The sequence below is a fragment of the Stegostoma tigrinum genome, chromosome 11, assembly GCF_030684315.1.
Source record: "Stegostoma tigrinum isolate sSteTig4 chromosome 11, sSteTig4.hap1, whole genome shotgun sequence".
NCBI classification, from domain to species: domain Eukaryota; kingdom Metazoa; phylum Chordata; class Chondrichthyes; order Orectolobiformes; family Stegostomatidae; genus Stegostoma; species Stegostoma tigrinum.
The window spans coordinates 2,270,250-2,414,428 of record NC_081364.1 but is presented as its reverse complement, the minus strand read 5'-3'; the positions used below and the strand labels follow the sequence as shown (position 1 = coordinate 2,414,428).

Below are 144,179 nucleotides of genomic sequence, written 5' to 3'. Positions count from 1 at the left end.
GAAACAAGGCAGCAGGTAATCTGTAATGGTGGATTCAACTACGATAGGGAAAAATATGAAGGAAGTGACAGGGAAGGAAAATTCAGGAGAGGTTATTAAAGTCTCCAGCACAAACACAAGTAGGACAGAGTGTTTGCAAAAGATTAGATTAGATTAGATTCCCTACAGTGTGGAAACAGGCCCTTTGGCCCAACAAGTCCACACCGCCTCTCAAAGCATCCCACCCAGACCCATTCCCCTATAACCCACACACCCCTGAACACTACGGGCAATTTAGCATGGCCAATCCACCTAGCCTGCACATCTTTGGACTGCGGGAGGAAACCGGAGCACCCGGAGGAAACCCACACAGACATGGGGAGAATGTGCAAACTCCGCACAGACAGTGGCTACAATCGAAGCCAGTTCCTGGGCACTGTGAGACTGCAAGGCTAGCAATCATACATTGGAAAAACAAATGAAAATGAGAAGAGAAAGAATTATTACAGGACTGAAGGTATTATATCTGAATGCATACAGGAGAAGGAATAAGGTAAATGAGCTTGTGGCACAGATTGAAACTGGCAGGTATGACGTGGTAGGTATCACAGAGATGTGGCTGCAAGGTGATCAGGATTGGGAACTGAATATCCAAGGATATACATCCTATCGAAAAGATAGGCAGGTGGGCCGAGGGTATTAGCTTGCCTAATTAGAGAGAAATGAAATTAAATCTGTAGAAAGAAATGAAGTAGAGTCAGATGGTGTAGAATCTGTGGGTAGAATTGATGAACTGCAAGGGTGAAAAAACCATAGGTGGGGCTGTGTACAGGCTCCAAACAGTAATCAGGGTGCAAGATGCACCAGGAGATAGAAAAGCTGTGTAAGAAAGACAAAGTCACAGTGATCATGGAAGATTTCAATAAGCAGGGGGACTGGGAAAAGCAGGTTAGAAAAGGAGATTGTGGAATGTCTGCGAGATGGCTTTTTGGAGCAGCTTGTGGTGGAGCCCACTAGGGAACAGGCAATACTGGATTTGGTGTGGTGCAATGAGGCAGCCTTGATAAGGGAGCTTAAGGTGAAGGAACCCTTAGGAGGCAATGATCATAAGATGACAGCATTTACTCTGCAATTTGAGAGGGAGAAGATAGAATCAGAGGTAATGTTGTTACAGCTGAGTAAAGGCGACTACAGAGGTATGAGGGTGGAGCTGGGCAGAATTGACTGGAAGAGGAGCCGAGCAGGAAAGGCAGTAGAACAGCAATGGCAGGAGTTTCTGGGAGTAATTCTGGAGTCGCAGCAAAGATTCATCCCGAGGAAAAAGAAGCATGGTACAGGGAGGATGAGGCAACCATGGCTGACTAAGGAAGCCAGGGATACATAAAAGCAAAAGAGAAAGCATATAATGTGGTGAAGGGCAGTAGGAAACCAGAGGAGTGGGAAGCTTACAAAGACCAACAGAGGGCAACAAAAAAAGAAATAAGGAGGGAGAAGATTAAACATGAGGGTAGGCTAGCCAGTAATATAAATAAGACTGTAAGAGTTTCTTTAGGTATATAAAGGGCAAATGAGAGGCAAAAGTGGACATTGGGCCACTGGAAAATGATGCTGGAGAGATAGTAGTGGGGAACAAGGAACTTGCTGAGGAACTGAATAATTACTTTGCGACAGTCTTCATGGTGGGAGATGCGAGTAATATCCCAAACATTCGAGAGAGTCGGGGGCAGAGCTGAGTATGGTGGCCATCACCAAGGAAAAAATACGAGTAAAGCTGATTGGCCTGAAGGTGGACAAATGACCTGGACCAGATGGACTACACCCCAGAGTTCCAAAGGACATAGCTGAAGAGATAAGTGGAAGCGTTAGTGGTGATCCTTCAGGAATCACTAGAGCCAGGGAGAGTCCCCGAGGACTGGAAAATCACCAACATGACACCCCTGTTTAAAAAGGGACTAAGGCAAAAGATGGAAAATTACAGGCCGATTAGCCTAACCTCGGTCGTGGGTAAGATTTTAGAGTCCATTGTGGAGGATGAGATTTCTGAATATTTGGGAGTTCATGTTAAAATAGGGCAAAGTCAGCCTGGTTTCATCAATGGGAGGTCATGCCCGACAAATCTGCTAGAATTCTTTGAGGAAGTAATGAGCACGTTAGACCAAGGAGAGCCAATGGATGTTATCTACCTGGACTTCAAGCAGGCCTTTGACAAGGTGCCACACAGGAGGCTGCTGAGTAAGATAAGGGCCCACGGTGTTAGAGGCAAGGTTCTAGCATGGATAGAAGATTGGCTGTCTGGCAGAAAGCAGAGAGTGGGGTTAAAAGGGTCTTTCTCAGGATGGCAGCCAGTCACAAGTGGTGTCCCACAAGGGTCAGTATTGGGAAAACAACTTTTCACTTTATTTGTTAATGATCTAGATGGAAGAACTGAAGGCATCCTGGCTAAGTTTGCAGACAATACAAAGATAGGTGGAGGGACAGGTAGTATTGAGGGGGTGGGGAGCCTGCGGAAGGGTTTGGACGGGTTAGGAGAGTGGGCAAAGAAGCAGCAGATGGAATACAATGTGGGAAAGTGTGAGGCCATGCACTTTGGAAAGAAGAATAAAAGCATGGACTACTTTCTAAATGGGGGGAAAATTCAGAAGTCTGAATCGCAAAGAAACTTGGGAGCTCTAGTCCAGGATATTCTCAAGGTAAACTTGCAGGTTGAGTCAGTAGTCAGGAAGGCAAATGCGGTGTTGGCATTTATTTAGACAGGACTTGAATATAAAAGCAGGGATGTACTACTGAGGCTTTATAAGGCTCTGATCAGGCCACATTTGGAGTATTGTGTGCAGTTTTGGGCCCCATCTCTCAGGAAGGATGTACTGGCCCTGGAGCAGGTTCAGAGAATGGTCCCAGGAATGGAAAGCTTAACATAAGAGGAAAGTTTGAGGTCTCTGGGACTATACACATTGGAGTTTAGAAAGATGAGGGGGACCCTAATTGAAACTTTCAAAATATTGAATGGCCTGGGCAGAGTGGATGTTGGGAAGAGGTTTCCATTGGTAGGAGACACTAGGACCTGAGGGCACAGCCTTAGAGTAAAGGGTAGACCTTTTAGAATGGACATAAGGAGAAACATCTTCAGCTAGAGAGTGGTGAATCTATGGAATTCGCTGCCACAGAAGGCTGTGGAGGCCGGGTCATTGAGTATATTCAAGACTGAGATAGGTAGGCTCTTGATTATCAAGGGGATCAAGGATTATGTGGAGAAAACAGGAGAATGGTGTTGAGGAACTTGTCAGCCATGATTGAATGGCGAAGCAAACTCGATGGGCCGAATGGCCTAATTTCTGCTCCTATGTCTTATGGTCTTATGGACCTGAAACATTGACTCTGATTTCTCTCCACAGATGCTGCCAGACCCACTTAGCATTTCCAGCAACCTCTGTTTTTGGTTCTGCCATTTGATACTATGGCTGATCATCTAACTTCAACACCATTTTCCCACTCGATTCCCACATCCCTACATGACATTAGTATGTAGAAATCCCTCACTCTCTCACTTGAACCTGCTTAATGACTGAGTTTATGCCGCCCTTGGGGATAGTCAATTCCAAAGAGTTAAGTCGTTCCTCCTCATCGCACCCCAGAACAGCCCATGTTCAGCCTGAGACTGTCCCTTCTGCTGGTTCTAGATTGGGCTCTCCTCCACCACGCCCAACAAAGATAAACACACTTCCTATATGCACTCTGTCAACATCCATAAGAACGTTCTTACTTTCTATGAAATTAAGTCTCATTCTCCTAATCTCCAGAAAATACAGTCACACGTTTTGATTAGAACAAGGTCAGCCAAGTGCAACTCATAGAATATGAGTTCCCTGATTGGGGCTATTAACCTGGTCCAATCAGGGAGCCCTGGCTGACAGATATAAACAGGAGTGTCAGGGGTTCTTCTCACTCTGAGAGCAGGCTCTGAGGGAGGTTGATCAGTATCAATGACTCTCCACGTTTAAATAAAGCAGTGACATCGTGACAGGATGCCAGCCTCTGTGGAGTTCTTGCAGCACTCTCCTCAGTCTTTCCTAAAGAACAGTCCCAGGAATCAGTCCGGTGAACCTCTGCTGTATTCCCAAATGTTGTGACCTTCCCAGGGCAACGCTATTTTAGGTGCAGTCTCACCAGTATCATACAACTGAAACAAGACTTCTTCACTCAAGTCCCCCTGTATTAAAGACTAGCAAACCATTTACCTTCTGAATTTCTTTCTGAATCACAAGAAGGTTTGAGAAGAGCTCACTGAAGAGTGCCAAGCCAGTCACACCCAGGTGAATAAACTTAAAAGAAAACTGATGACCTACACTCAGAGAACTGAAGGAAGGGGACAGGGATGTGCCACCTGTGGTTTTCCAAAATTCCTTAAATTCGTGAACTGTTGTGGTGTAACTCCACTTTCAAGGAAGGAAAGGGAGAGATCACAGGGAAGTAGGTGCCTAATCAGTCATTGGGAAAGACATTAATATTGTCTGGGACACCAGGGAAAACTCAGGGGCTCTTTCCTGAAAGAGTGTGATGGACCTTCAGGCAGGGCCTTGGTTTAATGCCTCAGCCATTCACCAAACTCACACAAGCGAGCTCACCAGATCCCGCCTGAGTTAGTGATCAGGCGGAGAAATGTCACGATTTCTGTCCAACCTCATTATAAATCCAAAACTTACTACTGCAGTTGGCCATCCTGGCTGAGCAGGGAGGTTACAAGGTGCAGAGATTGAACCTGAAAGCTCCACAACCTCAGTATCTCCCACAACAACATTACTAAACCTTTCTGGAAAAGGCAGGTCTATAGTGAGTGGAGACAATCCCTGGCGATTGTCGATCTGTATCTGCTCCTGGTCAGTAGTGGAGCCGGGGCCAATGTGTGATCTGGGTGCACATAGGTCACTGTGGGACCTGGTCAGTCTGAATCGGTATGGGGCCACTGGTCAGTCCAAGTCAGTACAGTGCCACTGGTCAGTCTGAATCGGTACGGGGCCGCTGGTCAGACTGAGTCGGTATGGGGTCACTGTTCAGTCCAAGTCGGTAAAGGGCACTGGTCAGTCTGGGTCAGTAAGGGGTCACTGGTCAGCCTGACTCAGTACGGGGCCGCTGGTCAGTCCGAGTCAGTATGGGGTCACTGGTCAGTCTGAGTTGGTACGGGGTCACTGGTCAGTCCGAGTCGATACAGGGCCACTGGTCAGTCTGGGTCAGTAAGGGGTCACTGGTCAGTCTGAGTCAGTACCAGGCCACTGGTCTGTCTGCGTCGGTACAGAGCCACTGGTCAGTCTGAGTCGGTCCGAGGCCACTGGTCAGTCCAAGTCGTTGCGAGGTCGCAAGTCAGTCTGAGTCGGTAGTGGTCACTGGTCGGTGTGAGTCAGTACAGGGTCACTGGTCAGCCTGAGTCGGTACGGGGTCACTGGTCAGTCTGAGTCGGTACGGGGTCACTGGTCAGACTGAGTCGGTACAGGGTCACTGGTCAGACTGAGTCGGTGTGGGGCCACTGGTCAGTCTGGGTCAGTCTGGGCCAGTACAACGCTACTGGTCAGTCTGAGTCGGTACGGGGCCACTGGTCAGTCCGAGTCGGTACTGAGCCACTGGTCAGCCCGAGTCAGTACGGGGTCACTGGTCAGACCGAGTCGGTACTGAGCCACTGGTCAGTCCGAGTCGATACAGGGCCACTGGTCAGTCTGAGTCGGTATGGGGCCACTGGTCAGTATGGGGCCACTGGTCAGCCTGAGTCGGTACGGGGACACTGGTCAGTCTGGGCCAGTACGGGGTCACTGGTCTGTCTGAGTCGGTACGGGGTCACTGGTCAGTCCAAGTGGGTCACTGGTCAGTCCGAGTCGATACAGGGCCACTGGTCAGCCCGAGTCGGTACGGGGTCACTGGTCAGCCTGAGTCATTGCGAGGTCACTGGTCAGTCTGAGTTGGTACGGGGCCACTGGTCAAACTGAGTCAGTATTGGGCCACTGGCAGTCCGAGTCTGTACGGGGTCACTGGCCCGTCCGAGTCGGTACGGGGTCAGTGTTCAGACCGATTCGGTACGGGGTCACTGGTCAGCCTGGGTAAGTAATGAGTCACTATGGAACCACTGGTCAGTTTTATTCATTCACACGAAGAGGGTGTCGTTGACTAGACGAGCATTTATTGCCCATCCCTAACTCTTCAGGAGCAAACACATTGTGGGTCTCGAGTCACACATTGGCCAGATTAGATAAGGATGGCAGGTTTCCTTCCCTAAAGGACGTTAATGAACAGATAGGCTTTCCCTGACAACTGACATTGTTTTCATGGTCATAATTAGATTTTTGTTGAGTTCAAATTCCACCATCTGCCATGGCTGGCTTTGAGCCCAGGACCCTACAGCTTTATGTGGGTCCCAGGATTAGCAGTCCAGTAACAACACCACTGGGCCGGTCATTTCCCCCTGGAGCAGCGTGGAACCACTGGTCAGTGTGGGTAACGAACGAGTCACTAATGAGAAAATGGTGAACTTACTAAATTAACCATCCTGATGAGCTAGTTAGACTTTAGAAGAGCAGATATGTTAAGAGGTGATGAAATAACGATTTGTTTGTTCAATTATTATCAAATTAAAACACAAGAAAATTGCTGAGTTGAGAAATTCTTTACAATTTGCTGCCCTGCAGAAAGTAACTTTGCACAGTGATTTCCCATCGAGTTAAAAAATCCATCTTGAGCTTTCTGCGCAGGAATTTTGTGACGTAATGTGGCACCTGGAATATATTCATCTACCAATCCCTCAAATCCCTATGGCAGGCTTTCCCTGTGTACAGCTCAATACACAACAAAATTTACTTTTGCAGTGAGATCAGAACTTCATCTACAACCACATACTATAATACAAAGCATGGCCTGCAAATTACACAATACTCCATTCGTGAGAGGTTAGGCTCAGCAGAACACCTTCATTTCAGAGAATCTCCAGATATCAAAACAGAATAGAAGGAGTGCTGCACTGTCAGAGGGTCAACTTCCAGAGAGTTGTATTCTGTGTTGGTGGCATTTTCTTCTCAATCCCCGTGTAGATTTGCTGCTGAAGCAGAAATACATTTTCTGTCAGTACGGACCCTCCGACAGTGCGGCGCTCCCTCAGTACAGACCCTCCGACAGTGCGGCACTCCCTCAGCACTGACCCTCCGACATTGTGGCACTCCCTCAGCACTGACCCTCCGACAGTGCAGCACTCCCTCAGCACTGACCCTCCGACAGTGCGGCACTCCCTCAGCACTGACCCTCCGACAGTGCGGCACTCCCTCAGCACTGACCCTCCGACATTGTGGCACTCCCTCAGTACTGACCCTCCGACAGTGCGGCACTCCCTCAGCACTGACCCTCCGACAGTGCAGCACTCCCTCAGTACAAAACCTGATTGGTTTTGTGTGGCATTGGAAAACCAGTTCCTGACCTAAGTAGATTAATCTCGTGACTGTGGCAGGATATGGTTTATTACACGCTGGCAACTCCTTACAGATTACTTCAATTGGATGGACATTGTTAGAGAGAGTGTGATGTGGACCCAATGTGAACGCTCCCTGATTCATGATCCAAAATGTCCCCACGCATGTAACTGTTTGACCTCATTATTGTGGGTTATGTTAACTGCATTCCTCAGTATTAATGCTTTAAGACCTACATTCAACACATTGCCCAAGCTGTTCTTTTCATGTTACTTGTATTAGACAACAGTGTATTTGTGACATTAACTACTCCCCATGTCCTGCAATTCTCTGACTTTACAAAGTCTGAGGATGTAGGTGGTTCAGTATTCTCCCAGAATATATTGTCATCAGGTCTGAGCCTGGCCAGGTTGGTGATCGTCGTGGGTAAAATTACTGTGGATATTGGAATCTGCCCTGAAAATAAAATTGCTGGAAACCGTAGCTTGTCCGGAAGCATCCAGGGAGAGAGAGCAAGCTAACATTTTGACTCTAGATGACTCTTTGTCAGAGCTGATGAAGATTATTGTCTTTGATTCTCCTGGTGACAGTCTGAGGTCTGAGGGTCCTTTTAAGCTGCAGCATCTTAAATTTATTTGAGTTCCTTCATGAAGCACATCCTCCCTGAGGAACTAAGCAATGTCTTCTTTGAATAATAGAACCCCTACAGTGTGGGAGGAGGCCCTTTGGCCCAACAAGCCCACAATGACCCTCAGAGCATTTCACCCAGACCCATCTCACTTTCTCCATGTAAGCTACCCATCCCTGAACACTACGGGTAATTTAGCATGGTCAATCCACTGAACCTGCACACCTTAGGACTGTGGGAGGAAACCGGAGCACCCAGAGGAAACCCACACAGACATGGGGTCAATGTGCAAACTCCACACAGACAGTCGCCCGAGGCTGGAATCGAACCTGAGTCCCTGGTGCTGTGAGGCTGCAGTGCTAACCGCTGAGCCACCGTGCCCCTCTGCTGTCACTGTTGGCTGTTCCTTGGCAGTGAAGACTTCCAGAGAGTTGTATTCTGTGTTGGTGGCATTTTCTTCTCAATCCCCATGTAGATTTGCTGCTGAAGCAGAAATACATTTTCTGTCAGATTAATTCTGACACTCCTGTCGCCCTAAGTTATTCTGTTATTCATGCAGTTGAAGATCGCTTCTGGCTTGGCCTGACCTCTGTCCCAGTGACGGGGGAATTCTTCCTGCGAAGATAAGCAAGTCAAATATTTTTCTTGGAACTGCCTGGTCTGAGCCCCTCCAGCAACTGACATCTAACTGGAATCTGCCATGTCCAGCTGTTCACTGAAGTGGGTTGTACTCAGTGTTCGAGATATGTCGGTTATCTAAAGTGGATTTGCTGTCCATCAGCTATCACAAGCCTTCTGCCTCTTGCGGTCTGAGTGTGCTTCAGTGTTAAGAGCAGTGGGAATCAGTTGTCCCAATTCCTAGCTCACTGGCAGTGTGAAACAAGGCCCCTTCACTGATGGAACTAATCAGGGTGGATTCTGTTGTTTGGTTACAGTCCCAACTGAGTGAAATTCTCAACCAGCTGTTCCTTGGCTAATGATGTCAGCTGCTTCCTAACTTTATTCGAAGCAGATCGATGTTAAGACATGCTTTGCTACCTCACTGTGAAAAATGAACAGGCTTTCCATTATTTGACAGCCCCTATATACTGTCACCTGTAGGTTCCCCTCCAAACCACAAAGATGTTTTGCTGTTCCTTCACTTGGCAGTCAATGTTAATGCTTCCCTAACAGCGTGGAACTAACCCTCATGGACTGTAGCAATTCAACTAGGCTGCACCTCATCACCCACTCCAGAGATATTAGGGATGCTCAATCACTGGTGGAGACAGAGCCACCCTCGTCCTGTGAGCGTATTTGTAAAAAAATGTACAGTTGCTTGGAGCATGCCTTTAATCTTAAGTGCTATACCTCCTGGACCATGAGGGTGCTGTGTTGTTTGCTGTAAATAGTGTTTTCCTAATCAATATCACTATCACTATATAATTACACTTACTACACTGTCTAACTAGAAACTAACCAGAAACATTGACAGAAATATTAACTTATAAAATGTAAGGTACGGATGACTTATTTCGCCTGGGAACACTATTAGGTTTTTCTTGTATTGTAGGCCACTTTAACTCAATAACGTCTCTGTGCAGATAATGATTTGATTTCTTACTCTTCTAGAACTGCATCCCACCTCTGCACATTCTCTGGAAGGGACCTATTAAAAGTGGGGAACTGACAATGCCAATGAGGCCTCTTTGCCCCTCTGCACTGACCAGACGTTTTCGTATCTGCTGTCTGTCCTACTCACTTTCTCACATGGGCTGTTTGTGAGTTTATACATCAATCCTTGACTATCAAAATTCTGGGGATTACCATTAACCAGAAATTGAGCTGCGATGAGCATATAAATGTGATGGCTATGACAACAGGTCAGAAGCGAGGAATACTGTAGCAAGTAACTCACCTCCTGACTCCCCAATGCCTGTCCCAATCTACAGATATTGTAGGAAGATAGAGAAGAAATTGCAGGACCCCTGGCGGAAATATAAATATATCATCTATAACCACAGGTAAGGTGTAGGAGGCCTGGAGGGTGGCTAATGTTGTGCCTTTATTCAAGAAAGTCTGAAAGAAGAAGCCTGGGAACAATAGGGCTGAGAGCCTAACACTAGTGGTGAGAAAGCTGTTGGAGGTGATTCTGAAAGATAGGATTTACATTCGGTTCAGAGTCAAGGATTGATTAGGAGCAGTCAACATGGTTTTGTATGAGGGAAATTGTGTCTCACAAACTTGATTGAGTTTTTTTGAAGAATTAACCAAGAAGATTGATGAGGGTAGAGCAGTAGGCATTGTTTACTTGGACATTAATGAAGCCTTTGACAAGGTTCCACACAGTAGACTATTTAGTAAAGTTAGGTTACATGGGATTCAGGGAGAGCTTGCCAATTGGATATAAAGTTGGTAGGAGACAGAGAGTGATGGTAGAGTGTTGTTTTTCGGACTGAAGCAATCCCATGATCCTGCGAGGCCTGCCCAGTGCCCAGTGCTTTATGAGCAAAAGCAGAGGCAGGAATTAGGAGACTGGAAAGTGAAGGAACCATCGAACCAGGTACAGAATGGGCAGCACTGGTCATATCGTTTGTGAAGCCTGATGGGTCGATTTGCCTTTGCGATGTCCTTAAACAAACGGTAAACCATTTTTCACCATTTCGCTGGATGAATTCCCAATTCCTCACATAGAGAGGTTATATACAAAGCTGGCAGAGGTAAGCTTCACTAAGCTGGATATGAGCCATGCATACCTGTGATTGTGGTTAGATCAGGATTCCCAGCAGTATGCTACAATTAATACCCATAAGGGCTTGTGCCAATGTATGAGACTGCCATCTGGGGTATCATCAGCCTGTGCCATTTTACAGCAAACGATGGAGAACATTTTGCAAGATCCACCCAGCTCACCATTCATCTGGATGACACGCTAATAACCAGGAAGCACCGAGAGAGCTTGGACATGGCCCTTAGATGTATCTCCCAGGTGGGCACATGCTTTAGAAGGGAAAGTGTATGTACCAGGCAGTGACCTCCTTGGTCTACAGAGTCAACAAGGCCGGGTTACACCTGTTGGAGGATAAAGTGAGGGTGACCAAAGGTGCCCCAGTTCCCGGTCTGTTCCAGAGCTCAGGTCCTTCCTGGGGCTGGTGAATTATTACAGAAAGTTCATACATAACCAGCCTCCATCCTGGCACCTTTGCATCAACGCCTAAAACAGGGTCAGCCTTGGAAATGGTGGGATAGCCTAGCCTTAGCTTCTAGGTAAGTGAGGAAACAGTTATTATCCTCTCAGGTGTAGGAACACTATGATCCCATGTGAGATCTGATACTAACATGCCACGCATCCCCATATGGCATTGGAGTGGCATTAGCTCAAAGTGAGCCCAATGGAGAGGAACACCCAAAAGCATGTGCATCCAGGACTTGAGCTAATGCAGAGTGTAAATACACCCAGATAGAGAAGAAAGGTTTGGTGGTAATGTTTGGAGTCAGGAAGTTCCGCCAATACCTTTATGAATATAAATTTGTAATAATAACGGGCTGTAAGCCCCTGCTAGCTGTAGTTAAAGAGAGCAAAGCAGTGCTATCCATAGCTTCAGGCTGAATTCAGTGGTGGGCTCTAACACTACGTTGTAGAATGACAAGTTGGAGCACTGTGCGGGAGGCCAAGTAGCGAATGTGGATGCATTGAGCTGCCTCCCGCTGGCAGATGCACCCCCGATGGTACCGCCACTGGAATAGCCCATAAAGGTTTTAAATTTTCTGGACACACTTCCAGTCACAGCTGACAGTATCAGCCTCTGGACACAGAAGGATCCGGACCTGGGAAAACGGGAACAGCTGGTGGTGATGGGGAAAACCAAAGGGCCATCACAGCCAGAACTGACACCATTCTGAGCCCAGAGAGACCCAATCACGGTAGAGGACGGCATATTATTACGGGGAGCAAAAGGGATTGTCCTGAGCAAAGGTCACTACTAGATTCTGGCTGAACTCCACCTGGGTCACTCAGGGGTTTCCAAAGTGACGATCTTGGTGAGACGTTGTGCCTGGTGACTAGGATTGGACGTAGACATAGCAGCGTTGGTGGAGTGCCCACAGTGCCGTCAAGGACAAAAATAACAGCCAGGAGCGTCCCCACACCCACGGGTATCGCTGGGTAAACCCTGGACTCAGTGACACGCCGACTTATGCAGGTCCTTACGTGGGCTCAATGTTCTTAATCATTGTCGATGCCCTCTCAAAGTGACGGGACGTGCGTAGAGTTTGTTTGTCAAACACTGGGGACAATGACAGGAAGGCTGCACACAATTTCTGTAATACACGGACTCCCGGAAGTGTTGGTCACTGAATGGGCCATTGTTTACCAGCAGGGAGTTTGAGTATTTCCCAAAGTCGAGCGGGATTCAACACATAAGGACAGCTCCGTCCCACCCACCACCCAATGGTCTGGCAGAAAGAGCAGGCCACACTTTGACGGCAGCATTAAGGAAATGGCCTGCAGCATCACTTGGTACCAAACTGCCCCAGTCCCTGTTTGATTGTGGGACCGCGCCTCATGTAACCACAGGGATGGGTCCAGCAGCGTGACTAATGGGGAGAAGACTCTGCGCCAGGTTAAACCTGATCTTCCCAGACCTTGTGGGGTGGGGGGTGGGGGTAGCGGGGAGGGTGAAACAGCCTCAGGAGCCCCAGTGCCAGGCACAAGACGGTGCTAAGGGAGAGAGATGGTTTGCTTTAGGGGATGGGGTTTGGTGTAGGAGCCGCGGGAATGGCCCTGCATGGGTAAGAAGCGTGGTCAATGTGAGGTCAGGCCCAGTGACATATAAAGTGTGGGTAGGTCCTGAACAAGCACATGGACATGTGAAAGCAGGGAACTTGCAAACAGCGTGGGTGTAAAACATTCCCGTTTCCTCAACAGCCTTTCCGACTGTTCCAGAACCTGTAGGTTCTCCCTCTGTGTCAAGCATTGAAGATACCTCGGCATCTGAGATGGACACAGCAGATGTCACTGCCTTGGAGCCTCTGCCACCTGAAGAGAGGGAATTTTTTCTGAGACGCTCCGGGTACAAGAGGCACGTTACTGTGCGTTACATGCTGCCCATATTAGGGGCAGAGTTGGAGGAACCTGACCCAGTGCTAAAACACCCGGAAGAAGCTACAGAACAAACCAGCCTCGGGCACAGAGGGGGAGGGATGTAGTAATTGTAACAAAGTCAGCCTGGTGAACCTCATAGAGTAGGAGTTCCCTGATTGGGACTGTTAATCTGGTCCAAAGAGGGAGCCCTGGCTGACAGATAGAAACAGGAGTGTCAGTGGTTCTGTTCACTCTTCAGGCTGGCTCTGAGGGAGCTGCGTCAGTGTCAAGCACTCTCCAAATGTAAGTAAAGGGAGATTTGATGATAGAATACCAGCATCTGTGGGATTATTTCACACCAAACCACTAATTTTAGTGTCATCTACAAATTTACTAACCACATTTGCTATATTCAGGTCCAAATCATTTATACAAATGACAAAATGCAGTGGACCCAGCACTGATCCCTGTAGCACACCTCTGGTCACAGGCCTCCAGTCCAAAAAACTCCTTCTATCACTATCCTTCAAGCTAATTTTGTAACTAAATCAAAACATTGACTCAGATTTTTTTCCACAGGTGTTGCCTGATCTGCTAAGTTTCTCCAACAATTTTGTTTCAGATTTTCAGCATCCGCAGTTCTTTATTTTATTTTAACTGATACTGACCATGAATCATTGTGCAAGCTGCCCTCAGTACAATTCAGGCAAAATGGGTGTGTCTGTATGTGTGTGTGTGTGTGTGTGTGTGTGTGTGTGTGTGTGTGTGTATATGCGTGTCTGTGTGCATGTGTATGCGTGTGTTTCTGTGTGTCTGTGCATGTGCGTGTGTGTGTGTGCATGTGTTTGTGCATCTGTCCGTGAGTGAGTGTGTGAGTCTCCGTGAGTGAGTCCATGAGTGAATGAGAGCGTCTGTGTATCTGTGAGTGCGTATATCAATCCAGCTGACTCACAGTCTCAGTTTTCAATCTTTCACTTTCATGCATATACACACTCACTCTTTCTCATGTACATTCTGTCACAGTTACTCACAAATGCACACACACTCTCTCACACTCACACATTGCTTACATACTCTGACTTTCTCACATACAGTCTCTTGTACTCAAATTCAAATATACATTCTCTCGCACTCATATTCTCACACTCTCACACACACTCATTCGCACATATTCTTTCACACAGTCATTAACACACAATTATATACACACTCATTCACACACATACACACATTCACTTACACACAAACTCAACTACTCACATTACACTCATTCACACCGTCACTCACACGTTCACTTACACAGACACACACATACACACCCACAGAACAGACACACACACTCACACTCTCACACACACAGACACACACACACGGACACACAATGTTCCGGGGACCGTGTTTGAATCCCGCCACGGCAGTTGGTGGAATTTGAATGCAATAAACATCTGGAATTATAAATCCATCATCGATCGTCAGGAAAAACCCATGTGGTTCACTGATGTCCTTTAGGGAAGGAAACTGCCATTCTCACCTGGTCTGGTCTACATGTGACTCCAGACCCACAGCAATGTGGTTGACTCTTAACTGCCCTCTGGGTAATTAGGGATGGGCAATAAATGCTGGCCGGTCAGTGACTCCCTCATCCCATGCATGCATTAAAAAAATACACACAGTCACACAAACACTCACACACACAGGCACACACATACATACACACATACTCACACACACAGACACTCAGCATACACACTCACCATCTCTCACTCTCTCACTCTTGCTTTCATGCCTCAGCGTGGAATAGAAGGGGATTAGTTTGGGAAAGGCTCAAGCCTGGGTCACACACTATTGAGAAGCATTTTAGTTATGAATTTAATTTGATTTTGTTTGGAATCAATGTGCACACTCAAACAACTGAATAACTTAGTAATACATTAAATAATAGAACACGAAATGGAAGATCATTCCAGGTATGTCTCATGTATGGTACAACAGGATAAAATAACATGAGGGAACAGGGAGAAAAACCATGTGGAAATTTCTGGGGAGCACCTTCCAACAAATCCAGCCCATGCTAGCTTAAGCCTGCCTCCTGTCCTCCTTCACCAGATCCCCAGCACAGGTAAGGACTGAGTACATTGTCTGAAAGGGAGAGAATGTGCTCTGATGTCCCAGGAGATGGGTCTGGGCAGTTGGGGAACTGGTGAGTTGCTGTATTCTCGCCCCAGTTTCTTGAGGAGTCCCCAGGGGGAATGCAACCGAGGAGCGGTTTTGGTGTCTTTGTGCTTAGCCTCTTATGGGGAATTGGAGGTTTAATACAGAAAAACAGGAGTGAAATCTAGGGTGTGGAGTTTCCTGGCCAGACCACAGTTCACTGCTCTCCACTTCTCTTGACCTATCTCTTTGAAAAAGTGCCTTTTTCATCTGCCTCCATATCTCTTCATGGAGATCATTGTCGACATTTGTCAGATAAGGTTACTAAGAAGCACTTTGGGACATTTTACACTGTGTTGTCATCTAAATGCACATTTTTGTTGCTGATATCAAAGAGCAGGAGAAAGGAATACATTATATTTCTGTGAACACAGCTCACCATGGCGTTATATGGACTGCGGATATTGGCTGCTGAAGGCCACTGGAGGTTTGTAAACAGAGCTCTTCTTTCTTTAGAAACACAAGTCCCATGACCATGTTTGCCGGCTTTCCAGGAATATTACGTCAGTGAATAAAAGGGAATGAAAATTGGGAAACTGGATCCATTTGTGCTCCAGTTTGAGCTGCACATATGGCGAGTACAATGGGTCCACTATAGCCCAGTGTGGGCAAGATATTCTCATTTTAGGGCAACACGCTAGGGGGTCTTAATCCATGAGGTTTATCTAAAGACTGTCAATGGTGGGGGAATGCTACACTGTGGGAGACGATGCCTCTTAGCCACCCACATTCTCAGGTAGATAGGAAAGAACACAGCAGCATTTGAGAAAGAGCAGGGTTACGTTCTGTAGGATTCCAGATGAAACAGAATTTAGATGTTTAATTGCCTCTGTCCATACCCTTGTGCAGTTACTCCCTGGGGCATGTCTACACTCTCTGGGTCTCTGACACGCAGAGACAAGCCCCCTGTGTCTGTTACTGTCCAGAGGAGTGAGCCCCCTTGTTGTACTGAACCTCCTGTAGTATGGTTACATACCCCTGGGTCAGTGAGGTGCAGCAGGCCTGGTAGGTTTGGTGGTCTGAGCTTTATGATGTTTTTGACTTGGAGCCAGATTTAGAATTGGGGTTTTAATTTCTAAAAATCTTTCGCAGAATCAAACAGTACAGATGAGGCCGTTTGGCCCATCAAGTCTGAACTAACAAAAATACTACTGCTGCCTGCAGCAGTCCCACTTTCCCGAACCAAGTCCATAGCCTTGATTACTCTGACACCCCAAGTGCTGACCCTGGTATGGTTTAAAGATTGTGAGGTTTTCTGCCTCCCCTCCCCTCCTGGGCAGTACTTTCTAGACCCCACCTCCTTCTGGGTGAAAATGGCTTTTCTCAAATCCCCTCCAAGCTTCCTGCCTTTCATTTCAATCTTCTTGTGAACTTTACTGAAGCAGCAAAGAGGCTGAGAATCTTTAATGTCAGAGGCCAGCCAACAAACCAGACCTGGGAGAGGGACACTGACATGCTCTGACTTTCTGGCACTCAGCAACGTAACTGCCAGTGGAAAGAAACATCGCCTCAAAGCTGTCACATTCAAGACAAGCCATAACACACTGTAGGCAGCTAGACTAATGCAGACCTGGCCCCTAAGTCGCACCTTCTCTCAGTAAATGCAGGGTGGCCCGCAGAGGAAACCAATGGGAGCCCAGGCAGGGAGGGATTGGCCACTTTAGGGAGGGTCTGGGGAGTTGCGAGAGGGGATCATGAATTATAGAACATAGAACATGGAAAGGTACAGCACAGTACAGGTCCTTCAGCCCACGATGTTGTGCCGTGGAGTAATCCTAATCCAAAAATAAAATAACCTAACCTACATTCCCCTCAATTCACTGCTGTCCATGTGCATGTCCAGCAGTCGCTTAAATGTCACTAATGACTCCGCTTCCACATTCCAAATTATCTTAGGATGGGCGGCATGGTGGATCAGTGGTTAGGAATGTTGCCTCAGTATGTGAGGGACCCAGGTTCAATCCCACCTTTGGGTGGCTGTGTGGTGTTTGTACATTCTCCCCGTGTCTGTGTGCATTTCCTCCTACAGTCCAGCCGCAGATTGGCTGCGGGGATGTGGTGGGCATGAGTCGGATGCTTTTTGGAGGGTCTCTGGTAACTCGATAGGCTGAATGGCCTGTTTCCATATTGTAGGGATTCTATAATGGGCTAAGGGTAGTCACTGAAGATGTCTTCCATCTTCCTTCTACCTATTTGAAAAATACCAATAGTTTGCCCCATCCCATGGTATTGTAGGACCCTGTGGGTAGATGCTTTAAGTTAAACTGTTTAGATGTCCTCTGGAGCAGTTGAAGGTTCATAGAATCATTGAATCCCTATCGCACAGTTAGAGACTGTTCAGCCCATCGAGTCCACACCAATCCTCCGAACAGCATTTCACCCAGACCCACCCCCACGTTATCCCTGCATTTTACAATGGCTAACCCACACATCCCAGGGCACCATGGATACTTTAGCATGGCCAATCCCCCTTACCCAATGGAGCCCAATCCTCCTGAACCAGAGGTAAGGACAAGGTCACTACACTTCACAAGCCTTTGGCTATGCTGGGTAACATCAGGTTTAATTGGGCCTGAATTATTCTTGTAGACATGTGGGGAGATCTGTAGCCTCTGTGTTGTCTGGTTGAGCATGACTTTCAGAATAAACCATGTCCAGAGGTATCTCGCTGAGGGAGCAGCCTATGTTTTGCTCCAATGGGCAGGGGCTGGTGGGCTGGGCATGTCCCCAGTGTTACATACAACCCCTGCTGTAAACACCCCCGCAATGGTATCTGGTATTATACATTAGTTCAATGGCCTTTCAATATTAGCATCATAAACCTTTCCAGGACACTGGAGGAATTGATTTTTAAGCTACTTTATGTTGATACTTAAAGTTAATAAGATCCCAGGACCAGACGGATGTGAGGGTAGATATTGCAGGGTCACTGGTCACAAGATCCCCGTCTTTCCTGGATTTGGGTGAGGTGCTGGAAGGCTGTAGAATTGCAAATGTTCAAAACGGTTGTAAAGATGAGCCCTGCAATTGTAAATCAGTCAGATTAATGTCAGCAGTGAGGAAACTTCTAGGAACAATTCCTCAGGGTGGAATTAATAGCCACATTGTAAAACCATGCGGGTTAATTTGGAACAGTAAGAGTGTCATGTCAAATTAACTCTGCTAGCAATTTTTGAGTACGTAACAGAGAGGGATGATGAGGGCAATGCTGTTGATGTGGTCTATGTGGACTTTCAGGGGGTGGTTGATTCAGTGCCACACAACAGACTTGTAAGGAAAGTTATAGCTTATGGAATAAAAGGGACAGTAGCAATGTGAACACAAACTTGACTGGATGTTAGGAAACAGAGAGTAATGGTCAATGGAGGAAGGTCTATAGTGCAGTTCCCCAGAGGTCCCTAGTGGGAGTCTTGCTTTTCCTGATATATAGTAATGTTCTGGTGTGTAGGGGACACTTTCAAAGTTTGTAGATAACATGAAACTTGGAAGAGATGTAAACTGTGAGCAGGGAAGTATAGAACTCCAAAAGGACATTGCAGTTGATGGAGTAGGCAGCCGAGGGGCAGTGTGAAGGGATATATTTACCAGGAAAAATATGCAAAGAGAATATGAAACGAGAGATACTACTTTACATGGTGGGCTGGGCAAGAGAGACTTGGGTGTATGTAAGTCATTAAAGGTCATTAAGTTACTAATGGGGGCACAGAGTACAAAATAGTGATGCTGAACTTGTACAAGACTCTTATGAGACTTCAGCTGGAGTATTTGGGACAGTTCTGGTAGCCACATTATAGGGAAGATATGAATGTGTCGGTGAGAGTGCAGAAGAGGTTTACAGGAATAGTTCCAGGAATGAGAAACCTCCAGTGATGTGAATGTACTGGAGAAGTTGGAATTATTTTTCTTGGACAGAAGGAGGCTCAGAATATGTTTGATGAAAGTTTTCATTTGGGATCTGGGTAGAGCCATTGGGAAAAACTGTTCCCACTTGTCAAATGGACTAGAACCAGGGCAAATAGATATAAAGCATTTTGCAAAAGAAGCAAATGTGAGTACAACACGAAACATTTCACTCAGTGAGAAGTTTGGGTCTGGAATGCACTACCTGGAAATGGAGTGGAGTTAAACTCAATTGTGGCATTCAAGAGGGACACTGGATGGTTATTTAAATAGAAACAATGTGCAGAGTTTCAGGGAAAAGGAAAGAGAAAGTGAGGGACATGATGGGCTGAATGGCCTCCTGTATTATAATAATTCTGTGGTTCAGTGAAATATCAAACATCTGAGTATGGGAAGGTGCCACGCTTGCATAGCCTTGGCGTTGGGGATGCCTGTTCTGGGCAATATTGTGGCTGTGGAACAGTGGGTGAATAAAGATTTCTTTGAGGTAGGTCAGAAAGAATCTCTTCACAGAAAGGAGAGTTAAAATGGGAACCCTGTCACCAAAAAGGTCAGATGCTGCAGGTCAATTGACAATTTCTAAAGTGATGGTGAATGATGTTAATTGGGTACGGGGTTTAAGTGTTACTGAAGCAAGGTGAGCCGACGGAGTTGAGACATTGATCAGCCATGATTGACTGGAATGGAATAGAACAGACTCAAGAATCTGAATGGTCTCCATTCCTCATGTGCTGACCCTGAGGAATGGATGTGGGGAACTCTCTGTCCTGGCTTGGGGAGTAGCCAATGTACACCACTTGTAGTTGTTTTATTTTGGAGCTCATCAGTCAGGGATGTTCCTCTTCACTCAGGTTTCCTGATTTATTATAGCCATTCAGCCCTTCGAGTCTGTTCCACCTTTCAATCAGATCATGGCCTAACTCCACATACCTACCTTTGCCCATATCAGAGTCATAGAGCTGTACAGCTCAGAAACAGACTCTTCAATCCAACTTGCCCATGCTGACCAGATATCATAAATAAATTTCCCATTTTCCAGAATTTGGCCCATGTCCCTCTAAACCCTTCCTATTCATGTCTCCATCCAGGTACCTTTTAAATGCTGTAACTGTACCAGCCTTCAGCACTTCCTCTGCCAGCTCGTTCCATACACACACCACCCTCTGTGTGAAAATGTTGCCCCTCAAATCCTCCAATCTTGTCAATGCCCATGTAAATCTTTTCTGAACCCTTTCAAGTTTCACAAAGTCCTTCCTATAGCAGGGAAATTAGAATTGCATGCAGTATTCCAACGTCCTGTAGAGTATTTCATGGCCGAACCAATGCCCTGTACAGCCACAACATGAGCTGCCAACTCCTATACTCAATGCACTGACCAGTAAGAGCAAGTGTACCAAACACCTTCTTCTCTATCCTATGTATCTGCGAATTTCAAGGAACTATGAACCCGTACTCCAGGGTCTCTTTGTTCGGCAACACTCCCCAGGACCTTCCCATTAAGTGTATAAGTCCTGCCCTGATTTGCTTTTCGAAAGTGCAGCAGCTCATATTTATCTAAATTAAACTCCATCTGCCACTGCTCAGCCCATTGGCCCGTCTGATCAAGTTCCTGTCGTACTCTGAGGTAACCTTCTTCACTACCCACTACACCTCCAATGCTGGCATCACCTGCAAACTTACTAACCATACTTCTGATGTTCGTATCCAAATCATTTATATACATGACAAAAAGCAGTGGACCCAGCACCAAATCCTTCTGGCACACCGCTGGTCATAGGCCTCCAGTGTGAAAAGCAATTCTCCCCCACCACACTCTGTCTTCTACCTTCCAGCCAGTTCTGTATCCAGATGGCTAGTTCTCCCTCTACTCTGTGCGATCTAACCTCGGTAACCCGTTTACCACAAGGAACTTTGTCAAACACCTTACTGAAGTCCATATGGATCACGTCCACCACTCTGCCCTCATCAATCCTCTGAGTTTGACACGATGTCCCACGCACACAGCCATGTTGACTATCCCCAATCAGTCCCTGCCTTTCCAAATACATGTAAACCCTGACCCTCAGGATTCCCTCCAACAACTTGCCGACCACCGATGTCAGCATCACCGGACTGTAGTTCCCTGGTTAATAAAATGTGAGGCTGGATGAACACAGCAGGCCAAGCAGCATCTCAGGAGCACAAAAGCTGACGTTTCGGGCCTAGACCCTTCATCAGAGAGGGGGATGGGGAGAGGGAACTGGAATAAATAGGGAGAGAGGGGGAGGCGGACCGAAGATGCTTTCCGGAGAGACCACTCTCTCCGTGACTCCCTTGTTCGCTCCACACTACCCTCCAACCCCACCACACCCGGCACCTTCCCCTGCAACCGCAGGAAATGCTACACTTGCCCCCACACCTCCCCCCTCACCCCCATCCCAGGCACCAAGATGACATTCCACATTAAGCAGAGGTTCACCTGCACATCTGCCAATGTGGTATACTGCATCCACTGTACCCGGTGTGGCTTCCTCTATATTGGGGAAACCAAGCGGAGGCTTGGGGACCGCTTTGCAGAACACCTCCGCTCAGTTCGCAACAAACAACTGCACCTCCCAGTCGCAAACCATTTCCACTCCCCCTCCCATTCTTTAGATGACATGTCCATCATGGGCCTCCTGCAGTGCCACAATGATGTCACCCGAAGGTTGCAGGAACAGCAACTCATATTCCGCTTGGGAACCCTGCAGCCCAATGGTATCAATGTGGACTTCACCAGTTTCAAAATCTCCCCTTCCCCCACCGCATCCCTAAACCAGCCCAGTTCGTCCCCTCCCCCCACTGCACCACACAACCAGCCCAGCTCTTCCCCTCCACCCACTGCATCCCAAAACCAGTCCAACCTGTCTCTGCCTCCCTAACCTAGTTCTTCCTCTCACCCATCCCTTCCTCCCACCCCGAGCCGCACCCCCATCTACCTACTAACCTCATCCCACCTCCTTGACCTGTCCATCTTCCCTGGACTGACCTATCCCCTCCCTACCTCCCCACCTATACTCTCTCCACCTATCTTCTTTACTCTCCATCTTCGGTCCGCCTCCCCCTCTCTCCCTATTTATTCCAGTTCCCTCACCCCATCCCCCTCTCTGATGAAGGGTCTAGGCCCGAAACGTCAGCTTTTGTGCTCCTGAGATGCTGCTTGGCCTGCTGTGTTCATCCAGCCTCACATTTTATTATCTTGGAATTCTCCAGCATCTGCAGTTCCCATTATCTCTGTAGTTCCCTGGCTTTTCCTTATCCCTTTACTTAAATAGTGAAGCCACATTAGCCAACCTCCAGTCTTCCTGCACCTCACCTGTGGCTGCCAATGATAGAAACATCTCAGCAAAGGGCCCAGTGATCACTTCCCTAGCTTTCCATGGAGTTCTAGGATACACCTGATCAGGTCCTGGGGATTTATCCACCTTTGTGCATTGTAAGACGTCTACCATCTCCTCCTCTGTAATGTGGACATTTTCCAAGACATTGCTAATTACTTCCCCATGTTCTCTTTCTTCCATATCCTTCTCCACAGTAAACACTGATGCAAAATACCCAAATAGTATCTCCCCCATCTCCTGTGATTCCCCATGTTGGCAGACTTGCTGATCTTTAAGGGGCCCTGTTCTCTCCCTAGTTCTCCTTTTGTCCTTAATGTATTTATAGAATCCTTTTGGAATCTCCTTAACCCTATTCACCAAAGCTATATCATGTCCCCTATTTCTCCTCCTGATTTCCCTCCGAAGTACACTCCTACAGCCTTTGAACTCTTCTAAGGATTCATCATTCGCATTCATCATTCTCTGCCATTTCTGCCACCTGCAATCTGACCCCACCACGAAAGATATATTTCCCACCCTATCCCTATCTGCCTTCCGTATGGACTGCTCTCTCCACAACTCCCTCATCTACTCCACACTTCCTGCTAGCCCCACCATCCCTTCAGTCTGATGAAGAGTCACCGGACTCAAAATATTAACTCTGCTTTCTACCTACAGATGTCGCCAGACCTGCTGTGTTTCTCCAAGAATCTCTGTTGTTATTTCAAATCTCCAGCATCCTCAGTCCTTTGTTTTGTTTTACACAATGCCCTGGCTAGATTATATAAAACCCTTGTGAGATCCCATTTGGAGTATAGTGAGTAAATCTGGGAACCAGACCTTGGGAAGGATAGAACATTGGAGCTAACGACATAGGAAGAGAAAAGGACTAAATTCAAAGGAGAGAATTATAGGAAGTTTGACAAGAAATTAAAAAGTATGCCCGAGAGAGTCGTAATATCTGGGTTAGTCCCGGTGCCATTAGCTAGTGAGGATAGCAATAGGAGGACAGAGCAGATGCATGTGTGGCTGAGGAGCTGATGTAGGGGAGAAGGATTTACATTTTTTTTTACTTCTGGGGTAGGAGTGACCTGTATAAGCAGGTTGCACGTGAATTGGAAGGGAATGAATGTGCTGGTGGGGAGATTTTCTAGATCTTCTCTGGAAGATGGAAACTGGTCAAACGGTTCGGGGATGGGGAGTGGGTGGTGGTTGGGACCAAAGCAGATAATGAGGGAAGGGGTCAGCCTGACACTGATACAATTGGGAAAAGGAGTAAGTCAAACAAGTCAGGGCAGGCAGGAACAAAGCAGAGAGTAAGGTAGGAGTGATAAATTAAACTGCATTTACTTCAATGCAAGAGGCCTAACAGGTAATGCAGGTAAACTTCAGGCATGTGAGGACTCTCTGATGAAGGGTCTAGGCCCGAAACGTCAGCTTTTGTGCTCCTGAGATGCTGCTTGGCCTGCTGTGTTCATCCAGCCTCACATTTTATTATCTTGGAATTCTCCAGCATCTGCAGTTCCCATTATCTCTGAAACTTCAGGCATGGTTTGGAACATAGAACATAGAACATTACAGCGCAGTACAGGCCCTTCGGCCCTCAATGTTGCGCTGATCTGTGAAACCAAACTGAAGCCCAAACTGGGACTGAGATGTATAAAGCAGTTACAGAAACGTGGCTCAGGGATGGATAGGACTGGCAGTTTAATGTTCCAGGGTATAGATGTGACAGGAAAGATAAAAAAAAGGGGGCATGAGAGGAGAGAGTTTGGCATTTTTGATTAGGAATAACATTGTGGCTGTACTTAAGGAGAATATTCCTGGGAATTTGTCCAGGTAAGTTATTTGGGTGGAATGGAGAAATAAGAAAGAGATGATCACCTTATTGAGATCGCAGTAGAGATCCCATCCCCAATAGTCAGCAGGAAAGTGAGGAACAAATTTGTAAGGAGATCTCAGTTAGCTGTAAGAATGCGGTTGCAATGGTAGGGGATTTTAACTTTCCAAACATAGACTGGGACTGTCATCGTGCCAAAGGCTTGGATGGAGAGGCATTTGTTAAGTGTGTACAAGAAAATTTTCTGATTCAGTGTGTGGACGTACCAACTAGAGAAGGAGCAAAACGTGGCCCACTGTTGGGAAATGAGGCAGGCCAGGTGACTGAGGTGTCTTTGTGGGCCACTTTGGGACCAGTCATCATTATTCTATTAGTTTTAAAATAGTGATGGAAAAGGATAGACTGAATCTAAAAGTTAAACTTCTAAATTGTTGGAAGGCCAATTTTGACAATATTAGGCAAGAATTTCGAAAACCTGATTGGGGCTGATGTTCACAGGTAAAGGGAAAGCTAGAAAATGGGAAGCCTTCAAAAATGAGCTAACAAGAATCCAGAGACAATATGTTCCTGTTAGAATGAAGGGGAGGGCTGGTAGGTGTAGGGAATGCTGGTTGACCGGAGAAATTGAAGTTTTGATCAAGACAAAGAAGGCAGAGTATGAGAGGTATAGGCAGCTCCACTCTGTGTTATCTCAGACTCCGGCATCGGCAGTTCTTACGTTCTCTGAGTGAGTTGTAGCGTCATTTCTAGGTTCTCCCACAAGTGGAAACATTCTGTCCACATCCATCGCTCAAGTCCCCTCAGGATCTTCGGTTTCAATCCAGTCACAATTTACCCTTCAAAACTCCAGCAGAAACAAGCTGAGCCTGGCCAACTGTACCACATTAGACAAGCCACCCATTCCCAGTATTAATCTGGCGAAGCTTCTCTGAGCTGCCTCTGACACATTTACATAAGAACCAGGGGCATGAGAAGACCATTCAGCCCATTGAGCTGGTCTTGCCAATCAATAAGAACTCGGCCAATCTGTCCAAGACCTCAACTCCCTTTCTGTGCCAGCTCATCATGACCCATTAGTCCCTGATATTCCCAAAATACATCAGCCTCCTCTTCGAATACTCTCAGTGACCCAGCCCTCAAGACTCCTCTCGGGTCAATGTTCACAAAAGAGTTCATTAGGGCTCCAGGCTTAAGGTACAGAACACTTTTTTTATGTGTATTGTTGACTGTGAGATCTTAATAATTCCAAAAAGGCAAAATATCAGACAGAACCTGTTTAATTTCTGACTAGAACTTGGTAAAAAATATGCCAAGATGTTGTCCTTTCGGACCCGGGTTAGTGGTTATCTGCCTGGGCAGGTTGAGTTCCAAAGTTCTCTGGCTCCAGCTGGCCTCATGCTGGAAGGTGGTGAGACTGAACAGGACACCATTAAAGACAAATGGCAAATGTCACACTCACCTCCCACCACCAACTCCCCATACTCACACTATCGGGCCCTGTACAAATCTCGTATATTTCGGTGAGATCAGCTATCATTCTTCGAAACTCTGGAGGATGCAGGTCCAGTCTCCTTTAATCTTTCCTCACTGGACAACAGAGGCAAAACATCAGAACAGGCTAGGCCATTCAGCCCATTGGGTCTGTCCTGTTATTCAGTCAGATGCAAGGGACCTTGGAGTTTAAGGAATGAGGCAAGTTTGGGAAAGTGATGTGAGAAATTTTATCACTTTGTCTGCCTAACTGTCTCTCTCTCTCTGGGCTCCATCTCCACCTATCTGCTCCCTCATCACACCTCCACCTGCTCTCAAAAAGCATCTTTTCCTGGCTACAGAGATAATGGGAACTGCAGATGCTGGTGAATCCAAGATAATAAAATGTGAGGCTGGATGAACACAGCAGGCCAAGCAGCATCTCAGGAGCAGAAATGCTGACGTTTCGGGCCTAGACCCTTCGTCAGAGAGGGGGATGGGGTGAGGGTTCTGGAATAAATAGGGAGAGAGGGGGAGGCGGACCGAAGATGGAGAGAAAAGAAGATAGGTGGAGAGAGTATAGGTGGGGAGGTAGGGAGGGGATAGGTCAGTCCAGGGAAGACCTATCCCCTCCCTACCTCCCCACCTATACTCTCCTCTCCACCTATCTTCTTTTCTCTCCTTCTTCAGTCCGCCTCCCTCTCTCTCCCTATTTATTCCAGAACCCTCACCCCATCCCCCTCTCTGACGAAGGGTCTAGGCCCGAAACATCAGCTTTTCTGCTCCTGAGATGCTGCTGGGCCTGCTGTGTTCATCTAGCCTCACATTTTATTTTCCTGGCTATTGTCAGTTCTGTAGAAGGGTCACTAGACATTAATTATGTTTCTCTCTCCCAGACTTTGCCAGACCTGCTGTGTTTCTCCAGCAATTTCTGTTTACATTTAAGTTCTGTAATGGGCAGAGGGAGAGACAATGAGGGTATTACTTTAATTAGTTCATTAGCTAATGGGATTTTAATTCTGTTTCTCTGGGGCTTAGTATAAATTCACCACCAGGTGAGCAACACAACGTCACAGGACAAACAAATTGTGATCTTTCCTGTGTCCTGGTAAAACGGTCATTACGGACAGTAACCTTGTCACTGATTGACTTGTAAATATCAATCCCCACACATGTTTAACCAGAATCATACATTCAAATCACAGCCGTAAAAATCAACAGCAATGACTTGCAAATTTTTTTTATTCTCGTTGAAATTGTTACTTATCTCAATGACACAGGAGAGTTCACTACTGCTTCTTAAAGCCTGTTTCAATCACTCCCAGGACAGGGATAGTGTGGGGTTAAATACTGAGTAAAGTTTCCTCTGCATTGCCCGTACTCCCTCTACACTGTCCCTGTCAATCACTCCCAGGACAGGGATAGCGTGGGGTTAAATACAGAGTAAAGTTTCCTCTGCATTGCCCGTACTCCCTCTACACTGTCCCTGTCAACCACTCCCAGGACAGGGATAGTGCAGGGTTAGGCACAGAGTAAATCTCCTTTTACACAGTCTCCTTCAAACACTCCCAGGACAGGGGCAGCACGGGGTTAGGCACAGAGTAAAGCTCCCTCTACACTGTCCCCATCAAACAATCTATGACAGGGTCAGCACAGGGTTGGATATAAAGTAAATCTTCCTCTACACTGTCTCACTGATAAGTTAATGCACTTCCTGAGTTTAGCTTATAATGTCATGGCTCATCTGAAGCAGTCTACATTCAAATGAAACAAGATCTGGGCAATGTCCAGGTTTGGGCTGACAAGTGGTAAGTAACATTTGTGCCATCGGGGAGGCAATGGCCAAGCGGTACTATTGCTTTAATCCAGAGACCCAGGTAATCCCACCATGGCAGATAGTGGAATTTGAATTCAATAAATATCTGGAATTAACAGTTTGATGATGATCGTGAATCCATTGTCAATTGACAGAAAAACCCACCTGGTTCACTAATGCCCTTTAGGGAAGGAAACTACCATCCTGACCTGGTCAGGCCTACACGTGACTCCAGACCCACAGCAATGTGGTTGACTCATAACTGCCCACTAGGCAATTAGGGATTGGCAATAAATGCTGCCCTAGCCAATGATGCCCTCATCCCATGAATATAAGGAAAAAAAATGCCAATTATGACCATTTCCAGTAAGAGGCAATCTAACCACCGCCTCTAGATATTCAACAATGTTGCCATCACTGAATCCCCCACTATCAATATTCTTGGGGTTTTTATTGACCAGAAACTCAACTGGACTCACCACATAAATATAGTGGTTATAAGAGCAGTTTAGAGAATACTCCAGCAAGTAACTCCCCTCCTGACTCCTCAAAGCCTGTCCACCATCTACAAGGCACAAGTCAGGAGTGTGATGGAATACTCCCCATTTGCCTGGATGGGGGCAACTCCAACAACATTCAGGAAGCTTGACACCATCCAGGACAAAGCAGCCACTTGATCGGGACCACATTCACTTCTCCCACCACCGATGCTCAGTCGCAGCAGTGTGTACCATCTACAAGATACACTCCAGAAATTTACCAAAGATCCTCAGGCAGCAATTTCCAAACCCACGGCCACTTCCATCTTGAAGGGCGAGGGCAGCAGATACATGGGAACACTCCCTCCTGCAAGTTCCCCTCCAAGCCCCTCACCATCCTGATTTGGAAACATATCCCCGTTCCTTCACTGTCGCTGAATCAAAATCCTGGAATTCCCTCTATAAGGGACATTGTGGGTCAAGCCACAGCACATGGACTGCAGCGGTTCAAGAAGGCCACTCACCCCCACCTTCTCGATGGGGCAACTAGGGACAGGGCAATAAATGCTTGACCAGCCAGTGACACCCACGTCCCACAAAAGTAGGAAGCAACAGCCACTTTACAGGGAGTTATGAAAATTTTCAACTTTCACAAATAAATTTCTTGAAAGACCAAGATTTAGTAGAGGGGGAATCCATCGATGATATCATTAGTGATCTCTAAAGATTAATGGAGTAAAGTTAGAATTCATCAGAAGCAAAATTATTGCTGGAATTTGCCACCCAGGTTGATCGGCTTGTTAAGAAGGCGTATGGTGTGTTAGGTTTTATTGGTAGAGGAATTGAGTTTTGGAGCCATGAGGTCATGTTGCAGCTGTACAAAACTGTGGTGCGGCCGCACTTGGAGTATTGTGTACAGTTCTGATCGCCGCATTATAAGAAGGATGTGGAAGCTTTGGAAAGGGTGCAGAAGAGATTTACTAGGATGTTGCCTGGTCTTACGAGGAAAGGCTGAGGGACTTGAGGCTGTTTTCATTAGAGAGAAGAAGGTTAAGAGGTGACCTAATAGAGACATACAAGATGATCAGAGGATTAGATAGGGTGGACAGTGAGAGCTTTTTTCCTCAGATGGTGATGGCTAACACGAGGGGGCATAGCTTTAAATTGAGGGGTGAAAGATATAGGACAGATGTCAGAGGTAGTTTCTTTACTCAGAGAGTAGTAAGGGAATGGAACGCTTTGCCTGCAACGGCAGTAGATTTGCCAACTTTAGGTACATTTAAGGCGTCATTGGATAAGCATATGGACGTACATGGAATAGTATAGGTTAGATGGGCTTGAGATTGATATGACAGGTCGGCACAACATCAAGGGCTGAAGGACCTGTACTGTGCTGTAATGTTCTATGTTCTAATGTTCTATGGAATTGCTGGTAAAACAGATTTACTGCAGGAAAATTAACATTTGACTCCATTGAGAGCCATCCATTTGGTGAATGAAGAAAAAGTCTGAAAAGAATTCAGATCAATCTGAGCAGAAGATCAACAGAATCCATCAGAGATAGCAGTTATTTTCTGAAGAAGGGTCCAGAACCCAAATGTCAGCTTTCCTGCTTCTCTGATGCTACTTGGCCTGCTGTGTTCATCCAGTTTCACACCATGTTATCAACAAAATCCATTCAGTTCTTAAGTTACAAAATCTCAAGAGTCATATCAAAGGAGCAGTCAATATTTCAGGTCTGAAACTGACCCTTTCCTCCTAGATACTGCCTGGCCTGCAGTGTTCTTCCAGCCTCCTGTCTGTCCACCCTAATCAAAATTTGGTTGAATGATCCAATAGTAGACTTTTCACAAAACTTGATGCAACAGCTGGTTTCTGGCAGCCATTTGAAAAACCATCAAGATTGCCCACCATCTTTCCTATTTTGTTTGGGAGGTTTTGCTTCAATCGTCTGCCATTTGGAATCAACTTGGCCCTAGAGATGCTACCATGGAAAATGTCGAACCTTTCCCAGGATCTCCATGGAGTCATGTGGGAAATGAATCACATCTTGCTCCACAGTACTATCTGGTATGTCTGAAGTTTAGCAGCAACATGAGAATCCACGCAGCCTCGAAGTGCTTATAGCCAGAAATGTAACAACAAGTGGAAGTTCTCTGAGGAATCTGCATCAATTCAGTGACATCGATAACTTAATGGGGTAACAGCAGATTCACAGAATATCAAAGCCACTGAGGATCTTCCTCTCTGAAGTCTGTTCATGACTCACAAATATTTTTCAGGGTTGTAAACTAGTTGGTGAAATGTTTGCCTCACTTTGGAACCACTACAGAATGTTTAAGGCACCACCCGAAGAAAATACAAGGATGGTTTCAGTTTTCATTCAGTTAAAATGCTAGGCCAACATTCGCTTCCCATTGCTAGCTGCTGAAAGAGCAATTAACAGTCAGCCAGATTGCTTTGGGTCTGGAGTCACATGTCGGCCAGACCAGTAAGGACGGCAGATATCTGTCCTTGAAGGGCATTGATGAACCAGATGGGATTTTATGACGATTGATGGTAGTTATACAGTTCCCATTCGGTCAACTTTTTTGTTCATTCCAGAGTTTTACTGCATTCAGCTTTCACCATCTGCCATTGTACGATTTGAACCCTTGCTCCCATGAGCTTCCAGAGGAAGTGGTAGAGACGGGTACAATTACAACATTTAAAGACATTTGGACAGATACATTGACAGGAAGGATTTAGAAGGAAACGGGCCAACTGCAGGCAATTGGGGCTGGCTCCAATCAGGACCCCTGGCAGACATGGACAAGTTGGGCCAAAGGGTTTGTTTTTGTGCTATATTACTGTATGACTCTGTGAGCCCAAAGATGTGCAGGTTAGGTGGATTGGCCATGTAAATGTCCCCGAATGTGTAGGGATGTATGGGTTAGCTGTGGGAAATGCAAGGTTACAAGGATAGGGGTGGGGAGGGGTTTGGTGGGATGATCTTTGGAGGGTTGGTGTGGGCTCGATGGGATTCTATGATGATGATCTGTGACGGTAGTCTGGGGCTCTAGACCCACAGAGCTTTTTGACCCTGGATGCTTTTCAGGTGATTTGACACATGTTGACACCCACAGATGTCCCAGTCCATGAATAGTCATCCTTTTCAAACACCATAGCTGCTGGTTCATGGCTGTAGAACGAGGAGTAGTGTTCTAGCTGGAGCCACCAGACAGCTGTGGTTGACCACTTCAGTTCCACATTAGGGTTAGGTTTAAAGTTACAATTCTGAGTGTGGAGGGAGTGTCTTATGAGGAAGATGTTGTGGAGGTTGGGCCTGTACTCACTGGAGTTTAGAAGAATAAGAGGTGACCTTGTTAAAATGTACAAAATTCTTAGGGGGCTTGACACGGGGAGATGTTAATGGATCGTTCTCCCTTATCGGAGAGTCTCGAACCAGAGGGCAACATCTCAGATTGAGGGGTCACCCATTTAAGACAGAGATGGGGAGGAATTTCTTCTCTCCAAGGGGAGTGCATCTGTGGAAACCTTCACCTCAGAGGGATGTTGTGGTTAGGCCATTAAGTATATTCAAGGCTGAGATAGACAGACTTTTATTCACTAATGGAATTGAGGGTTTATGAGGAAAAGGTGGAAAAGTGGTGTTGAGGTTATCAGATCAGCCATGATCTGATAACTGAATGATGGAGCAGACTCAATGGGCTGAATGGCCGACTTTTGCTCCCACATCTTATGGTCTTCGTCTGCATCACAGGCATTGACCTGGGAACTTCAAAGAGATTGGAGGGCTCATCACTGACTGTGAAGCCTTTGGTGCTCCCAGGTCAGAGTGGCCTGAGCTAATGAGACCTCCAGGCTATGGGAATGTGTGGATGTAGAGCCAACTTTGGTTTGGCCACACTTCCAAAGGCTATTTGGCACAAGACCTACAAGTAAGTATGACCAGTGGAGCATGTGGTAACTGGGGCCTGGGAGGTGATATTTTTAAAGCCACATCAGGGACCCTATATTCTTCATGAAGGAGTGAGTCAGCTAATTTATAGCCAGCTTCTGGGTTGAAAACTCATGCAAATCACGGCAGCCGATGGACTACAAGCTGCAAACTGAGCTCCCCACTGAAGCAAAGGGCCCACATTCCCACTGATAGGGCAATCCATGAGCAGAGACGAAGGAGCAGTCCCACTAAGAGGAGCGGGGGCTGCACAGACTCCAATACACATGACTGGGGGGGGAACACTGCACACTGGGGCTATGGGTAATAGGTCAGGCTACAGTTCCCTCACCGGGAAAGGACAGTCATTCAAGGAGCAGGAGGACCGCAGCAGGAAGCTGGAAAAGTTCATAAAGCGGAGAGTGAGGAAAATCCCAACAGAGGGATGACAGACCTCACACTGTCAGAAACAACGTCACAGTCAATCCAAAGATGTCCCTGGGAGTGTTTGATGGGGACAGTGTAGAGGGAGCTTTACTCTGTATCTAACCCCGTGCTGCCCCTGTCCTGGGAGTGTTTGATGGGGACAGTGTAGAGGGAGCTTTACTCTGTATCTAACCCCGTGCTGCCCCTGTCCTGGGAGTGTTTGATGGGGACAGTGTAGAGGGAGCTTTACTCTGTATCTAACCCCGTGCTGCCCCTGTCCTGGGAGTGTTTGATGGGTCAGTGTAGACAGAGCTTTACTCTGTATCTAACCCCGTGCTGTCCCTGTCGTGGGAGTGTTTGATGGGGACAGTGTAGAGGGAGCTTTACTCTGCATCTAACCCCATGCTGTCCCTGTCCTGGGAGTGGTTGATGGGGACAGTGTAGAGGGAGCTTTACTCTGTATCTAACCCCATGCTGTCCCTGCCCTGGAGGTGTTTGATGGGGGACAGTGTGCAAGGAGTTTTACTCTGTATCTAAACCCCGTGCTGTGCCTGGGAGTGTTTGATGTGGTGGGGGAGCGGAGACAGTGTAGAGGGAGCCTTACTCTGTCTCGAATTGAATGGAGATTCTGATTGCCTGCAGATGAAATGCAATGAAAGTTTGTGTTAAATTATGTCAAGCCCATGTTCCAGTCCTCTCCTGTTTTGTTGTAGTTGTTGAGATTTCGGTTTATTCTGAATCAGCGCTCGGCTGACCGTCAAACATGTTTAACCTCCACTCTCGTCACGATTATGCAATTGACATAAGTCGGGTAACGATTAACCAGAAATATTTGAAATGGGTCCAGTTTTTGTTGAGTTGTTCCTGGGTCATTAGCAGTTGAGGGGGATGGCTGATCATTGACAGGTGTTAGACTGTGCTGTGAAAAAGTTCTCACAATGTTGATCCACACAGCTCAAGTGAACAAGGCAATCCCAAAAGCTACAAGGTCAGTCAGGTTTTAGAGTGAACTGTATATATTATTGGATGTCAAGCAAGGATTCAGTGTAACCTGTTGCAACGTCTCTGAACGAACCCATCAGCCCACCTGAACAAACATGTAACGAGTTCTAGACTGTGGGTCAATGTAATCTGGGCCACTCTGGTGCCCTGATAAGTTACATCATTTGCTGCAGTTTAAGCAATTCCTTGCCTGACGTTGTACCCTCTGTCGCTGGGATGGAGAAGGCACTTCACTCAGGAACTGCCATCCAATCAGTTGGCCTACCACTGTACAGTTCCAGTAGTGTCCCCCGCGACCAGTGGTCGCTCCTGGAACTGCAGTCAGGCTGTCAGTGGTAGTGGGACAGAGACCTTAGCCAGCCATTAACTAAGTGGCTAAGGAAGCAGCCAGCTTTAGTTGATTCATAGGCTACAGTGCTGCTATCAACCCTCCCTTCTCCACTGTGTCTGAGCATCTTTTTGACAGACGATGAGCCATTTGCGTGCTTTCACAGGAAGGCAGTTCCTCCATACCCACAGATCAGCAGAATGAACTGTCTCTGGCTTTCCTCCAATACCAGTCTATCTCACCTTAGAGAAGGTCAGAAATCACACGACGCCAGGTTCTAGTCCAACAGCTTTATTCAAAAACACAAGCTTACAAAGCCTCGCTGCTCCTTCAAATGTTAGTGAGAGAGGTGGTACCACACACAGAACTGAGAGATACAGTTTAACCTCACTGTTTGTCATCCACTCTTCCGATCCTGAGACTGTTGCTCCCTGTCTATATTTTATTCACCTGTAATATCTGTATCAAAATGACTACCTTACGTTTTAGTTGTGAATTTATGTCCTGGGACAGAGACCGCACTTTAGAGGACGGAGAGGTGGTCTCACTGAGATGTGCATGACTCAGAAGGGACTTGACAGGTTCAATGCTGAGGGGTAGTTTATGCTGGCTGAAGGGAGGGAGCACAGTCTCAAGAGAGGGGAATAGTCATTCAGGATTGAGGTGATGAGAAATCCACTCCCAAAGAGGTTGTGTATCTTCGAAGTCCTCTTTCCCAGAGGCTGGTGGATTTTGCAATGTTGAATATATTTAATACTGGGATAGAGGGATCTTTTGTCCCCTGGGAAATCGAGGGAAAGAGGGTCTAGGTGGGACAGTGCAGTTGAAGCCCAAGCAATGAGGACATTGCTGGCATTTATTGCCCATCCCTAATTCCTCTCATCTATCCCCTCCTTCCACCTCAAGCCCCGCCCCATCTCCTACCCACTAACCTCATCCCACCCCCTTGACCTGTCCATCCTCCCTGGATTGACCTATCCCCTCCCTAACTCCCCACCTACACTCACCTTTACTGGCTCCATCCCCGCCTCCTTGACTGGTCCGTCTCCTCTCCACCTATCTTCTCCTCTATCCACATGCCCCTCTCTCCCTATTTATTTCAGAACCCCCTTCCCCTCCCCCATTTCTGAAAAAGGGTCTAGGCACAAAACGTCAGCTTTCCTGCTTCTCTGATGCTGCTTGGCCTGCTGTGTTCGTCCAGCTCCACACCTTGTTGTCTTGGATTCTGGGAAGTACAGGTGAAGTGTTGCTTCACCTGAAAGATACATTTAGGCCCTTGGATTCTGGGGAGGGAGGAGGTAAATGGGCAAGTGTTACACCTTTGCTGGTTACAGGGGAAGGTGCCGAATGGCTGTGGGGAGGTGTTGGGGGTGATGGAAGTGTGGACCAGGGTGTCCCAGAGGGAACAGTCCCTGCGGAAGGTAGACTAGGGAGGGAGGGGAATATGTGTCTGGTGGTGGCCTCTTGCTGGCAGTGGTGGAAATGGTGTCTGATGATCTTCTGGATGTGGATGCTGTGGGATGGTAGGTAAGGACAGGGGGATCTCTTTCGCTGTTGTGGGAGGGAAGGGACGGGGTGAGGGTAGAAGTGCTGGAGATGGGTCAGATCCGGGTGCGGGCCCTGTTGACGGCAGAGCTGAGGAATCTTCGGTTGAGAAAGAAGGAAATTTTGGAGGCTCTCTTGTTGAAGTTGGCCTCATTGGATCATATGCAATGGAGATGTAGGAATTGAGAGAATGAAATCAAGTATTTACAGGAAGCAGGATGCGAGGTCTATGGTTTTGAGTGGCTCAATCATGACTTCACCCCGCCAACGGCCGATGCCGATGGAACCCCGCCCACAGCCGACGACCTCATCGCTCCGCCCACAACTTCCACAGCCAGCAACCCCAGAGGAGACAGCCACACTGAGCCCTGCTGCATCTTCACCTTCCCCCCCAGACCTCCCACTGACTGAGGACGAACGGTCAGTCCTCAGTAAAGGGCTCACCTTTGTCCTCCTCCACCCACACATCAACGAATACCAGTCACATTTGGGCAGAGAGCAGTTTTACCGCCGCCTTCGCCTCCACGCTTACTTCTTCAACCGGGAGCCTAACCCTCCCTCCACTGACCCTTTTGTCCGCTTCCAAAACAAGTCCACCTCCTGGACACCACCCCCAGGCCTCCTACCTTCCCTCAACCTCCTCATCTCCAACTGCCATTGAGACATTAACCACCTCAACCTCTCCACCCCTCTCACCCACTCCAACCTCTCCCCCGCAGAACGGGCAGCCCTCCGCTCCCTCCGCTCCAACCCCAACCTCACCATCAAACCCGCAGACAAGGGTGGCGCAGCGGTAGTATGGCGCACTGACCTCTACTTCGCCGAGGCCAAACGCCAACTCTCCAACACCACCTCCTACAGCCCTTTCGGTCATGACACCACCCCCAAGCACCAAACCATCATCTCCAACGCCATTCATGACCTCATCACCTCAGGGGACCTCCCACCCAGAGCCTCCAACCTCATTGTTCCCCAACCCCGCACGGCCCGTTTCTATCTCCTTCCCAAAATCCACAAACCTGCCTGCCCTGGTCGACACATTGTCTCAGCCTGTTCCTGCCCCACCAAACTCGTCTCCACCTATCTGGACTCCATTTTCTCCGCTTTGGTCCAGGAACTCCCTACCTACGTCCATGACACCAGCCACGCCCTCCACCTCCTCGAGGACTTCCAATTCTCTGGCTCCCAACACCTCATTTTCACCATGGACGTCCAGTCCCTATACACCTGTATTCCGCATGCAGATGGCCTCAAGGCCCTCTGCTTCTTCCTGTCCCACAGGCCTGACCAGTCCCCTCTACTGACGCCCTCATCCTCCTCGCCAAACTCGTCCTCACCCTCAACAATAATAAAATGTGAGGCTGGATGAACACAGCAGGCCAAGCAGCATCTCAGGAGCACAAAAGCTGACGTTTCGGGCCTAGATCCTTCATCAGAGAGGGGGATGGGGAGAGGGAGCTGGAATAAATAGGGAGAGAGGGGGAGGCGGACCGAAGATGGAGAGTAAAGAAGATAGGTGGAGAGAGTATAGGTGGGGAGGTAGGTAGGGGATAGGTCAGTCCAGGGAAGACGGACAGGTCAAGGGGGTGGGATGAGGTTAGTAGGTAGCTGGGGGTGCGGCTTGGTGTGAGAGGAAGGGATGGGTGAGAGGAAGAACCGGTTAGGGAGGCAGAGACAGGTTGGACTGGTTTTGGGATGCAGTGGGTGGGGGGGAAGAGCTGGGCTGGTTGTGTGGTGCAGTGGGGGGAGGGGACGAACTAGGCTGGTTTAGGGATGCAGTAGGGGAAGGGGAGATTTTGAAACTGGTGAAGTCCACATTGATACCATTGGGCTGCAGGGTTCCCAGGCGGAATATGAGTTGCTGTTCCTGCAACCTTCGGGTGGCATCATTGTGGCACTGCAGGAGGCCCATGATGGACATGTCATCTAGAGAATGGGAGGGGGAGTGGAAATGGTTTGCGACTGGGAGGTGCAGTTGTTTGTTGCGAACTGAGCGGAGGTGTTCTGCAAAGCGGTCTCCAAGCCTCCGCTTGGTTTCCCCAATGTAGAGGAAGCCGCACCGGGTACAATGGATGCAGTATACCACATTGGCAGATGTGCAGGTGAACCTCTGCTTAATGTGGAATGTCACCTTGGGGCCTGCGATAGGGGTGAGGGAGGAGGTGTGGGGACAAGTGTAGCATTTCCTGCGGTTGCAGGGGAAGGTGCCGGGTGTGGTGGGGTTGGAGGGCAGTGTGGAGCGAACAAGGGAGTCACGGAGAGAGTAGTCTCTCCGGAAAGCAGACAGGGGAGGGGATGGAAAAATGTCTTGGGTGGTGGGGTCGGATTGTAAATGGCGGAAGTGTCGGAGGATGATGCGTTGTATCCGGAGGTTGGTAGGGTGGTGTGTGAGAACGAGGGGGATCCTCTTAGGGCGGTTGTGGTGGGGGCGGGGTGTGAGGGATGTGTTGTGGGAAATACGGGAGACACGGTCAAGGGCGTTCTCGATCACTGTGGGGGGAAAGTTGAGGTCCTTAAAGAACTTGGACATCTGGGATGTGCGGGAGTGGAATGTCTTATCGTGGGAGCAGATGCGGCGGAGGCGGAGGAATTGGGAATAGGGAATGGAATTTTTGCAGGAGGGTGGGTGGGAGGAGGTGTATTCTAGGTAGCTGTGGGAGTCGGTGGGCTTGAAATGGACATCAGTTACAAGCTGGTTGCCTGAGATGGAGACTGAGAGGTCCAGGAAGGTGAGGGATGTGCTGGAGATGGCCCAGGTGAACTGAAGGTTGGGGTGGAAGGTGTTGGTGAAGTGGATGAACTGTTCGAGCTCCTCTGGGGAGCAAGAGGCGGCGCCGATACAGTCATCAATGTACCGGAGGAAGAGGTGGGGTTTGGGGCCTGTGTAGGTGCGGAAGAGGGACTGTTCCACGTAACCTACAAAGAGGCAGGCATAGCTGGGGCCCATGCGGGTGCCCATGGCCACCCCCTTAGTCTGTAGGAAGTGGGAGGAGTCAAAAGAGAAGTTGTTGAGTGTGAGGACGAGTTCAGCTAGGCGGATGAGAGTGTCGGTGGAGGGGGACTGGTCGGGCCTGCGGGACAGGAAGAAGCGGAGGGCCTTGAGGCCATCTCCATGCGGAATGCAGGTGTATAGGGACTGGACGTCCATGGTGAAGATGAGGTGTTGGGGGCCAGGGAATTGGAAGTCCTGGAGGAGGTGGAGGGCGTGGGTGGTGTCACGGACGTAGGTGGGGAGTTCCTGGACCAAAGGGGAGAAAATGGAGTCCAGATAGGTGGAGACGAGTTCGGTGGGGCAGGAGCAGGCTGAGACGATGGGTCGACCAGGGCAGGCAGGTTTGTGGATTTTGGGAAGGAGATAGAAACGGGCCGTGCGGGGTTGGGGAACAATGAGGTTGGAGGCTGTGGGTGGGAGGTCCCCTGAGGTGATGAGGTCGTGAATGGTGTTGGAGATGATGGTTTGGTGCTCGGGTGTGGGGTCATGATCGAGGGGGCTGTAGGAGGTGGTGTCGGAGAGTTGGCGTCTGGCCTCTGCGATGTAGAGGTCAGTGCGCCATGCTACCACTGCGCCACCCTTGTCTGCGGGTTTGATGGTGAGGTTGGTGTTGGAGCGGACGGAGCGGAGGGCTGCCCGTTCTGCGGGGGAGAGGTTGGAGTGGGTGAGAGGGGTGGAGAGGTTGAGGCGGTTAATGTCTCGACGGCAATTAGAGATGAAGAGGTCGAGGGAGGGTAGGAGGCCTGGGGGTGGTGTCCAGGAGGAGGACTTGTGTTGGAAGCGGGTGAAGGGGTCAGTGGAGGGAGGGTTACGCTCCCGGTTGACGAAGTAGGCGTGGAGGTGAAGGCGGCAGAAAAACTTCTCTATGTCCAATCGTGACTGGTATTCGTTGATGTGTGGTTGTAGGGGGACAAAGGTGAGCCCCTTGCTAAGGACTGACCGTTTGTCCTCAGTCAGTGGGAGCTCTGGGGGGGATGGTGAACACGCGGCAGGGCTCAGTGTGGCTGTCTCCTCTGGGGTTGCTGGCTGTGGAGGTTGTGGGCGGAGCGATGAGGTCGTCGGCCGTGGGCGGGGTTCCGTCGGCCGTGGGCGGGGTTCCGTCGGCCGTGGGCACACCCCCAGCTACCTACTAACCTCATCCCACCTCCTTGACCTGTCCGTCTTCCCTGGACTGACCTATCCCCTCCCTACCTCCCCACCTACACTCTCTCCACCTATCTTCTTTACTCTCCATCTTCGGTCCGCCTCCCCCTCTCTCCCTATTTATTCCAGCTCCCTCTCCCCAACCCCCTCTCTGATGAAGGGTCTAGGCCCGAAATGTCAGCTTTTGTGCTCCTGAGATGCTGCTTGGCCTGCTGTGTTCATCCAGCCTCACATTTTATTATCTTGGAATTCTCCAGCATCTGCAGTTCCCATTGTCTCTCACCCTCAACAACTTCTCTTTCGATTCCTCCCACTTCCTACAGACAAAGGGGGTGGCCATGGGCACCCGTATGGGCCCCAGCTATGCCTGCCTCTTTGTAGGTTACGTGGAACAGTCCGTCTTCCGCACCTACACAGGCCCCAAACCCCACCTCTTCCTCCGTTACATTGATGACTGTATCGGCGTCGCCTCTTGCTTCCCACAGGAGCTCGAACAGTTCATCCACTTCACCAACACCTTCCACCCCAACCTTCAGTTCACCTGGGCCATCTCCAGCACATCCCTCACCTTCCTGGACCTCTCAGTCTCCATCTAAGGCAACCAGCTTGTAACTGATGTCCATTTCAAGCCCACCGACTCCCACAGCTACCTAGAATACACCTCCTCCCACCCACCCTCCTGCAAAAATTCCATCCCCTATTCCCAATTCCTCCGCCTCCGCCGCATCTGCTCCCACGATAAGACATTGCACTCCCGCACATCCCAGATGTCCAAGTTCTTCAAGGACCGCAACTTTCCCCCCACAGTGATCGAGAACGCCCTTGACCGCGTCTCCCGCATTTCCCGCAACACATCCCTCACACCCCGCCCCCGCCACAACCGCCCAAAGAGGATCCCCCTCGTTCTCACACACCACCGCACCAACCTCCGGATACAACGCATCATCCTCCGACACTTTCGCCATTTACAATCCGACCCCACCACCCAAGACATTTTTCCATCCCCACCCTTGTCTGCTTTCCGGAGAGACCACTCTTTCCGTGACTCCCTTGTTTGCTCCACACTGCCCTCCAACCCCACCACACCCGGCACCTTCCCCTGCAACTGCAGGAAATGCTACACTTGCCCCACACCTCCTCCCTCACCCCTATCCCAGGCCCCAAGATGACTTTCCCTATTAAGCAGAGGTTCACCTGCACATCTGCCAATGTGGTATACTGCATCCACTGTACCCGGTGTGGCTTCCTCTGCATTGGGGAAACCAAGCGGAGGCTTCGGGACCGCTTTGCAGAACACCTCCACTCGGTTCGCAATAAACAACTATACCTCCCAGTCGCAAACCATTTCCACTCCCCCTCCCGTTCTTTGATGACATGTCCATCATGGGCCTTCTGCAGTGCCACAATGATGCCACCCGAAGGTTGCAGGAACAGCAACTCATATTCCGCTTGGGAACCCTGCAGCCCAATGGTATCAATGTGGACTTCGCCAGCTTCAAAATCTCCCCTTCCCCCACCGCATCCCTAAACCAGATCAGTTTGTCCCCTCCCCCCACTGCACCACACAACCAGCCCAGCTCTTCCCCTCCACCCACTGCATCCCAAAACCAGTCCAACCTGTCTCTGCCTCCCTAACCTGTTCTTCCTCTCACCCATCCCTACCTTTCACCCCAAGCCGCACCTCCATCTCCTACCTACTAACCTCATCCCCCCTCCTTGACCTGTCCGTCTTCCCTGGGCTGACCTATCCCCTCACTACCTCCCCACCAATACTCTTCTCTCCACCTATCTTCTTCTCTCTCCATCTTCAGTCCGCCTCCCCCTCTCCCTATTTATTCCAGAACCCTCACCCCATCCCCCTCTCTGATGAAGGGTCTAGGCCCAAAAGTCAGCTTTTTTGCTCCTGAGATGCTGCTTGGCCTGCTGTGTTCATCCAGCCTCACATTTTATTACCATGACTTCAAACCACGTGTGTTCATGTCCTCTCTGTGTGGATCAACATTCTCTTGGTGTTTTTCATTTTCTTTTACATCTTTTACATTTCTTATTATTAAATACTTCACTGTATCGATCAAACTTCCCAATTTGGCCTCGCCAGAATATTTAGAAATTGGAATTTCAATTTCCAAGTCCAAAATCATTGGTGTAAAAGGTAACCGACAATGGCCTTGGTCCTTGTACAGAACTTCATTGGTGTAAAAGGTAACCGACAATGGCCTTGGTCCTTGTACAGAACTTCATTGGTGTAAAAGGTAACCGACAATGGCCTTGGTCCTCATACAGAACTTCATTGGTGTAAAAGGTAACCGACAATGGCCTTGGTCCTTATACAGAACTTCATTTGACCATTAACGACACCAAACAACTCCTTTCACCAGTCCTCTATCAATGCTGTTCGATAACCAGCTTACTAGCTGTTACCTTTGCTCTGACTCCAGTATCACAAGTACAGATTTTATTGTGCGGTATCTTATGAAAGGATTTTGAAAATCCATCTATATTATACCTACTGTATTTCCACTGTCTTTCAATTTTCCGTCCTTCCTAACTCACTGGAGTTCAGAAGAATGGAAGTGACCTCATCGAAACGTAAAAGATTTTTAAAGGGCTTGACAGGGTAAATGCTAAAAGGAGGTTTCTCCTCATGGGATAGTCTAGGACCAGACGCGGAGGTATTTCCTCCAGGATCATAGAATTATAGAATTCTACAGTGCAGAAAGAGGCCAGGGGATGTATCATGTCTGGGCCAACTCCCAAAAGAGCTATCCAGCCAGCCCCATCCTCCAGCCCTCACTCTGTAAACCTCTAACTTCATCCCTTTCAAATACCATATGTAGTCCTCTAAAAGGTGATTTTTTTTTTAGACTGCATTTTAAAGTTAAATTTATGGGATCGACTAATACAGGGATACTACTCGTGAGGGGCCGAAATTCATGCTACAGTTCAATATAGTGTATCGTTAGCAGCAGCTTAATTGCACACAACAGGAAATTGTCACCTGACTCAGACTTGATGCGTCTTACACTTTCACACCAAATTCTTCCATTTCCCTCGATTTTCTCTCATCTACTGTTGTTTTAGTTTTTCAAACTAATATTTTATGCTTTTAGTTCTAATAAAAAAAATTATTAGACATTTGACTCTCACAATCTCACTGTAGCAGTGAGAAATCGTGAACAGCTGCATGTCTAATCAATTAGGGATAGATCAGGGATATGGTAATTATAGTGAAGTAAAGGCATTTTGGTCTATCTGATACAGGAAATGATGGTGTGATAAACTTTGTATCACACTGAGTACACTAATTATAGTGCTCATTCCATAATGAACTCAAAAAATCCACAGTGTAACGTTGGTAGGAATTGCACAACAAAACACATAATAGCATGAAAAAATTCATTCCCTCATTGTAACATTTATGTACAGGATAATACCTTTTTCATAAACGTTGCTCTTATTTGTGAAGAACTAGGGTCAGCTCTTTTGTGAAGTATATGGAAAATTGCAGACTTTTTGGCCAGAAGTAAGGGGGCGACTTTTACATGAGATGGACTTTTACTCGCATATATACGGTGTATAACCAGCGCTCTTTCAAAACCTCCTGTGGAATCTGCTTTCACCATCCTCTCAGGCAGCACATTCCGAATCCTAACAGCTCTCTGAGTAAAGACGTTTCTCCTCATTTCTCCTCAGCTCTCTCACTGACAATCTTGAAATTGTGACTCCTTAGTTACTGACATTCCAACTAGTGAGAATAGAATATCCTTCTTTACCCAGTCAAAATGGTTCATAATTTTGAATGAATCAGTAAGGTCACTCATTAATCTCCTCTGCTCCAAGGAAAATAAGCACAATTTCTCTAATCTTTCCTTGTATCTAATATCGCTCATTCCTGGGATCATTCTTATGAATCTTTTTTGCACTCTCTCTAGGATTTTGCCAACTTGTCAACATCCCTCTGAAGTCACCAACAATTCACTATTCTCCCTAACTTAGTATCTTCTGCAAATTTATGGATTTTGCTCTCAACACTCATCTCCAAATTGTTTATCTAAACCAGAAGAAGCAAGGGTCCCAACACTCATCCCTGGGGAACACCACTTTCAGCTTGTCTCCAATCTGAGAAATGCCCATCTATCCCTGCCCTATCTCTTAGCCAACTTCAAATCCAAGTTGCCAAGGAACCATCAGTCCCAGGCATTTCTAATTTGCTAAACAACCTGCCATGGGGAACTGTATCAAATACTTTCTGAAAGTCCAAACATGCCACATCTACAGCGCTGCCCTCACCCACTGCCTGTGTCACCTCTTCCAAGAACTCTTTTACATTTGTCAGACAGGACCCGCCCTTAACAGAGCCCTGTTGACTGTCTAGCATTGACTTATTTTTCGCTAAGTGTATATTTACCTTATCCTGTAATTCGGCCTCCATCAGTTTCTCACTATTAATGCCAGGTTGACAGCTCTGTCGTTTCTTGGGTTATCCTTTGTCCCTTTCTTAAACAACAGTGTCACATTTACAATCCTCCAGTTCCACCAGGACTAATCCTGTGTTCAGAGAGGCCAGGGGCAATTTCTGACAATGTGTCTGCAATTTGGTCCCTCACCTCTCTCAGCAATCCAGTGTGAATCTTATGCGGGCCTGGTGACCTCTCGACCTGGAGTGCTGCCAGCCTTTTAAACACCCCTTCTTCATCTATCACCGTACTGGTCCAGTTACCACTTTGGTAAAGATAGAAACATTGCACTGATACAATAAGACTGCAGCACCCTTATTTCAGTGATCAGCTTTCCCTACTTGTTCCTTATGGGCCCCACTCTATCCTTCACTAATCTTTAACCATGAATATGTTTGAAGAACATTTTACTATTGTTTCAGCACGGTCTGCCATCCTGTCCTCATGCTCCTTCTCAGCTTTCCATATTCCAGCCTTAGCCTCTCTCTTGCGTTTCAGATTTTAGTTTGATTTCCGTCATTATTATTATTCCGGTATGCATCATATGCTTCCCTTTTCTTCCTTACTTTCTCATCAATATCCTTAGTCATCTAGGATACTCTAGCATTGGATACCCTGTATAAAAACGGAAGAACTGTGGATATGGACGAGGATGGGATAGTGTAGGGGGCGGGGCTTAGATTAGTTCACAGGTCGGCGCAGCATCGAGGGCCGAAGGCCTGTTCTGCGCTCTGTTGTTCTATGATCTATGTTCCATGTTCCATGTGGTGTGAATCAGGAACAAAAACAGAGTCGCTGGAGAAGCTCAGCAGGTCTGACAGCATCTGTGGAGGAGAAAACAGAGTTAATCTTTCGGGACCGGTGACCCTTCCTCAGAACCCAGATCTGTTGTGCGTCTGGGAAACACTGTATTTATTACTCATGGGTATGTATCTATCTTGCACCCCATATATCTCCTTTGAAATTCTCCCTGTTTCATCCACTATTTCATCCACCAAAATGTGTTTCCAATTAACCTGCTCCAGTTCAATTTTCAGAGTAAATGGGAACTGCAGATGCTGGAGAATCCAAGACAACAAAATGTGAGGCTGGATGAACACAGCAGGCCAAGCAGCATCTCAGGAGCACAAAAGCTGACGTTTCGGGCCTAGACCCTTCATCAGAGAGGGGGATGGGGTGAGGGTTCTGGAATAAATAGGGAGAGAGGGGGAGGCGGACCGAAGATGGAGAGTAAAGAAGATAGGTGGAGAGAGTATAGGTGGGAAGGTAGGGAGGGGATAGGTCAGTCCAGGGAAGACGGACAGGTCAAGGAGGTGGGATGAGGTTAGTAGGTAGTGGGGGGTGCGGCTTGGGGTGGGAGGAAGGGATGGGTGAGAGGAAGAACAGGTTAGGGAGGCGGACACAGGTTGGACTAGTTTTGGGATGCAGTGGGTGGAGGGGAAGGGCTGGGCTGGTTGTGTGGTGCAGTGGGGGGAGGGGACGAACTGGGCTAGTTTAGGGATGCAGTTGGGGAAGGGGAGATTTTGAAACTGGTGAAGTCCACATTGATACCATTAGGCTGCAGGGTTCCCAGGTGGAATATGAGTTGCTGTTCCTGCAACCTTCGGGTGGCATCATTGTGGCACTGCAGGAGGCCCACGATGGACATGTCATCTAAAGAATGGGAGGGGGAGTGGAAATGGTTTGCGACTGGGAGGTGCAGTAGTTTGTTGCGAACTGAGCGGAGGTGTTCTGCAAAGCGGTCTCCAAGCCTCCGCTTGGTTTCCCCAATATAGAGGAGGCCACACCGGGTACAGTGGATGCAGTATACCACATTGGCAGATGTGCAGGTGAACCTCTGCTTAATGTGGAATGTCATCTTGGGGCCTGGGATAGGGGTGAGGGGGGAGGTGTGGGGGCAAGTGTAGCATTTCCTGCGGTTGCAGGGGAAGGTGCCGGGTGTGGTGGGGTTGGAGGGCAGTGTGGAGCGAACAAGGGAGTCATGGAGAGAGTGGTCTCTCCGGAAAGCAGACAGGGATGGGGATGGAAAAATGTCTTGGGTGGTGGGGTCGGATTGTAAATGGCGGAAGTGTCGGAGGATGATGCGTTGTATCCGGAGGTTGGTAGGGTGGTGTGTGAGAACGAGGGGGATCCTCTTTGGGCGGTTTTGGCGGGGGCGGGGTGTGAGGGACGTGTAGCGGGAAATACGGGAGACGCGGTCGAGGGCGTTCTCGATCACTGTGGGGGGAAAGTTGCGGTCCTTGAAGAACTTGGACATCTGGGATGTGCGGGAGTGCAATGTCAAATCGTGGGAGCAGATGCGGCGGAGGCGGAGGAATTGGGAATAGGGGATGGAACTTTTGCAGGAGGGTCGGTGGGAGGAGGTGTATTCTAGGTAGCTGTGGGAGTCGGTGGGCTTGAAATGGACATCAGTTACAAGCTGGTTGCCTGAGATGGAGACTGAGAGGTCCAGGAAGGTGAGGGATGTGTTGGAGATGGCCCAGGTGAACTGAAGGTTGGGGTGGAAGGTGTTGGTGAAGTGGATGAACTGTTCGAGCTCCTCTGGGGAGCAAGAGGTGGCGCCGATACAGTCATCAATGTACCGGAGGAAGAGGTGGGGTTTGGTGCCTGTGTAGATGCGGAAGAGGGACTGTTCCACGTAACCTACAAAGAGGAAGGCATAGCTGGGGCCCATACGGGTGCCCATGGCCACCCCCTTAGTCTGTAGGAAGTGGGAGGAGTCAAAAGAGAAGTTGTTGAGGGTGAGGACGAGTTCGGCGAGGCGGATGAGGGTGTCGGTGGAGGGGGACTGGTCGGGCCTGCGGGACAGGAAGAAGCGGAGGGCCTTGAGGCCATCTGCATGCGGAATGCAGGTGGAAAGGGACTGGACGTCCATGGTGAAGATGAGGTGTTGGGGGCCAGGGAATTGGAAGTCCTGGAGGAGGTGGAGGGCGTGGGTGGTGTCACGGACGTAGGTGGGGAGTTCCTGGACCAAAGGGGAGAAAATGGAGTCCAGATAGGTGGAGATGAGTTCGGTGGGGCAGGAACAGGCTGAGACAATTGGTCGACCAGGGCAGGCAGGTTTGTGGATTTTGGGAAGGAGATAGAAACGGGCCGTGCGGGGTTGGGGAACAATGAGGTTGGAGGCTGTGGGTGGGAGGTCCCCTGAGGTGATGAGGTCATGAATGGTGTTGGAGATGATGGTTTGGTGCTCGGGTGTGGGGTCATGATCGAGGGGGCGGTAGGAGGTGGTGTCGGAGAGTTGGCGTCTGGCCTCGGCGATGTAGAGGTCAGTGTGCCATACTACCACTGCGCCACCCTTGTCTGCGGGTTTGATGGTGAGGTTGGGGTTGGAGCGGAGGGAGCGGAGGGCTGCCCGTTCTGCGGGGGAGAGGTTGGAGTGGGTGAGAGGCGTGGAGAGGTTGAGGCGGTTGATGTCTCGACGGCAGTTAGAGATGAAGAGGTCGAGGGAGGGTAGGAGGCCTGAGGGTGGTGTCCAGGAGGAGGACTTGTGTTGGAAGCGGGTGAAGGGGTCAGTGGAGGGAGGGTTAGGCTCCCGGTTGAAGAAGGAGGCGTGGAGGCGAAGGCGGTGACTCTGAGATACAGGCAAAGCTGAGTGGGATACCTAGAACACACCTCCTCCCACCCACCCTCCTGCAAAAATTCCATCCCCTATTCCCAATTCCTCCGCCTCCGCCGCATCTGCTCCCACGATAAGACATTGCACTCCCGCACATCCCAGATGTCCAAGTTCTTCAAGGACCGCAACTTTCCCCCCACAGTGATCGAGAACGCCCTCGACCGCGTCTCCCGTATTTCCCGCTACACGTCCCTCACACCCCGCCCCCGCCAAAACCGCCAAAAGAGGATCCCCCTCGTTCTCACACACCACCCTACCAGCCTCCGGATACAACGCATCATCCTCCGACACTTCCGCCATTTACAATCCGACCCAACCACCCAAGACATTTTTCCATCCCCAACCCTGTCTGCTTTCCGGAGAGACTACTCTCTCCGTGACTCCCTTGTTTGCTCCACAATGCCCTCCAACCCCACCACACCCGGCACCTTCTCCTGCAACCACAGGAAGTGCTACACCTGCCCCTACACCTCCTCCCTCACCCCTATCCCAGGACCCAAGATGACTTTCCACATTAAGCAGAGGTTCACCTGCACATCTGCCAATGTGGTATACTGCATCCATTGTACCCGGTGTGGCTTCCTCTATATTTGGGAAACCAAGCGGAGGCTTGGAGACCGCTTTGCAGAACACCTCCACTTGGTTCGCAATAAACAACTGCACCTCCCAGTCGCAAACCATTTCCACTCCCCCTCCCATTCTCTAGATGACATGTCCATCATGGGCCTCCTGCACTGCCACAATGATGCCACCCGAAGGTTGCAGGAACAGCAACTCATATTCCGCTTGGGAACCCTGCAGCCCAATGGTATCAATGTGGACTTCACCAGTTTCAAAATCTCCCCTTCCCCAACTGCATCCCTAAACCAGCCCAGTTCGTCCCCTCCCCCACTGCACCACACAACCAGCCCAGCTCTTCCCCTCCACCCACTGCATCCCAAAACCAGTCCAACCTGTCTCTGCCTCCCTAACCGGTTCTTCCTCTCGCCCATCCCTTTCTCCCACCCCAAGCCGCACCCCCAGCTACCTACTAACCTCATCCCACCTCCTTGACCTGTCCGTCTTCCCTGGACTGACCTATCCCCTCCCTACCTCCCCACCTACACTCTCTCCACCTATCTTCTTTACTCTCCATCTTCGGTCCGCCTCCCCCTCTCTCCCTATTTATTCCAGTTCCCTCTCCACATCCCCCTCTCTGATGAAGGGTCTAGGCCCGAAACGTCAGCTTTTATGCTCCTGAGATGCTGCTTGGCCTGCTGTGTTCATCCAGCCTCACATTTTGTTGTCCAGTTCAATTTTCAGATCCCTAAATCTGCCCTTTTCCCGTCTAGGATCTTAATCCTTCACTGATTTTTGTCCTTTTAATTGAATCTTATTGCATCATGGTCACTATTTCCCAAATGCTCCCCCATTCTCCCCTCAGCCCCTCTCCCTGGTAGGACTGGAAATATACCGTTCCAGAAAGTTCTCCTGCACAAACTGAAATCATTTCTCCCCTTCTATGCCCACGCTCCACCTTTAACCGAGCCTATTCTGGGTAATTGAAATCACCAACTATCACAACCCTACCTGTCCTGCAGATTTCCATAATCTGCCGACAAATGCTCTCTTCTACCTCCTCCCCACCATTTGGAAGTTGATAATAAACACCCAACAAAGTTACTGCTCCCATCCTATTTCTCACACCAAAGAGATTCTAATTTAGGAACTGCAGCTTATTCAAAGGAAATTGTACTATCTTTGACCAAGACTGCCACACCTCCTTTCTTTTTAACTCATTTTGTTTCTGCTAAAAACCTGAAAACCTGAGATGTTAAACATCCGTGAGCCATGTTTCTGTCAATTCTACTGTGTCATATCTCCCCAAGCAACTTCTGCTTCCCGTTCCCCAGATTTGTTCACTGTATTCTATTCATTTACATACAGACAATTTAACTCTGTCCTTATCTCTTTCTGTTCCATTGGAAGGCGACCATCTCTTTGGTCTCTTTTAGCTTTCAAACTTTCCCTCACGTCCTTTTCCCCATTCTCCATCTTCTCTGTTTTGCCCTTACTATAGTGATTGAAACAAGGTCAGCCAGTTGAAACTCACAGAATATGAGTCCCCAGATTAATCTGGTTTAATCAGGGAACCCTGGCTGACAGATAGAAACAGGAGTGTCAGGGGTTCTGTTCACTCTGGGAGCTGGATCAGCGTCAAGGACTCTCCACTTGTAAATAAAGGGCGACTTGGAGATGGGATACCAGCCTCTGAGGATTTATTTCAGGTGTTTCCAAAACTGGTCTCATTAGTCAACCCAACTCTATCCTTACAAGCTTAAGTCCAATATCGCTTCACTATTTATTCTCTCAACCAAAGGCTTAGCGCCTTACAGATGAAGCCCATGTGTTCTGAACAGCTTCCTCCTTTTCCAAAACTGATCCAATTCTTTCAAAAATCTGAACGCCTCCCTTCCACACCACCCCTCAAGCCATGCATTTACCTCCACAATCTGCCTTTGCCTAACTGTTGACGCTCACTGCACAGGCCATATGCCTTTGACACTGAGCACTCAGCTATCCCCTTCTCCCAGAATCCTCCTCAGACATGTCTCACCGCCCTCTTCTGGATTGTGAGTCTTTGTAACTCCTTGGCACAGATCGTTGTATGTTTAAGGCTGAGATCGATAGATTCTTGATCAGTCGGGGAATGAAGGGCTGAAGGGAAAGGGCAGGAAAGAGGATGCGAGGAATGTTGAATCAACCGTGATCTCATTGAATGGTGGAACAGCCTCGAAGGGCTGAATGGCCTATCCCTGTTCCTGTTTCTGATGGACTTCTGCTTTTGATATCATTCAGATGAGCAATTTGAAAGGATGGTTTTGGACTTAATTCTGAAACAAAGACAACAACCGCTTTGAGATTGAAGCAGTGATATGCAAACCATCCTAATGATGAGGTTAGGAGTAATTCCCAAGGACCTTGGTGCAAGGAAACGATAGCTTGTTAAATGTACATGAATCAGTCTCTTGTAACAAGGACTCTGTAGCACAGCTCCTGCAGGCAGCTCTGAGTACATTGTAGGCAGAGGGAATGTAAGGAATTCAGGACCAGGGATCATCAAACAAAGAACAAGGAACAAAGAAAATTACAGCACAGGAACAGGCCCTTCGGCCCCCCCAAGCCTGCGCCGATCCAGATCCTCTATCTAAACCTGTCTCCTATTTTCCAAGGATCTGCATCCCTCTGCTCCCTGCCCATTCATGTATCTGTCTAGATACATCTTAAATGATGCTATCGTGCCTGCCTCTACTACCTCCGCTGGCAATGCGCCCACCACCCTCTGTGTAAAGAACTTTCCACGCATATCTCCCTTAAACTTTCCTCCTCTCACTTTGAACCTATGACCCCTAGTAATTGAGTCCCCCACTCTGGGAAAAGGCTTCTTGCTATCCACCCTGTCTATACCCCTCATGATTTTGTAGACCTCAATCAGGTCCCCCGTCAACCTCCAGCTTTCTACTGTAAATAATCCTAATCTATTCAGCCTCTCTTCATAGCCAGCACCCTCCATACCAGGCAACATCCTGGTGAACCTCCTCTGCACCCTCTCCAAAGTATCCACATCCTTTTGGTAATGTGGCGGCCAGAACTGTACACAGTACTCCAAATGTGGCCGAACTAAAGTCCTATACAACTGCAACATGACCTGCCAACTCTTGTACTCAATACCCCGTCCGATGAAGGAAATCATGCCGTATGCCTGCTTGACCACTCTATCGACTTGTGTTGCTACCTTCAGGGTACAATGGACCTGAACAGCCAGATCTCTCTGTTCATCAATTTTCCCTAGGACCTTTCCATTTACTGTACAGTTCGCTCTTGAATTGGATCTTCCAAAATGCATCACCTCGCATTTGCCTGGATTGAACTGCATCTGCCATTTCACCGCCCAACTTTCCAATCTATCTATAATCTGCTGTAATCTCTGACATTCCGCTTCACTATCGAGGAAACAATCTACACCTCAGGTTGTTAGAAATCAGATCAAATAAAAACACCGGAGAATACACTCCTCACCATAACTGATCAATAACAATCATTACACTTAAAAGCAATACCAGAGAACTTAGCAAATGCTCTCAGGACAGGGACAGCATGAACATAGCATATAGAACATAGAACATTACAGCACAATTCAGGCCCTTCGGCCCTCGATGTTGCGCCGACCTGTGAAACCAATCTGAAGCCCATCTAACCTACACTATTCCATTATCATCCATATGTTTATCCAATGACCATTTAAATACCCTTAAAGTTGGCGAGTCTACTACTATTGCAGGCAAGGCATTCCACGCCCTTAATACTCTCTGAGTAAAGAACCTACCTCTGACATCTGTCCTGTATCTATCACCCCTCAATTTAAAGCTATGCCCCCTCGTGTTAGCCATCACCATCCGAGGAAAAAGGCTCTCACTGTCCACCCTATCTAATCCTCTGATCATCTTGTATGTCTCTATTAGGTCACCTCTCAACCTTCTTCTCTCTAATGAAATCAGCTTCAAGTCCCCCAGCCTTTCCCCATAAGACCTTCCCTCCATACCAGGCAACATCCTAGTAAATCTCCTCTGCACCCTTTCCAAAGCTTCCACATCCTTCTTATAACGTAGTGACCAGAACTGTACACAATACTCCAAGTGCGGCCGCACCAGAGTCTTGTACATGCGGTTAGATACAGAGAAAACTGGCCCAACTGAACAAAAGTCTGGTCTGAAATAATGACAAATTGAAGGTTGGGTCTCAGACTTATTTGCAAGTGAAGAGACAGCTGGAGATGGGGTACCATTGGAGAAGATAGAAACCGACTGACAGTCAGTGGAATTCCTTACAACCAATGTCCAATAGTGTTGACAGCGATATCACTTGCAGGCCATTCAGCCCAACTGCTGCAGGCTGGTCTTTATGTTGCAGGCAAACTTTGCTTTATTATTCCGCTAATGTACCCTTCAAATCATTTGACAGGATCAAAGGACCAGGAGTGCGCCACTCAGCCCCTTGATCCTGTTCTGCCATACAATGGCTGATGACTGGTCTAACACCTCAAACACTAACTTTGCAAGAAAGCATCTTGGAGGGAATTCTGACGTCTACCACAATCGCAGACTGAGACTCACAGCTGAGCAAGGGAAGCTCAGTTCATAGCAATCGTCCAGCTGCTGGTGCGGAGATGGACTGCTGATGAATAACTCACGAAGAAGATAATACCTGTTTTACTTTTGTTTTACCAATTTTTCTTCATCAACCTGTTCAGAGATGTTACTACACACCTCTGGAGCTGGTGTAACTTGGACCCAGGCCACTCAGTTCAGAGGTGGGGCACTACCTCTGTGGCACACCTGAAAGCAGCAATGGGTGGGGAATGCATACTGACCACATGTGTGTCACCTGACCCTGCTTGTGTCACGTGACACTGTGTGTGTCATGTGATGCTATGGAGAAATAGTTTGATGAACAATGAGAGCCTGTACAGGTCTTTGATGGCCATGCAGTGTTGTCCCTCAGAGCAAAGGAACACTTATTGCTCAGGGCAGGGAGCGCTGAAAGGAGATTTGATCGCAATGTTTAAAGGCTTACATACCAAGATACAGACACAATTTCTGCTGGCTCAAGCAGCACCAATGAGCAGAGGTTATGGAATTGTGATTTTTCAAAAGACCAAATAATTAGCGATAGTGTGGCGAATTAGATATCATTTGAAAAAAGCCAGAGCTAACATAATAGGCTGAATGACCACATTCCATGCTGTGGTAAGGTCTTTGGGCCTGGTTGGGTAACAGGAGTAACAGAACGGGGAGGTATTTAAAATTACCTTGGAAAAATTAGCAGAGGAGATTTTAAAAGTCTAAGTTTAATACTTATTTCCATTTCCTTTCTGTTGCAGCTGGGAGAGAGGAATGAGCATTGGTAACCGAGCCAGGAAACCCAATCCATACCACCTGACTGGTTCTGATTATAAATAACTTCTGCATCATACATTACATTACAGTCTCATATCTCCCTCAAGCCCTTCACTTATGGCAAGGTGTCAACCAACCTTCGGTTAATGGCTTCTTTCTTATTCTTACTGGCCAAAAGCTCCTGACTCTCACTGGGATACAGTCCCTAAAAGTGCTGACTTTCACTGGGATACAGTTCCTGAAGATGCTGACTCTCACTGGGATACAGTTCCTGAATGTGCTGTCTCTCACAAGAATACAGTCCCTGAAGATGCTGACTCTCACTGGGACACAGTTCCTGAAGGGTCTCACTCTCATTGGGATACAGTTCCTGAACGTGCTGGGTCTCACTGGAATATAGTTCCTGAAGGAACTGGCTCTCACTGGGATACAGATCCTGAATGTGCTGGGTCTCACTGGGATACAGTTCCTGAATGTGCTGTCTCTCACAAGGATACAGTCCCTGAAGATGCTGACTCTCACTGGGACACAGTTCCTGAAGGGTCTCACTCTCATTGGGATACAGTTCCTGAATGTGCTGGGTCTCACTGGGATACAGTTCCTGAATGTGCTGTCTCTCACAAGGATACAGTCCCTGAAGATGCTGACTCTCACTGGGACACAGTTCCTGAAGGGTCTCACTCTCATTGGGATACCGTTCCTGAACGTGCTGGGTCTCACTGGAATATAGTTCCTGAAGGAACTGGCTCTCACTGGGATACAGTTCCTGAAAGACCTGGATCTCACTGGGGAAGAGTTTTTGAAGGTTCTGTCTCTTGTTGGAGGACAGTTTCTGTAGGCACTTCCTCTTCTTTCAGGACATTTTTCCCTTGTGGATCTTGTCCTCCTTGGAATCTGCTGCTAAACGGGTGATTTTGATTGGCTGCTGGTGGATAATACCAGATGACATTGTTGGACTGACCTTGTTGATGGAGTGAGGGCATAGCTAATTATAGCAAGTTGTCTGTCCAGATGAAGATTTAAATAGACTGCTGTTGGAAGTTACAGGAGTAACAAAATTCCAATCACTGGCCAGGACCAGTGATTAATCCAAGCCTCTTAAATCACTCTGAATGAACTCTTTGAAGAACAAAGTCAATGGGTGACTCACAGATACTGTGAGAAATAAAGAAGCAGTCTGGAGCAAGGAAGAGATGGTGAGATTTTGTCTCTGCGTGTTGGCTTACAATGGGTTGGGTTTGTTTTTTATTCATTCCTGACATGAGGGTGTCGCTGGCGGTGGGCATTTATTGCCCATCCCTAATTGCCCAGAGGGCAGTGAAGGGTCAACCACATCGCTGTGGGTCTGGAGTCGCATGTAGGCCAGACCAGGTAGGGATGGCAGTTTCCTTCCCTAAAGGACATTAATGAACCAAATGGGTTTTTAATGACAATCAACAAATGGTTCAATAGACACTGTTAGACATTTAAGTCCAGATTTCTTATTGAACTCAAATTCCACCATGCACCTGATAGAATTTAAACATTATCTGAGTCCCTAGATTAATAGTACAGGGATAATATGACCAGGCCATCACCTTCCCTGAGTGAGCTGAGAGGCTGTTGTTTAAACGGTTGGGGTTTGAGAGGTTAGAGTTTGAGGGGCAGGGTCCTGGGGATGGATATCTGTGCTTCAAGTTCTGCCATAAGTGGATTCAGCCCCATCTGGATTTACATCTTGGGTCTATCTCATTCCAAGGCACCAAATAACAGCATCTGAAGTCGGCCAGTGGTGAATCAGCTTCATGGTGATTTATTGGAACGAAGTCAATCAGGAAAGTATTCCCGTTTGCTGCAGCTTGACACCTCCTATCTGTAAATGAGACCTTTCAAGCACAGTGATAACACAAGAAGTTAATATTTGTTTGAATGTCTTCAATCGGATTTGTGCCCTGACTCGAACAGAAACCATTCACTATCAAATTGACAATGATATCCCATGAGATTGTGACTTGGTCCAACCTTCATCATGTCTAACTCTAGCCCTTGAACAATTTAATCAGAGGCTTCAGTTCCCTGCTCTCCAACCTCTGGGCTCCTCTCCGTATCTGCCTCGTGGCCTTGCTTTTCATACCCGAAAAGTCTCGATGAAATCACTTTCTTCAGCTAAGCTGTGGGAGATGATGGAGTAGTGGTAATGGCACTGGGCTAGTCATTCAGAATGGCTAGCTAATGCTCTGGGCATGTGGGTTTAAATCCCACCATGGCAGGTGTTGCAATTTGAAAACAATTCCTAAATCTGGAATGTAAATATAGCTTCTATAATGATGGCCAGCTGGGTCACTAATGTCCTTTAGGGATGGAAATCTGCCATCCTCACCTGGTCTGGCCTACATGTGACTCCAGATGCACAGCTCTTAAGCAGAACCCTTGAACTCCCCTCAGAAATAGACCTGCAGGCCACTTGCTCTGTGCAACTGCAGCTTGGGACAGGCAATAAATGTTGGCTCTAACAGAGATGCCCATTCCCCAGGGAAGAAGGGAAGGTGATGATCTAGCAGTATTATTGCTAGACTATTCATCCGGACACCAAGCTAATGTTCTGGGGACATGGGTTCAAATCCCAGCACAGCAAATGGTGGAATTTGAATTTGGTTAAAAAAAAGCCTGGAATTAAGAATCTAATGATGACAGTGAATCCATTGTTGATTGTTGGAAAATCCCATCTGGTTCTCTAATGTCCTTTAGGGAAGGAAACTGCCATCCTCACCTGGTCTGGCTTACATGTGACTCCAGACCCACAGCACTGTGGCTGACTATCAACTACCCTTTGGAATGGCCCAACAAGCCATTCAGTTCAAGCTCAGGTAGGAATAGACAACAAAAACTGGCTGTGAGAGAATGAAAAAGCAACCAGAAAAGGAGAAATTGGAGCAGGACTGGGTCATTTGGCCCCTTGAACCTGCTAAGCCATCTGATATGATCGTGGCTGATCTACTGCGTCAACTTCACTTTCCCACCACATCTGAATAGAATTACAGGATTGTTATGGTGTGGAAGGAGACCCTTTGGCCCATCGTGGCTGCCCCATTTCCCTTTCCCAGTGCCAATTCCTTGTCTGTTCCCATATATCTGCAAGAAGTTTCTATCTGAATAAACATTCAATACCCCTCTCGTATGTTTCAATTGAATATTTCTGCTTTGCCTCCAAAATGAAGTGTATCCCAGAGATAATGGGAACTGCAGATGCTGGAGAATTCCAAGATAATAAACTGTGAGGCTGGATGAACACAGCAGGCCAAGCAGCATCTCAGGAGCACAAAAGCTGACGTTTTGGACCTAGACCCTACATCAGAGAGGGGGATGGGGAGAGGGAACTGGAATAAATAGGGAGAGAGGGGGAGGCGGACCGAAGATGGAGAGTAAAGAAGATAGGTGGAGAGAGTATAGGTGGGGAGGTAGGGAGGGGATAGGTCAGTCCAGGGAAGACGGACAGGTCAAGGAGGTGGGATGAGGTTAGTAGGTAGGACATGGAGGTGTGGCTTGGGGTGGGAGGAAGGGATGGGTGAGAGGAAGAACCGGTTAGGGAGGCAGAGACAGGTTGGACTGGTTTTGGGATGCAGTGGGTGGAGGGGAAGAGCTGGGCTGGTTGTGTGGTGCAGTGTGGGGAGGGGACGAACTGGGCTGGTTTAGGGATGCAGTTGGGGAAGGGGAGATTTTGAAACTGGTGAAGTCCACATTGATACCATTAGGCTGCAGGGTTCCCAGGCGGAATATGAGTTGCTGTTCCTGCAACCTTCGGGTGGCATCATTGTGGCACTGCAGGAGGCCCATGATGGACATGTCATCTAAAGAATGGGAGGGGGAGTGGAAATGGTTTGTGACTGGGAGGTGCAGTTTTTTGTTGCAAACTGAGCGGAGGTGTTCTGCAAAGCGGTCTCCAAGCCTCCGCTTGGTTTCCCCAATGTAGAGGAAGCCACACCGGGTACAGTGGATGCAGTATACTTCATTGGCAGATGTGCGGGTGAACCTCTGCTTAATGTGGAATGTCATCTTGGGGCCTGGGATAGGGGTGAGGGAGGAGGTGTGGGGGCAAGTGTAGCATTTCCTGCGGTTGCAGGGGAGGGTGCCGGGTGTGGTGGGGTTGGAGGGCAGTGTGGAGCGAACAAGGGAGTCACGGAGAGAGTGGTCTCTCCGGAAAGCAGACAGGGTTGGGGATGGAAAAATGTCTTGGGTGGTGGGGTCGGATTGTAAATGGCGGCAGTGTCGGAGGATGATGCGTTGTATCCGGAGGTTGGTAGGGTGGTGTGTGAGAACAAGGGGGATCCTCTTTGGGCGGTTGTGGCGGGGGCGGGGTGTGAGGGATGTGTTGTGGGAAATGCGGGAGACGCGGTCAAGGGCGTTTTCGATCACTGTGGGGGGAAAGTTGCGGTCCTTGAAGAACTTGGACATCTGGGATGTGCGGGAGTGGAATGTCTTATCGTGGGAGCAGATGCGGCTGAGGCGGAGGAATTGGGAATAGGGGATGGAATTTTTGCAGTAGGGTGGGTGGGAGGAGGTGTGTTCTAGGTATCCCACTCAGCTTTGCCTGTATCTCAGAGTATCCACAGTCAATAATTCCACTTGCTGTTTCCCTTCTCCTCTGATCTGGTTTTGGTGCCACATTTTAGGTAATAGCTATCCCTTGAATTGCCTTGATGCTAAAGGTCCTTTGATTTTATTGCATTGATTTTATGATGTTTAAGGTGCTCTTTGTAATTTGGAAGGTGTTACAAAGGAGCCTTGTACATTTCTAGAGTGCATCTTATCGATGGTGTGGTGTTCTTGTAGTGGATGGTATGAATGCTTCAGGGGCTGTTTGGGGTAAAACGCAGATTACAAACCCTGCCCCTTACTCAGTCTCAAACAGCGAATGGCTGCAAATCAGCACATGGTGCACCGCTGCCTCCTAGTGCCCATGCTGCAGTATTAGCTTGCACTGACTTAACGTAGTCTTTGCAAAAATTCCCTTCTCTTTTAAATCATTCATGGGATGAGGGCGTCACTGACCAGGTAGCATTTATTGTCCATCCCTAATTACCCAGAGGGCAGTTAATGGTCAACCACATTGCTGTTGGCCTGGAATCACACAAAGGCCAGACCAGCTGAGGGGGGCAGATTCCTACCCTAAAGGACATTAGTGAACCAGATGCGTGTTTCTCGATAATGGATTCATGGTTATCATTCATTCCAAATTTTTATGGAACACAAATTCTACCTACTGTTGTGGCAGGATTCAAACCTGGGTCCCCCAGTACGTTATGACGGTCTCTGGATTAATGCACCAGTGATAACACCGCTATTCGGAGGCCATTACCTCCAACCGGTTCTGGTGAATTGAAAAGGAAAGTGTTGATATTGCTCACGTTGATTTCCTCAGCAGCAGAGATTGATCTGGTGGTGGGCTGTTGCGAGGGGAACAGTTTGGGCTTGTTTGTGTAACCTGGAGATCAGTTCTTTCACTGCAAGGTGATCAGCCCTAATGACACAAACACCTCTAATCAGGGATTCCATATTTCCCAAGGGAAGGGGCTACAAAAATGTGGAATGGCTGCAAACTTTAATGTAGCACAAACACTGATTGAGAAGCTGAAATATTCCCCACCGGATCACTTTACATTTAAACTGGAAGAAAGAACATGTTTTTCCAAACAAACTCAAAACATCAAGACATATCGAGACTTTTCTCAGCCAATGGCGAATTTTCAAATTGGATACACTGCTGGAATGTGGCAAAGAGTGCACAGAGAAAGCTCCAGAAACAGTAACATAGCCATGAACAAATAAACAGCCCCCTCAGAACACCATGTTCACCATTGCCCCTCCGACAGTGCAGCGCTCTCTCAGTACTGACCCTCCGACAGTGCAGCACTCCCTCAGCACTGACCCTCCGACAGTGTGGCACTCCCTCAGCACTGACCCTCCGACAGTGCGGCACTCCCTCAGCACTGACCCTCCGACAGTGCGGCGCTCCCTCAGCACTGACCCTCCGACAGTGCGGCGCTCCCTCAGCACTGACCCTCCGACAGTGCGGCGCTCCCTCAGCACTGACCGTCCGACAGCGCGGCGCTCCCTCAGCACTGACCGTCCGACAGCGCGGCACTCCTTCGTTCCTGACCCTCCGACAGTGGAGCACTCCCTCAATACTGACTCACTGACAGTGTGGCGCTCCCTCAGCACTGACCCTCTGACAGTGCTCACTCCCTCAGCACTGACCCTCCGACAGTGCCCACTCCCTCAGCACTGACCCTCTGACAGTGCCCACTCCCTCAGCACTGACCCTCTGACAGTGCCCGCTCCCTCAGTACTGACCCTCTGACAGTGCAGCACTCCCTCAGTACTGTCCAAGTGTGGTGAATGTTGAGGGATGTGAGTGGCTCGGAGCAACAGCTGAATTACCTTGTTCACAAAGATTTCTAGCCCCTGTGTGACAGCACATGTGGATATAAGGAATAAGAACAGGGCTGTGTGATGGATAGCATGTGTAATCTCTGGCTCGTTTCCATCCTGCATCATCTTTATGTCAGGAACTTGCTGTGTCTGCGTATCAATACGTGTCAGCCTCACCCTCCCAGAGCAGCTCCTTATTGAGCATAATCCTGAGAAACTGCAACGGAGTTCTCTCAACAAGACTTCTACCTTCTACTACCTACAATATTTGATTAATAGAAATATTTGCGTGGTGTTAATTTTTCTTAAGAAGGTTATTGTGAGTTATCATTATAATGTATGTTTCAAAGCATGAACATATTGATGCTTCGGATTCTGCCATGAATTTACAATGTATCTATAAATTCATACCATTACCAAAATTAGCAGTGAAATGGGAGTCAATTGCCAATTCTTTCCAGTAATTCCCAGATTTCGCTGCTCCATGGGAATTGCTGCCTTTTCTAAAAGTGGTTTGAGAGCCCTGCTTTCCCATTTGCCAGAATAAATCTGATTGTGACAGTCTGCAGCCAACCAAGAGAGACTCTGAGTCCTGGAATAACGAGTGGCACTGACCCTGATCTTAGAATCACACATTTTTACAGTACAAAAGGAGGCCATTCGACGCATTATGTCTGTACCAGCTCCCAAAAGAGCTACCCAATAATCCCAGTCTCCAGCCCGATCTCTGTAAAGTCATCCCTTTGCAATTTCTATCCAGCTCTCTTTTGAAAGCTCGCGTGGAATCCATCTCCCCTACTCTCCCAGGCAGTGCATTCCAAATCCTAACGACTTTCTGAGTAAACAAGTTTCTCTTCATCTCTCCCCGAGCTCTCTCACTGACAATCTTGAAATTGTGACTCTTAGTCACTGACCTACCAATTGGTGGGAACTGAATATCTTTCTTGACCCCGTCAAAATTGTTCTGAACATCTCCATCAGTCACCTTTTAATCTTCCCTGCTCCAAGGAAAATAAGCTCAATTTCTCTAATCTTTCCTTGTATCTAAAATCTTTTATTCCTCCAGGGCTTTTCCTTAAACAAGGTGTCTGGAACAGAAAACAATACTCCAAATGTGGTCTGGCCAATCACTTGTAGAAGAGTAACATCACTTCTTTGCTTTTATACTCTATGGCTTGATGTGTAAACTCAATGAGCCAATAAACTTTTTTCACAAATGTTTCAACTTGCCTGGCCACCTTCAGAGAATCACGTACATGAACCCCAGGGCCTCTCTGCTGTTGTGCTCTCCTCAAAGTGGTACCATTGAGCCTGTATTGTCTCTCCATGTTTCATCTACTAAATAGCAGTACCTCACATTTCTCTGCATCGAAACTCTTCTGCCGTGTGTCTGCCCTTTTCACCAACTTCTCACTGTCCCTGTGAAGTCACTCAGCATCACCCTCACCATTCACTATTCTCCCCAGCTTAGTCTGCAAATTTATGGATTTTGCTCTCAACACTCATCTCCAAATTGTTGACATAAATCAAGAAAAGCAAGGGTCCCAACACTCATCCCTGGGGAACACCACTTTCAGCTTGTCTCCAATCTGAGAAATGCCCATCTATCCCTGCCCTATCTTTTAGCCAACTTCAAATCCAAGTTGCCAAGGAACCATCAGTCCCAGGCATTTCTAATTTGCTAAACAACCTGCCATGGGGAACTGTATCAAATACTTTCTGAAAGTCCAAACATGCCATATCTACAGCGCTGCCCTCACCCACTGCCTGTGTCACCTCTTCCAAGAACTCTTTTACATTTGTCAGACAGGACCCGCCCTTAACAGAGCCCTGTTGACTGTCTAGCATTGACTTATTTTTGGCTGAGTGTATATTTACCTTATCCTGTAATTCGGCCTCCATCAGTTTCTCACTATTAATGCCAGGTTGACAGCTCTGTCGTTTCTTGGGTTATCCTTTGTCCCTTTCTTAAACAACAGTGTCACATTTACAATTCTCCAGTTCCGCCAGGACTAATCCTGTGTTCAGAGAGGCCAGGGGCAATTTCTGACAATGTGTCTGCAATTTGGTCCCTCACCTCTCTCAGCAATCCAGGGTGAATCTTATCTGCGCCTTGAATAACGTGGAATGGAGACAGTGATCCTGGAATAATGCGGAATGGAGACCGTGATCCTGGAATAATGTGGAATGGAGACAGTGACCCTGGAATAATGTGTTATGGAGACAGTGATCCTGGAATAATGTGGAAAGGAGACAGTGATCCTGGAATACTGAGGTACAGAGGACTCAATGCACGCATTTTCCTCACCCAGTGAGTTGTGAGCGCATGGAATAGTTTGCCAGTGATAGTCATGGAAGCGGAATCATTAGTGACATTTAAGCGACTGCTGGGCATGCACATGGACAGCAGTGAATTGAGGGGAATGTAGGTTAGGTTATTTTATTTTTGGATTAGGATTATTCCACGGCACAACATTCTATGTTGGGTAAAATGGTACAGTTTGTAAACACGTACAAATTTACTTTAGTCTGAAATGGTGTTAACCTGAAAGTTTCAGTTTAAATCGTGCAGTTGCCAACCTTAAGAAAATTTTCTCTCAGTTTCCAGAGAAAGGCCGGTTTAATTGAGAAGCCATTTCTCAGACTGGCTGTTTTGTATTCAGACAGAAGACAGAAAGAGCGAGGACGGGGTGTGGGCAGCATTATTGAGATATTTACAACTATTAAACATCTTGACAATACCAGGCCTGCGTTCAGAGGCGTCAGGGAACCCATGAATTCGTACGGCCAACTTCTATGCCCCTTTTAGCTTGTGACTGTTTTCAATTCGAAAATAGAGGCCATGGCAAGGCTTTGTATTGGACAAGATGAAGGTGAGTTTATTTTAGAACAATTACTGGTTTTACTCCAGTAAAAGTGATAAAGTTATTATCTAAAACATACATACACAGAGATTACAAGGAGGTCATGAGGAAGGATATTTATAAAGGTGAATGCAAGATCAGTCTCTGTGATCATCATGGGCCTGGATTGCTCAAAGGCTTATGTTAATGCATGAAGAGGTTGAACATGGAAGCCTGATAGTGCAGCTATGATAGCTCTTGTAGTCATGTCGACTCAGTAGAATTTGGCTGAGGCAGAAACGTTCTCATTGCTTGTTCTGAGGATTCAGCACTTGCAGATCGCCGAGTTTTTGAGTAGGACATCAATTGATTTTGGTATACTGCCTTCCTCCTTGTGCTGCCTTGGGTTGAGGACCCTATCTCTGTTGGTGTCTTTCAGTGCTGTTCCTGGGGATGTGGGTGTGGGGGGGTGGGGGGGGGGGGGGGGTGTGTGTTGGGGGGGTGGTGGCTGTGAGCTGGGCTATTTGTCACAGTCTGTCTTATACAGATATAAATACTAACTGGCTGCTATACCAATACTGTTGCATCATACTTTCATATTAAGCATGAGATTGGTCTAGGCCTGGAGTACAGCTCCAATCCATTTGTGTTGTTGAGGCAATTAACTTTTCGAACTGTATTAGTCATCATCTTGAATGTCTCATATTGTCAGGTTACAGTGGGCTAGGAAAATCTATTCACAACTGAAGGTGAACCAGTATCAAACAGTTTCTATATATGCCCTGGGGTACATTCATCAATTTCAAATCACATTTTCTTCCTGAGATAATTACAGTCTGAACCAAATACCAGCTGAATCCTCAAGTATAGTCATGTGATTTCACGTAGTCATGTGATTTCTGAAAGCCAATTTGTAAGATGGCTTGCCCACATCAAAGACAAACTGTCTTTCTTCACAAAATAGTGAACATTATAATGACACAGTGTGAATACTGTCATTACACAGTCATGGAATTACACTGGCAAAAGTGATATGAGGAAAGTTTCTTAATACATCGAGTGGTAAGGATCAGGAACGCCCTGCCTGTTCGTCTGGTGGACACAGGTTTAATCAAGATTTTCTGAAGAGAATGAGATTAAAGCAATGTGCACAGTGATAGGGAGAAGGTGCTGGGTGTGATCCTCATGTGGAGAGACACCGTAGACAAGATGGGCCGAATGGCTGCCTTCTGTGCTGTGGTACTGAGACACTACTATTGTTCAAGAAAGCAAATGCAGAATAAATCTAATTAAACTACATTTATTACCAAACTATTGAACATCACGTAAAAATCATCGACAGGGACTGTGCAGTGCAAAAGGGAGCATGGTTCTGCAGGTCGGGGTGAAAACGGATTTGCAAATCATCTGATTCACACCAGGGATCTCCGAGAATCCTCTGAGAGGTACAAATGGCCAGGTATAGCAAGGGATTGTCTGACCATCCAATCACTGTCCTTTCTCCAGTGGATGACCTCTTGTCCAGTGAATATGACTGGATCCCAATTGGTACATTCCTGGGCTCCACATTGGGTAAGATCCAAGGGTTGAAATGAAATCACATAATTCAAGTCTGAGAGCATTACCTGGGAGAGCAAGCAGCACAGGATCGATGGGCCAAATGGCTGGACGGGTCCTCATACAGTCTGCTTCTATAATTCACTCAGTCACATTGAGTAGGAAGATCCCAGGTTCAAATCTGATATCTGGCTTGGGATACAGTCATTAGCCTTGATCACTGGGATGGAGAAGGGAATGGAAGCAGAGTGCAGGCTATTGACTCCTGTTTGGTGAAGAAAGGTGAGAGAGGGGAGGGGGAGAGGAGGGAAGAAGGGAGGAAAGGGAGAGGAAAGAGGAGCGGAGGGAAGGGGGGAGGAAAGGGAGAGGAGAGAGGAGTGGAATCGGGGTGCTTATTTGACTTTACCTGATAGGCTCTGAGCAAGCACTCACAGCAGATAGGAGGGAGGGAACATGTGAGTATGGAATACTACGGGGAGGACAAAGGTAGAGAGAGAGAGTCGCGGGGGCGGGGGGAGGGGAGAACCATCCAGGAAGAGAGAGTGGGGAAGAGCGGGAGCAGAAAGTATGGGGAGGGAGGGCAAGAAAGATAAAGCTGTGGAGAGAGAAGGCGTGGCTGGAGAGGGAGGACTAAAGGTGGAGGGGGAGGTGATGTATGTGCAGAAAGTGGACTGGAGCACGAGGATGGTGCAACTGAGATGTTCAAGAGAAACTAAAGAGTTGATAGCATCGACAGAGAGAATGTGTGGTGGGTTTGGTTCTGGGAGTCAGGAGGCCAGAACAAAATGATGTTACCTTAAATTTAAAACCAAGCTGAGCAGGACTGATGTCAGGAAGCAATTCTTCACACAACGGAGAGTTGAAAACAAGAATTCTCAAAGATACGTGGACGTTGGACATGCCAAGATTCTTGTTGGAAGAGGGCAGCAAGAGATATGGAGCGAAGCTGTGTCAGTGAAATTGAGGTTATTTGATTTATTTCTGTGACATGCACTGCGATACAGTGAGGAGTCCAGACAAATCACATCTTACATAAGTAAATCAGGGTAGTAGAAAAGAATGCAGATAATACCGTTACAGCTACAGAGAAGGTTTAAAAGTTTTGAGAAGACAGAGACTGTGCAGAGAAAGATTAACAGTAATATGAGAAGTCAGTTGATGAGCCTGATAACAGCAGGGAAGAAGCTGTTCTTGAATCTGTTAGTATGTGTTTTCAAACTTTTGTATCTCCTGCCTGATGGGAGAGGGTGGGAGAGGGTATAATGAGGGTGAGAGGGTCACAGTGAAAGCTCAAGGGCATTTTTCAAAAATCTGTCAGTTAATTGTGAGGGTCACTGGCTGGGTCAATGTTTATTGTCCACCTTTAGAATCTGCCCCATGGCTTCCTCCTTTGTCTGGTATTTAAATGATGATTGTCTTCTGCTGATTGTACAAGTGTGGAGGAGCTAAGGCCAAAGATTTTGTATTCAGAGCTAAATCAATGATGGCAACAACAACAATAGTTCTCAGAGAATGGCGCTGGACAGAAAGTGGTCATTTAGCCCATCAACTCTGTTCTGGACCTTTCAGAGAGCAATCCATTTAATTCCAGGTTTCCACCAATTGGCCAAATATCTGGGAATGGGATCAGAGGTGTCACTAGAATTGCATTATTATTGATTATTAGCAAATGTTCGTCTGGGTATTCATTCCTTTATCAGAAAGTGACAAGAGTCTCTGGAACAAACAGTTTTGCTTCTTTTTCTGTTTCCAATCCATCGCTAATATTCAATGGTGACCGTTTTGGTCCTCAGGTACTCATTCAGAGCTTCTTGCCCTGTAGAATAAGAGAGGGATAGAAACTATACTGTAAACAGCAGTGATCCATCAGCAGAAAGTGATGCTACCTCATCTCATCTCCTTCTGCCATCAGTTGAGGAACAGGATGGAGGCCATTCTGACCCTCAAACACATAGCTGACCCTTGCCATTCAATTACAGCAGGGTTGGCCTGTACGTCAATGCTTTGGTTCCAGAATGACAAGGACATGAGTGAACCCTTTTACCCCACAGGACTACTACCAGGGAGCACTTCAGTTACATGAGCGGGGAGGGCGAGGTGGAAAGGGGGAACAGCTAGGAGCCACACATTTTGAGAAAATTGTGAGGCTGTTCCGAATCACTGTACTTGAAACAAACCAGTTGAAGTCACTGTGCAACATCCCCACTATTGAGCGATCTCCCAAACCCACGACCACTTCCATCTGGAAGGACAAGGGCGGCAGATACATGGGAACACCACCCCCTGCAAGTTCCCCTCCAGGCCGTTCCCCATCCTGACTTGGAAATATATCGCTGTTTCTTCAATGCCACTGGATCAGAATCCTGGAATTCCCTCCCTAAGGGCATTGTGGGTCAACCCACAGCACATGGGCTGCAGCGGGTCAAGAAGGCAGCACACCCCCACCTTCTCAAGGGGGAAAATAAGGGTTGGGCAATAAATGCTGGGCCCAGCCAGTAATGTCCACTCTTCATTTTTTTAAATTATTAATACACAGGATGAGGGTATCACTAATCAGGCAGCATTTATTGTCCATCCCTAATTGCCCAGAGGGCAGCTCAGAGTCAACCACATTGCTTTGGATCTGGAGTCACATGTAGGCCAGACCAGGTAAGGATGGCAGTTTCCTTCCCTAAAGGGCATTAGTGAACCAGATGGGGTTTTTCCTGACAATTGGCAAAGGGGTTTTGTGGTCATCAGTATGTTCTTAATTCCAGATATTTATTGAATTCAAATTCCACCATTTGTTGTGGTGGGCTTCAAACCTGGCTCCAGAACATTATCTGGGTCTCCGGATTAACCATCCAGCAATAATAGCACTGGGCCATCACCTCACTCCAATAAAGTAAACTTTCATTTTAGAATGAGATAACAAGGTGTAGACCTGGATGAACACAGCAGGCCAAGCAGCATCAGAGGGGCAGGATTGCTGACATTTCAGGTCGGGATTCTTAACATTCAAAGCAAAGGAGGCACTGCGCCTTATGGTTTGGAGCCAGGCTCTATTCCCACACACAGCATTTTTCTTAAACTAGCTAACTTCCACCTTCCCTAACCAGGATCCAATCTGTGCTGGGTGTTTTGAAGCGGTATAGTTTAGGTTGTATGAATCTGATTTTTTAAAAAATCACTGCTCTTGTTAAAGCTAAGTACAGAATGTTACAACAAATAGAGTTATCTTCCTGTTACAAGAGGATCTGCTATGAGTTACTTTTTGGCTAAGTGGCAGTCTGTTGGGTAAATTGGTCAATGTGGGGCTTTGCATTGGGAATTTCCAAATGCTGTGGCTGTTTTTGGGACAGTGCAGTGGGATATTCAGCACACTCTTCCCTATAACACTGTGACACCTGGGGTGGACCTTTCACTGTTTGGCTTGTAACAGTAGAGCAGTCCCGACCCAAGAGGCGTTCCTAATTCTCCTGGGCAGATACCCTACCTAGATCCTTGCCAAAGCCAGACTGCTTAAATCCCCCGAATGGTGCAGCGACATCAGTTTTGTTGTAGGTGTTAATGAAGACAGTTCCAGCCTGTAGCTTCTCACTGACGTAGAGAGCTTTGCTGAGATCGCGGGTGAACACGCCTGAAGCCAAACCATACTCAGTGTTATTGGCTCGACTCAGGACCCCTTCCAGATCCCTGTTGAAATAAAACCCAGGGTCAGCACAACAACATCACTTCACAACACTGAAGTCACCCTATGCTGTAGAATGTGATTCACACTCCAACCCAGAGCAGACTCATCAGTACAGCTATTAAACATTTAAAGCATCTACCTTCCTCTCCGCCCTGTGCTGCTAACATTTATCTCTTTTGTGGTGAGTGTGGAGCAGGCAGTTTGAGAGAACCTACCCATCTTGAAATTTGGAGATAATCATGATCGGGCCAAAGGATTCCTCCTTCGCAATGAACATATTGTCCTGTACATCAGTGAAAACAGTTGGTTCAAAGAAAAACCCTGTAAAAGAACCAGAAACTCACAGTGACTGTACAAAAAATATACCGTCCCTGTCCTGGGAATCTACAATGGGAGATAGTGCAGAAGGACATTTACTCTAAGCCTATGTTGGGTCGGACGGTCAGTACTGAGGGAGTGCTGCACTGTCAGAAGGTCACTACTGAGGGAGTGCCACACTGTCGGACGATCAGTCATGAGGAGTGCCGCGCTGTCAGAGGGTCAGTACTGAGGGGGTGCTGCACTGTTGGAGGGTCAGTACTGAGGGAGCACCGCACTGTCAGAGGGTCAGTGCTGAGGGAGTGCCGCACTGTCGGAGGGTCAGTGCTGAGGGAGCGCCGCACTGTCAGAGGGTCAGTACTGAGGGGGCGGGCACTGTCGGAGGGTCAGTACTGAGGGAGCACCACACTGTCGGAGGGTCAGTGCTGAGGGAGTGCTGCACTGTTGGAGGGTCAGTGCTGAGGGAGTGGGCACTGTCGGAGGGTCAGTACTGAGGGAGCACCACACTGTCGGAGGGTCAGTGCTGAGGGAGTGCCGCACTGTCAGAGGGTCAGTGCTGAGGGAGTGCCACACTGTTGGAGGGTCAGTGCTGAGGGAGTCCCGCACTGTCGGAGGGTCAGTGCTGAGGGAGTGCCACACTGTTGGAGGGTCAGTGCTGAGGGAGTCCCGCACTGTCGGAGGGTCAGTGCTGAGGGAGTCCCGCACTGTCGGAGGGTCAGTGCTGAGGGAGTGCCGCACTGTCGGAGAGTCAGTGCTGAGGGAGCGCCGCACTGTCGGGGGGTCAGTGCTGAGGGAGTCCCGCACTGTCGGAGGGTCAGTGCTGAGGGAGCGCTGCACTGTTGAAAGTGCCGTTTTTCATAGTAATCATTTCTGCCTGAATCAACAGCATGAACACATGGTATTGAGACATTGCTAGAGCACAGATTGTGGGATCATGTTATGCACAACTAAACATCTATCTTCCTGAATACAAACAATGACAATACTTCATTAAGCGCTGGAAAGGCTCTATTTTACTATGGGATGCTGCAAGTTTTTGAAAGGCGCTAAAGAATTTCATATTATTTTTGATCAGAAATATGTCACAGGGACACGTGGGATTTGTCTGGATGCTGAGATTATTGTTTGTGTAAACTCTGCTACATTCACACACCCGGTCTCGGGACGTGCTTCCCTCCATATGCGAGCGTGGCCCCTTCCTTCACCCCTGTAGCGCAATACTCAATCAGTTTGTCCAGGTGGGCCTTATGGTTCTGAGGTCCATGGTCTGTTGACCTGTCCAAAGGGTCACCAATCTTCATTTTCTTTACTTCTTCAACCTGTCAGATAGTAACAAAGAAAGGAGGATAGAACTGAATTCTTAAGAAGACTCACATTGGACTCAGAAGGATATATTAGTGGAGTTTCTAGATGGCACGAAGTTAAATACTGTGGATGTCTAAAGAGACTTGGGGTTCAGGTGCATCAGCCTTTAAACAAATTGGTGCAGAAAGCAATTAACAAAGCTAATGGGATGTTGGTGGATTGGACTACAAGGATGCAGAAGTCATGCTGCAGTTACACAAAACCCTGGTTACAGTCCACGTGGGGTACCGTGAGCCGAAGTGGGCACCACACCTCAGGAAGGATCCCACCTTGGAGGGAGTACAACATCGGTTTACAAGAATGGTACCTGGACTTCAGGGGTTAAGTTATGAGGAGAGATTATACAAAGTAAGCCTGTTTTCTCTTGGACTTAGAAGGTTAAGGGGTGGTCTGACTGATTTTCCAGCTCTGTCTATGGGGCCACAAAAACATCTGAAGACTTTTTTCCAGCTCTGGTGGGCTGGACACTGCCAAAATTATACTGTTTTTCTGCTGGCATGGATCTTTTCTTCAGAATTGCAACCTGCTTCAGTCCTCTGGCCCCTTTATTGTTTAAAAAAAGCTCAACCTCTTCAGGAACTACCTCACCAGGTTATAGTTAATTCACAGAATTCCTTGAAAAGAAAGCACGTTAACTTTACTAAATTGAAAACTAAAATCTTGTTTACCTTGACTGTAAAATCATAAGAATACACCATAAGCCTTCATCAAGCTTCATACTGCCCCTTAAATAAAAAGGTATCTTCACGTAGCATTTTCATTTTCCAGTAGCAATCCCCACATCACTATTTCTATTCAATATTGAAACTAATATTATAATTTACATTAAGCACACAGGGATTTCCAGAACAATCATATTCCACGCAATTTTTTGTTGAAGAATTTGTTTTCCTCCATAGATTGAAAAAAATCTGGCTACAACACTCTCCTCCTCCAACAAAACACACTCAAATGCATGTTACAGAATCAGTCCAGTAAAGGGGAGGATTATTATCCAAATCAGGAACATTCTCTGCTGAATTTTCAGATATAACAAGGATATTGCTGGGGAGAAAAAGCATTAGATCGTTCTTTTTCTTGTTTCCAGATTGTCTTTTAAATTTATATATTTTGCGTAACAAACATATATTCTTTTGTTATTCAGTGACTGACAACCATGGTGAACAAACTGGCATCACGTTTTGTTTAAATCCTGGAATGGGATTGAGTGTCTGATGTTAGTGTCTGAGGGAGAAAGTGATTCTGCACCGATCCTGCGTTGAGACAAAGTGGGGATTAAGTTTTGCTCTACATTCTGAGTTGAACCACTGTCTAATACTGAACTTTACTGAATAGGCAGAGAACTGTCAGACTCACCACTTTTTGCAGAAACTGATCATGAATAGATTCTTCGACGAAAAGCCGACCAGCAGCGATACAGTTCTCTCCCTTGTTGAAAAACACAGCCCCCATTCCCTACAGAGAAAGCAAATGTTAAATGTACATTGACATGAATAGCCATCACACTGCCTGGGAGGGGTATTGAGGCAGGAAACCTCACAACCTTCATAACATTCAAGGCTATGGGTCTAGTGCAGAAAGGTGGGGCTCGTTCTGGGCCCCATATCTCAGGAAGGATGTACCGGCCCTGGAGTGGGTTCAGAGGAGGTTCACGAGAATGATCCCAGGAATGAAAAGTTTAACATATGAGGAACATTTGAGGACTCTGGGACTATATACTCATTGGAGTTTTGAAGGATGAGGTGGGGATCGAATTGAAATTTTCAAAATACTGGATGGCCTGGACAGAGGGGATGATGGGAAGATGTTCCCATTGGTAGGAGACACTAGGACCCGAGGGCACAGCCTTAGAGTAAAGGAAAGACCTTTTAGAACGGAGATAAGGAGAATCTAGCAGGGATGGTAGTGCAGGGAGAGGACTGTTCCTCCTGCATGATGTTTGAGGTGAAGGACGCCATTAGTGTCCCATCCAAATTCGTCTGCAGGAAGTGCACCCAACTCTTGCTCCTCCAAGACCGCGTTAGGGAACTGGAGCGGGAGCTGGATGAATTTTGGATCATTTGGGAGGCAGAGACTGTGATAGACAAGAGTTTCAGGGAAGTAGTTACTCCTAAGCATGAAGAAAGATGGGTAACTGTTAGAAGGGGGAAAAAGCAGTCGGTGCAGGGATTCCCTGTGGTTGTTCCCCTGAAAAACAAGTATACCGTTTTGGATACTGTTGGGGGGAGCGACTTACCAGGAGCATGCACTGGGGTGCAGGTCTCTGGCACAGAGTCTGTCCCTCTTGCACAGAAGGGAAGGGGGGATAGGAAGAGAGTGTTAGTCATTGGGGACTCAGTAGTAAGAGGGACTGATAGAAGATTTGCCGGGAACGAAAGAGACTCACGGTTGGTGTGTTGCCTACCAGGTGCCAGGGTCTGTGATGTCTTGGATCGTGCCTTTGGGGTCCTGAAGGGAGAGGGTGACCAGCCCCAAGTCGTGGTCCACGTAGGCACCAACGACATAGGTAGAAAGAGGGATAGGGATGTCAGGCAGGATTTCAGGGAGCTAGGGTGGAAGCTGAGGGCTAGAACAAACAGAGTGGTCATCTCTGGTTTGTTACCCGTGCCACGTGATAGCGAGGCAAAGAACAGGGAGAGATTTCAGCTGAACACGTGGCTGCAGGCATGGTGCAGGTGGGAGGGCTTCAGGTACGTGGACAATTGGGGCTCATTCTGGGGAAGGTGGGACCTCTACAAACAGGACGGTCTCCACTTGAACCAGAGGGGCACGAATATCCTGGGTGGGAAATTGGCTAGTGCCATTCGGGTGGATTTAAACGAGCTCAGAAGGGGGATGGGAAACTGAGGTATAGTTCTAGTACACAGGAGGATGAGCGTAGAAAGGACATGGACAGGACCTCACTGTCACAGGAGTGTGCTGGCAGACAGCAAGCTGGGTTGAAATGTGTCTACTTCACCGCCAGGAGTATCCGGAATAATGTAGGTGAGCTTGCAGCTTGGATAGGTACCTGGGACTTCGATGTTGTGGGCATTTTGGAGACGTGGATAGAGTAAGGTCAGGAATGGATGTTGCAGGTTCCCGGGTTTAGATCTTTCAATTAGGTCAGGGAAGGTGGTAAAAGAGTGGGAGGTGTGGCTTTGTTAGTCAAGGACAGTATAACAGTGGCTGAAAGAACATTTGATGAGGACTCGTCTACTGAGGTGGTATGGGCTGAAGTCAGAAACAGGAGAGGAGAGGTCACACTGCTGTGAGTTTTTTATAGGCCTCCGCAAAGTTCCAGGGATGTGGAGGAGAGGATCGGCAAAACTATTCTGGGCAGGAGTGAAAGGAACAGGGTAGTCATTATGGGAGACTTTAACTTCCCCAACATTGACTGGAAATGCTATAACTCTAGTATGTCGGGTGGATCAGTTTTTGTCTAATGTGTGCAGGAGGGTTTCCTGACTCAGTATGTCGAAGGGCCGACAAGAGGAGAGGCCACACTGGATCTGGTACTTGGCAATGATCCAGGCCAGGTGATTTAGTGGTAGGTGAGCACTTTGGAGAGAGTGACCATAATTCAGTTACGTTTAGTTTAGCGATGGAAAGGGATAGGAACATGTCACAGGGCAAGAGTTATAGATGGGGGAAAGTCAATTATAATGCGATTAGGCAAGACTTAGGAGATATAGAATAGGTTAGCAAAATGCAGGGGATGGGGACAATCAAAATGTGGAGCTGGTTTAGGAACAGATATTGCGTGTCCTTGATAGGTACGTCCCTGTCAGGCAGGGAGGAAGTGATAAGGTAAGGGAACCGTGGTTTACTAAAGAAATTGTGTCTCTTGTTAAGCGGAAGAGGGAGGCTTATGTGACGATGAGACAAGATGGTTCAGATGAGGCGATGGAGAGTTACAGATTAGCAAGGAAGGATTTAAAGAGAGAGTTAAGAAGAGCAAGGAGGGGGCTTGAGCAGACATTGGCAGGTAGAATAAAGGAGAACCCTAAAGCTTTCTATAGGTATGTGAGGAATAAGAGGATGACTAGGGTAGGAATAGGGCCAGTCAAAGACAGAAGTGGGAAGTTGTGCGTGGACCCTGTGGAGATCGGAGAGGTGTTAACTGATTATTTCTCATCTGTTTTCACTGAGGAACAGAAGAATATTGTAGAGGAGAAGACTGAGTTACGGGCTACTAGAATTGAAAGGATTGAGGTTAGTAAGGAAGAGGTGTGATCAATTCGAGTAGGTGTGAAGGTAGATAAATCCCCTGGGCCAGATGGAATTTTTCTGAGGATTGTCTGGGAACCTAGGGAGGAGATGGCGGAGCCTTTGGCCTTGATCTTTGAGTCTTCATTGTCTCCAGGTTTAGTACCAGAGGATTGGAGGATTGCAAATATTGTGCCCTTGTTCAAGAAGGGCAGTAGGGATGACCCAGGTAATTACAGACCTGTGAGCCTTACGTCTGTTGTAGGAAAAGTTTTGGAAAGGATTATAAGAGATAGGATTTATACTCATCTAGCAAGCAACAATTTGATTGGAGATAGTCAACATGGATTTGTCAAGGGCAGGTCGTGTCTCACAAACCTCATTGAGGTTTTTGAAAAGGTGACCAAGCATGTGGATGAGGGGAGGGCAATTGACGTGGTGTATGTGGACTTCAGTAAAGCCTTTGATAAGGTTCCACATGGTAGGCTATTGGAGAAAATACAGAGGCACGGGATTGAGGGAGATTTAGCAGTGTGGATTAGTAACCGGCTTTCTGTAAGAAGGCAACAAGTGGTGGTTGATGGAAAATATTCAACCTGGAGTCAGGTCACTAGTGGTGTGCCTCAAGGATCTGTTTTGGGACCACTGCTGTTTGTCATTTTTATAAATGACCTGGACGCAGGCATTGGTGGATGGGTTAGTAAGTTTGCAGATGACACTAAAGTCGGTGGTGTGGTGGACAGTGTGGAAGAATGTTGCAGGTTGCAGGGAGACTTGGATAAACTGCAGAATTGGGCTGAAAGGTGGCAAATGGAGTTCAATGCGGATAAACGTGAGGTGATTCACTTTGGGAAGAATAATGGGAAGGCAAATTACTGGGTCAATGGAAAGATTCTTGGCAGTGTGGATGTGCAGAGGGATCTTGGTGTCCATGTACATAGATCCCTGAAAGTTGCCACCCACGTTGATAGTGCTGTGAAGAAGGCTTACGGTGTGTTAGGTTTTATTGGTAGAGGGATTGAGTTCTGGAGCCGTGATGTCATGCTGCAACTGTACAAAATGCTAGTGCGGCCTCATTTGGAATATTGCATGCAGTTCTGGTCGCCCCATTACAGGAAGGATGTGGAAGCAATGGAAAAGGTGCGGAGGAGATTTACCGGAAAGTTGCCTGGTCTGGAGTGAAGGTCTTACGAAGAAAGGCTGAGGGACTTGGGTCTGTTCTCATTGGAGAGAAGGAGGATAAGAGGGGATTTAGAGACATACAAGATGATCAGAGGATTAGATAGGGTGGACAGAGAGAGTCTTTTTCCGAGGACGATGACGTCGGCTTGTACGAGGGGGCATAGCTACAAATTGAGGGGTGACAGATTTAAGACAGATGTCAGAGACAGGTTCTTTACTCAGAGAGTGGTAAGGGCGTGGAACGCCCTGCCTGCCAATGTAGTTAACTCAGCCACATTAGGGGCATTTAAACAGCCCTTGGATAAGCAGATAGATGATGATGGGATAGTGTAGGGGGAGGGGCTTAGATTAGTTCACAGGTCGGCACAACATCGAGGGCCGAAGGGCCTGTCCTGCGCTGTATTGTTCTATGTTCTATGTTCTCAACCTCTTTGGCCAGAGAGTGGAGAATATATTGAATTCACTGCCACAGAAGGCTGTGGAGGACAGGTTATTGAGTATATTTAAGAATGAGATAGATAGGCTCTTGATTATCAAGGGGATTAGGGGTTATGGGAAGAAAACGGGAGAATGAGTTTGGGGAACTTATCAGCCATGATTGAATGGTGGAGCAGACTCGATGGGCCGAATGGCCTAATTTCTGCTCTTATGTCTTATGGTCTTATGGACTTAGTATGGATGGTACAGGCAGTGAGCGGGTTTCGGGTGGATCTGTTCGTGAGTCCATTTGTAAATCAATTTGAACCAGTTGGTTCTTTAAAATTACAGCCCTGTGTGGGACTATGTTTGTAAGTACAAGCATTCATAAGTTGGATGTTGGTAAATCAGGGACCCCCAGAGTCTATTTTTAGCAGGATGGGTCAAAGGGCGTCTTCTCTCCTGTGTTTGTATGATAGGTAATATGTTCAGGTCCTTTGATATTGATAGACTGGTGTCACCGCCCACTCACAATATCAGCCACAATGTTAGACTGGAGTTACGTATGGATCCAGGACTGGTAAAGAATCATACAAACCTTACAGCATGAAAACAGGCCATCTGGCCCATCTAGTTTACCCTGACCCTCCAAAGAGCACCCCACCTAGACTCAACCCCCTACCCCATCCCTGCAGCCTTCTATTTCTCATGGCTAGCCCACCTAACCTGCATACCCCTGGACACTTTGGGCAATTTAGCTGTCAATCCATGACTGTGCAAGGAAACTGGAGTACCAAGAGGAAGCCCAAGCAGACACAGGGAGAATGTGCAAACTGCACACAGACATGGGGAGAACGTGCAAACGCAGACACGGGGAGAATGTGCAAACTGCACGCAGACATGGGGAGAACGTGCAAACGCAGACACAGGGAGAACGTGCAAACCGCATGCAGACATGGGGAGAATGTGCAAACTGCACGCAGACATGGGGAGAACGTGCAAACGCAGACACGGGGAGAATGTGCAAACCACACGCAGACACGGGGAGAATGTGCAAACTGCACGCAGACAGTTACCCAGGGCTAGCAAGTGAATTCATGGACAGACATTAGTTAACCTGTTGGACTTTTAGGATTATCCCATAGATTAATGATTACCTCCTTCTCCTCCTACTCCAAAAATGATCCAGATTCATTTTTAATTACTTGTCTTAACTCATGACCAATGAATTATTATCAGTTACTCTAACAATAACCTTTAGGCAATGCAGTCTTACAGCCTAGCCTCCTGTTCAGTCAGACTGACCTGCATTTCTATAGATTATGAACAGTTCATGGCAGAATCAGGGAGCGTCCATCACTCCTTCAGTGATCTGGGATTGTATCGTTAAAGCTCACAGCCCTCATTGTTTTATTATCAGAGAATAAAGAACAAAAAGAGTGGATGCAGAGAATTCTGGAGAAACTTGGCATCTGTGGGGAAACCATTTGAAGTCCAATATGATTCTTATTCAGAATTCTAAATTAAAACTGTGTTTCTCTCTCCACAGATGCTGCCAGACCTGCTGAGATCCTCCAACTATTTCTGCGGAACCTTATTTTAGACATGTTTAAGAAGACTGGGTTAGCCTCTGATGGGGAATTGTGTTTAATTCTACATCTGACACTTTCATAAGGATAGTTTTGGAAAGGGTGTGGTGGAGATTTACCAGAATGAGATCAGGACCCAATGTCAGGAGGACGTGAGGGGCTTCAGTTATGTTCAGAGAGGAGAGGTTAGTGAAACAGCCTGTGTGGAGGCTTCACGGAGGTGTTCAAAATCATGAAGTTTTAGTGTGCACAAGAAGAAACTGTTCCCATTGGCTGGAGAGACAGTAACAGGCAGGAGTGGCTCACCAATTAAAAATAAATGTGAAAAAATCAGACTGGGAGGATTTTTAGAGACTTAATTGATGCCATTTGGAATGCTTTGACCGTGAAAGGGAATTGGATATATAAATAAATTGGGTAATATTTTCAGGGCTTTGAGCAGATTGGGGTAATGGAGAAAACTGGCTAGCCTATCAAAGAGTTCACCCGATGGAGGAGCTGTACTCCGAAAGCTTATGATTTCAAATGGCCCTGTTGGACTATAACCTGGTTTTGCATGACTTCTGATTTTGTCCACTCCAGTCCAACACTGACACCTTCACATCAAATCAAAGGATCAGCACTAGTGCGACAAACCAGTTGGCCATTTGGTATGATTCAATGATAAAAACAAAACAACCCTGCACTCCCTGCTCAGTTCTAGTGAAAGTCATTTCTGATGAAGGGTCTAGATCCGATATGTCAGCCTTCCTGTTCCTCTGATGCTGCTTGGCCTGCTGTGTTCCTCCAGCTCCACACCTTGTTATCTCAGATTCTCCAGCATCTGCAGTCCCTACTATCTCTAGTGAAAGTCTGTCTGGTTCCAAAGTCTTCAATGCACAGTCAGGCCATCATTCCTTCAGAAATATTCTCCAACTGGACATTGGGAAGGCCAAAACCATTGTGTCCTGTTCTCATGACTAAACCCCTCTCCCTAGCCCCAGCCTTCGTCTGAAAGTGACTGTTCCCAATCTCATGTCCAACGTGACCATGGGTTGAGTTTCTGACCCCATTATCACTTGGTCTCCATTTTAAGTCCATCTACTTCCAATCCAAATATTGCAGTTCCCCAACTCTAAGTCAGTGAGGGTGAAACTCTTTACTTCTGTTACCTGCAGTTTTGACTATTCCAAGGAGCCAGTATGAATGTTGGGCATTAAGAAGTCTTTCAGACAAGGTGTGTATCATGACCCTCATGTGCCCCGTCTTCATCTGACAGTTACAGGTGTACTTTATAATTGGACCAGGTGGACAATAATACCCAAGCAGGAACCCTGGCTGCCTGGCCTTCTCCTCAGTTCTTCCTGTCTCTTGTTAACTTTAGCAGCTGTGGCCCACACCCCTCCCCCATCAGGCCAGCCCAGACCCAGGGACACAGTCAGTGCAACATCCGGCAATGGATGGGTTGAGGGACGGGCAGGATATGAGCAGAAAGTGCTGCTTTGAGCCTGCAGTCCAGTGTTTCCCTGTGTGGAGAAGGAACCATTTCCTCTCTGTCCGGGTGGGACATCACATCTACCCCCATTTGGAGTTAGTCTCCACTCTCCTCAATGAGAAGTGAGGTTCGATGGAATATGAAAACAGCTCCACCCTCAGCCCAGTGTGTTGGCTGCACAATGGCTTCCGTCAGAAGGAGCCCTGCTCATCTTAAACGCTTCAGACCCACAGTTTTGAGGTTAATCTTCTTACCGCACGCACAGCTTTGACTAAGTCGCAGTCACTGAAGATGATGAGAGGAGATTTACCCCCCAGCTCCAGAGATACTTTCTTCACATTAACCAAGGCACAGCTGCAGAGGGAGATACACCACCATTTAAAGAGAAAACCCAGGTTCATTTTCAAATTTCATGAAAGCACAACCATGCCCCTACTTCATCAGAAAGCTAAGGAAATTTGTTATGTCCACAATAGGTCTTACCAATGTTTATAGGTGCACCATAGAAAGCATCCCATCCAGATACATCACAGCTTGCTAAGGCAACTGCTCTGCCCGAGACTCAGGAAACTACAGAGTCATAAACACAGCCCAGTCCTTCACACAAACCAGCCTTCCATCTGCTGACTCTATCTACACTGCCTCGGGAAAGGAGCCAACGTAATCACAGACCCCTCCCACCCTGGATATACTCTCTTCCAAACTCTCCCATTGGGCAGAAAATGCACAAGTTTGAAAACACATACAAACAGATTTAAAAACAGCCTCTACCCCACTGTTGTTAGATTTTTGGATGGACCTTTCAAATGTTAATACTGATTTTTCTCTCTGTACCTTCCCTGTGACTGTAACACTGTAGTCTGCACTCTGTCCTATTACCCTAATACAGTCTGTATGTTATGATCTGCCTGTAGATCACGCAAAACAACACCTTTCACTCTAGCTCAGTACATTTGACAACAATAAATCAACCAATCTAAAAAAAGACACACACATCTTGGTTTTCAAATCCCACTGTTCCCTTGCACTTCCCTAACTCCGTAGCCTCCTCCCGCCCTGCAGCATTTAGTTGCGTCTCAGCCTGCTCCTGCCCCACCGAACTCATCTCCACCTATCTGGACTCCATTTTCTCCCCTTTGGTCCAGGAACTCCCCACCTACATCCGTGACACCACCCACGCCCTCCACCTCCTCCAGGACTTCCAATTCCCTGGCCCCCAACACCTCATCTTCACCATGGACATCCAGTCCCTATACACCTGCATTCCACATGCAGATGGCATCAAGGCCCTCCGCTTCTTCCTGTCCCGCAGGCCCGGCCAGTTCCCCTCCACCGACTCTCTCATCCACCTAGCCAAACTCATCCTCACACTCAACAACTTCTCTTTTGATTTCTCCCACTTCCTACAGACTAAGGGCGTGTCCATGGGCACCCGCATGGGCCCCAGCTCTTTGTAGGTTACGTGGAACAGTCCCTCTTCCGCACCTACACAGGCCCCAAACCCCACCTCTTCCTCCGGTACATTGATGACTGTATCGGCGCCGCCTCTTGCTCCCCAGAGGAGCTCGAACAGTTCATCCACTTCACCAACACCTTCCACCCCAAACTTCAGTTCACCTGGGCCATCTCCAGCACATCCCTCACCTTCCTGGACCTATCAGGCAACCAGCTTGTAACTGATGTCCATTTCAAGCCCACCGACTCCCGCAGCTACCTAGAATACACCTCCTCCCACCCACCCTCCTGCAAAAATTCCATCCCCTATTCCCAATTCCTCCGCCTCCGCCGCATTTGCTCCCTCGATAAGACATTCCACTCCCGCACATCCCAGTTGTCCAAGTTCTTCAAGGACCACAACTTTCCCCCCACAGTGATCGAGAACGCCCTTGGCCGCGTCTCCCGTATTTCCCGCAACACATCCCTCACACCCCGCCCCCGCCACAACCGCCCAAAGAGGATCCCCCTCGTTCTCACACACCACCCTACCAACCTCCGGATACAACGCATCATCCTCCGACACTTCCGCCATTTACAATCCGACCCCACCACCCAAGACATTTTTCCATCCCCAAACCTGTCTGCTTTCCGGAGAGACCACTCTCTCCGTGACTCCCTTGTTCGCTCCACACTGCCCTCCAACCCCACCACACCCGGCACCTTCCCCTGCAACCGCAGGAAATGCTACACTTGCCCCCACACCACCTTCCTCACCCCCATCCCAGGACCCAAGATGACATTCCACATTAAGCAGAGGTTCACCTGCACATCTGCCAATGTGGTATACTGCATCCACTGTACCCGGTGTGGCTTCCTCTACATTGGGGAAACCAAGCGGAGGCTTGGGGACCGCTTTGCAGAACACCTCCGCTCAGTTTGCAACAAACAACTGCACCTCCCACTCGCAAACCATTTCCACTCCCCCTCCCATTGTTTAGATGACATGTCCATCATGGGCCTCCTGCAGTGCCACAATGATGCCACCCGAAGGTTGCAGGAACAGCAACTCATATTCCGCCTGGGAACCCTGCAGCCTAATGGTATCAATGTGGACTTCACCAGTTTCAAAATCTCCCCTTCCCCAACTGCATCCCTAAACTAGCCCAGTTCGTCCCCTCCCCCCACTGCACCACACAACCAGCCCAGCTCTTCCCCCCCACCCACTGCATCCCAAAACCAGTCCAACCTGTCTCTGCCTCCCTAACCGGTTCTTCCTCTCACCCATCCCTTCCTCCCACCCCAAGCCGCACCCCCATCTACCTACTAACCTCATCCCACCTCCTTGACCTGTCCGTCTTCCCTGGACTAACCTATCCCCTCCCTACCTCCCCACCTACACCCTCTCCACCTATCTTCTTTTCTCTCCATCTTCGGTCCGCCTCCCCCTCTCTCCCTATTTATTCCAGAACCCTCTCCCCATCCCCCTCTCTGATGAAGGGTCTAGGCCCGAAACGTCAGCTTTTGTGCTCCTGAGATGCTGCTTGGCCTGCTGTGTTCATCCAGCCTCACATTTTATTATCTTAGCATTTAGTTGGCTGGTTTGTGATGCAGTGTGATGCCTACAGCGTGGGTTTAATTCCCAGAACGGCTGAGGATACCATGAAAGACTCTCCTCTCCCCTGAGGCATGGTGACCCTCAGTGAAACCGCTCACCCTCCCCGCAACCTGCACCCCCCACCCCAACCCACCCCACAGTCATCTCTCTCCAATGGGAGAGCAGCCCTATGTGCTAGTAGGACTTTGGTGACTTTAATGTTTATTTTATTCTTCCAATATATTTTGTTTATTCTCTCACAGGAATGTGGATGACACTGACAAGTTCAATCTTATTAACATCTCTACCCTGGAGAAGTGGTGATAGGCTGCCTTCATGAACTCTTGTAGAGATCCCCACATTTCGGCTAGGGAGGGAATTCCAGGGCTTTGACCTGACACTGAAGGAACGGCGATATATTTCCAAGTCAGGATGGTGAGTGGCTTGGAGGGGAGCTTGCAGGGGGTGGTCTTCCCTTGTATCTGCTGCCCTTGTCCTTCTAGATGGAAGTGGTCGTGGGTTTGGAAGGTGCTGTCTGAGGATCTTTGGTGAACTTCTGTGGTGCACCTTGTAGATAGTACACTCTGCTGCCACTGAGCGTGGGTGGTGGAGTAAAGGGTGAACTGTATCAGCTCTAAAGAAGGTCTCCTACAAATTTCTCAAGGAGGAATGATATGAATGGACAGTAACATTTAAGAGTGAATTTTAGAAGATCACAATTCCAATTTGCATGTTTACTGGTTTGGAGATTTTCACTCTGATACTGGAGTTTGAATCCAACCTGACTGATTGAGGCCAGTCAACCAAAATTCAGGGAAGATTTGATCCAGGTTAAATGAGAGATTTAGCAGTTAAGGTAGTGAATTCGGGCAATATTGAAGAACAGAGTGTAAGTATTGATGAGGACTCTGGGGAGAAACCCCATGCTTACCTCCAAATAGCAGTCAGGAGATTTAAACAAAAATTGATTCCCACTCAAGGGGATCAACCCTGGTTCAATGGAGAGGGCAGCAGGACATGCCAGGAGCAGCACCAGGCATACCTGAAGATGAGTTACCAACCTGGTGAAGTCACTAAACAGGATACTTACACACCAAACAGCGAGAGCAGCAAGTGATAGACAGAGCTCAGGATCCCACAACCAATAGATCAGATCTAAGCTCTGCAGTCCTGCCACATCCAGTCGTGAATGGTGGTGGACAATTAAACAGCTCACTGGAGGAGGACACTCCACAAATATCCCCATCCTCAATGATGGAAGAGTACAGGACATCATGGCAAAAGATAAGGCTGAAGCATTCGCAGCAATCTTCAGCCAGAAGTGCCGAAGATCCATCTCAGCCTCCTCCAGGGTCCTAGTATTACAGATACTAGTCTTCAGCCAATTTGATTCACTCTACATGATATTAAGAAACGGTTGGAGACACTGGATACTGCAAAGGCTATGGGCCCTGACAACATTCCAGCAATAGCACTGAAGACTTGTACTCCAGAACTTGCCACTCCCCAAGCCAAGCTGTTCCAGTACAGTTATAACATGGGTATCTACCACACAATGTGGAAGATTGCCCAGGTGTGTCCTGTACACAAAAAGCAGGACAAATCCAACCCGGCCAATTACCACCACATCGGTCTCCTCTCGATCATCAGGAAAGTGATGGAAGGTGTCAGTAACAGTGCTATCAAGCAGCACCTGCTCAGCAATAACCTGCTCAGTGACGCCCAGTTTGGGTTCTGCCAGGGCCACTCAGCTCCTGATCTTAACACAGCTTTGATTCAAACATGGGTAAAGGAGCTGAATTCCAGAGGTGAGGTGAGAGTGACAGCCCTTGGTATCAGGCTGTATTCGACCGAGTGTGGAGCCCGAGCAAAACTGGAATCAATCGGTATCCTGGGGAAATTTTCCACAATGATACAAGAAGGCAGCTCACCGTCACCTTTTCCTGGGCAATAAGTGCAGGCTAGAGAGCAACACCTGCATTCTGTGAATAAATAGAGCATTTACCTTTTCTTTAATATAATCTCTCCTTTGATAAAGTGAAGAAGGTGATTTGCTGGTCGCATTCTGCTCAGTTTCACAGTTACCTTTTCATGATTTGTTTGCCGACTGGGGTTGATCCGGTAAAGCCAAGCTTTCTAACATCGGGATGGTCAGCTATTCTCTGTCCAATCAACGAACCTGCAAACAGAAAAGTGGTCTCTGACCAAACAGATCTAAAAGCAGACATAGGAGCAAATTACTGCTGATGCTGGAATCTGCGCTTAAAAGAAAATGCTGGAGATCACAGTGCGTCAGGCAGCATCTATGGAGAGGGAGACAGCTATCTTTTCAAGTCCAGATGATGAATATTTTAGACTTGAAGCATGAGCTTGCTGTCTCTCCATAGATGCTGCCTGACGCACTGTGATCTCCAGCATTTTGCTGTTTTCAAATCTAAAACCCCAGTGGTTCCTCACAGCAGTACTGCAGGACACGAGGGTGACATCTGATCACTCAACCTGAGCAGCTCCCACTTGGATCAGGAAGAGCTAACAAATATTTCTCCGACAGGGAACAACAAAAGCTGGGGATGGCAGTGGGTCTAACAGCAGCCATGGAGAGAAGGCAAGTTTCAAGTCAAGACTTTTCTCTGAGGCAGGCAGTCGTCTTAAGTTCAGGTCCCAGGAGCCTAGAGCCCATTATCCAGAGACTCCTAATGCTATGCTGAGGGAATGCTGCTCTGTCCGAGGGGCTGTCCCTCAGTTGAGACCTAAACCCAGAGGCTTATCCCTGAGCTCATATTCTGCAGAGGGACAGAGGAGCCTTCCTGGGTGATCAATACTAAAATCTCATGCTGTTATCGTAGAACTGGTTGTGAAATTGTGCTGTGTGCAAATTGTACACAGGTTTACCGACAACAATGAACATTTTCAGAAAGGCCTTCATTGCCTTTGAGGACCTTTGGGATAACCTGAGGATGTGAAAGGTGCTATGCAAATGCAAATATTTCTTGCAGCTGATTACTCCAGTAAGGGAGCAATCTCAGCCAATGATTTCAGGCAGAACTTTCCACTCTTGCCCAGATGATTATTCTAGTTTTTCATCATTTTGAACTGGTTTTAACAGCCAGCTGCCCCTGGGAATGAGATTCCTGAGATTTCCTGCCAAGTGTCATGTGAGCTGCCCACTAATGGGGTGGCTCCCACTGTATGTGTGGCCTTTCTGCGTGGGTACCTGCTCCTGGTAAGATGTTTATGACACCCTTAGGGAATCCAGCCTTCACGGTCAGTTCTGCGAATTTCAACGCTGTCAAAGGAGTCACCTGTCCAAAGGAACCAGACCATCTGTGTATCAGTACCACCCTGCCTCAGTACCACCCTGTCTCAGTACCACCCTGTCTCAGTACCACCCAGCCTCAGTACCACCCTGTCTCAGTACCACCCTGCCTCAGTACCAACCTGCCTCAGTACCGCCGTGTCTCAGTACCACCCTGCCACAGTACCACCCTGCCTCAGTACCACCGCTGCCTCAGTACCACCCTGCCTCAGTACCACCGCTGCCTCAGTACCACCCTGCCTCAGTACCACCCTGTCTCAGTACCACCCTGCCTCAGTACCACTCTGCCTCAGTACCACCCTGTCTCAGTACCACCCTGTCTCAGTACCACCCTGCCTCAGTACCACCGTGTCTCAGTACCGACCCTGCCTCAGTACCACCGTGTCTCAGTACCACCCTGTCTCAGTACCACCCTGCCTCAGTACCACCCTGCCTCAGTACCACCGTGTCTCAGTACCGACCCTGTCTCAGTACCACTGCTGCCTCAGTACCACCCTGCCTCAGTACCACCCTGCCTCAGTACCACCCTGCCACACTACTACCTTGCCACACTACCACCCTGCCACAGTACCACCGCTGCCTCAGTCCCACCCTGCTGCAGAACTACCGTGTCTCAGTACCGCCCCTGCCTCAGTACCACCCTGTCTCAGTACCGCCCCTGCCTCAGTACCACCCTGCCTCAGTACCACCCTGCCACACTACTACCTTGCCACACTACCACCCTGCTACAGTACCACCCTGCCTCAGTACCGCCCCTGCCACAGTACCGCCCCTGCCTCGGTACCACCCTGCCTCAGTGCCAGCCCTGTCTCAGTACCACCCTGCCTCAGTGCCAGCCCTGTCTCAGTACCACCCTGCCTCAGTACCGCCCCTGCCTCAGTACCACCCTGCCTCAGTACCACCGCTGCCTCAGTCCCACCCTGCTGCAGAACTACCGTGTCTCAGTACCGCCCCTGCCTCAGTACCACCCTGTCTCAGTACCACCCTGCCTCAGTGCCAGCCCTGTCTCAGTACCACCCTGCCTCAGTACCGCCCCTGCCTCAGTACCACCCTGCCTCAGTACCACCGCTGCCTCAGTCCCACCCTGCTGCAGAACTACCGTGTCTCAGTACCGCCCCTGCCTCAGTACCGCCCCTGCCTCAGTACCACCCTGCCTCAGTACCACCGCTGCCTCAGTCCCACCCTGCTGCAGAACTACCGTGTCTCAGTACCGCCCCTGCCTCAGTACCACCCTGCCTCAGTACCACCGCTGCCTCAGTCCCACCCTGCTGCAGAACTACCGTGTCTCAGTACCGCCCCTGCCTCAGTACCACCCTGTCTCAGTACCGCCCCTGCCTCAGTGCCAGCCCTGTCTCAGTACCACCCTGCCTCAGTGCCAGCCCTGTCTCAGTACCACCCTGCCTCAGTAAGATCTCTGTCTCAGCAAAGATTCTCTGAGGTGCCTCAATCACCTGCAGCTCCTCTCGCAGCTGAAGTTAAATCTCGCGCGCACACACCCAAAGGTAACCACAGCACGGATTCACCAACTGGTACCTTGCCCTAAAACCAGACTGAGCCACACTGTCCTGGGGCATAACCCCGAACACAGCCAGGACCCTGTCCCCAGGGATCACCCGGAACACAGCCAGGACCCTGTCCCCACGGATCACCCAGAACACAGCCAGGACCCTGTCCAAGGGCATCACGCATAACACAGCCAGGACCCTGTCCAAGGGCATCACGCATAACACAGCCAGGACCCTGTCCAAGGGCATCACGCATAACACAGCCAGGACCCTGTCCAAGGGCATCACGCATAACACAGCCAGGACCCTGTCCACAGGCATCACGCATAACACAGCCAGGACCCTGTCCACAGGCATCACGCATAACACAGCCAGGACCCTGTCCACAGGCATCACGCATAACACAGCCAGGACCCTGTCCACAGGCATCACGCATAACACAGCCAGGACCCTGTCCCCAGGGATCACCCGGAACACAGCCAGGACCCTGTCCCCACGGATCACCCAGAACACAGCCAGGACCCTGTCCAAGGGCATCACGCATAACACAGCCAGGACCCTGTCCACAGGCATCACGCATAACACAGCCAGGACCCTGTCCCCACGGATCACCCAGAACACAGCCAGGACCCTGTCCAAGGGCATCACGCATAACACAGCCAGGACCCTGTCCAAGGGCATCACGCATAACACAGCCAGGACCCTGTCCCCACGGATCACCCAGAACACAGCCAGGACCCTGTCCAAGGGCATCACGCATAACACAGCCAGGACCCTGTCCACAGGCATCACGCATAACACAGCCAGGACCCTGTCCACAGGCATCACGCATAACACAGCCAGGACCCTGTCCACAGGCATCACGCATAACACAGCCAGGACCCTGTCCACAGGCATCACGCATAACACAGCCAGGTCCCTGTACACAGGCATCACGCATAACACAGCCAGGACCCTGTCCACAGGCATCACCCAGAGCACAGCCAGGACCCTGTCCACAGGCATCACCCAGAACACAGCCAGGACCCTGTACACAGGCACCACCCAGAACACAGCCAGGACCCTGCACACAGGCATCACCCAGAACACAGCCAGGACCCTGTACACAGGCATCACCCAGAACACAGCCAGGTCCCTGTCCACAGGCACCACCCAGAACACAGCCAGGACCCTGTACACAGGCACCACCCAGAACACAGCCAGGACCCTGTACACAGGCACCACCCAGAACACAGCCAGGACCCTGTACACAGGCATCACCCAGAACACAGCCAGGACCCTGTACACAGGCATCACCCAGAACACAGCCAGGACCCTGTACACAGGCACCACCCAGAACACAGCCAGGACCCTGTACACAGGCATCACCCAGAACACAGCCAGGACCCTGTCCACAGGCATCACCCAGAACACAGCCAGGACCCTGTCCACAGGCATCACCCAGAACACAGCCAGGTCCCTGTACACAGGCATCACCCAGAACACAGCCAGGACCCTGTACACAGGCATCACCCAGAACACAGCCAGGACCCTGTTCACAGGCATCACCCAGAACACAGCCAGGGCCCGGTACACAGGCACCACCCAGAACACAGCCAGGACCCTGTACACAGGCACCACCCAGAACACAGCCAGGACCCTGTACACAGGCATCACCCAGAACACAGCCAGGACCCTGTCCACAGGCACCACCCAGAACACAGCCAGGTCCCTGTACACAGGCATCACCCAGAACACAGCCAGGACCCTGTCCACAGGCATCACCCAGAACACAGCCAGGACCCTGTCTACAGGCGCCACCCAGAACACAGCCAGGACCCTGTACACAGGCATCACCCAGAACACAGCCAGGACCCTGTCCACAGGTATCACCCAGAACACAGCCAGGTCCCTGTACACAGGCATCACCCAGAACACAGCCAGGACCCTGTACACAGGCATCACCCAGAACACAGCCAGGACCCTGTTCACAGGCATCACCCAGAACACAGCCAGGGCCCGGTACACAGGCACCACCCAGAACACAGCCAGGACCCTGTACACAGGCACCACCCAGAACACAGCCAGGACCCTGTACACAGGCATCACCCAGAACACAGCCAGGACCCTGTACACAGGCACCACCCAGAACACAGCCAGGTCCCTGTACACAGGCATCACCCAGAACACAGCCAGGACCCTGTCCACAGGCATCACCCAGAACACAGCCAGGACCCTGTCTACAGGCGCCACCCAGAACACAGCCAGGACCCTGTACACAGGCATCACCCAGAACACAGCCAGGACCCTGTACACAGGCACCACCCAGAACACAGCCAGGACCCTGTCCACAGGCACCACCCAGAACACAGCCAGGACCCTGTACACAGGCATCACCCAGAACACAGCCAGGACCCTGTCTACAGGCATCACCCAGAACACAGCCAGGATCCTGTACACAGGCATCACCCAGAACACAGCCAGGACCCTGTTCACAGGCATCACCCAGAACACAGCCAGGGCCCTGTACACAGGCACCACCCAGAACACAGCCAGGACCCTGTACACAGGCATCACCCAGAACACAGCCAGGACCCTGTCTACAGGCATCACCCAGAACACAGCCAGGACCCTGTCTACAGGCATCACCCAGAACACAGCCAGGACCCTGTACACAGGCATCACCCAGAACACAGCCAGGACCCTGTTCACAGGCATCACCCAGAACACAGCCAGGGCCCTGTACACAGGCACCACCCAGAACACAGCCAGGACCCTGTTCACAGGCATCACCCAGAACACAGCCAGGGCCCTGTACACAGGCACCACCCAGAACACAGCCAGGACCCTGTACACAGGCACCACCCAGAACACAGCCAGGTCCCTGTCTACAGGCATCACCCAGAACACAGCCAGGACCCTGTACACAGGCATCACCCAGAACACAGCCAGGACCCTGTTCACAGGCATCACCCAGAACACAGCCAGGGCCCTGTACACAGGCACCACCCAGAACACAGCCAGGTCCCTGTACACAGGCATCACCCAGAACACAGCCAGGACCCTGTTCACAGGCATCACCCAGAACACAGCCAGGGCCCTGTACACAGGCACCACCCAGAACACAGCCAGGTCCCTGTACACAGGCATCACCCAGAACACAGCCTGGACCCTGTCTACAGGCATCACCCAGAACACAGCCAGGACCCTGTACACAGGCATCACCCAGAACACAGCCAGGACCCTGTCCACAGGCATCACCCAGAACACAGCCAGGACCCTGTACACAGGCACCACCCAGAACACAGCCAGGACCCTGTCTACAGGCATCACCCAGAACACAGCCAGGACCCTGTACACAGGCATCACCCAGAACACAGCCAGGACCCTGTACACAGGCACCACCCAGAACACAGCCAGGACCCTGTACACAGGCACCACCCAGAACACAGCCAGGACCCTGTACACAGGCATCACCCAGAACACAGCCAGGACCCTGTCTACAGGCATCACCCAGAACACAGTCAGGACCCAGTACACAGGCATCACCCAGAACACAGCCAGGACCCTGTCCACAGGCATCACCCAGAACACAGCCAGGACCCTGTACACAGGCACCACCCAGAACACAGCCAGGACCCTGTACACAGGCATCACCCAGAACACAGCCAGGACCCTGTACACAGGCACCACCCAGAACACAGCCAGGTCCCTGTCCACAGGCACCACCCAGAACACAGCCAGGTCCCTGTCCACAGGCACCACCCAGAACACAGCCAGGTCCCTGTCCACAGGCACCACCCAGAACACAGCCAGGACCCTGTCCACAGGCATCACCCAGAACACAGCGAGGTCCCTGTCCACAGGCATCACCCAGAACACAGCCAGGTCCCTGTCCACAGGCACCACCCAGAACACAGCCAGGACCCTGTACACAGGCGTCACCCAGAACACAGCCAGGACCCTGTACACAGGCATCACCCAGAACACAGCCAGGACCCTGTACACAGGCACCACCCAGAACACAGCCAGGACCCTGTACACAGGCACCACCCAGAACACAGCCAGGAGTCTGTACACAGGCATCACCCAGAACACAGCCAGGTCCCTGTCCACAGGCACCACCCAGAACACAGCCAGGACCCTGTCCACAGGGATCACCCAGAACACAGCCAGGACCCTGTACACAGGCATCACCCAGAACACAGCCAGGACCCTGTCCACAGGCATCACCCAGAACACAGCCAGGACCCTGTACACAGGCACCACCCAGAACACAGCCAGGTCCCTGTACACAGGCATCACCCAGAACACAGCCAGGACCCTGTCCACAGGCATCACCCAGAACACAGCCAGGACCCTGTCTACAGGCGCCACCCAGAACACAGCCAGGACCCTGTACACAGGCATCACCCAGAACACAGCCAGGACCCTGTTCACAGGCATCACCCAGAACACAGCCAGGACCCTGTCCACAGGCACCACCCAGAACACAGCCAGGACCCTGTACACAGGCATCACCCAGAACACAGCCAGGACCCTGTCCACAGGCATCACCCAGAACACAGCCAGGAGTCTGTACACAGGCATCACCCAGAACACAGGAAAAGCACAAGAACGGACGTGCCCACATGAAAGAGATTTTGAGGCTCTCACAGATGCTGTGTGAACTATTTTGCAATGTTACAACCAAATAAGAACAGAACACAGAACAGCACAGCAGCAGGCCCTTTGGCCCAGCATGTCTGTTCTGACACATGATGCCTTTCTAAACTAAAAACCTTTTGCCTCTACTTGGTCTGTACCCCTCATTCCCTGCCTATTCATGTGTCTGTAAGCTGCCTCTTAAATCCTTCTGTGTGCCTGCCTCCATCACCATCACCTCCTCTGGTAGTGCATTCGTGACACTTACCATCCTCTGTGTAAAAAGACTGGCCCCTCACATCTTTAAACTTGTCCCATTTTACCTTAAAACAAAGGGGAATCACAGAATCCCCTGTGGACCCTTTGAGTCTGCACTGATGCTCCAAAGAGCTCCCAGCCATACACCTTCCCTATCTGTGCAATCCCACATTTTCCACGGCTCATCCACTTTACCAGCACATCCCTGGGCACTGCGGGTCAACTTAACCACAAATCACCTGCTAACTGACATTTCTACCCTGGGAGAAAAACTCTGACTCACCATTTTATCTGTGTTTCTCATAATCTTGTAAACATCTGCGAGAATCCCTTCACGTGAATCTATTTAAGACCATAAGGCATAGGTTCAAAAGGTTCCATTCGGCCCATCAAGTCTGCTCTGTCATTCAATGAGATTCATGGCTAGTCTAATCCTCAACTCCATTTCCCGATCTTTTCGCCATAACCCTCAAATCCTTCCTGATTAAAAATCTGTCTATCTCAGCCTATGTTTGGCACAGTTACCTCCCTGTAACTGAACCTGTGTCAGTTTGGAATCTGTGTTGCTCAGGCTATGAGGGGATTATAAATCTGCGCATTCCACGTCTCTTACACTGCCCCGGTGTTCTCTGACGTCAGCTTCACTACCCCGACATTAAAACAAGAATTCATTCCCGTGCCTGGAAAGGGTCCGGGCTGGTCAACGTACCTGAGCTGGCTTAAGGACCACAGTGTTTCCAGCAGCTAGGCAGGCTGCAGTCTTCCAGGCTAACATCATGAGAGGGTAGTTCCAGGGAATGACAATCCCACACACACTGTGTGGACAGCGAAACAAGAGAACAGCCTGTTATTGTGACAGTGACTGCAATGCACCCAGAGAAACAGCAGCTCAGACTGCACTGCCAACACCTGGGAACATCACTGCGAAGGGTGGCAGATCAAAGGTCTTTCCAGACACACCAAGGTGCTGGTGAGACAATGTTGAAGTACCGTGATAAGAGGTGTAGAGCTGGGTGAAGACAGCAGGCCAAACAGCATCAGAGGAGCGGGAAGGATGAATTTCGGGCCTAGACCCTTCCTCAGAAATTTCTGAAGAAGGGTCTAGGCCCGAAACGTCAGCCTTCCTGCTCCTCTGATGCTGCTTGGCCTGCTGTGTTCACCCGGCTCTACACCTTGTTATCTCAGATTCTCCAGCATCTGCAGTTCCTACTATATCTGGAGTACTGTGGTCAGTTTTGGTCCCCTTATTTAAGGATAGCTATTATTTCATTGGAGGCAGTTCAGAGAAGGTTCACGAGGATGATCCCTGGCTTATTTTATGAACAAACAGGCTGGGACGCTATTCACTGAAGTTGAGCAGAATGAGAGGTGATCTCATTGGAACACAGAGGATTCTAAAGGAGCTTAACAGGGTCAATGCTGAGAGGATATTCCCCGTCATGACTCTCAGAGACTGAGACCAGAGGGCAGAGTCCCAGAAATTTAGGGGGCACCAATTTAAAACTGAGATGAAGAGAATTTCTTCTCTTAAGGGTTGTGAGTCTTTGGAGCTCCATACAACAGAGAGCTGTGGGGGTTTGAGTCCTTGTATATTTAAGCCAGAGATTGATAGATTCTTGATCAGTAGGGGAATGAAAGATTATGGGGAAAAGTTTGGAAAGTGGATGTGAGGAATGTCAGATCAGCCATGATCTTATTGGATGGCAGAGCAGGCTAAAGGGGCTGAATGGCCTACTCCTGTTGCTGTTTCTCACGGTTCTAACCAGTGTATTACACGTGGAACACAGCACTGTCACAGGTCAGTGCTGAGGGAGCACCGCACTGTCACAGGATCAGTACTGAGGGAGCACCGCACTGTGGGAGGGTCAGTGCTGATTGAGTGCCGCACTGTCGGAGGGTCAGTGCTGAGGGAGCACCGCACTGTGGGAGGGTCAGTACTGAGGGAGCACCGCACTGTCAGAGGGTCAGTGCTGAGGGAGCGCCGCACTGTCGGAGGGTCAGTGCTGAGGGAGCGCCGCACTGTCGGAGGGTCAGTGCTGAGGGAGTGCCGCACTGTCGGAGGGTCAGTGCTGAGGGAGTGCCGCACTGTCGCAGGGTCAGTACTGAGGGAAGCACCGCACTGTGGGAGGGTCAGTGCTGAGGGAGTGCCGTGCTGTCGGAGGGTCCGTGTTGAGCACCAGCAGTAGGTGACGTTCAGAGGAGACACTACACCAAAGTCACATTTTAGTGTTTGTGAAGAACTTTGCAGCTGTATTGGGGAAATGTTAAGGTTTTGCCGGTGTCTTTTTGAATAGTTACCGTTGGATCTACAGTATGAGAACAATATTGTGACTGTTGTCGCACAGGTGTCTGTGTTCTGTGCCTGTGGGAGGATTTGCTGTTTTGTTTTCCCTGTATGATCAGTGACAGGGCTTCAAAAGAAACCGATTGGTTTGAGATATCCTGAGGTTACTGAGCACAAATGAAAATCTTTTCTTTTTCTGACTGTCAGTCAACACAATGTGGCTTTCTCAAAGGGACGATGTTGAGCCAGTCCAGCATCGCATGGTCATTTTCTCAGTGTCAAAGACTCACTGCATGTATTTGAACACTTTCCCAAAGTCGAGTACCAGGATTTGAAACCAGAGCTTGCCAACTGTTGCAGGTGAAAACGAGGGCTGATTTGGGGAAAATTTCAAAAGGGAGTTCTTGATTTATTCATAATCGCAATGAGTTACTCACTCACTCACTCACAATGACTGTGAGGAGCTGAGTTTTGGCACAGATTGGAGTTTTGTTCAGGCCTTGTTCATGGTACCCTGTTGTCAGGATTTCAATGGTTCAGTGATAGTGTCCCTGCCTCTAGGCCAGAGGGTCCGGGTTTAAATTCCAACTGCTCTAGTGATGTCTCGTAACATGTACTCTGTAAATGTTCACTCATTTACTGCCGTGGCCCGTGCTACCACAATGCAAGTAAAAGCTTCACGCCAGCTTCCCTGCAGGAAAATAACCAATATTCTTACCCAACTCAAAAAACAACCAATATTCTTACCCAACTCAAAAAATAACCAATATTCTTACCCAACTCAAAAAACAACCAATATTCTTACCCAACTCAAAAAATAACCAATATTCTTACCCAACTCAAAAAACAACCAATACTCTTACCCAACTCAAAAAATAACCAATATTCTTACCCAACTCAAAAAATAACCAATATTCTTACCCAACTCAAAAAACAACCAATATTCTTACCCAACTCAAAAAATAACCAATATTCTTACCCAACTCAAAAAACAACCAATACTCTTACCCAACTCAAAAAATAACCAATATTCTTACCCAACTCAAAAAACAACCAATACTCTTACCCAACTCAAAAAATAACCAATACTCTTACCCAACTCAAAAAATAACCAATATTCTTACCCAACTCAAAAAATAACCAATACTCTTACCCAACTCAAAAAACAACCAATATTCTTACACAACTCAAAAAATAACCAATATTCTTACCCAACTCCAAAAACAACCAATATTCTTACCCAACTCCAAAAACAACCAATATTCTTACCTAACTCAAAAAATAACCAATATTCTTACCCAACTCAAAAAATAACCAATATTCTTACCCAACTCCAAAAACAACCAATATTCTTACCTAACTCAAAAAATAACCAATATTCTTACCCAACTCAAAAAATAACCAATATTCTTACCCAACTCCAAAAACAACCAATATTCTTACCCAACTCAAAAAACAACCAATATTCTTACCCAACTCAAAAAATAACCAATATTCTTACCCAACTCAAAAAACAACCAATATTCTTACCCAACTCAAAAAATAACCAATATTCTTACCCAACTCAAAAAATAACCAATATTCTCACCCAACTCCAAAAACAACCAATATTCTTACCCAACTCAAAAAATAACCAATACTCTTACCCAACTCAAAAAATAACCAATACTCTTACCCAACTCAAAAAACAACCAATACTCTTACCCAACTCAAAAAATAACCAATACTCTTACCCAACTCAAAAAATAACCAATATTCTTACCCAACTCAAAAAATAACCAATATTCTTACCCAACTCAAAAAATAACCAATACTCTTACCCAACTCAAAAAATAACCAATACTCTTACCCAACTCAAAAAACAACCAATACTCTTACCCAACTCAAAAAATAACCAATACTCTTACCCAACTCAAAAAATAACCAATATTCTTACCCAATTGGCTCCCGCTTAGTGAAAGTTAAGTTATGATTGGGCCGAGCTTGGTTAATGGGGATAGTGCAGCCCTGGACAGAGACAGAGAGAGTGGACAGTGTTAATAAAAAAACAAGCTAGCTCCCCGACAAACTAGTTCAGGCAGCAATGTGCAGGCATACAGAGTGTGTGCAGCTACACAGGCGTGTGCAGGTATACAGGGCGTGCGTGCAGGCATACAGGGCGTGCGCGCAGGTATACAGGGTGTGTGCGCAGATATAGAGGCATGTGTGAAGGTATACAGGGTGCGAACGCAGGTGTACAGGGTTGTGCGTAGGTATACGGGGCGTGTGCGCAGGTATACAGGGTGTATGCAGCTACACAGGCGTGTGCAGGCTTACAGGGTGTGCGCGCAGGTATACAGGGTGTGTGCGCAGATATACAGGCATGTGTGAAGGTATACAGGGTGTGCGCGCAGGTGTACAGGGTTGTGCGCAGGTATACGGGGCATGTGCGCAGGTATACGGGGCGTGTGCGCAGGTATACAGAGTGTATGCAGCTACACAGGCGTGTGCAGGCTTACAGGGTGTGCGCGCAGGTATACAGGGTGTGTGCGCAGATATACAGGCATGTGTGAAGGTATACAGGGTGTGCGCGCAGGTGTACAGGGTTGTGCGCAGGTATACGGGGCATGTGCGCAGGTATACGGGGCGTGCGTGCAGGCATACAGGGTGTGCGCGCAGGTATGCAGGGTGTGTGCGCAGATATACAGGCATGTGTGAAGGTATACAGGGTGGGTGCGCAGGTGTACAGGGTTGTGCGCAGGTATACGGGGCGTGTGCGCAGGTATACGGGGCGTGTGCGCAGGTATACGGGGCGTGTGCGCAGGTATGCAGGCATGTGCAGGTATTCAGGCGTGTGCAGCTATGCAGGGTGTATACTGGTGAATGTTGTGTGCGGTGAATTGTGGAAGGGTCTGTGCATTCTAGTTCAGGAAGTATGGCTCAGCCAGATTCTAACCTGAATCTTGTCGCACCATCCAGCGAAATAGCGGAATGTTTGGATGGACATTCCCACGTGGGTCTTTAGCGCCAAAGTGTACACAGCGCCTGAGTCAATGGCTTCAATTGTTGCCAATTCCTCCTGGTGCTGCTCCATCAAATCTGCAAGTCTACAGGAGTCAAAAATACCCAGGAACAGATGATCAAAATGTCCATTCAGGCAGTCTCTCGAAGTGCAAGCTTAGTCAAACTACCTTAAATAGCTGGCTCACAGTTAATCAATGGAGCTTCGATGCAGATTGGTGTCTCCTCAACTTTGTTCCTGCATCTTCTCTTCCTGGGATAGAGCAGCAACTCTTTCGTTTGTGTTTTGATCTCTATGTGTAATCCTGGTCGTTGAGCCTCCACAATGGTCCTACCTCCTTCCACCCTCCCCCCGTGGGAAGAGCTGCACCAGGGTCCCGACAGACAATACCTTGAATTGAAAGACTCTAGCCTTATTTTCAACAGCCATGTTCTCTTGATCTTTGTATTTTCCTGCAGACTGACAAACTCCGTGAGGTCTCTATGATCCTCAAATTCTGGTCTGACATGAACTCTCATGTGCAGCCACACAAAAAGCTGCCTTGGCTTCCAGCTCTCAAATGCCCTCTCTGAACTTCCCCATCATGTCCTTCTTCACTGAGACCATCCTGTTCAACCAGACATCTCCTCAGCTGGGATAACATATAGTACTGAGGCTCAGGGTTAAACATGGTTCTCTCAGAACCGTCTTGAGATCAATTACTAAGTTAGTGAAGCTCTTTAAACGCAAGGCATCAAATCCCATCCCGTCTCTGTCCTGGGAGTGTTTGATGGGGGGACATTGCAGAGGGAGCTTTGCTCTGTATCTAACCCCGTGCTGTCCCTGTCCTGGGAATGTTTTATGGGGGGAGCAGAACAAAGAACAAAGAACAAAAAAATTACAGCACAGGAACAGGCCCTTCGGCCCTCCAAGCCTGCACCAGTCGAGATCCTCTGTCTAACCTGTCATCTATTTTCTAAGGGTCTGTGTCCCTTTGCTCCCTGACCATCCATGTACCTGTCCAAATATATCTTAAAAGACACCATCGCGTCTGTGTCTACCACCTCCGCTGGCAACGCATTCCGGGCACCCACCACCCTCTGTGTAAAGAACTTTCCACGCATATCTCCCTTAAACTTTCCTCCTCTCACTTTGAACTCATGACCCCTAGTAATGGAGTCCCCCACCCTGGGAAAAAGCTTCTTGCTATCCACCCTGTCTATACCCCTCATGATTTTGTAGATCTCAATCAGGTTCTCCCTCAATCTCCGACTTTCCAATGAAAATAATCCTAATCTACTCAACCTCTCTTCATAGCGAGCGTCCTCCATACCAGGCAATATCCTGGTAAACCTCCTCTACACCCTCTCCAAAGCACCCACATCCTTTTGGTAATGTGGCGACCAGAACTGTACACAGAACTCCAAATGTGGCCGAACCAAAGTCCTATACAACTGTAACATGACCTGCCAACTCTTGTACTCAATACCCCGTCCGATGAAGGAAAGCATGCCATATGCCTTCTTGACCACCCTATTGACCTGTGTTGCCACCTTCAGGGAACAATGGACCTGAACACCCAGATCTCTCTGTACATCTGTTTTCCCCAGGACTTTTCCATTTAATGCATAGTTCGCTCTTGAATTTGATCTTCCAAAATACATCACCTCGCATTTGCCCAGATTGAACTGCATCTGCCATTTATCTGCCCAACTCTCCAGTCTATCTATATTCTGCCATAATCTCTGACAGTCCCCTCACTATCTGCTACTCCACCAATCTTCATGTCATCTGCCAACTTGCTGATCAGACCACCTACACCTTCCCCCAAATCATTTACATATATCACAAACAACAATGGTCCCAGCACAGATCCCTGTGGAACACCACTGGTCACAGGTCTCCAATTTGAGAAACTCCCTTCTACTACTACCCTCTGTCTCCTGTTGCCCAGCCAGTTTTTTATCCATCTAGCTAGCACACCCTGGACCCCATGTGACTTCACTTCCTCCATCAGCCTGCCATGGGGAACCTTATCAAACACCTTACTGAAGTCCATGTATGTGACATCTACACCCTTTCCCTCATCAATCAACTTTGTCAGTTCCTCAAAGAATTCTATTAAGTTGGTAAGACATGACCTTCCCTGCACAAACCCATGTTGCCTATCACTGATAAGCCCATTTTCTTCCAAATGGGAATAGATCCTATCCCTCAGTATCTTCTCCAGCAGTTTCCCTACCACTGACGTCAGGCTCACTGGTCAATAAATACCTGGATTATCCTTGCTGCCCTTCTTCAACAAGGAGACAACATTAGCAAGTCTCCAGTCATCTGGGACCTCACCCGTGTCTAAGGACGCTGCAAAGATATCTGTTAAGGCACCGGCTATTTCCTCTCTCGCTTCCCTCAATAACCTGGGATAGATCCCATCCGGACCTGGAGACTTGTCCAGCTTAATGCCTTTTAGGACACCCAACACTTCCTCCCTCCTTATGCTGACTTGACCTTGAGTAATCAGTGCAGAGGGAGCTTTACTCTGTATCTAACCCCGTGTTGTCTCTGTCCCTGGGAGTGTTTGATGGGGGGGGGGGCAGTGTAGAGAGAGTTTACTCTGTAGCTAATACCGTACTGTCCTGACCCTGGGACCGTTTGATGGGGGACAGTGCAGAGGGAGCTTTACTCTGTATCTAACCCTGTGCTGTCCCTGTTCCTGGGAGCGTTTGATGGGGAGGAGTGTAGAGAGACCTTTACTCTGTATCTAACCCCGTGCTGTTCTGTCCCTGGGAGTGTTTGATGGGGACCAGTGCAGAGGGACCTTTACTCCATATTTAACACCGTCTTGAGAAATTTGGTTCTGATACTAGTATCTAATAGAGAGCTAACGCCATTCTCAATTCTTACCCTCTTTCTCCAAGGTATCAATAAAAATGTTGAACGGTTAATTCCTTAAACTCTTTCCATTTGAATCCTCCGATCACTAATGTACTGTCTCCAGTTGAAGTGACAGTCTGCTTTCAGCTTCCCATTTCTGAAGAAGGGTCTAGGCCCGAAACATCAGCTTTCCTGCTCCTCTGATGCTGCTTGGCCTGCTGTGTTCATCCAGCTCCACACCTTGTTATCTCAGATTCTCCAGCATCTGCAGTTCCTACTATCTCTCGATTCTATTTTACAGGCCCCTGTTCTTTGAGGCGAGCTGTTGGTTCTGTTTCTTTAAACAGTGTCTGTGAACACACATTCAGCACTTACTTGTAGATGAGCCTGCCCCGGTCTCTGGGATTCATTCTCCCCCATTCCCCGGCCTCAAAAGCCTCTTTCGCTGCTGCCACAGCCTTGTCAACATCAGCTACCTGAGCCAGGGAGACTCTGCAGATCACCTGGGAGATAACGGCAGGGAGAGAGTGATTGAGAAAGGAGCAGGCAGTGAGACAGACAATGATGGAGAGAGAGGGAGAGAGACAGAGAGACAGTGCGGTGCAGGGAGGCACAGAGAGAGAAAAGATGGGGGCCAAAGAAAGAAAGAGAAAAACCAACATACAGCAGGGCTAGAGGGCCAGGGAATGAGATTGTGAATATGGTTGAGAGAAAGAGAATGAAATAGTTAGCGTGAGATAGAGTTACAGAGGCATACAGCATGGAAACAGGCCCTGCAGCTCAACCAGGCTTCCTAAACTGTGTTCGGCATGATGGAGAGAATGAGACATTGGAAAGTGAAAGGGTGAACAGGGGCTTTCTCTCTCTCTCTCTCTCTCTCTGCTAATAAAAACAGTTTTGTGGGGAGATGTGTACTGAACATTCAGAACTCACAGAGCCATCTGTTGGATTAATCGAGTTGTACCACTTCCCTCCTTCTGCATCGACAAACTGCCCATTGATGAAGACTTGGTGAGGCATTCGTAGAGTCAGGTCATTGATGTTCAACTCAATCTGTCAATTCAAACAGAGTAACACTGACCACCATGGAAACATTCACATGTATGTTAACACTGAAAAGATGCGGGGTGGGAGGAGGTGATTCAGCCCCTGTACCAGAACATTCTAAAATTGGAAAAGATCATGCCCACTTTCTGAGAGGAAAGGGTTTCAACCTGACAGACACCCAAACCAGCTGAGACCATGACCTCATTCTGCTGATGTTGTCCTCATCCTCGCCACAAATCTGCTTTAAACATCAGGACAATCTTTAGTCGCTGATAACAAAGTGTAGGGCTGGATGAACACAGCAGGCCAAGCAGCATCTTAGGAGCACAAAAGCTGACGTTTTGGGCTTACACATGAAGGGTCTAGGCCCGAAACGTCAGCTTTTGTGCTCCTGAGATGCTGCTTGGCCTGCTGTGTTCATCCAGCTCCACACTTTGTTATCTTGGATTCTCCAGCATCTGCAGCTCTCATTGTCTCTGATCTTTAGTCGTTGTTGCGTCATTTATCATTATTAGTGTAAGCTCCACGTACATAATCTATTGGCAGCTCTTCCTCATCATCTTCGCCCCGCAGTTTCTTCACCAGTGTCTGTGTCAAGTCTCCGAACGTGGTGGCCATGTACACATCCTCATTCTGCAGCTGGAGACCTCCACACTTCAGTTTGATCTCCTCCACCAACCTGCAGGCAGCAAGAACAAAAAGAGATTCCTACATCTGTCTGCCGACATTGAGGTCTCCAGTCGGGATCACACCCCAGCACCACCCCCCAATCTCATGGTTTATCAAATTCAACACAATGCTGCCTCCATCACTCTATCACTCGAGTGACAAGAACATTGCTGACTAGGCCAGCATTTATTGCCCACCCCAATTACCCTGAAGTGCTTGCTTGGGCATTTCAGAGTGTAGTTGGAAGCCAACCACATTGCAGTGAGTATAGAGTCACATGTAGACCAGACCTGGTTTCCTTCCTTGAAGGACATTAGTGAATCAGATGGGTTTCTACACTTGGCAAAGTTAACATTCATCATTTCATATTCTTATTGAATTCACATAGCACCATCTGCCATGGTGGGATTCAAACATGTGTCCCCAGAACATTAACCTGGATTGAAATTGGATTGCTACCCCGGTGATTGTAGCAATAACCAAATAAACAATGAAAGAACTGCGGGTGCTGTAAATCAGGAAACAAAACAGAAATTGCTGAGAAAGCTCAGCAGGTCAGGCAGCGTCTGTGAAGTTAAAAAACAGGGTTAACGTTTCGGGTCCGGTGACCCTTCCTCAGAAACCAGTCACTGGGCCTGAAACATTAACTCGGTCTCTTCCCTTCACTGATGCTGCCATTACCACTAGCCACATCCCTAGGTAGCTTCCCTGCTGGGATTCTGTGTCAAACTTTGTCTAAATGACACTGCTGGGGCAGGTTATTGAGGTTAAAAGGGCAATGTAAACGCAAGCATGACCAGAGCTCATAGAAATCTGAGGTTTGTAAGAGAGTCAGAAATTGTTTCACTGCAATCCTCTTTTTCTGGGTGTGGTTGGCTGTTAACATTCCTTTCTAAATCCAAGCTGCTGCCATATAGTTCACCCAGGAAGTAAATTTTACATTTATCGCTTTCGGAGCCTTTAATCTCAACGTTTATCATTCTCTAGTGAGCCAGCAATCTTCCAAGTCAGTGTCTCTGATTGTCACACACCTCTTTCAACAATCATTGACCTATTTCTCATTATTTAGCCCATTGTCAGCGTTGTCTCTGGAAAAGTCCACCGTTATTGCCCCTCCCACGTTGCTGTAAAAGGAGGGGTTTGGGTGGGGGGCTAGGACAGTGGTTAGCCTTCTTCTTGAATCATTGGTAAATGTTTGCTGCAACTAAGGAGCGAATCACCTCGGTGTGGGTCTGGAGTCACATATATGGCCAACAGTTTCACTGTCACTTTATACTGGCAGCAATTTTTATTTCCGGAACTTTTAAAAATGGAATTTAAGTTTTTTAATTGCCCCGAGCAGGACTCGAACTCATGTTCTCCAGACTCTGGGTTAGTTGCTCAGAAATATGATCACTGCTTTCTTATACCATCCAAAAACGACATCACTACAGGCACTGAAGAACTGAAAATAAAGTCAAGAAAGTGCTGAAAACATTCAGCAGGTTGTGGAGAGTGAAACGGGGTTAATGTCCCATCTCATCTGAACTGAGGAATGGGAGATGGTGGCCAAGTGGTATTATCGCTGGACTGTTAATGCAGAGACCCAGATAACTTTCTGGGGACCTGGGTTCAAATCTCACCGCGGCAGGTGGTGGAATTGGAATTCAATAAAAATCTGGAATTAAGGTTATGGTCTAATAAGGACCATAAAATGATTGTTGGGGGGCAAATCCATCTTGGTCCCTAATGATCTTTAGGGAAAGAAACTGTTAGCCTTACTTGGTCTGGTCTACATGTGACTCCAGACCCACAGCTATGTGGTTGACTCTTAATTGCCCGCTGGGTATTTAGGAATAGGCAATAAATGCTGGCCTCATCCTGTGAATGATTAGTTAAGGTAGAACATGATGGATTCTGAGTGACAAACGGGCAAAACGAAAGAGCTCTCTCAATGTTATGAGAGTGAGGTTTCATGATGTAAAGCTTCATGATAGAATGTAAAGTAAAGAAAGAAAAATATCTCGAAAAGGATGAATGAATGGCTCAATAGCAGTGACTGAGCACCACGCTGGGTTGTTCAAATGTCGATTTTTGGTTCCATTGCTTTTTCAATCCATTTACATTTGGATGTCCAAATCCCTCCCACGCCCAGCCTTTCTTTCTTCACCCAAATCTAGAAAGCTTAGTGTTTCTGCCCTGCCCAGTCAACTATAACGTGCCCACCCCCTCTTCCCACCAACACCCTCGTGCCCCACACCCCACCCTGGCTCCGTGACCTCCACTAGAAAGACCGAAAGCCAGCCTCCTGCTCTCAGGATCCTGGCCCCAATCCACGCTGGAGCCTGGGAAGGTGGTACTTTGGGGATCCTAACACCACCCAATCTCACTTCGCTCCGTCCCCGGTGGGAAGGCTGACGGGTGGCCACCCCCTCCACTGCCAAATTGGGCCAATATTGAGGTCAATACATGGCTATTTAATCTCCTCATTCCAACCACCAAGTGCAAAGGAGCTGCCCTCCCAGGGCCCATTAGTTGTATTGTGCCTTCATAATGCTAACTACTGGCAAACTTCACACCTCAATGGTCCCTTGGTCTAACCTGGGTATGGAGTTACCTGGGTCTGCAGTTACCCGGGCCTGGTCTAACCCAGGTCTGGTCTATCCCGGGCCTGGTCAAACCTCGGGCCTGGTCAAACCCCGGGCCTGGTCAAACCCCGGGCCTTGGTCTAACCCAGGGCCTGGTCAAACCCCGGGCCTGGTCTAACCCTGGGCCTGGTCTAACCCCAGGCCTTGCCTAACTCCAGGGCCTGGTCTAATCTGCGGCCAGGGTAATGTGCAGCTGAGGAGCGGGTGAGAGACAGTACCTGACCACATCCATCGAGGCTGCTCCTGACTTGAAGAAATCAGTTGAATCCACAATTTCCACAACATTAGTGAGGATGCCCTTCCAGATAACCTCATCCAAACAAAACGCAGAGAAACATTAAAACCAGGAAGAGGTACAGACACTGAATCAGCAAATGGTAAAATCAAAGCAACACGTTCTCAGAACAGAAAAAACAATACAAACTTAAAGGTCACATCTCACTGGGTTATAGTCCAACAGGTTTATTTGAGATCACAAGCTTTCAGAACACTGCTCCTTCGTCACACAAAGGGGCAGTGCTCCAAAAGCTTGTGATTTCAAATAAACCTGTTGGACTATAATCTGGTGTCATGTGACATCTGACTTTCTCCATCCCAGTCCAACACCAGCAACTCCACATCAATGCAATTTCAACCATTTTTAAAGAAACATTGGCCTAATGTTGTATTTATCCAAGTGTAGATGGAAGTGAGGAAATTAAAGGTAAGCAGCATTAATTTCAAATACTCCCAGGACAGGGACAGCTCAGGGTTAGATACAGAGTAAAGGTCCCTCTACAGTGTGTGAGACATGTTGCTCTGTCCCAACTTCAGAATAGCTCGTCCTACCTCAGGGTGAAGCTTTCTCAATTCTTCCATTTTAAAATTACTCAATGAATTAACTGAAGTCATCCAGAATCAGCCCAGATGTTTAACTGGGGACCCGCAGCCAGGTGGATTTAAGCTGACAACATTTAAACTTTTGTCATAGGCCTCCTCACAGCCACTGAGAACAGAAACTGTAACACATCAGTCTGAACTGTGAATATGCCAGGGCACATGCATTCAAAATCAAAATTCAAATGCAGATGGGGCTGGAGTTCTGGCTGGGAATGAGTCAGGCTGATGTGATGGGAGACTGGAGGACCAGACAGTCCCACTCTTGCTCGTGTTTCCAAGCACTCTCCTCCGACTCCTCTATTTGGCCCATCAGACTACTCTCCACTTCCTGTCTCCCCCATGAGTTCATCCAGATTCCCCATAAATACAATGATAGCAATCCTCTGGCCCAGTCCCCTGCAGGACACAGTCCCACCCTCTCCCTGGTCCCTGCGGGACAGAGTCCCTCACTCTCCCCATTCCCTGCGGGACAGAGTCCCATACTCTCCCCATTCCCTCCCTGCGGGACAGAGTCCCACCCTCTCCCTGCTCCCTGCGGGACAGAGTCCCTCACTCTCCCCATTCCCTGCGGGACAGAGTCCCATACTCTCCCCATTCCCTGTGGGACAGGGTCCCTCACTATCCCCATTCCCTGCGGGACAGAGTCCCACACTTTCCCTGCTCCCTGCAGGACAGAGTCCCACACTCTTCCTGTTCCTCGGGTGATTCTTTATCCCTGAATTCCCTTTGGTCAATATCTGACTGATCACAACATTTCTTCAGCACTTACTCGAAGTTGCTCCTTGATTTTTTCCTCCTCCTCAGTCAGCTCTAAGGATGAACTTTCTGAAGAGGAAAAGTATTTGGAGGCTGGGATCATTTTACCATCTTCAAACTGCAGACTCTTCACCAAAAGCTGTAAAGAAACCAAATATTTCAGAGAAACATCATCCTGAGAAGATTCTGGCAGTAAGGGTCATTGTGCAATGGATCAGCATCCCATCATCGATTCACCGTCACTCTCAATTACTCACAATGACTCAATTACTCACCGTCACTCTCAATTACTCAGTGACTCAATTACTCACCGTCACTCTCAATTACTCACAGTGACTTGATTACTCACTGTCACTCTCAATTACTCAGTGACTTGATTACTCACCATCACTCTCAATTACTCAGTGACTCAATTACTCACCATTACTCTCAATTACTCACAATGACTTGATTACTCACTGTCACTCTCAATTACTCACCATCACTCTCAATTACTCAGTGACTCAATTACTCACCGTCAGTCTTAATTACTCACAATGACTCAATTACTGACTCTCACTCTCGATTAATCACAGTGACTCAATTACTCATCGTCAGTCTTGATTATTCGCAATCACACTCCATTACTCACGACCACACTCGAATGCTCCCACTCACTCGTGAGTACTTGCCATCACTCTTGATTACTCACAATCACACTTGATTATGCAATCACTCTCGAGTACTCACAATCACTCTTAGTTACTATTACACTCCATTACTCGTAGCAATGCTCAATTCCTCCAATTACACTCAATTACTCACAAGTACATCCAATTACCACAACAGTTAGATTACACCAGAACTGGGTCATATTTATTCCTCTGCCTGTTACAATCAGAAAACTTTGCAGAAAGCTTTCCAATGACACAGAATCTAGAGTCTGAAGAACAGTATTATTACCATTTTCCCATCATTCCCAAAGAGGACCAGGCCATTCCTGCTGACAATGGCAGGGGCATGAGCTCCAGGAATGTCCAGTATCTGACCCTGGGGAGGACTGTTACTGATCAAGGTCGAACCAAAAAAGGTCAGCTTCTGAAATAGAAGAGGAAAAACATGATCTTGTTTTTGCTACACATCCTCAGGACAGTAAAGATGCTATTCATATTTTTGAATATATCTATCATTCAATGAGAGGTTGGTTCTTTTGTGACGTTCCCAAACATCTATTTTTGCTTCATACCCTCTTGTGGTTGTGGGTAGCGAAAGTCGCTCAAATTCAGATTGAAAATTAACACATGCTCTAGTTCCAGTTGCTATTTGTGGAAGATTTTCCACAATGTCTCTTATTCTTTGTGGTTCCTAACGAAACTCCGCTACAGTCTAGTGGTAATTTTTAGGCTCTACGCTGTTCTTCTGTTCTAGCCAGCAACTTGTCTATTCTGTCAGTTCTCCTTGATACCATTCAAACTTTTATTAAGTCCCTCTCTTAACCCTCTAAATTCCAGGAAATATTACTGGTTCATTGGTTTGATAGAGGTGTACAAAATGATCAGAGGTATAGATAGACAGCCAGAGGATTTTTCCTAGGGTGGAGGTAGCTATTACGAGGGGACATAGTTTTAAACTGAAAGGAGGTAGATAACGGGGAGATGTCAGAGTAGGTTCTTTACTCAGAGAGTGGTCGGGGCGTGGAATGCATTGCCGGAGAGGGTAGTGGCCCTCATTAGGGGCATTTAAGCAGCTATTAGATAGACATATGATGATAGTATAAGGTAGGGGTGGAGGTTAGATTGACCTCAGGATTCCGGTAAAAGTTTGGCACAACATCATGGGCCGAAGGGCCTGTACTGTCCTGTGCTGTTCTATGTTCTATGCAAAATCTTCTCCTAATTTAACTCTTCGAGTCCAGGTATCAGAAACAAACAAGAACAGACAATGCTGGAGGATCACAGTGGATCTGGCAGTGCCTGTGGGAGAGAGAAACAGAATTAATACTCTGACCGTTCTTCAGAACTGAAGAGGAATCAAGGAAACATTTTGGTAAAAGCAGAATTGAAAGCAGCTAAAAGGAGGTATACAGTGACATTAAAACTAAAAGTAGTGAACAGGAAGAGGGATTAGAACAGAAATCCTGTCAGAGCAGAGTAGAGCCTCTTCAAGGTGAGCATACCTGCAACAGACATATACCGCCTGTTCCTAGCTACTATCTGTTCTGAAGAAGGGTCTCTGGACTCAAAGCATTAACTCCGTTTTTCTCTCTCCACAGATGCTGCCAGACCTGGTCAGCTTCTAAAGCAATTTCGGTTTTTTTTTCAGGTCTCCAGCATCTGCAGTTCTTTGTTAGAGTTTAATCATTTCAGAAACACGACACACCCTCTAAGGCAATGGGCCCTCCCTAAGGTGTGGTCCCCCCGACTTGCCGCTAGTGACTCCAGGTCTAACCAGGGTTGTGTGTGACTGGAGCATGACTTTGTATTCCAGATGTCTCGATGTAACGTCAGTATTTTATTCATGCCTGGGATTGATTTTTGGTGGTGTTCTGTAATGATCTCTTCAGATCTGCACTGTTTTTAACTTTTTATTATTTATAAAGCACCATTCCGCTAATCTTTGAGTCACTGATGAATTTGCACATGTGACTTTATAATCTATCATTTATAGAATTATTTAGAATGGCTAGAGCAAAGAACAAGTCTATTCAGTGTACCATGTGATATCACTTTAAAGGCACTGATACAGAAGCTTGAATACATGCACGAACAGATTCAAGAACACCTTCTTCCCTGCTGTTATTAGACTGATGAATAGATATCTCTACCTTCAGATCTAATGTTGATCCTGCTTGGCTCACCTCCTGCACAGTTGTAACCTGGTATGCCTCACTCTGTCGAAGCTCCTGATGATCTGTGTGTCATTGTTGGCCGTGATTTGCCTGTGCTGTTCTCAAACAAAGATTTTCACTGTACTTAGGTATACATGATTGCAACGAATTAAATATTGCTTTAAGAGCTCAGTATGCCAATGAGCCAAGAGCCAAGATGTCATCACAATACCAGAAGCTCTGGTCTTTGCATTGCAGACTGGCGACAGTGACCACAACAGCCTCACATTTACCATCACCATGGAAAGGGAAAGGAGCCGTCACCAGGGGAAGATATTTAACTGGGGAAAAGGAAACTATGACGCCATCAGGCAGGAGTTGGGAAATACAGATGGGGAGCAATTGTTCCACAGAAAGGGCACAGCAGACATGTGGAGGCTGTTTAAGGAGCAGTTGTTGTGAGTGATGTATAAATTTGTTCCTCTGAGACAGGTAAGAAGGGGTAAGATCAAGGAGCCTTGGATGACGGGAACAGAGGTGCTTCTCGTCAAACAGAAAAAGGCAGCGTACGTAAGGTGGAGGAAGCAAGGGTCTAGCACAGCTTTAGAGGATTACAGGCTTGCTCAGAAGGAGCTCAAAAGTGGACTGAGGAGGGCCAGGAGGGGGCACGAAAAAGGCTTGGCAGGAAAGATTAGGGAGAACCCGAAGGCATTTTACTCATACGTGAGGAATAAGAGAATGATCACGGAGAAGGTAGGGCCGATCAGGGATAGCATAGGGAGCTTGTGCGTGGAGTCTGAGCAGATAGGGGAAGCCCTAAATGAGCTTTTTGCTTCAGTTTTCACTAAGGAAAGGGACCTTGTTGTGAATGAGAACTTTGAGGACCAGGAAAACAGGCTTGAACAGATCAAGCTTGAGGAAGTTGATGTGCTGGAAATTTTGGCAAACATTAAGATTGATAAGTCCCCAGGGCCAGACCAGATTTATCCTAGGTTGCTCCGGGAAGTGAGAAAGGAGGTTGCTAAGCTGCTGGCGAAGTTCTTTGCTTCCTCACTCTGCACGGGAGTCGTACCGGAAGATTGGAGGGAGGCAAATGTTGTTCCTCTTTTCAAGAAAGGGAATAGGGAAATCCCTGGAAATTACAGACCAGTCAGTCTTAAGTCTGTGGTCAGCAAGGTTTTGGAAAGAATTCTGAGGGATAGGATTTATGACTCTTTGGAAAAGCATAGCGTGACTAAAGGGAGTCAGGATGTCTTTGTGAGGGGCAGGTCATGCCTTACAAATCTTATTGAGTTCTTTGAGGAGGTCATGAGACAGGTTGATGAGGGTCGAGCAGTGGATGTGGTGTACATGGACTTCAGCAAGGCATTTGATAAGGTTCCCCACGGCAGGCTCATTCATAAAGTCAGGAGGTATGGGATACAGGGTGATTTGGCTGTCTGGATTCAGAATTGATTGGCTGACAGGAGGCAGAGAGTGGTTGTAGATGGTAAGTATTCTGCCTGGAGGTCAGTGCTGAATGGTGTCCCGCAGGGCTCTGTTCTTGGGCTTCTGCTCTTTGGAATTTTTATAAATGACTTGGATGAGGAGGTTGAGGGGTGGGTTAGTATGTTTGCTGATGACACAAAGGTTTGAGGTGCTGTTGATAGTATCAAGGGCTATTGAAGGCTTCAGCGAGACATTGACAGAATTCAGAGCTGTGCTGAGAAATGGCAGATGGAGTTCAACCTGGATAAATGCGAAGTGATGCATTTTGGAAGGTCGAACTTAAATGCTGAATATAGGATTAAAGGCAGGATTCTTGGCAGTGTGGAGGAACAGCGGGATCTTGGTGTTCAAGTGCATAGCTCCCTCAAAGTTGCCACCCAAGTGGATAAGGTTGTTAAGAAAGCATATGGTGTTTTGGCTTTCATTAACAGGGGGATCGAGTATAAGAGGTTATGCTGCAGCTCTACAAAACCCTGGTGAGACCACACTTGGAAATATTGTGTCCAATTCTGGTCGCCCTATTATAGGAAAGACGTGGAGGCTTTGGAGAGGGTGCAAAGGAGGTTTACCAGGATGCTGCCTGGACTGAAGGGTTTGTCTTACGAGGAGAGATTGACTGAGCTCAGACTTTTCTGTCTGGAGAGAAGGAGGAAGAGAGGTGACCTGATCGAGGTGTACAAGGTAATGAGAGGCATGGATAGAGTCGATAGCCAGAGACTTTTCCCCAGGGCAGGATTGACTGCCACGAGGGGTCATAGTTTTAAGGTGTTAGGAGGAAGGTATAGAGGAGACGTCAGAGGGAGGGTCTTCACCCAGAGAGTTGTGAGCGCATGGAATATTTGCCAGTGGTAGTGATGGAAGCGGAGTCATTAGTGACATTTGAGCGATTGCTGGACATGCACGTGGACAGCAGTGAATTGAGGGGAATGTAGGTTAGGTTATTTTATTTTTGGGTTAGGATTATTCCATGGCACAACATCCTGGGCTGAAGGGCCTGTACGGTGCTGTACTTTTCTATGCTCTGTGTTCTAGTGTGTGCATTAGTTTAGCTGTAAATAAACCCACTAGAAGGAGACAAGTTAGCAGAAACTACATAGTTCACTGGTGTTACATTTAGATAGCGGAAGGAATCATGACAAAGGTGGCAACAGTGATTATTAATTTTTTCAAAAATACATTGAGCAAAGATGGTGGTGCTACTGTTTGAACACTGTGTGGAGAAATGGCCAAGAAGATTCAGAAGCATTCCAAAGTCAAAAGTTCCCACTGAACAAAAACATTTTAAAAAGTACAGAAAAGTGAAGAAAGCACGACATTTTTCCGAGATTTGAGACGGCGTTACATAAAAATGAAAGGATTTTTGGAAGTCAACCCCAAATGCAACAGAGAAAAAATGCACTTCAAACAGAGAAAAACAGGCGAGCTACAGTTGGGAACCATCCCAGGTGAACAGATCAAGATTTAAAACCGAAAGAACTGCGGATGCTGTAAATAAGGAACAAAAACAAAGTTGCTAGAAAAGCTCAGCAGGTCTGGCAGCTTATGCGAAGGAAAAAACAACATTAACGTTTCGGGTCCAGTGACCCTTCCTAAGAACTGGAAGAAGGGTCCAGTACTGAGGGAGGGTCATTGGACCCGAAAAGTTAACGCTGTTTTTAACTTCACAGATGCTGCCAGACCTGCTCAGATTTAAAACAGGATACAGAACAAAAAGTAGAAAGTTTCTAATAAGTTCAGCCCTGAAGGTAAACAGGAGCTGTGTAACGTAAAATATCAAAGTGTCAGTACAAAGCTCCAAGCAGGCTGCAGAGCAGAAACATGACTGAAGGTACACATAAAGTGTCCCCGTTGTGATATGATGATGGAAAATCTCTCCATGTCAATGGCATCTGAAAAAAACAAGCAAGAACAGAAGTACAGATACCAAATCCCCAATCATGGATTGGAAGGTCACTGATGTCCTAGCTTCGGTTGAACTCTAAGTAAAGACAGCATCAATGCTTCATAGATTAAATAGTAACAGATAGGGGTAAACAAGCAGATCAAATATTGATATAAATTGGGAATGAAAAGCTGCAGTGAATCAATATTTCTGACTAATCTGAAGAGGACCAGAAAGGTCCTGCAAAGATATGAAAACTACTTGAAGGTCAGCTTCAGCTGAGAGTAAATTCTAAATTTGTTGCTTAGTATTGATGTTCTAGACGTTACATGAATCACACGGCCACTTTCTCAGTAGATGCTGTAACAAGGCAATAAGTGTGATTTTTCAGAGACTGGGATTCTGAGCATGGATAATGGAGTTGGTGATTGATTCAACATCCACTGATGCACTTCAGTACTTTTGGTAAAAAAAAAGAAGCCAACAGCATTGATTTGAAGCAAATATGAAGCCAATGTAGCTGCACAGTAGCACCTGCAAACACTCTGGGCAGCAAACAGTTTTGGTACCATATCCACGACAGAAAAAGCAGTGGCACATTGTACCGACCATGAAGCATTCATGCATGCCAAGACCTGGGCATGGCATGACAGCACAGAACAACAGTGGACCCACGTCTATAAGGACCCTGGCTCCACTGAGACAGCCAGAAGCTCCAGCAGAGAATAACTGAGCAGAGGGCAGGTGCAGCAGGGAGTCACAACAGCAAGGACTACACCAGAGACCGGTGTGAACACAGGCTGCTACACTAAGTTCAGAGGGAAAGTGGAAACGCTTCCAAGCAGAGGATGAACAGGCTCCGCACTGTGAATGGAACACACTGAGGACAAAGTGAAATCATTAGCAGCTTTTTCCACTTTCCCAAACAAACCCATAAAATCCAGTCAAAGCTACGGGGTTACCATCTCCAACAAAGATCAAGGTTGTAAGCCAAGTGCGAATGATACAATGAGCCTCAATTCCCCAAAACAGGACAAACGGCTTGCTAAGCAACAGAAGGTAAAGATGATCAGTCTGCAGATGCGGAACTACCTCAGATACACAGAGGACACAGGCTCGTAGTCTCAGTGGGACACCTCCACTACTCAGAGGTTCCCAAAGGGTACATGAGTCGCAAAAGAGTGGCAGGATCGGACACACTGAGCCTGGATTTACAAAAGGGAAATCATGCTTGACAAATCAACAGGAATTCTTCAAGGATATAACTAGCAGCATTGATGAGGGGGAGCCCATGGATGTGGTTTATTTGGGCTTTCAGAAGGCTTTCAATAAAGTCCCACGTGAGAGATTGATGTGTAAAATTAAAGTGCATTGGACTGGGGGTAGTATATTGAGATGGATACAATCTTGATTAGCAGACCAGACACAAAGAATAGTAATGAATGATTCGTGGGATACTACAGCGATTAGTGCTAGGACCCTAGCTATTCACAAAAATATTAATGAGTCAGATAAGGAAACAGACTGTAAATCTCTAAGTTTACAGATGACACAAAGCTGGATGGGAGGATGAGCTTTATGGAGGATGCAAAGATGTATCGGTGCGATTTGGATAGGAGTGAGTGGATAAATGTCTGGTAGATGCAGTCTAACGTGAATAAATATGACTTTCTCCAATTTGGGAGCAAAAACAGGAAGGCAGGCTATTAGAGATAGTATGAACTGCAGTTGCTGGAGAATCTGAGATAACAAGGTGTGAAGCTGGATGAACACAGCAGGCCAAGCAGCATCAGAAGAGCAGGGAGGCTGACGTTTCAGGCCTATACCCTTCTTCAGACTTTCTGGTCTGGCCTAGGCCTGAAACGTCAGCCTTCCAGCTCCTCTGATGCTGCTTGGCCTACTGTGTTCATCCAGCTCTACACCTTGTTATTTTCAGTAGATTATTATCTGAGCAGCTGTAAATTGAGAGAGGGGAATGTTCAACAAGACCTGGGTGTCCTTGTGCACCAGTCGCCCAGAGTGAGCATTGCAGGTGTGGCAGGCAGTGATGAAGGTAAATGGGATGTTGGCCTTCATAGCGAGATGATTCGGGTACAGGAGCAGGGATATCTTGCTGCAATTATACAGGGCCTTGGTGAGACCACGCCTGGAGTATTGTGTACAGGTTTGGTCTGAATATCTAAGGAAGGATGTTCTTGCTTTAAAGGGACCGGAGTGCAGGGTTAAAAACCTGATTCCTAGGATGGCTGGACTGACATATGAGGAGAGATCGAGTTGGTTAGGATTGCATTCACTTTAGAAGAATAAGGGAGGGATCTCATAGAAACCTATAAAATTCATTCCGGTCTAGATGGGGTAGATGCAGGGAAGGTGTTCCCAATGGTGAGGAAATCCAGAGCCAGGGGTCATCATTTAAGAATGAGGGATAAATCTTTTAGGACTGAGGTGAAGAGAAATGTCTTCACCCAGGGAGTGATGGCCCTGCCACAGGAAGTAGTTGAGGTGAAAACACTGTGCTTCCAAGAAGGAGGTGGACGTGATTTTTGTAACTAAAGGGATCAGGGATATTGGGAGAGGGTGGGATTGGGATATTGAGCTCAATGATCAGCCATGATCATATTGAATTGTAGAGCAGTCTCCAAGGGTTGAATAGCTTACTCCTGCTCCAATCTTCTGTATTCAGTGTTTCTATGTCTTACAAAGTCACTCTATCCAACAGAGCAATGTTGAGGAGCAACAGAAGCCAATTCAGGCTTCTTGCAGTTTGACATTGATACAGTGGTGATTCCTTGTGCTATAGATAGGTAAAAGGTATGTGGATTCTGTCTAAAGTTCACTTGCGGGACAGCTATATTTATTTACAGCTGAGCTAACAGAACAGCCTGAAGCGAATGCAATCAGACAATGATGCTGTGACAGAACACTAGGACAACAACCAACACAGGACAATAACATGCAAACAAGCGTAAGCGAAGGCAAACTCCACACTTCCAGAAAGTTACACCAACATCGGGAAGAATTGTCAAATCACCAAAACAATGCACAGACTGTTAGACTTCCGCAGCTGTGAACTTTACAGTGCTATGTCCGCACTCAAACTTCAAAATCCTCATCTTTATATAACCAAAATTGCAATTGCCCAATGTTCATGTCCTTTAAATTTGAGCATTACAAGATTTATCTTTGGGAAAATATACACTTTAAACCAGTGCGTCTTTAAGAGTTCAATATGCAGATGAGCCGTAGGTGAAAGCGTCATCATGTGACCAGAGGCTCGGGTCACAGTGTTGTGGCACTCCAAACTTAGGCTGTGTCTGACGTTTAGAGTCGAAACAGTGTGAAGCTGGAGGAACACAGCAGGGCAGGCAGCATCAGAGGAGCTGAGTCCTGATGAAAGGCAGAAACCCAAAACATTGACTCTCCTGTTTCTCTGATGCTGCCTGACCTGCTGCGTTTCTTCATTCCACACTGTATCGACTCTAATTCCAGCATCTGCAGTTCATGCTATTTCCATGTGTCCTGAAGTTTACTCTGTTCTATGTACATAATTTAGCTGTAAATAAACTCACTGGCAAGCTTTAAACAGAATCTACGTACCTCATTTGCTTTGCATATTGACGGTACAGTGTCTACATCAAACTCTCCGTAAAAGAAACTCAACTTGCTCCACTCTCCACCTTTTCCCATAGCCCTGTACATGTCCCTTACATTTTTTAATGAATTCCTTTTTGAAAGCTACAATGTAATCTGCCTTCATCACCCTCCAAGGCCTTACATTCCAAATCCCACAACCTGCTCCATAAGATAAACTCTTTGTGTTGCAATTTTTTTTAACCAATCACCTTAAGGCTGCAGGCTCTAATTTGCTACCTGTTGACCAATGGGAACAGCTTCTCCCTGTATCTCCTGTGCAGACCCCTCAGTATGTTGAACACCTCAGTCACATACCCTTCAAACTATCTTCTCCCCTGACAATGGTCCTAGCATACTGATCTCTCTCTCTGGAGCGCACGAGGCCGAGGGGGATCTGATTGTGGGGTACAAAATTTGAAAGGCACAGACAGAGTAAATCATGACAAACTTTTCCCCATGGCAGACATATCTAAGCCCAGAGGGTGTAAGCTTAAGGTGAGGAGAAAGTGATTTAGAGGAGACCAGAGGAAAAAGTTCTTATACCTAGAGGGTGGTAGAAATATAGACCGTGCTCCCGAGAGGGAGGTGGGGGCAGGTATTCACACAATATTTCAGAAGCATCTGGCTGAGCACTTACAATGCCAGGGCACAGGAGGTTATGGACCAAGTGGAGCTAAATGGGATCAGTGTAGATTTGGTTTTTGTTGGTCAGCATTCACACTGTGGGCCAAACAGCCTTTTTTCCAGCTGAGTGGCTCTATGGCTTGATTGAATGGCTCTTCAATAGTGAGCATAATTTTTAAGATGCTGGTCTGATCACATGTCAAGAGCTGTCTTACAAAAATTGCAGATCAGCACTAGATCCACATGGAGTCTTGACTATGTAAACGACCTGTTTATCAACTTCTCCATCTTGCTGCAGGTGCTACGAGAGATGTTTCATGTGCTACTTGCAGCATCTCCTTACAGTGACTGGGCACCATCACTATCCGATCAACAAACGCCCATACTTCACCTGCAGCTCTCTGAGGATAACTCCTAGTCCTGACATGTCAGAGGTGTTTTTATCACCAATCATTTAGAACCTTCCTCCTTTAACAAGCAGGTTGAGTGACAAACTTCTTAAAGTGAAAGGAAGCGCATGGCCCCAAACCCCATCCCTGGCCCATCTTTCTCTCAGTCAGATGTGGCCTCATGACCTAGCCCAATGTTTTCCCTGAATATTTGATTTGGACACCATGGAGAACCTTGAGTTGGATCACTATCTGCACCACTATTCCACTCAATACTTACATGTCCATTCACCTCTGACCAGGCTCCAGGGACCTTGTCGTTGCCTCGGATCCAGTTGTGAATGGTCTCTGCTGGCTGATCCCAGTTAATCTGCATGGATGCACAATGATTAAGGTAGTCATTCTCTGGCCAGTCAATACCCTCCGGCCACCTCCTGCTCGTGCCTAAGGCTGCTCTGGGCCTTCTCACTCACACCGGGTCTATTTACCCATTCTCGCTGTTCTCACTACTGGTTCCCAATCCAGCAAGACACTGAACTGAATATTATCATCCTTATAGAACATACAGCATAGTATAGTACAGTACAGCACAGGAACGGGCCCTTCGGCCAACCATGTCTGTGCTAACCATAATGCAATACTAAACTAATCCCACCTGCCCTCTCTTCATTGTCTGCTCATGTTTCTGTATAAATTCCTTTTCAACCTTGCCATCACATCTTCATCTACCGTCTCCCCTCACAGTACGTTCCAGGCACCTACCACTCTCCGTGCAAAATAAACGTGCCTCGCACATCTCCTTTAAACTTGCTCCTTCTGACCTTAAACTTATACCCCCCAGTCTCTGATATTCCAACCCTGGGAGGAAAACTCTGACTATCTGCCCTAGCTGTACATCTCATAATTTTATATACATCTATCACATTGGCCCTCAGTCTCCGATGCTGAAGTGAATACAAAGTAAATTTGTTTAATTTCTCCTTACAGCCACAACAATCCTATCCAGGTACCATCCAGGTAAACCTGTTTTTCTCTCCTACATTTAAGCCCTTCCGTCTGTCCCATTGCATGCAATCCACTTTAGACTTATAGCCCTGATGGAGACCGACGTGCATTCCACTCTGCCTTTTAAATATCACTATTTGATGGATTACCCTCCTGTGAAGTACTTTGAGGTTTTCCACAGCGAAATGGGCTCAATACAGAGGTGATGAATCAAAGGAACACATGAACTTGCAATAGGTTTTATCCAAGCTCCTGGCTACTTGCTGGAAGTGTCCAGGAAGTGCTGGACAAACTCAACCAGACCAGCAGCTTCTGCGGATAGCGGAAAAGAGTTGATGTTTCAAATCTAAAATAACTCTGTCATGCCAAACTCAAAGAGTCCTCTTGGACCCGAAACATGAACTCTGTTTCTCTTCGCTGATGCTGATGTTAATCCCTCTCCCTCACACTGTCACTCAGTAACCCCCCGCCCCCCCCAGCGCCCTGTGTTACTGACTGTATCCCTACTGATGTTAATCTCTCTCCCTCACACTGTCCCTCAGTAACCCCTCTCCCTCCCCAGTGCCCTGTGTTACTGACGGTATCCCTACTGATGTTAATCCCTCTCCCTCACACTGTCACTCAGTAACCCTTCTCCCCGCCAGCGCCCTGTGTTACTGTCTATATCCCTACTGATGTTAATCCCTCTCCCTCACACTGTCATTCAGTAACCACTCTACCCCCCAGAGCCCTGTGTTACTGACTGTATCCCTACTGATGTTAATCCCTCTCCCTCACACTGTCACTCAGTAACCCCTCTCCCCCCCAGAGCCCTGTGTTACTGTCTATATCCCTACTGATGTTAATCCCTCTCCCTCACAGTGTCACTCAGTAACCCCTCTACCCCCCAGAGCCCTGTGTTACTGACTGTATCCCTACTGATGTTAATCCCTCTCCCTCACACTGTCACTCAGTTACCCCTCTCCCCCCCAGAGCCCTGTGTTACTGACTGTATCTGTACTGATGTTAATCCCTCTCCCTCACACTGTCACTCAGTTACCCCTCTCCCCTCCAGCGCCCTGTGTTACTGACTGTATCCCTACTGATGTTAATCCCTCTCCCTCACACTGTCACTCAGTAACCCCTCTCCCCCCCAGCGCCCTGTGTTACTGACTGTATCCCTACTGATGTAAATCCCTCTCCCTCACACTGTCACTCAGTAACCCCTCTCCCCCCCAGAGCCCTGTGTTACTGACTGTATCCCTACTGATGTTAATCCCTCTCCCTCACACTGTCACTCAGTAACCCCCAACCCCCAGGGCCTTGTGTTACTGACTGTATCCCTACTGATGTTAATCCCTCTCCCTCACACTGTCACTCAGTAACCCCTCTCCCCCAATAGGGCCCTGTGTTACTGACTGTATCCTTACTGATGTTAATCCCTCTCCCTCACACTGTCACTCAGTAACCCCTCTCCCCCCCAGCGCCCTGTGTTACTGACTGTATCCCTACTGATGTTAATCCCTCTCCCTCACACTGTCACTCAGTAACCCCTCTCCCCCCCAGCGCCCTGTGTTACTGACTGTATCCCTACTGATGTTAATCCCTCTCCCTCACACTGTCACTCAGTAACCCCTCGCCCCCCCCCAGCGCCCTGTGTTACTGACTGTATCTGCACTGACATTAAACAAGCTCGCTCAGCCTGTTATGCTGTCTTTTTACCCTTTCAGCACCCCTCCATGTTGCCAGTACAAACACTAAATAAAGCTTACAAGAGGAGACAAAGGAATATATGACCTGAATGAGCTGACAAAGAATGCAATACCTTTGCGTTTTCTTTCTTCTGAATTGCCTCGTATGTTGCTCCCTCAGAAGGCTGTTTGATTTTTGGGGCATTGCCGCTGGCAATCAGCTCCACTGCCTCCACCTGCAAACCAGTCAAACATGGGCTTGTTAGTGTCTGGGCCCGCAGCGGGACTGTCCCCCTGACCTGCCCGACCTCAACTGCGGCTGGCATTGGTCTGCCGTCTGCAGGCTCTGAGCTGGAAGGCTGTGTGACTACAGCAAGCAATCCGGGCTGTCAGTCCCAGAGAGAGTGGCACGCTGGTGACACATACAATGGGAGAAACTGGGAGTGGGAGGAGGTCATCCAGTCTTTTGAGACTGTGCCACCATTCAATATGATCATGGCTGATCCTCTATCTCAACAACTTCTTTCCATAACCCTTCATGCCTTTATTTTCTAACAATTTAACAATCTACCAAAAGGGGAGGTGATGGCCTAGTGGTATTATCGCTGGGTTGTTAATCCAGAGACCTAAATAACATTCTGGGATGTGGGGTCAAATCCTGCCACAGCAGATGGTGGAATTTGGATTCAATAAATATCTGGAATTACGAATCTAATGATGACCATGAATCCATCGTTGGAAAAACCCCATCTGGTTCACTAATGCCCCTCAGGGAAGGAAACTGCCATCCTTACCTGGTCTGGCCTAAACGTGACTCCAGACCCACAGAAATGTGATTGGCTCTTAACTGTCTGGGCAATTAGGGATGGGCAATAAATGCTGCCTGGGCAGGAATGCCCTCATCCCATGAATGAATAAAGAAAAAAAATTTATCTACTTCTTTCTCGAAAATACTCAGTGACTTAGGGTCATAGATTGATAGAATTATATAGCAGTGAAACAGACCCTCCAGCCCATCGTATCCATGCTGACCAACAAACAACAACTGGTACAGCAACGGCTCTGCCCAGGACAGTGAGAAACTATAGTAGGTGGTGGGTACAGCCCAGACCATTCATGGATTCCACTTACATAGCTCACTGCCACAGAATGGCTGCCAACATCATCACAGCCCCCTTCCACACTGGTAATGTTCTCTCTTCCGTTAGGCAGAAGATACAGTTCGTTGAACACACACACCAGCTGGTCCAGGAACAGCTTCTTCCCGGCTGTTATTAGAGCAATGAATGGACTCTTTAACCTCACGTAATGTTGATCTTGTTAAGGATGTCCTTGCCCCGTGTGTGACCTGTGTGCCTCACTCTGTCCAAGGTTTCTCACCCTATGCTCCATCTGTCCTTGCTTAGGCATGTCTGCTATGGGGAAAAGATTCTCACAATATACTCTGTGTCTCCCATTATTGTGTGTACCTCAATCAGATCCCCACTCAGCCTCCTCTGCTCCGAGGTAAAAACCCAACCTATCCAGTCTGCCCTCGTAACTGAGACTTTGCATCCCAGGCAACAGCAAATCCTCTGAGGTGTGGTTGAGGACTCTGGGTCTGTGGTCAATGGAGTTCGGAAGGATGACGGGGGATTTGATTGAAACTTACAGAATACTGAGAGGCGTGGATGGAGTGGACATGGAGAAGATGTTTCCAATAGCTGGAGAAATTAGGATCTGAGGGTACAGCCTCAGAGTGAAGGGATGACCCTTTGGAACTGAGATGAGGGGAAATTTCTTCAGCCAGAGGATGGTTAATCTGTGGACCTCCTTGCTGCAGGGGGCTACAGAGGCCAAGTCATTAAGTGTATTTAAGACAGAGACAGATGAGTTCTTGATAAGGAAAGGAATCAGCGGTACAGGCAGAAGGCAGGAGAAAGGGGTTGAGAAACATTTCAGCCATAATCGAATGGCGGAACAGACTCGATCGGCCAAATGGCCTAATTCTATTCCAATGCCTTATAGTCCTGCCCTGGTGAATCCCCTCTACACCCTCTCCAGTGCAATCCCATCCTTCTGATAGTGTGGTGACCAGAGCTGGATGTAGTATTCCACCTGTAGCCTCAGCAATGTTTTATAAGGTTGGAACAAGATTTCCTTGCTCCTATGTTCCCCGCCCCGGCTAAAGAAGGTAAGCATCCCCTGTGCCTTCTTTCCCCGCCCTGTCTCCCTGTGCTGACACCTTCAGGGATCACAAGGTCCCCTTGTTCCTCAGCACTTCCCAGGAACCTACCATTCGTTGTGTAAATCCTTGTCTTATCACTCTTCTCAGAATGGATGAGTTATCAGGGTTAAATTCCATCTGCCATTGCTGTGCCCGATTTACCAGCTGATCAATATCAGACTGTAACCGGAGACTGTCTCCCCCATTATCAACACCGCCACCAATTTCTGTGTCATCCTTATTAATTATACCTTCTACGTTCACACCCGGGTTATTAATGTGCGTAAGGACCCAGCACCGATCTCTGTGGTACACCGCTGGTCACAGGCTTCCAATCACAAACACGTCCCTCTGCCATCACCCTGTGCCCCCTATTTGCAGCCTGTTTTGGACCCATTTCGCCAGCCAGCCTTGGCTCCCTCAGGATCTTACCTAGGGGAGCTCACCAAAGGCCTTACCGACCTCCGAATAGACCACACCAACTGCATTACCCTCATCCAATATATTTAGTTACATTTTCAGAAAGTTCAAATAAATTGGTCAAACAGACCTCTCTCTCAAACATCCATGGTAATTATCCCTGCTCGATCCTTGCCTTTCCCAATGTTGATTAATGCTGTGTCTCCAAAGTTTTTACAAAATGTTTCCTACCACAGATGTCAGAATAACTGGTCTGTCATGACGTGGCCTATCCCTGCTGCCTTTCTTGAACAAAGGAACCACATTTGCTATTCTCCAGTCATCTAGCACTGCACCTGTGACCAGAGTGGTATTAAATATTTCCACTAAGGCTCCAGCAATCTCATCTCTGCCTCCCATAGCAGCCTGGGATACATCTCATCAGGCCATGGGGATTCATGTACCTGTAATGCCTGTTAAAGTATCTAATACCGCCTCCTCATTAATCTTCGTGTATTCAGGAACCTCGCCCTCCCAACTCATATCCCTGACCACAATGTCTTTCTTGTCTGTGAGTACAGTTAAGAAGTATTTATTTAAAACCTTACCCCTGTGGTACACCTGTAGTCACTGTATGTAACCTTGAAAAATATCCATTTATTCCCAATCTCTCTGTTTTCTGTCTGTTAGCCAAATTTCAACCCATGCCAGTAAATTGTCCATAATCCTATGTGCATCAATTCTGGGCACAAGCTCTCACATGGGACCTTATCAAAAATCTTCTTGAAATCAAAGTACCATATCCAGTGTAAAACCGAAATACCATATCCAGTGTAAAACCGAAATACTGATCCAGTGTAAAACCGAAACACTGTATCCAGTGTAAAACCGAAATACCGATCCAGTGTAAAACCGAAATACCACACCCAGTGTAAAACCGAAATACCACACCCAGTGTAAAACCGAAATACCGTATCCTGTGTAAAACCGAAATACCATATCCTGTGTAAAACCGAAATACCACATCCAGTGTAAAACCGAAATACCGTATCCAGTGTAAATCCGAAATACCACATCCAGTGTAAAACCAAAAGAACTCGGACATTGGAAATCAGTTCTGAGGAAGAGAATGTGGACCCGGCACGTTAACTCTGATATTTTCTTCAAAGATACTGCCAGACCTGCTGAGATTTTCCAGCAACTTCTGTTTTGTTTCTCCCTTATCTATTTTATATCCTCATTGACAAATCACACTTCAAACTCTCAACTTTCCTTTTAACTACATCAGGACGCTAGTTGCGGATTCAATTTCTTTGCTTTCCATCTTAATGGACAATTCTATCACTTTACGACCAATGGGCCTCACAAACCAGGATTGTTAATTAATACTTTGAAAATGTCACCTTTCAAATAAAATGTAAAGCTGAAATCACGCCTGTGAAAAGTCCAGAAGAAAGCCAAGATTGACTCTTCAGTCAACATCACTGAAACAGATTGGCTTCCCATTGTCACCTTACTGTTTGTGGAATCTTGCTGTGTGCACATTTCCTGCTGTTATTCCTACGTTACAGACCATCTCAGTCTCTCATACCTATCTGGCTCCACTGCTTTCTCAATCTAGTTACTTCTCTGCCAGTCTCAGATAAAATTTGGAAGACATTGACTGAACATTGGGTGAACTAATGTTTTGAATGAGTCTTACCATGCCTTTAATTCCTTCGGGGAAAAGAAATCGGTTGTACAGGGTGCTAATGGTGTCATCAGGAAACACTTCACATTCCTTCTGCATGAGAATGGGACCTGTATCCAAGCCATCATCTGCCCAGAAAATACTGAACCCTCCTTTCTTGTCTCCATGGATCAGAGTCCTGGGGAGAGAAACAAATAAATCACACACTGCTTATAAACCCTAAAATAAAACAAACAGCAGATGCTGGGAAAAGGGCCACTGGACTCGAAACCTTAACTCTGTTTCTCTCTCCACAGATGCTGCCAGACCTGCTGCGTTTCTCCAGCAATACTGTTTTTGTTGCTTATAAAGACATCTAGGCACAGCCATCTTCAACTGCTTCATCAATGACCTTCCCTCCATCATAAGGTCAGAAGTGGGGATGTTGGCCAATGATTGCAGTGTTCAGCACCGTTCGTGACCCCTCAGGTACTGAAACAATCCGTGTCCAAATGCAACAAGATCTGGACAATATCCAGGCTTGGGCTGACAAGTGATATTCATGCCACACAAATGCCAGGCTATGACCATCACCAATAAGAGACAATCTAACCCCCGCCCCTTGACGTTCACTGAATCTCCACGATCAACATCCTGGGGGTTACCATTTACCAGAAACTCAACTGGACTCACCACATGAACACAGTGGCTACAAGAGCAGGACAGAGGCTGGGAATACTGTGGTGAGTAACTCCCCTCCTGACTCTCCGAAGCCTGTCCACCATCTACAAGGCACAAGTCAGGAGTGTGATGGAACACTCTCCACTTGCCCCAACAACACTCAAGAAACTTGACACCATCCAGGACAAAGCAGCCGCTTGATTGGTACCACATCCACAAACATTCCATTCCCTCCACCACCGATGCTCAGTCGCAGCAGTGTGTACCATCTACCAGATGCCCTGTAGAAATTCACCAAAGATCCTCAGACAGAACCTTCCAAACCCACGGCCACTTCCATCTAGAAGGACAAGGGCAGCAGATACATGGGAACACCAGCCCCTGCAAGTTCCCCTCCAAGCTACTCACCATCCTGACTGGGAAATATATCCCTGTTCCTTCACTGTCCCTGGGTCAGAATCCTGGAATTCCCTCCCTGAGGGCATTGTGGGTCAACCCACAGCACATGGGCTGCAGTGGTTCAAGAAGGCATCACCTTCTCAGGAGGGCAACTAGGGACGGGCAATAAATGCTGGACCAGCAAATGATGCCCGCATTTCACAAGTGGGTGAATAAAAGAAATTTGGTCTGCCACACTTTGTTATCTTGGTCTGCACCTTCTCCACTGCAATCACCTCCCTGCTATAATGTGGATTCCAGAACAGCACACAATACTCCAGCTGTGGCCTAACCAAAGATTTATACAGCTCCAGCATAGTTTCCCTGCTGTTAAACTCTCTACCTTGGCTAATAAAGATAAGTATGCCTTCTTAAATACTTTATCTACCTGTCCTGATTCCTTAAGGGACTTGTGGACACACATATTAAGGTCCCTCTGATGCCTGGGTCCTACCGTTCATCATGTATTCCCTTGTTTTGTTTGTCCTGTCCTAGTCTTCACCTAGTGACAGCTGAGCCTGTGGAAATCACTTCACAAGAAGTGCTTAGGGCCAAAATATTACGTGTCTTCAAGAAGGAGGTAGATATAGTTTTAAAGAGCTCAAAGGGTATGGGGGGAAAGTAGGAACGGGGAATGAGAGATGAAGGTTGAGCCCAAACAGCAACAAACAGTTGGACAGACAAAGGAGTGGTGAAAGGAAACTCTGGGGTAATGAACTGCTACAAATGGTGTCAGTTAGTAGCTGAAGTAGATAAGTTGGGCCATCAGCCATGATTGTACTGAACATAATGTTTGGTGCAAATTGAATTTATTGGGGTCCTCTTACCAATTGATGGCTGAGGCTCCCCTGTGCTTGGGCAGCAGGGACGGGTGGTAAATGATGGAGCCATGCTTCGGAAAGTCAATCACTTCCATCGGGATGAACTGGGAGCAGAAAGGTAGCACGTTCAGCTCTGCTCCGAGGCTCGAATACTCGCTCACCACCTCTGGAATCGCCTTCCCTTTCACTCGCCAGCGCGTGTACTTAAACACAGCTGTGCCATCCTTCACACCTTCTGCAGCTGATGGAGAAAATGTCACAGAGATTGTTAAAGTAATGCCAGCAGTTACTACCATGATCTGAGATAACAACATGTGGAGCTGGATGAACACAGCAGGCCAAGCAGCGTCTTAGGAGCACAAAAGCTGATGTTTCGGGCTTACACCCTTCATCACGACCAAGATCCTACTTGCCTTTGAGAAGGCACTGCACACAGAAATAACTCCACAGAGGCCAGTATCCTGCCGCCACGTCCCACTTTATTTATAGATGGAGAGTCCTTGGCATTGATCCAGCTCCCTCAGATCCCAGATTGAACAAAACTTCTGACACTCCTGCTTATATTTGTCAGCCAGGGCTCCCTGATTGGACCAGATTAACAGTCTCAGTCAGGGAACTCAGATTCTATGAGAATAAAAACTGAAGGAACTGCGGATGCCGTAAATCAGGAACTAAAACAAAGTTGCTGGAAAAGCTCAGCAGGTCTGGCAGCATCTGTGAAGAAAAAATCAGAGTTAACGTTTCAGGTCCAGTGACCCTTCCTCAGCATTTTGAAGCGTTAACACTGTTTTTTCCTTCACAGATGCTGCCAGACCTGCTGAGCTTTTCCAGCAACTTTGTTTTTGTTCAGATTCTATAAGGTTCACCAGGCTGACTTTGTTACAATTACTACGTCCCTCCTGCTCTGTGCCGGAGGGCACTGGCTGGTTTTTTCTGTAGCTCCTTTTGGGGTGTTTTAGCACCGGGTCAGGTTCCTCCAACTCTGCCCCTAATATGGGCAGCATGTAACGCACAGTAACGTGCCTCTTGTACCCGGAGCATCTCAGAAAAAATTCCCTCTCTTCAGGTGGCAGAGGCTCCAAGGCAGTGACATCTGCTGTGTCCATCTCAGATGCCGAGGTATCTTCAATGCTTGACACAGAGGGAGAACCTACAGGGAGAACCTGTTCTGAACAGTCGGAAAGACTGTTGAGGAAACAGGAATGTTTTACTCCCACACTATTTGCAAGTTCACTGCTTTCACATGTCCATGTGCTTGTTCAGGACCGTCTCACCTACCCACACTTTATATGTCACTGGGCCTGACCTCACGTTGACCACGCTTCTTACCCATGCAGGGCCATTCCCGCAGTTCCTACACCAAACCCCATCCCCTAAAGCAAACCATCTCTCTCCCTTAGCACCGTCTTGTGCCTGGCACTGAGGTTCCTGAGGCTGTTTCACCCTCCCCGCTACCCCCACCCCCCACCCCACAAGGTCTGGGAAGATCAGGTTTAACCTGGTGCAGAGTCTTCTCCCCATTAGTCACGCTGCTGGACCCATCCCTGTGGTTACATGAGGTGCGGTCCCACAATCAAACAGGGACTGGGGCAGTTTGGTACCAAGTGATGCTGCAGGCCATTTCCTTAATGCTGCCGTCAAAGTGTGGCCTGCTCTTTCTGCCAGACCATTGGGTGGTGGGTGGGACGGAGCTGTCCTCATGTGTTGAATCCCGCTCGACTTTGGGAAATACTCAAACTCCCTGCTGGTAAACAATGGCCCATTCAGTGACCAACACTTCTGGGACTCCGTATATTGCAAAAGATATACACTTTTTTTTTGTCATCTTCCATGTATTTGATGAATTAACTCTAAGTATGTCCAGCCATTCTGAGTGTGCATCATCAGGACTAAGAACATGGAGTCTTTGAAATGACCTGCATAGTCAATGAGTAACCCCGAGTCCAGGGTTTAACCTGGCCACTCCCACAAGTGTGAGGGAGCGACAGGCAGCAACTTGAATCCTTGTTGGCACTCTCGGCACTGCCACACCAACATGGTTGTGTTTGCACCCAATCCTGGCCACCAGACATAACTTCTCATCAACACAGCATTGTAGGGTCGTAGAGATGTACACCATAGAGAGAGACCTGCCAGTCCAACTCTTCCATACTTTCAAGATATTCTAAATTAATCTAGTCCCATTCACCAGCATTTGGCCCACATCCCTCTAAACCCTTCCAGATGCCTTTTAAATGTTGTAATTGTACCAGCTTCCTCCAACTCCTCTGGCAGCTCATTCCATACAAGCACCACCCTCTGCGTGAAAAGGTCCCTGCTATATATTGCTCCTCCCATTTTAAACCTATGCCCTCTAGTTGTTAACTCTCCAACCTTGGGAAAAAGACCTTAGCTATTCACCCTATCCATGCCTCTATTAGGCCACCCCTCGGCCTCCGATGCTCCAGAGAAAATAGCTCCAACCCATTCAGCCTCTTCCTACAGCTCACAGCTTCCAGCTCCAGCAACATCCCTGTAAATCATTTTGAGTTTCACAACATCTTTCCAATGGGAAAGAGAACAGAACTGAGCGCAGCATTTCAAAAGTGGCCTAGCCAATGTCCAGTACAGACGCAACATGACCTCCAACCCCTATACTCAACGCACTGACCGATAACCGCAGGCATACCAAATACCTTCTTCACCGCCCTGTCTACCTGCGACTCTATTTTCACTAACTATGAACCTTCACCCCAAGGTCTGTTTGCTCAGCAACACTCCCCAGGACCTTCCCATTAAGTGTGTAAGTCCTGCCCTGATTTGCCTTTCCGAAATGCAGTACCTCACATTTATCTAAATTAAACTCCATCTCCTGCTCCTCGGCCATTGGCCCATCTGATCAAGGTCCCGTCATACACTGAGGTAATCTTCTTCACTGGCCACTGCACCTCCAATTTAGGTGTCATCTGCAAACTTAGTGGCCATACCTCCCATGTTCACATCAAAATTGTTTATATAAATGACAAAAAGCAGTGGGCCCAGCACCGATCCTTGTGGCACACCCTGCCAATCACAGGCCTCCGGTCTGACAAACAACTCAACACCACCACCTTCTGTCTCCTGCCTTCAAGCCCATTTTATATCCAAATGGCTAGCTCTCCTGTATTCCATGTGATCGGCAAGATCTTCACTTTGGAAACCTCTGGGTGGCCCAGGTGGAGTTCAGCCAGAATCTAGCAGTGACCTTTGCTCAGGACAATCCCTTTTGCTCCCCGTAATAATATGCTGTCCTCTACCGTGATTGGGTCTCTCTGGGCTCAGAATGGTGTCAGTTCTGGCTGTGATGGCCCTTTGGTTTTCCCCATCACCGCCAGCTGTTCCCGTTTCCCAGGACCGGATCCTTCTGTGTCCAGAGGCTGATACTGTCAGCTGTGACTGGGAGTGTGTCCAGAAAATTTAAAACCTTTATGGGCTATTCCAGTGGTGCTACCATCGGGGGTGCATCTGCCAGAGGGAGGCAGCTCAATGCATCCACATTCGCTACTTGGCCTCCCGCACAGTGCTCCAACTTGTCATTCTACAACGTAGTGTTAGAGCCCACCACTGAATTCAGCCTGAAGCAATGGATAGCACTGCTTTGCTCTCTTTAACTACAGCTAGCAGGGGCTTACGGCCCGTTATTATTACAAATTTATATTCATAAAGGTATTGGTGGAACTTCCTGACTCCAAACATTACCACCAAACCTTTCTTCTCTATCTGGGTGTATTTACACTCTGCATTAGCTCAAGTCCTGGATGCACATGCTTTTGGGTGTTCCTCTCCATTGGGCTCACTTTGAGCTAATGCCACTCCAATGCCATATGGGGATGCGTGGCATGTTAGTATCAGATCTCACATGGGATCATAGTGTTCCTACACCTGAGAGGATGATAACTGTTTCCTCACTTACCTAGAAGCTAAGGCTAGGCTATCCCACCATTTCCAAGGCTGACCCTGTTTTAGGCGTTGATGCAAAGGTGCCAGGATGGAGGCTGGTTATGTATGAACTTTCTGTAATAATTCACCAGCCCCAGGAAGGACCTGAGCTCTGGAACAGACCGGGAACTGGGGCACCTTTGGTCACCCTCACTTTATCCTCCAACAGGTGTAACCCGGCCTTGTTGACTCTGTAGACCAAGGAGGTCACTGCCTGGTACATACACTTTCCCTTCTAAAGCATGTGCCCACCTGGGAGATACATCTAAGGGCCATGTCCAAGCTCTCTCGGTGCTGCTTATTGATGCTCACTGTTAATGGCACGTCACCCAGCTAAATGGTGATAACTCCTTGAACCCTTCAATATCCCATCCAGTCCAATCCCACTCTTCCCCCTCACTCCCTGCTCCCTTTAATATCCCACACAGTCTAACACCACTCTTCCCCTCATTCTCCACAATCTTTAATATCTCACCTAGTCTAATCCCACTTTCCCTCCCCACTGCCCACTCCCTTTAATATCCCACCCAGTCTAATACCAACCTTCCATCACTCCCCGCTCCCTTTAATATTCCATGTTGTCTAACCTCGCAGTCCCCTTACTCCCTGAACCCTTTCTGGTGTACCCAATCTTCAAAATTCTGAAAAGATTCATATCAGACTCGGAACATTAACTCTTTTTCTCTCTCCAACGACGATGCTAGATCCTGTAGAGTTTCTCCAGCGCCTTCTGTTTTAATTCAATGTGTTAGATTGATGAATATTTTCCAAAAAGTTTCCAAAACATTGATCTCCATCTTTTCAGAAAAAGTGACCAAAACAATACATGGTATCTCCGGTGTGGTCCCACCAATGTCCTGCATAAATGAAGCATAAACCTCCTACTCTTCAATTCAATCTCCCTCACAATAAACCATAATATTCCATTAGTTTTCCTGATTACTTGTTGCATCTGTAAATTAGTTTTCTCATGCACTGCAACACCCAGATCCCTCTACATCTCTGAGCTCTTGCTATTTAGAAAACACGTATCATTTTTATTTCTCCTGTTAAATGAAAGATCTTTGCCCACTCAACTCACCTATCTGTATGGTTTTTTAGTCTCCTCATATTCTCTTCACAACTCGTTAAACACTCGAAGATAAATGTTTTTGAACAGAGTCCAAGCCCACACTTCCAGCGAAAGCTTTATTTCAGTTGGCCACACTCCATAAAGCTCACCCCTCAATGATTATAGCTCCTCATATTTATACAAGAAACTCACACCCAATAAACCCGTCATTCATACCTTAACAATCTGTTCCATTAGGTCTCAAGTAACCCTTCAGACTTTATTAGCTGATACCAGATTCTCTTTTTAACATTTTATATAAATCCATGTCAAACAACAACAAAACAAACAAGATATACAGAATGACAACATATCCTATTCCCAGTTTTTGTCTGTGCATAGACAAGTTCCAATCCAAGCAATTCCAACAATTTCTTAGAGATTTCTCCTTTCGTTGTTAATCAGACTGACTGCTGCTTCCCACCCATTTCAGTTTGGAGATTTCTCTGCTCTTCAGCATCTGGTCTAAACCTGCAATATCAATCCACATTTATGCTGAAATAACTCCACAGAGGCCAGTATCTCATCACCAAGTCACCCTTTATTTACAAATGGAGTGTCCTGGACACTGATCCAGCTCCCTCAGACCGAGCTCAGAAGCAGAATCTTCAGTTCTAGGGGGAACACACCCACAGAGGGAAGACACCCACAGGGACACACCCACAGAGGGAACACAGCCACAGAGGGAACACACCCACAGAGGGAACACAGCCACAGGGACACACACCTATGGGGACACACCCACAGGGGGAACACACCCACAGGGGAACACACCCACAGAGGGAACACACCCACAGGGGAACACGCCCACAGAGGGAACACAGCCACAGGGGAACACACTCACAGAGGGAACTCAGCCACAGGGGGAACACACCCACAGGGGAACACACCCACAGAGGGAACACACCCACAGGGGGAACACACCCACAGAGGGAACACACCCACAGGGGAACACACTCACAGAGGGAACACACCCACAGGGGGAACACACCCTCAGAGGGAACACACCCACAGAGGGAACACACCCACAGGGGAACACACCCACAGAGGGAACACACCCACAGGGGAACACACTCATAGAGGGAACACACCCACAGGGGGAACACACCCACAGGGGGAACACACCCTCAGAGGGAACAGACCCAGAGAGGAATCGAGGGCCAAAGGGCCTGTACTGCGCTGCAGTGTTCTAGGAACAGAGCCATACAGAAATTGTAGCTGTTGCTAGACATTACCCACCAAGAGGATCCTCTTTGCCATCCTTATCGGGGATTGTGAATATTCCAACAATCTGGTGACCTGCCTTTTTGAGTTCCTTGTACACCTCTTGACCAAACAGACTCTGTCCAATCACAGCAATCTTCATCTTCTTTCAGCACGGAATTCTGGGCTCCTGGGACAGAGAGAAACCAAACACTGCGAATTCCTAGAGGGAGGCAAAAAGGCAATGTTTCATTCTCCTCAATGATGTTAGCACTGAAAAGACCATGTCCACCCCACTTTGGAATCTGATCAGTATATTCCAGGAGAAATTCCAGACAAAACAGGACACAATGATCCTAGTCAGGACCCTTCTTCAGAAATAGGATTTCCCAACCGGAAACATCAGCTTTCCTGCTTCTCTGATGCTGCCTAGCCTGATGTGTTTCTCCAGCTCCACACTGTATTATCTCTGACTTCAGCATCGGCAGTTCTTACTATCTCACAATGATCCTAGTCATCTGATAGATATCTATTGCCTTCCAGTGTCCTCTAGTTTCCAGCTACTTTGTTTTTTCCATAACATCTAATTCACAAGGTTCCAGGTTCAGGTCCTATTCCAGAGGCCAAATGAGGGAGAGCCGCACTGTCGGAGGGTCAGTACTGAAGGATTGTCGCACTGTCGGAGGGTCAGTGCTGAGGGAGTGCCGCACTGTCGGAGGGTCAGTGCTGAGGGAGCACCGCACTGTCGGAGGGTCAGTACTGAGGGAGTGCCGCACTGTCGGAGGGTCAGTGCTGAAGGATTGCCGCACTGTCGGAGGGTCAGTACTGAGGGAGTGCCGCACTGTCGGAGGGTCAGTGCTGAGGGAGTGCCGCACTGTCGGAGGGTCAGTTCTGAGGGAGCGCTGCACTGTCGGAGGGTCAGTGCTGAGGGAGTGCTGCACTGTTGGACGGTCAGTGCTGAGGGAGTGCCGCTCTGTTGGAGGGTCAGTGCTGAGGGAGTGCCGCACTGTCGGAGGGTCAGTGCTGAGGGAGTGCCGCACTGTTGGAGGGTCAGTGCTGAGGGAGTGCTGCACTGTTGGACGGTCAGTGCTGAGGGAGTGCCGCTCTGTTGGAGGGTCAGTGCTGAGGGAGTGCCGCACTGTCGGAGGGTCAGTGCTGAGGGAGTGCCGCACTGTTGGAGGGTCAGTGCTGAGGGAGCGCTGCACTGTCAGAGGGTCAGTGCTGAGTGAGCGCTGCACTGTCAGAGGGTCAGAACAGAAGAAGTTTTGCACTGGAGGGAGTTCCAGGATTTTGGCCCAGCAACACTGAAGGAACGGTGATATATTTCCAAGTCAGGATGATGAGTGACTTGGAGGGGAACTTGCAGGGGGTGGTGTTCCTGTGTATCTGCTGCCTTGTCCTTCTAGATGGAAGTGATCCTGGATTTGGAAGGTGAGAGATAATGGGAACTGCAGATGCTGGAGAATCCAAGATAACAAAGTGTGGAGCTGGATGAACACAGCAGGCCAAGCAGCATCTCAGGAGCACAAAAGCTGACGTTTCGGGCCTAGACCCTTCATCAGAGAGGGTCTAGGGTCTAGGCCCGAAACATCAGCTTTTGTGCTCCTGAGATGCTGCTTGGCCTGCTGTGTTCATCCAGCTTCACACTTTATTATCGTGGGTTTGGAAGGTACTATCTGAGGATCTTTGGTGAATTTCTGCAGTGCATCTTGCAGATAGTACACACTGCTGTTACTGAGCGTCGGTGGTGGAGGGAGTGGGGTGTTTGTGGATGTGGTGCCAATCAAGTGGCTGCTTTGACCTGGATGGTGTTGAGCTTCTTGAGTGTTGTTGGGGCTGCCCCCATCCAGGCAAGTGGGGAGTATTCCATCACACTCCTGACCTGTGCCTTGTAGATGGTGGGACAGGTTTGAGGACCCAGGAGGTGAGTTACTCACCGCAGTATTCCCAGCTTCTGACCTGTTCTTGTCACTGCTGTGTTTATGTGGTGAGTGATGAGGGACTGATAGGTTGGTAAAGTTCCTGGACTAGTAACCCAGACTAATTCTCGGGGTTCAATGATTGATGTCCCATTATTGTAGACGGCGCAAAGTGAATTCAGTAAAATTCTAGAAGATAAAGCTAGGCTTATGCTAACCAGGGGTTATGCTAAACCCAGTTGTTTCACTGTAATAGAGAGAGAGAGATAGTGGGAACTGCAGACGCTGGAGAATTCCAAGATAATAAAATGTGAGGCTGGATAAACACAGCAGGCCAAGCAGCATCTCAGGAGCACAAAAGCTGACGTTTCGGGCCTCGACCCTTCATCAGAGAGGGAGTTGTTTCACTAATGACTTTTAGGGAAGGAACTGCGTGCCTACAGACCCGTAGCAATGTGGTTGACTCTTAGCTGAATGAAGAGCCACACCATTCAAGGGGCAGTTAGGGATGGGCAATAAATGCTAGCCTAGTCAGGTGCCCACATCCCACGAACGGCTGGAGACCGTCCTCATGTGGGTGTTTTCCCAGGTTGGGTGGAAAGGACAGTCTCCTGGTGGGGTCAGGTTCAGTAGCCCCCAACCCCAAAATCTGTGTGGGTGAGAGAGGAAAGAGCGTGATGATGGTCGCGCTCCTCAGCCTGAGCAGTCTCTCCCACTCTCACAGTCAGGGTTTACAATGTGTCTGTGCCGATGAGTGAGAGCTCGTCTTTTGCTGGCGGTCAGAGGTCGGGGCACAGTTCCCAAGCTCGAAATACCAGAGATTTTCCCGACCAGACGCGGACAGAGATCCGAAGCTGACTTTCCAACAATTGCTGTTATGAACAGCCCGCCCTTCGGCACATTTCCCCAGAGACTGGGTTCTCAGCATTAAACCGGCTGCTGCTGTTTGAGAATTCTGTTCCAGTGACGAGCTCCGGGTTCCCTGACATTCCCTCAAAATCCCTCGAATCCGTGTTGCTCAGGACAGTTCCATTTCTCCTGGGTGCTGCAGTTTTAAATCTGATTCCTCATCGAGCCCGGCAATCCTGTTTCAAAGCCCCACTCCACGACTAATTTTTTACAACCAAATACGGTTTGTAATTTGTTACTTTCAACGTTCAAAACAGGCAAAACAAAATACTTTCGTCGCCTGGTGAGGCTGGAAACATTAACAATCATTCCATAACTTTGCAAGTTCCTAACCTGAAGGTTTTAAATATTACAAGCATTTTAAAATTTATCAAAAATATATCCGCCTCCCTCCATTCTAATTACCTTATGGTAGTTCCCGGGTCTGTGTATGTTTGAAAACACAAGACCAGGGTTCACACAGTAAGCCTCAGGGACGGGTCCCTAACTTTGAAGAGAGTCGGAATGAAGATTCTCAGAAGGACTCACAGAGGGAGTGCAGGATGGAGCCCGCTCTGTGTCTGGACGCCGCACAGAAAGGCCGGGAACTGGAACAGGCTCAAGCAGAGATCGCCTCGGCCAGAACTGAGCTGGACAGGATTGGTTTGGCATTAAACCAGAGACATTCAGCTGCAACAAGTGGGGAAGGGTGAGGGTGTCAGTGTCAATGAGGGTTACAGCAGAGACTGAGTCCTCCCCTCTAACACCGCCACCATTCCGCTCAAGGGTTGGAAAACATACATAGTTACACATTTTTAAGCCTGTTGCTTCCCGCCCTGCCTCTTCCATACTGACTCTCACTGAATTACAGTCCCACACACACACTGACTCTCCCGGGGGTACAGTCCCACACACACACTGACTCTCACTGGGGTACAGTCCCACACACACACTGACTCTCACTGGGGTACAGGGTCCCACACACACACTGACTCTCACTGGGGTACAGTCCCACACACACACTGACTCTCACTGGGGTACAGGGTCCCACACACACACTGACTCTCACTGGGGTACAGTCCCACACACACACTGACTCACACTGGGGTACAGGGTTCCACACACACACTGACTCTCACTGGGGTACAGGGTCCCACACACACACTGACTCTCACTGGGGTACAGTCCCACACACACACTGACTCTCACTGGGGTACAGTCCCACACACACACTGACTCTCACTGGGTTACAGGGTCCCACACACACACTGACTCTCACTGGGTTACAGGGCTGACAGAATCACAGAGTTCCTCTGTGCAGAAGGTCTTTCAGCCTTCACTAAGTTCAGGTCATCAGTCACGTACGTGTGCTTTCAAAAAGCTCCTGGGATTGTGAGGGGCCTGTATTGAAATGGAGAGAAAAGTGAGGCCAGACAGAAAACAAATAATGTGAACAAACAGGTCTTTCACTGACTGACAGGCAGTGACCAGTGGGCGACCAGAATGATCAGTGCTTGGACCCCAGCTATTCATAATATGTTTAAAATTTATTTGTGGGATGCATGTGTCTCTGGCTGGGACAGCAGTTATTGCCTGTTCCTAGTTGCTCATGAAATGGGTGTCGTGAGCTGCCTTCTTGAACCTCTGCAGTTGGAAGACCCACATTGCCTACAGGGAGGGAATTCCAGGATTTTGACCCAGTGAAGGAATAGCAACATATTTCCAAGTCAGTTTGGAAGGGACTTACAGGGGGTGGTGTTCCCATGTATCTGCTGCCCTTGTCCTTCCAGATGGAAGTGGCTGTGGGTTTGGATGGTGCTGTCTGAGGGTCTTTGGTGAATTTCTGCCATGCATCTTGTAGACGGTACACACTGCTGCTACTGAGTGTCCGTGGTGGAGGGAGTGGGTGTTTGTGGATGTGGTGCCAATCAAGCGGCTGCTCTGTCCTGGATGGTGTCGAGCTTCTTGAGCGTTGTTGGGGCTGCACTCATCCAGGGAGTGGGGAGTATTCCATCACACTCCTGACTTGGGTCTTGTAGAGGGTGGGACAGGCTTTGGGGAGTCAGGAGGTGAGTTACTGTCCGCAGTATTCCTAGTTTCTGGCTTGTTCTTGTAGCCACTGTGTTAATGTGGTGAGTCCAGCTGAGTTTCTGATTAATGATAATCCCCAGGATATTGATGTTGGGGGATTCAGTGATAGTAACACCATTGAATGTCAAGGGGCAGTGGTTAGATTGTCTCTTATTGTGATGGGCATAGCCTGGCATTTGTGTGGCACAAATGTCACTTGCCACTTTTCAGTCCAACCTTGGATATTGTCACAGGTTGCTTCAGTATCTGAGAAGTCACGAATGATGCTTGACATTATGCAGTCATCAGTGAACATCCCCATAACAGACAAGAAATTGGTTTGCAGACAGGAAACAAACAGGAGGAATAAATGACTAGTCAGATATCACAGGGGGAAGTGTTCGGAACCTAACTATTCAGAATATATAGTCATGATTTAGATGAGGGAACTAAATGTAATATCTCAAAATTTGCAGATGACACAAAGCTGGTTGGAGGGTGAGGATTGAGGAAGGTGCAGAGATACTTCAGTGTGATTTGGACAGGTTGAGTGAGTGGGTAAATTTGGCAGATGCAGTTTAATGTGAATCAATGTGAGGTTCTCCACTTTGGGAGCAAAAACAGGAAGGCAGATTATTATCAGAATGGCTGTAAATTGAGAGACAGAAATGATGTCCATGTACACCAGATGCTGAAGATCAGCATTGCAGGTTCAGCAGGCAGTGAGGAAGGGAAACAGTGTTGGCCCTCACTGTGAGAGGTTTCGGATACAGGAGCAGGGATGTCTCACTGTGGTTATACACGGCCTTGGGGAGACCACACCTGGAGTATTGTGGACAGTTTTGCTATTCTTATCTGAGGATGGATGTTCTTGCTGTAGAGGGACTACAGTGAAGGTTTACCAGGCTGATTCCTGGGATGGCAGGATTGAGATATGAGGAGCGAACGAGTCAGCTAGGATTATATTCACTGGAGTTTAGAAGAATGAGGGGAAGCCTCATCAAAACCTACGAAATTTTAACAGGACTAGACAGAGTGGATGAAGGAAGGATGTTCCTGATGGTGGGGAAATCCAAAACCAGGGATCATAGTTTCAAGATAAGGGGAGATGAAGAGAAATGACTTCACCCAGAGAGTGGTGAGCCTACCGAATTCATGCCCATAGAAAGTGGTTGAAGCCAAAACATTGTATTTTCAAGAAGGAGGTAGATGTAGTTCTTATGGCAAAAGGGATCAGGGAAGCAGGGGGAGGGCAGAAATGAGGTATTGGGCTCAATGATCAACTTGATCATGTTGAATGGCATAACAGGCTCGAGGAGACAAATGGCCTATGCCTGTCATTACCTTCTGTGTTTCTATGTTCCCCTCCGAGACTCTCACCATCCTGACTTGGAAATATATCACCATTCCTTCAGTGTCTCTGGGTCCCTCCCCAAGGACATTGTGGGTCTATCTAAAGCACATGGACTGCGAAAGCTCAGGAAGATAGCTCACCACCTTCTCAAGGGGCAGCTAGGGATGGGCAAGGAATGCTGGGCCCGGTCAGCAACGCCCATGTGCCCTGAATGAATAAAAAAATGTCAACTGACTGCCAATTCTGACCCTCTGTTCACCAAGCTTTCCACAGGGACTGCTCTGTCCCACTGGAGTTGAGGAAATGTTTCGGAGAAAAGCCTAATGCTTGTTGGTTATCTTAAAACCCTACTGGACTTAAGAATTTTTTCGATTACCTGTTGAAATGCGCAATATCTGAATGATCTGATAGAGGAGATAAATTAACCGACAGATTGGACTGTGTTCATATTGACTGTTTCTTGCAATTGGGTCCATAGTGATGAAAAGCAGAGATCACGGCTGTAGATTTATAAGATTGGAAAGATTGTAAGTTAGGGATATTCACACTGTAGAAAAGATGTTCCACAGTGAGTGAGCTGCTGGGTGGGATAGAGGTGGTGAGTCAGGGTCTGGCTGCTGGAATACAAGATGGCGTGCTGGATCGAGGATTGTTCGTGATTCCCCCCACAGTGGAGCAGCTCCCAGGATGGGGAGGAGGTCAGTGAGAAGGAGTTGGACACGAGTTGGAACTTTCTGGAAAAAAGGAGAGGGACATGGCTGGAGTAAAGTGTCAACTCTCTCCTGATTTGGTGTGTGGACCGAGTCCAGAATTGCAGCTCATTATGGTTAATGTTCAACACTGCCAGCTCGTCTCATAAGGTCATTGTCCCCGTCATTGCTGTATCAAGGTCACCTCCAGCTCCATACCAGCCAGTGAGGGACTGTAATTGGAGCAAATTAGACGGAGTTGACTCCCTGCTGGTGTGGGATGATATTCCCAGCCCAGTAGGAGAACTGCCCCTAGATTAAAGACATTTATACCTTGTTCTCACAAGGCCCATATGCTGCCTTGTAAATACAATCAGGACTGATATAAATTGTAATGACAATGATTTGATAATGCTGAGGCTGTATCATGTGATGCACTGGTAGTGTCCCTACCTTTGAGCCAGTAAACCCAGGTTCAAATCCCACCTGCTCCAGAGGTACGAAGAGTAAAGAAAATTACAGGAACAAAAACAGAAGTTTCTGGAAAAGCTCAGCAGGTCTGGCAGCACCTGTGAAGGAAAAAACAGAATTAATGTTTCATGTCTGGTGACCCTTCCTCAGAACAGGAAGACTCTTCTGAGGAAGGGCCGCCGGTCATGAAATGTTAACTCTGTTTTTCTCCTTCACAGATGCTGCCAGACCTGCTGAGCTTTTCCAGAAACTTCTGTTTTCGTTCCTGATTTACAGCATCTACAGTTCATTCGGTTTATATTAAAGGAAATTACAGTACAGGAACAGGCCTTTCGGCCCTCCAAGCCGGCATTGACACGCTCCCCATTACAACTAAATCCCCCTACCCTTCCGGGGACCATAACCCTCTATTCCCATCCAAATCACGTATTTGTCAAGACCCCCTTTAAAAGTTACCACGGTATCTGCTTCCAATACTTCCTCCATGTGTAATAAAATTTCTGAAGAGGTCAAAAATGTCCCATTCATGACGTTATCTTGTCAGGACTGGAGTAGAAGAACAGACCAGAGAGAAGAGCGTCAGACAACAAGGTACAGAGCTGTACTCAGCAATCTATGTAAATGTAAATTATAATATTGAAGAGAGTAAGAGACCCTTACTCGAAGGTAGGAAGAAACCAGGAGCCCGAGAAACAAAGGATAGTGGTGGCCTTGTAAGAAGGGAACAGTCTCACATAGTATTCAGAAAGTCTTCCTTTAAAGTTGTGACTGTGTTCCTGGAAATCAGGAATTAACTTTAAATGAACCATAGGTTCCCAAGAAATCAATATTAAAACTGAATTTACGTTCCTTCAGATACTTAGTGCGCAGAATCTGTGTAAATGACCTGCAATAACTAGCAAAGATAAACAAATCAGTAAAAAATAAACAGAAATGCTGTACAGTATGGTACATCAGGATCTGTCTCACTCTTAAAATCTCAATCTTAAAAAAAGATTGAAATGGCACACATTCCTAAATGCCTACATTCATGAAGAAAATAGCCTTTAAAACAAATAAATGTTTAAAAAAAAAGAAATACAACATAAAAAGTAAGTGCTATGAAATATATAGTCAAAGAAACACTACCGCGCTTGCGAAACTTACAATCAGTTGGTGACGTTTTCATTGACCAGGCTCCATCTAGTGGCATAAAATAAAAGAAGTAACTGAGGATCAAAAACAAAGCTGCTGGAAAAGTTCAGCAGGTCTGGCAGCATCTGTGGAGGAGAAAACAGAGTTAAACGTTTCGGGTGCGGTGTTCCTTCCTCAGTAAATGAGGACGCTGAAAATCCTGAAACAAAAATAGAAATTGCAGGAGAAGCTCAACAGATCTGGCAGCATCCAAGAGACACAAAGCAGAATTGATGCTTCGAGCCCAGTGAACCTTTAGCCAGGAGGAGACATGAGAGGTTGTTGACAGATAGGATCAGGGTAAACCCTAAGGCTTTCTACAGGTATTTAAGGAATAAAAGAATGACGAAAGTAAGATTAGGCCCAGTCAAGGATAGTAGTGGTAAGTTGTGTGTGGAGTCAGATGAGATAGGGGAAGCGCTAAATGAATATTTTTCGACAGTATTCACTCCAGAAAACGACAATGTTGTCGAGGAGAATACTGAGATACAGGCTACTAGACGAGGTGGGATTGAGGTTCACAAGGAAAAGGTATTAGAAATCCTACAGAGGGTGAAGATAGATAAGTCCCCTGGGCCGGATGGGATTTATCCCAGGATCCTCTGGGAAGCCAGGGAGGCGATTGCCGAGCCTTTGGCATTGATCTTTAACTCGTCATTGTCTACAGGAATAGTGCCAGATGACTGGAGGATAGCAAATGTGGTTCCCCTGTTCAAGAAGGGGAGTAGAGGCAACCCTGGTAATTATAGACCAGTGAGCCTTACCTCAGTTGTTGGTAAAGTGTTGGAAAAGGTTATAAGGGATAGGATTTATAATCATCTAGAAAAGAATAAATTGATTAGGGATAGTCAGCACGGTTTTGTGAAGGGATGGTCGTGCCTCACAAACCTTATTGAGTTATTTGAGAAGGTGACCAAACAGGTGGATGAGAGTAAACCGGTTGATGTGGTGTACATGGATTTCAGCAAGGCGTTCGATAAGGTTCCCCACAGTAGGCTATTGTACAAAATGCGGAGGAATGGGATTGTGGAGATATAGCAGTTTGGATCGGAAATTGGCTTGCTGAACGAAGACAGAGGGTGGTAGTTGATGGGAAATGTTCATCCTGGAGACCAGTTACTAGTGGTGTACCGCAAGGGTCGGTGTTGGGTTCACTGCTGTTTGTCATTTTTATAAATGACGTGGATGAGGGCGTAGAAGGATGGGTTAGTAAATTTGCAGACGACACTAAGGTCGGTGGAGTTGTGGATAGTGACGAAGGATGCTGTGGGTTGCAGAGAGACATAGATAAGCTGCAGAGCTGTGCTGAGAGGTGGCAAATGGAGTTTAATGCAGACAAGTGTTAGGTAATGCACTTTGGTAGGAGTAACCAGAAGGCAAAGGACAGGGCTAATGGTAAGATTCTTGGGAGTGTAGATGAGCAGAGAGATCTCGGTGTCCATGTACACAGATCTTTGAAAGTTGCCACCCAGGTGGACAGGGCTGTTAAGAAGGCATACAGTGTTTTAGCTTTTATTAATAGAGGGATCGAGTTCCGGAATCAAGAGGTTATGCTGCAGCTGTCCTAAACTCTGTTGCGGCCGCACTTGGAGTATTGTGTACAATTCTGGTCACCACATTATAAGAAGGATGTGGAAGCTTTGGAAAGGGTGCACAGGAGTTTTACGAGGATGTTGCCTGGTCTGGAGGGAAGGTCTTATGAGGAAAGGCTGAGGAACTTGAGGCTGTTTTCATTAGAGAGAAGAAGGTTGAGAGGTGACTTAATTGAAACATATAAAATAATCAGAGGGTTAGATAGGGCGGATAGGGAGAGCCTTTTTCCTAGCATGGTGACAGCGAGCACGAGGGGGCATAGCTTTAAATTGAGGGGTGAAAGATATAGGACAGATGTCAGAGGTAGTTTCTTTACTCAGAGAGTAGTAAGGGAATGGAACGCTTTGCCTGCAACGGTAGTAAATTCGCCAACTTTAGGTACATTTGAGTCGTCATTGGATAAGCATACGGACGTACATGGAATAGTGTAGGTTAGATGGGCTTGAGATCGGTATGACAGGTCGGCACAACATCGAGGGCCGAACGGCGTGTACTGTGCTGTAATGTTCTATGTTCTATGTTCTATTATCAGTTCTGCTTCTTGAAACATTAACTCTGTTTCTCTCTCCACAAATGCTGCCAGACCCACTGAGTTTCTCCAACACTTTCTGTTTCTGCTCCATGTGGCAGTAGGTGGAACTACTCCTGGTGGAAACCAGGACATCAGCGCATGTTCAGAAGGAAAGCCAGGCTGGTGATGGACGGGGAAGAGAGAGCAAGAGGGTGGGGGGATCTGACTGCTATTGTGTGGAAGAGGAGGACACTTCAAGTGACATCACAGATCAGCTGCTCCTACATATGTACCAATTAAAAACAGGATTTGATTTGATTTATTGTTGTCACATGTGCCTGGGTACAGTGAAAAGTTTTGTTTCGCACACAGTACAGGCAGATCATAACATACAAAGGTCATAGGGTGACTGAACAGAGCAAGGAGTACAAAGTTGTAGCCACAAAGAAGGTGCACACAAAGCAAGGTCGACACTAGATTTGAAATTTGAGAGGTCCATTCCGAAGTTGAATAACAGCTATTCTTGAACCTGTTGGTATGAGTGTTTAAGGTTTTGTATCTTCTGCCTGATGGAAGAGATTGGAAGAGATTATAACTGGGTGGGAAGGGTCTTTGATGATGCTGGCTGCCTTCCCGAGGCAATGAGAAATGTAGATAGAGTCCATGGATGGAAGGTTGGCTTGTGGAACGGGCAAGGCTGTGTTCAGAACTCTCTGGAGTTTCTTACGGTCCTGGGCAAAACGGTTGCCGTACCAAGCTGTGATACATCCAGTGAGGATGCTTTCTATGGTGCATCTGTAAAAGTTGATGAGAGTCTGTATGGACATGCTGAATTCCCTCAGCTCCTGAGGAAGTGGATAATTCAACTAAGATGCCTCTGATTCTTCTAAACTGCAGCAGATACAACCCAGTCATTCCAGGTAACAGCAGGATAAACCTTCTCTGAACTATCCCCAATGCAATGGCATTCTTCCTTAAAATAAGGTGACCAATACTGTGCACAATTCTCCAGATGTGCACTGCCCAATGCTCTGTATAACTGAAACTCAACTCTCTATTTTCATATTCAATTTGCCTTGTGATAAATGATTCCATTCTGTTAGCTTTCCTGATCACTTGCTGCACCTACACACTAACCTGTTGTGATATATGGACCAGAACATCCAGATCCCTCTGCAACTCAGAGCTTTGTAACTTCTCACTCGTTCAATAATATGCTTTTTAATTTGCCAGCCAAAATGGGCAATCACACATTTTCTGACATGATATTCCACTTTCACATCTTTACCCATTTGCCTATCTATATCTATTTGTAATCACTTTATGTCTTCTTTACAGCTAACCCTCCCACCTGTCATCATGTTATTAGTAAACTTAGCTCCCATACCATCGGTTTCCGCATCCACATCATTTATATCAAATGTAAAGAGTTGAGTCCCCATCACTGATCCTTGCTGTACACAATCTGTTGCATCCTGCTAGAGAAAATGACCTATTTATTCCTACTCTCTACTTGCTGTTTGCCAGGAATCTACTCTCCAAGCAAAATACATTAACCCCAACACTGTGACCTTTCATTTTGCACAATAACCTGTGACATGGCACATTATCAAGTACCTTCTGGAATAGAAGTAACACAAGGACAGCCCAGTAGGTGGAGAAGAAATGGGCAGGATGTGGGAGGTCCAGTGACGTAATCTGTATCCACTCGAATGCAAGCAGCCCGATGGTGAAGTGGCTGGGCTGAGAGCATCGATCAGTACGTGGGAATAGAACATAGAACATTACACAGTACACGCCCTTCGGCCCTCGATGTTGTGCTGACCTGTCATACCGATCTCAAGCCCATCTAACCTACACTATTCCATGTACGTCCATATGCTTGTCCAATGATGACTCAAATGTACCTAAAGTTGGCGAATCTACTACCGTTGCAGGCAAAGTGTTCCATTCCCTTACTATTCTCTGAGTAAAGAAACTACCTCTGTCATCTGTCCTATATCTTTCACCCCTCAATTTAAAGCTATGCCCCCTCGTGCTCGCCGTCACCATCCCAGGAAAAAGGCTCTCCCTATCCACCCTATCTAACCCTCTGATTATTTTATATGTTTCAATT

The 144,179-nt window shown here is 47.7% G+C and overlaps 1 protein-coding gene across 4 annotated transcripts; it reads right to left on the bottom strand.

The window, feature by feature from the left end:
* Positions 1–64,085: 64,085 nt before the first annotated feature.
* aldh1l1 (aldehyde dehydrogenase 1 family, member L1) lies at positions 64,086–140,020 on the bottom strand. 4 transcript variants are annotated; one of them, XM_059649691.1, is made up of 23 exons: positions 139,933–140,020; positions 131,432–131,618; positions 125,131–125,365; positions 123,218–123,383; positions 119,045–119,146; positions 116,516–116,605; positions 106,356–106,490; positions 105,427–105,552; positions 103,997–104,088; positions 101,014–101,161; positions 100,369–100,488; positions 99,811–99,938; positions 96,517–96,667; positions 95,518–95,588; positions 92,007–92,112; positions 84,810–84,897; positions 83,681–83,774; positions 78,819–78,918; positions 71,071–71,169; positions 69,503–69,668; positions 68,247–68,352; positions 67,834–68,033; positions 64,086–66,174 (listed from the first exon to the last, which is right to left on the bottom strand). In XM_059649691.1, exons 2-23 carry the CDS (start codon positions 131,556–131,558, stop codon positions 66,119–66,121), a joined length of 2,706 nt encoding a protein of 901 aa, XP_059505674.1. In that variant the 5' UTR covers positions 131,559–131,618; positions 139,933–140,020; the 3' UTR covers positions 64,086–66,118. The 4 variants fall into 4 exon arrangements, with proteins under 4 accessions (XP_059505674.1, XP_059505672.1, XP_059505673.1 ...); XM_059649689.1 differs by lacking the exon at positions 139,933–140,020 and adding an exon at positions 134,629–134,887; XM_059649690.1 differs by lacking the exon at positions 139,933–140,020 and adding an exon at positions 134,752–134,887.
* Positions 140,021–144,179: the final 4,159 nt, after the last annotated feature.

Coding starts and splice junctions, on each gene's coding strand:
- aldh1l1 (XM_059649691.1), bottom strand. CDS start 131,558: ATGAAGATTGCTGTGATTGGACAGAGTCTGTTTGGTCAAGAGGTGTAC. Junction 95,589..96,516: donor GATGGTGCGACAAGATTCAG/GTTAGAATCTGG, acceptor GTCTCTGTCCAG/GGCTGCACTATCCCCATTAA. Junction 92,113..95,517: donor ACTAAGCGGGAGCCAATTGG/GTAAGAATATTG, acceptor CTGTCCACACAG/TGTGTGTGGGATTGTCATTC.